Below are 139,127 nucleotides of genomic sequence, written 5' to 3' on the forward strand. Positions count from 1 at the left end.
TTTTTTTTCCGTTCTTGCCCTTTATTTACATTTTCTAGGTGATAAATTCAAGAGAGTTATTTGCTCATATTCATAATTTTACTTTGAATTATTTCTATTTTCAAGAACAGTTTGACAATTACTAAAATAGTAAAAGTGAAAACTGATATTTAATTTTTTATCATAATCTTTTTTTTTAATAAATATGCACTGCCTTACAAATTCAGTTAGGACGTATTGAATATGTTTCTATCAGACCAGATAGATCTATTGAGTGAGAGAAGGGGAGAAAACTCTAATTAGATATTCTTTTCTCGATTTGACAAATACAAATATTATATGTACCCTCAAAAGATATGAAACATATCTATCAATATTTATTACAGTATTTTATTAAATGCTTACCTAAAACTTCTTGGTATTATGAATCACTCTCTTTCACTCAATTTGCCATATAAAATATATTAGTGGATGGCGACCCATCATGACATATTATATCAGTATTTATTAGGTTGCAGATTGGGCATTTATATTATATATATTCGAAAGGACAAACAAAAAATGACACTTCATTCATGCCATGGTAGCACATAAAACGACCAAATTATCAATTTTGATATTTAAGTTTTTCAAACTATAAGAGATATAAAAGTTAGGAAAGTGAATCAATGGAAAAAAGTAATATTAGGTACTACTATAATAGTATAATGTTTTGTGTAAAAGTTATTATACACGGTTCTTTTAGTAATTATTTTAGACTACGATTTCGAACAAATGTGACATTCATGCTTTGAAAACGCATAATATAGTTAACCACTGTTCATGTTTTTATTTATTTATTATTTACATATAATCAAAATGTGAATTCTTGATCATAGAAAAACAAAATATTCAAAATGAATGCTGCACGAATCCTATCCTATTTAAATGCTTTTATTGACGTCATCTCTTTTAAATTGTTGGTCATATACGATGACTGTGAGAATATTAGGGAAAGAGGAGCAACAATTTCATTCAGTTCGCTTTCGAAAAAATTGTTGATCTTGAATTAGTTTGTTGATGTCTACACAAACTCCTAGATCAATTTGAAATAATGCGTTACCGACAATTAATATAGCGTTTGGCCTAAAGTAGTTTTTGGAAAAAAATTTGGGAACTTGTGTTTGTCCATACAATTTGCCATTACATGGCAAATATTTTTGGCAAAATTCCCAAGTTCTAAAAAAAGTAGAACTTGGGAAGTTTTAAAAATTTAAAAATAATCCCAAACTTTTATATTTTATAAAAACATCAATTATTTATTAATTTTAACTAAATATTTATTTACCAATTTACTCCATTAATATGATCAACTAATACCATTAATCCCTCTTAAATAAAACTTATCTTTAAAAATATCCCTCTCAATTCTTGATCATTAAATATATGTTAAATGAAACGATTAATGTATTCTATATAATGTTATTTTGTTATTGTTGATTGTTATCAATTATGTTATAAGATTTTTTTAACGGAACATGTTCATTATAAAATGATAACACAAACTTATGAGTATTTTAAATATTTTTTAGAACTTATATGTACAAAATAATTTTTTTTGAAATTTCACTAAAACTTGAAAAAACTTAAAACCAAATACGTGGTGCAATTTCACCAAAATTTTTCTCAAAAATAATTTGTCAATAATATTTGGGAACTTGAGCCCAAACGGGGAGGAGGAGAAACATGTCTGTCACTTTTTTCTTAAAAAATGAATGGGCTAGTCACTTCTTTATTGGTGTTCAAAGTTTAGCCATCATTTAAAATGTAGTTACTTTTTAATGTTGAAAACAAAATATTGATAAAAATATTTCTAGTTAAACTACAAAAAGATTTAAAAAGAATTTACTGGAGTTAGAATATTTTATAACTCTTAAGAGTTTCTTCTCGAATTTGAACATCATGTAGATTTAAGTACAAATTTTAAACGATAAAAAAATGCATGGAATTTTAGATGTCGTCTTCTTTAATTTAATATATAGCTCTTTTGTTATTAACTTACAGCTTGAATGACATGAATTATCTGAACGATATTTATAACTAAATACAACTTTATTTGGTAAAATTATTTTTGTTCATGGAATCACGAAAAACTTCATAGAGTAGCAAAAGATTTGAATAGTTTAATTTAAATTCTATGCAAAACTTCCTAAAGTTTGAAAGCGGATCTCTATATCTTTCAAATGAAGAAGATAAGTGAAAAATAGGTTATTTTCTTAAACTGCATTTCAAATACGGCAAACACTGGCTACAAATTGAATATTAGACGAAGAGCCATTTGGGCCTTTCCTCTCACATATATCTTCTCCCTTTTACTTCTGCACAAGTGGACAGCCTTTCTTGCACAACACTATTATCCATTTTTTTTGTTTTCTCGATATCCGGAGCCCGTTCATACCGACTAAAATCGGATTGAGCACTGCAGAGTCTATTTGGGGGTCACGCTCCCAACATAATTTTTTTTATTTTCAGGGCTCGAACCCGAAACCTCTGGTTAAGGTGAAACACTCTCACCACTGCACCACAACCCACCACAACACTATTATCCATTCAAGTTGCTAAAAAGTGAATAAACTTTTTCATCAATTACTTTCAAAAAAACAATTACTCCATCTGTTTCAATTTGAATTTTGACTTAACACTAGTTAAAAAAAGTAAAAAAAAAACTTTTATTATCTTAAATTATATATATAATATTAGAATATCATTTAATCTTGTCATGTTAGATATAATATTAAAAATTGCTATTGAATGAAATAAAAAAGGAAAATAACCAAATAAATTAAGACGGAAAGTAATCTAATATGCATTTTGGACTAATAATAGATGGGGAGAAAGTAGTAATTTGGGCACAAGCTTTTTATTGTTATGGTGTCTTTTGACAACACATCATAACAAAAACTTTAAAAAGAAATGATTAGCAATTTGATTTTGAATATAGACCAGTAGTGAAAATAAGTTGAAATCTGAAGGCGGAGAGAGAGCTGCTTCACGCCTCTCTCTTCATTCCTCTTTCACAAAATTCAAAATCCATAACCTAAAACCCTAGGTTTTATTCAATCAATTTCCCCCAAAATTGTTGGGGGAATTTATTTTTTTAATTGGGGTAAACGAAGCTACAAGCATGAGTAGCAGGAGAGAAGAAGAGAGGAACGAGAAGATAATAAGAGGCCTTCTCAAGCTCCCACCCAATCGCAAATGCATCAACTGCAATAGCTTGGTATCTTATTCGTTTCATTTTTATCAATCATTTATTTTAATTTTCAACTTTTTTTTGTTTAAGAGTTAATCATTTTGTTGGATAATTGTATTTGAACAACCTCCAGTTTAGAGAACCCTTGATTTGTCAATTGTTAGAATGAGATGGATATGAATAAGGTAAAATACAAACTTTTGTATTGGAATGAAAAGGTAGGGATAAGAGTGGTATTTAAGAGAACCCCTACTGTGTCTTAAAAGATGAGCTTTAAGTAATGAATGAAATGGACGTGGATAGGGTAGGATAAGTGTGAGATTTAGAGAAACTCTAGTTTTGGGACCTCTACTTTGTCTTAAAAGGAGAACTTTTAGTACCAGAATATACTGGAAGTGAATACGGTAGATAAAAGTGTTAAGAGAACCGTAAGTTTCTAGGACCCTTAACTTGTATTAAAAGATGATTTTTCTTTTGTATCGGAATGAAATGAACCAGAATAAAGTATAATGTATATGGGGTTCATGTAAACTCAAGTCAAACCCAACTGTAGACTGTACATATGCATCAGTGCTGTTTTTGCTCTTACAATTATTCTCACATTATTTGCTTCATATCTTACATAAGGAAATGAGTACTCTAACTTAAAGCAAGAAGCTGGAACGAATTACTCCTTAGGTCATTTTTATCTGTCTTTAGAGGTTTTGGCACACCCATTATGAAAACCATTTGATAACAGGAGCTAACACATTCTCTTTTGTACTCACTGCATCTTATTGATGCCATCAAGGAAACTAACTACTTCATCAAAAAAAAAACCATTTGGTAAGTGATAACATTAGTTATAAGGGGAATTTGACTCTTATCTGTTTCTTAAATGAGTAATCAATGACTATATGCCTTCTTGGAGTAATAAGGGTGAAATTAAGAATAAATAATGCTTTCTTGGTATTCTGAAGTGAAAATTTTTTGGAACAAACTTATTGGCTATAGTTACTGGAGAAAAGGATCGGAGGAGTAGTTCCTTGAGATGAGCTGTATAAAAGATAATGTCACGAATCTGGTTATTCTCTGTTCACTATTTTAGTCAATAGTTTTGACTCATTTTCATTTTGAATCAATCAATCATTACATCTATTACAATGTGCAGGGTCCCCAGTATGCGTGTACAAACTTTTGGACCTTTGTCTGCATGACATGCAGCGGAATACAGTAAGTGTTACCATTTTGCATGCTCTTTACATCTTTAGTTGCAAAATATGTGTACGGGAACTTGGTTTGAGCTATGATTATGAGGCAGGATTGATTTTTGGGTGGGTGGGGGGTCTTGCTCCTCTTTATGTCTATACTGTACAATTTCCATACTTTCAGCGTAGTCCAGAACTAAAGTAGGGAAAGCTGCTGGGTATTCAAGAGGATTTCTTCTGTTCAGAATTTTAAAATGCATTGGCACTTCTGCGTTCTAACTACAACGCTTAAAAGTAGCTAATTTTAAAATGCATTGGCCAAAATTTTACCTGTTATGCGTGCAGTTAAGTAGTTAATTTTAGCTGCTTCAGGAGTCAATCTGTCTGAAATCTATTGGACTGATGATCTGAAAAATTAGTTTGGCATTTTGTGATAAGATTGTCCATCCTTTTTACTTATTACTTCTTCTTCACAAAAAAAAAGCCCGTCCTTGTGTTAATTTTTAACTATCATGTGAGGGTGCAACAATTTAGGGATGTTCATCTAAATTTATTGTCTAAGCATTGTCCAAATAAAAACAGTGGTAAAATAAAATTTTAAGTTTCTCTCATGTCTGTTTGTGATGTTTTCTATTATGTTCCTAAGCTTGAAGTTCTGTACATCAGGATGTGAAAGTTAAAATGTTTCATCTTGTTCGTCTTGCAGTCGTGAGTTTACTCACCGTGTGAAGTCAGTTTCCATGTCTAAGTTTACTTCCCAAGAAGTGGAAGCTCTTCAAAAGGGTGGTAATCAGGTAAAATTATTGTACTCTTTACCGACCAAAAACTCGGGTAAAATAATTGCTGGTTCTTCTGCACTTTGAAGTTAAGATTCTCTTGTCCTGTATTTACTTTTTCAGCGGGCCAGAGAGATATATTTAAAAAGTTGGGACACACAAAGTCAGTGGCTTCCTAATAACAGGTACAAGATAAGCAAGTTACTGTTAGTAGATTATTAGGTTCCTGGTGAATTTACAACTTCAAGATACAAAAGTCTAACTTTCTTTTCTCATCAGCAATGTTGATAAAGTGAGGGAATTTATAAAGACCGTCTATGTTGATAAAAGATATGCTGCGGTGCAGTCCTCTGATAGACCTCCTAGAGATACCCAGGTACTATATCTGGAGTAGTATTTTGTCTATGCTGTACTTTAGACTAGCACGTTTCTTGAAACTTCTAGCTATGATTTAACATAATATTCAAATCAGCACTGGGCCCAGACTAATGTGTACAATATGCATTGAGTTGTCAGAACTTGAGAAACCACGACGATGATATGAGAAGAGCAAGTTCTTATCATTCCTATTCTCAAAGTCCACCATATGACTTTCAGTATGAAGAACGGCGTTATGGGAAACATGCACCAGTACTCTCTAGAAAGCCAGGATCAGATCGGGGACTTTACGAAGGAAAGGTGTCGAGTTTCTTGAGTCCTAGTCGTTTAAGTGATCATATGTATGATGATAGGTTTGGGAATGAAGGATCTAATCCCAGAGCTGCAGATTACTCTGTGTCTAGTGGAGGTGATCCATTCAGGTCTGTAGCACAGAGTCCCAACTTTCAGAGAGGCATCGGAAGTCCCGTAAGTGACACCTCAAGGGATATTTCATATGAAGATGTACGGAATGCCAAGAAAGATGCTGGAAGAATATTACGAGCACAGGTCATGTAAATATTACTTATTTACCTTTGTTAAACTTCAAATTACTCGGTTATTCAATGGTGGAGCATATTCATCTCTGGATTAGGGGTGTTCTTATTAATCAGAATATGCTGTTAAGTAATTCCTTTTTTCCTCTTTCTGGTTGAGTTCCTGGTTAGAGGGTCCTTACTAATGAGAATATGCTGTTAAGGAATTTATTCTCCTCTTTCTGGTTTAGTCCTTGCATGTCATAAATGGGCATGATAACATGACTTTCCAAGCTAAATATGAAGAGCCCCTTCTTGCCCTTGAACAACCAATGAAACCTGGCAAAGCATGTGGGCAGAATGTAGAGAGTTTTAACATTTTTATCTCAACATATTATAATAGATAGATTTCTAAGTGGAGGTGCCAAAGGTCACGAGAAAATAGCTATTTTCATAAAAACAAAAGAAAGAAGGAAATGTGATGGCATGACAGTCATTTGCTTGTGAGTTGAAAAGTGACATTCTTACAGAAGCTTTTAGCAAGGTGGGATAGTTACGACTTACGATAGATATCTTTTGGTATTACTTTTTTTTTTTTTTACAAAACAGTTTTATTCTCGATTATGATACATAATGAAGATGAATCATTGAGCATGCAAGTGGAACTTGGATTTCTTTCTATTTGACTTGTAGAAAAAGGCTCCTTGTCCTTTTCACTGCAGCATTGACTTGTGAAACTGACATGATGGTATTTGTCAAATCAGAGAACTGCATCTTCTGGAAGTTTTGAATCGTTTGACAGCAACTCTTTGTCATTCAAGTCTGTAAATGCTGTTGGTTTAGCGGATGTTGCTTCAGAATCAAAGCAAACATTAGAGACTTACTCCAGTAAATTGTCAACTTCCCCCTCTTTGCCACGATCATCGGGACCCGGAAATTCAAATGCCGCGGATCTGTTCAATGTTCCTCAAAACGCTCCACCTACAGTTCCAACAAAGTCTCATTTGCCAGTGTCATTACCAAATGGCTCTATAGATTTATTTCAGCCATCTATTTCTACTGGTCCAATTGGTAATTCATATCAATCATCGCTCACTCTCCCATCTTCATCTTTGGACTTATTCTCAGAGGTGCCAAACCTGCCTTCAGCTGCAAGTGCTGATGAAAAACCATCATGTGAAGTCACTTCCAAAAATGAAGGATGGGCAACATTTGATATGCCACAGCACACAGCAACAACTGGCATCGAACAGTTCACCCTGGCACCGACACCTGCTTATGGCCATAATTCTTTTTACTTCTTACCTGAAAAGACGCAACAACAATCGGTCACTGAGAAGTCATTGGATGTGGTTCCAGAGAGAAATGATGGATGGGCAGCATTTGATGTGCCTCAGCATGTGACACTCACTGGAAGTAATAACTTTAGCTCCAACAACATTCAATTAAAGGGTGATTCTCCAGCGAATTTGGACCCAACTTACTCTGTCATGCAATGTCCATCGCCAGTAGAATCTGCTCCTCATGGACCAGCCGTTAGAGACTCCACTGATTGTGCATTAAATTTATCAATGCCTGCTCCATTTCATGGAGGTGTGCAGAATGTTGAAGCAACTCCAAGTGCAAGAAGTACTGATGTAAGTGTAATCTTATTGAGTTTGGGAAGTGGCATAAGCAATTTCTGAGTTGAAAATCATCTCTTGTCGACTTCTGCTTAACTTGATTTTATTTTATGTGAAACCCTTTAGTTTATGAGGTTAGATAATATTTGCTCGTCTTTTGGCAGTTGTGGAGTGCCTTTGATGTTTCTAATGACCACTTAGCCCTCAAGAGTTTGCCTAGTAGTAAGGAACAAGTTGTAATGAACCATGATCTAGTTGATGATCAGTACATGGGCCTAAGAGGAGCAGAGGTAATTATCTTCCTAGTACGGTTAAAATTTGTGCGTTTGCTTCTTCCCTTTTCTCTTAAAGACTTCTATTCCGCAGAATGTAGCTACAGGTCAAAGTCAAAGAGCTCTGCTGGATAGTGGATATCCTATCACTAGTTTTCCATCATATGACACTGCCTCGTCCTCTGGATTGTCCACTCTTCCTGTAGCGGTCAGTTAATTTAGTCACCTGTCCTGTCCTGCGTGACCATTCTTTTAAACATCTAGATATCAGTATGCTGTTTCCTGCTTCTTTGACATAAGGTTCTTATTAGCAGACAGGAGTGCATTCACATGCAAATGAGCAGAAATCCAACAACCCATTTGATCTTCCTTACGATGCTGACATGGAATGCAGCAATATGGTATATCTCTTTTTTTCATTATATTATTTTCTGAAAAATTTAGTGTGAGAATTTGACATTATATTTTTGGTCCTCTGAGTCCTTCTACGTCAAGAGAAATTTCCCTTAACAACACTCCTCTCCAAGAAAAAAGAACTTTTAGGGGTCAATTCCGCCTTTATTGTGCGAAAGGAGGTTTCTTATGTTGTTCTGCAAATGTTGTATCTGATATTTACACTAGAAATCTAGGCTAAATTGTGGGCCACATTGTAAAGAACATAGGCCTTAGGTGGTCTTAATTCAATCCCAGAATCTAGCTCTTGAGGTAAGGATTGTCCAAAAACATATAAGGAGACAACAACCCTTACTCAACTAATGTGGGACTCTTACACCCCCTTCCCCTTCCCTGACAAGCTTGACATTTGGAGTGTGAACAACACAATAACCTAGCATTGAGTAATATAATAACATTGATGAGCCTGCCTCTGATGCCATGTAATGAAATAGATGTTGAGACTAATTCAAGCCCAAAATTAACTCATGAGGAACGTTGAGCCTAATTCAAGCCCAAAAATTAACTCATGAGGAAACCAATGTGAGAAGACAATAACCCGTACCATCAAGCAACGTGGGACTGTAGCACATATGAATGTCCACTAAAACTTGATTACCTAAAATATTGTTGCTTTGGTGCATTCTAATGTGATAATGATCTATGCCGGCCTCAGTACTGGGACATGAGCTCATTACAGGCTGCATTGCCAAGTGACGAGATGCCAACTTCCTTTATTGGTGGTGTGACCGAATCATGGTTTCCCCAGAACCCAGCAACAACTTATGTTCCTGCTGGACAGCATGGTACGTGATGTTTACTTTTCCAAGAAGTCCTTTCTTCTGGCAAATTTTCAGCCTCTCAATATATGGCCTTTCTCTGTAGGTACATTATTTGTTTCTGCACAACCAGCTGGCAATCAAATATCGTGAGTCATTCTACTTTTTCCATTTTTTGCTGTAAACATATGCAAAGATTTTCTAGTGAAATCTTTTTTTTATCAGCAATATTAGCTCTCTACTTGCTAAACTATAACTTAATGCACAAGTTCTCTACTATGTAGATGCTTGAACAGGTTTGACACTTCGACAGGCTTTCCACTTAATTTCTATTTTGTTCTTGTGTGGTTGTTTAGGATTAGATGATATCTGCTGTCTGGTGGGAATTTTGTGTCTCCACAAGAATGCTGGTGCTGTTAAATTGTTTATGATGATACGTTCAGAAGTACAGTTTACATACAAGAAGTAGATGGTGATTGTTAGATGCTGCGGGAATCTGGTGACAGTTCGTGTTGTCACCAGATTTTTTGTGGTAGATCAGTGTCCGGCTGCTGAATTTAATAGCAGGGACATATATTGTGGTTAAAATGACTATGAAGGTCTTAGAGCTGATACTGTTTCTGTTAAGAAGAAATCTTACTTTGTTCCTTCTTTTTTGAGTTTCATAGCTTTTTCGAAGTTCAAGCGTAATTAAACAAGGTGTTTCCCTTGTATCATTCAGAATCTAGTGTTGTGATTAAGGGACAAAGTAGACTTATGGATAGGATGATGGAAGGAGAATCCGAGGGGCTTGAGATAGGTGGTGATGGAAGAAGAAGTATGACTGTATCCTCACTGTAAGGTTTTCTATCTTTTAGGTATACCTTGTATGGTGGGAGTGGGTGGGGGGTTTGCCCTCTTTTTATGTAATTTATTACTTTATCTAAAGGAAAAGAACTTCAGCGTCTACCTGAGGCAGTAGTATGGTATGAAGCAGTCTCAGGATTACATATACTGAATAGGTTTGGTGCAGATTTATGGGTGCAAGGTAGCTACAGTACAAACAATATATGTGTGTCTACCATTTAGATAAAGACCCGTGGACTGTGGTAGTTTGTGGACGAAAAGAAAATACACATCTTAGGGAGGGAGGGTTATGGAAGTCTTTGTTTGTATGCCGAAAATGCTGCAACTAGATTGGAGAAACTGATTCGAGATTTCTAAAGGGAGGGAAAGGAGAAGAAATTTCATCTCTGGTAGAATGTAAAAGGACAACTGTTCACACTTGGTGGGGCTTGTGAATTCGCATCTTCAAGGTGGCACTTCTGGAATCGTGCTGGCTTTCTCAAGAGGAGAATATTTATGGAAGGGTAATATCTTCGAAATATGGGTTAGTAGATAATTAATTGTTATAGGGTGGGGCAGATTGCCATTTTAAAAATTTGGTTGTAGGGTGGGGTAAATTCTTATAGAGTGAGTTTGTATAAGGTGGAATACATATGGGAAGAGAAGGTTTGGAGATGTACTAGAAATGATGTGGGTCATTGTTACTAGAGTACAGTTCTATAAAGGTGTATGGTTTTGGGGGACATCCTTGGAGAACACATATCTGCAAGTTTGTAGTCTTTATCCATGGCACCCATCACTTGAAACTGGATGATTGGGGTATCATGTGGAATTCACTTGAAATGGGATGACTGGGTGATCATGTGAGATAAATTTTTTAGGAAGACCATCGCAGATTGGTGTTTTCCTTGGGAGAAATAGGTGATGAGTTGATGTGGTGGGGGGTGGGTCTGGAATCCCTTACAGAAAATTGTATTACATGGAGTGGGCAGAACTGGCAATAAGAGGGAGGTGCTTAAGAAAGCCTGGAATATTTTGTTGCTGAAGCGTGTATGTGTGTGTGTGTTTTGTGGCTGCTTGGTGTGATGTGCAGATGCCATCTTAAAAGCAGATAACTTGAGAAAGAGAAACTACCTTTTTAGGAGTATGGCTGTACCTAAATATAAGAAAAAGGTAATGTGAAAATTGCCATAGGATGAGAAAATGTTGGTTTTTTTTTTTGGACGGGGAAGCAAAAAAGGGTTGAAAGTGTCTCTTAACAGATTGAAATGACTTTCAATTATTTTATTAAGCATTGAGGGACTTTAAATAGCCAAAACATAAAACACATAATCTGCATAATTTGAAATTTAAAACAACTTAAAATATCTCAACAACTCAAACAAGCTAACTAAAATTCAAAATTCAAAATTCAAATTCATTTAAACTAAACAACTTATTTTGCTAAACTACTCCAATAACTAAAAGCAAATTTCAACATTGCTCCTTTGCTTTAGTTACTGCAATTTAAAAAATGCCCCTCCTCAATTTTTATTTTGGTAGTTGATGCCGAATCTCTTTTCATTATTTTTGAACTTGCAAAATTTCTTCTTTTTTCTTTTTCTTCTTTTGATTTTGTGCTTCATAAACACCTTCCATGACATTGTCTTGTGTAGAAGTTCTTTTGAAAATGCTTTTATTTGGACAATTGTAGGATTTGCAAAGTATTGTTGTAAATATTTTTCTTCCATCACAACAACACATATGGCATAGGTTGTAAAATATGATTTCATTTTTACCGACCAAATCTGATAGTTTTTGTCAGTGAAACTTTTCTGGACATTCAAAGAGAGACTGCTGCTTGACATCGATATTTGTTGAAAATAGCCATACGCTTTGAAAATAAGCACGGGTTGAAAAGGGTAACCTTGATGGGTTAAACTGGGTAGCCCTGACGGGTTAAAAATGGTATGATAGTTCTTTGAAAAAACTCACAGATCCCGTAAGATCAATAAGACTCTTGATACCACTATTGGTTTTTTTAAAACATGAGGCAGCAAAAAAGGGTTGAAAATGTCTCTCAATGGATTGAAATGTCTTTCAATTGCTTTTCAATAATTTTATTAAGCATTGAGGGACTTTAAATAGCCATCATAAAACACATAATCTGCATAATTTGAAATTTAAAACCACCTAAATATCTCAACAACTCAAACAACCTAACTAAAATTCAAAATTCAAATTCATTTAAACTAAACAACTTATTTTGCTAAAAATTACTGTAGTAACTAAAAACAAATTTCAACAGAAAATTGCCCCTTTAAGCTAGTCTATTTGGTTAATCCTAGTAGATGCCATTCAAAGAGGAAGCTGTTTTAGTTAAAAATGTATTAGGTACTCTTTGAGCAGTCAATGAGTGAAGCCTGCACTGTGGTAATTTAGCAAGTATTTAGTTTTAATGTTAGCTCGTTTGGTAGAAGCTTAATTGAGCTGCACTTAAATGAGTTGCAAAACATCTGTTTTCTCAATGTTGGCAGGGAAGTAGCGGAGTAGTGCCCAAACAATCACCCATGATTCAAGACAAGACATCTCCTGGTTGCTTAAATAAAATGGAGTTATTATTAGATCTTTTTTTTTTCAGGAAAAAAGTAAAAATATAAAGAAAGCCTTGCTAATCATTCAATGTGTGCTTGACTTATTCATTTGTTTTGAAAGATCAAAGAGATCCTTTTATGAGAAGTCCACTAATTCAAGCTCTAGTAAATATGCATGTCGGATAGTTTCAAACATCTTGAAGAGTTTGCTTTCTGTGTAATGCAGTTGTGGATTGCATCAATTATCTTTTAAAGATTCAAGCGTTCACTAGATTGTTCCTTGTGCAGGAATGTGTCGACACATGGGCAAGTTGCTCCTATTGGCGGAAATCCTTTTGCATAGGATTGTATTCCTGCATTCAACTAGTTGTTGGATCAGCTAGGTCATTCTTTCAACTTTTAGATTCCTATGTATTTCATGTCTTGGCCATGCTTGTATTGTTAAAAAAAAGGAGACAACTAGGCAGAAATTACCAAATTTCAAAGGCTGGTAGGCAATACTTTTTCTTGTTGATGGTATACAGTGTGTTCTGATACTATAGTTGATGTGATCTGGCTGAAATGTTTTGAGAATGTCTTTGTTGGCTACTCTGGCTAAGATGAGCAGCAAATGACGCCTTATTAATTTTCTTGTCAGCGCACTCTGTGGTTGTTTATTTTTGCCATTCTTGGTATTTTTTTTTAGCTTGCTAGCTGATAAATTGGGTAAAATATTCGGTTTCTGCTAGCTGCAGAATACTTCTCGTAATCTTCTGGGCATAGGCTACTACTACACCAAAAATATTCAGAAACATACTCCAATATTGACAGATATCAATGGTCCACAAATCCTATTGAGTATTTGCAAAAATAATCTATTGCATTCTTCTTAGTTGCTGTTGGAAAACCAAGATGGAGACATCGTGTAAACAAAAATCTTGTTAAATGAAGAGAACATTACCGATATAAGACAAACTTATGAACAAGCAAATACTAGCAGAATGCTCTGAAATTTGTGAAGAACATTCAAAAATTGTTTCGCGGATTTGGTGGATGACCATTAACTTAAAGAAGCAGCTGCAATCAACTTCAGAATTGGGTGTAAATACAAAATCTTCAGGACATTCAATGGAACTTTAGACAAAAACCTCAGGCTAAAAGTGAAACATCAATTTTTTTTTTTTAACATTAGCATACTAAACTTTAAAATTGCGAATCCGAAATTAATTTTGAAGCAGCTAAACTCACATTTTTTAAATTTATTTTTATGAATTATGTTTTAAATACCTTGAACTGAATCCATTTTCTATCCTGATAGTACAATTATTTTAGAAGTCAAACAACTTTTCCTCGGTGTACCATTTTAAAAACATCTTTCAAGTACCTTTTTTAATTTAAAAAGTTGATATATACTATTTGGTATGATAACAAAAAGAGTGACGATTAAAATTGGGAAATTAGAAATAATATATGAACTAATAGTTGAGAAACTTGTATATCTATTTGACCATGTAAATGTAATATAGTTAAAACTTAAATTAAAATAAAATAAAAACATAATATTATTCAAAAAGTAGTTAAGAATCTTGAACGAGATGTCCGAATAACCGTTGCTTTGATTTTTTTTGTCAACCATTTTTCTATAGCATCCATTTATTTGCTGAAAGATCGGAGCTTTCTTGATTCAAACATATGCTTGTTTATTTTTTCTTCACATAATATGCCATTCTTATCCAATTTTCCTACAATTTCTGTCAAAACGGTTTCATCACAATATTGTCTTCTTGTTGCTTATGGGTTTACTTCTCTCTTTCAAATCTCAATTCCATTGGTAATGTATTATTATGTTTTCCTCTTCTTATTCGAGTCTTAATTTTAAGGAATATATCTAAAAGGCTGATTAGAAATTTTTGACATTTTCAACTCAGGTAATGATATTCGTCTTGCTTATAGTTTTTTTGTCATTTGTAACGTGTTGTTGTCTATCCCTCTCCTTCAATTTTGATTATCTACTATAACTGTTAAAAGGATATTCAGAACTTTATGTGTTTACATCGAAATTTCAATGTGTGTTACTTTTAGTTTCAAATGTTTTTGCCTTTGTATATTGCAGTTTACTATCATAAATATATATGTGAGTGTGCACGAGTGTATGGTTTATAATGATATCCATGTATGTTGATTGAAATTGCAAAACTTGTGGTTCTTTCATTTCTTTCCCTGTTTGCATTCTCCGTGTGTGTGTATGAGTGCTCGTTCATATTTTTTACGTGCTATTGTGAGCAATCATATAACATTTGACAACATGTATTGTTTTCTGACATGATGAAAATGGTCTAATCTTGATGATGTAAAAGCAACCTTTTATGAATTCCAGAATTAGAGTTGTTGAGGTCATTGTCTGTTGACGTCTAGTTCATTGCAAAATGTCAAGATTGAATAGAAATTCATATGGCTGCGTGCTATGCTCTATGGAAGGATATAAAAGTCTGTGTTTTGTCTTTTCATGTCTTGTTTTGTTATGTTCAAACTGGTGCACAATGCAGCTTCTTTCTAGATTCATTACTTGTACAAAAATTTCAAGAAAATTGAAAACATAACTTTACATTATCTATTTTGATCATTTCCAAACGATTAGCCTTATATTTTCTAGTGTAGCTTTCTCTTGTTATTGGAACAATTATATATATTCTCCAGACCATTGTGCTATTTTTAACTGTTATTATCTAATGAGATTGTGCAGTGCTTTTGTCGATTTGCTTCCATCTTCTCTACCTTTATCAAGATTCAGTAAATATGTCATCCAAAAAATTGCAAGGATCTGAATTCTCTGTGTCATCTGCAGAGCAGCAAGCTAAGGTACGTTTTCACTCTATTCTTCTTTATAATTTCCATTCAGGACCATTTGCATTCTACTGATTCTTGTTGTATACACATTTAACATCTACTTCTCACGTATTATTACAAGAGGTTAGAAATTTGGTGTAGAGGACCTCACAATCATGTACTAGACACAGTTAACATCTGTCATCATTGTTGCAAATAACAAAGAAGATGTCTATTATATAAAGTGTTTTTGCAGCTTGATATGTTCAATGTGTGATGATTTTTTTTGTGATTCAGATCAATGAGATTAGAAAGCTTATTGGTCCTGCTATTAACAAGTTTCCAGCAATGTGTTCGGATGCATCAATTCTAAGGTTTCTCAGGGCACGAAATTGGCATACAAAAAGGTCAGCCAAGATGCTAAAAGAAGCACTGATATGGAGACTTGAAAACAAACCAGACATGATTCGTTGGGTACGTACTTCATGAGGCGATGTAATCTTGTTTCACATAGAAAACAACATAATTAAGATGTTTATTTTCAAACATCTTTGATAGCTAACAAGAAAGCTTTCTAGATGAATTAGTGTTTATCGAATATTTAATTGCAATACTCAGTGTTTTATAATACTCTATACGTTTGCTTTGTAAGTTAAATATGTTGATCAACAATTTGTGTCTAATTAGGATGATATTGCTCAACAAGCAGAACCTGCAAATGTTTACATAGCCAACTACTCGGACAAGTATGGAAGGACTGTGCTTGTCATGAAGCCTGGAATACCGGTACATAAATAACGAAATAGTTGTTCAAATTTGCTATTTCTGTCAACTGTGATGTAACTGTTGTTTTCCTTGTTTTTTTCCCCGATTTCAGAATCCTTACTCAGTAGAGCAACAAATGAGATATCTAGTCTATTGCATGGAGAGTTCAATACTTAGTTTAAAATCGGGGCAGGAGCAAATGGTTTGGTTAATTGACTTTGAAGGGTGGAACATGTCAAGCATATCAGTAAAGGTGACTAGGGAAACAGCACGCGTTCTGCAAGATTGTTACCCAGAGAGGCTAGGTCTTGCAATCCTTTATAATCCACCAAAAGTTTTCGAGTCCTTCTGGATTGTAAGTGCCTCTAACTTGATAAGCTTTTCTCATTTTACAGTTTTTGCTGCACCATAGTATATCAAAATGCTATTTACATTGTGCAGTTAGTAAAACCATTTCTTGAGAAGAGGACATACAAGAAGGTGAAGTTTGTATATCCAAATGATGTACATACTCAAAAAATAATGGAAGATCTGTTTGATATGGACAAGCTTGAATCCTCGTTCGGAGGGAAATGGACACAAAATTTTGACTATGTTGCTTACTCCAAACGCATGAGAGAGGGGGACACGAAGATGACTGATTTTGTTATTTCTGGTGCTCCATTGCCCTCTGATCAATATGTGACAGCTGAGACACGAGAATCCTCAGCACTAGATAATAGTTTCGAGTTATCTGAGGATGGTATATCGTCTACTGATGAAACAACATCCAATTTGGAAAGTTCAGACGAGACTGAAGATTTGCAGATGACCTGTAAAGATGGCATCAAAGTTGATCCAAATGCTACAAAACAGATAAAACAAAGCGACTAGACATGAGACGCAACCTCTTTTTTCCCTTTGCTCTTTCATTATTCTGTATTTCATTGCAAATTGTCTATTATTTAAACATGTTTAATAACTAGTTGTAGTTTTTGGTACATAACTTTTGTGCAGACAGATTAATATAAAATATAGTCTCAATTTGCTTTTCAACTTTCTTCATGTTCATTCCTTCTCTTTTTCAAATCATGAAACAAAGTGTTCAATTAACAAACTGATCATATATGGATGAATAATTCATACACCCCGAGGACAGGACACTGAGATGATTTAATTTTCACCCTCCTAAAATAAGTAAAACGCACAAGTGAAATGTGATTTACATGTGTTTTAAGTTAACTGGGGTAAATGATGGTTTTGAAGATGACGTTAGCTTAAATCATATTTTAGAAATAAAAAATTTATGATCGAATAGGATATCAAAAAACACAATCACTTTAGAAAATTGTTAACATTAATCAAGTCGCATTTATAAGTCAAGTTTCAAATATGTGATTACATATCAGATTTCACAAATGTGATTTACTAGTCACACATATGATTTATAAATAGCTACTATTGTATTTCTCCTTTTGATACTCAACACAACAATTATTTAAGATGATCTATTTGGAGTATATATTTGAAATGGTTTATTATTTTAATTTTAATTTCAAATAGTTTGACGGAGATCTATAATATTATTGAAAGTGACTTTGGATAAGTAAAATATATTTATGAATATAAAGGAAAATATTCTTTAACGATTCGAGCAAACAATCATTAATGTTTATATTATTATACAGACCTTGATCGAACGTTGCTAACATGAGATGCTTTGTGTACATGATAGCCCTTTTATTTTCTTCTCATTTTAATTGGTATTATTAAATAAGTAGTGTATAAAAAAGAAAGTAGCTAAACTACAAGATGCAGAGTCGTATTGTATTTGTCCTGCCATTGGCGAACAAATTTAATGAGTGATGATCATCAAGAGCTACCTCCATTATTAACAAACAAGTAAATCAAATCCCATTTTCTTGCTGTTGGATTTTTCATCCTTATTAGCTGTCTCTATGTCCTCATTCAAATCCCAATTTTTTTCATTTTCAAATCATATGATGGATCAAAATTTACAGTAAATGAAAGAGGAGGATTTGAAATAGAAAAAAACCACTAGTGAATGACCAACACAAAGACCCATTAATCCTCCTCCAAACAGTTGATGGGTTTTTGTGGATTATCGAAATTGATCTCTATTTCAAAACTGGTATGCATTTTCTTTTCTTGATTCTCTTTGTTTCATCGTTTCTTGTTATTTCATTATGAAAATCATTTCTGGGTTTTTAATATTTTCCGCAGGAGTTCTGCAATTGTTTGTGTTTGAATTGATTTGTCAAGGTGGGATTTTTATTCTCTGTCTTGATCTAAAGGGAATTGATCCTAGTTTATGTAATATTTTTTTGAGAAGAACTAGGTGGGTACAGTGAAGAAAAATTAGATATTCAGATCCCATTTCTGAGAAAGTTGCTTCATAAAAAAGAGATAGGTATTGGGTTGTTAAAGTTTGAGTTAAAATGAGGAAAGCTGTAATCTTTCATATTAAAGTGTGTTACAGGACAGTTTGGAATCATCCATTCCTTGTCGGTATGTTGTGTTTCTTGGCATTTCTGTACAGATCATTTCCTTTTGTGTTTTCGATCTTGGTGTCTGTCTCCCCTATCCTTGTTTGCACTGCTGCTCTGCTTGGAACTTTACTAAGTTATGGTCAGCCTAATATACCTGAATTTGAATGGGAAGAAAACAAAACTGATCATCTAGTGCCCTTGGAAACACGAGATGCTATTCGTGTTGAGAGTGACAATAATTACTTCACAGAGAGATATACTGATCAAGAGTGGGATAAAGTAGACAAATCAACGCTTAGTGAGGTTCATAGGGGTAAAAGATTTGGTGATCATTCTGCTCTAATTGGTGGAGTTTCTGGGCAAGCGGCAAGGGAGTTTTTTGAGCATAAGAAGGAAGATAAATTTAGTGACACGGACCTTATGGAGAATCAGTATTCTCCCACTTCGAAGGTTGATGGTGAGAGCGTTGAATTTGATAATGAAAAATCAGTTGATTCCTTTGATTCTAGGAGGGTTAATCTTGATTCTCCTCCCGGTTCACCTTGGAAACATAGGGAGGAGGCCTTATATTCAGGATCTGATCGAGCAGAGAGCTCTTCTCCAGATGCTTCAATAGCTGATATTATGCCAATGCTTGATGAGCTCCATCCGCTTTTAGATGAAGACACTCCTCAACCTGTCGGTTTGTCACATGATGTTTCTCATGCTCCTTCAGAAAGTTCTACCAAGTCCTCCGAGAGTGATGATGAATCTGATGATGATGGTTCTGAAGACCAGGAAGAAGTAGAAGTTGCAGATGATGAGAATGAAGATGATGATGATGATGAAGAAACACGAGATAAGGAAGATCCAAAGTCTGCTATTACATGGACGGAGGAGGATCAGAGAAATCTGATGGACTTGGGAACCTCCGAGCTTGAAAGGAATCAACGATTGGAGAGTCTTATTGCAAGGAGAAGATCACGAAAGAATATGAGTTTTATAGATGAAAAGAGTTTAATAGACTTGGTAACTGCTGATTACATGCCTCCCATTTCAACAGCAAGACAGAACCCTTTTGATCTTCCTAATGATAACTATGGCCCTGGACTGCCACCTATCCCTGGATCTGCTCCATCTATTTTGTTGCCTAGGTGTAGGAGGAACCCATTCGATCTTCCTTATGACCCAAATGAAGAGAAACCTGATCTTACAGGAGACACTTTCGAACAAGAGATTATCACATCTCAACCAAAAGAGACATTTTTTAGGAGGCATGAAAGTTTTAATGTTGCGCCCTCAATCTTTGGGATGAACAAGAAAGATACCCGTTTTAGACCTTATTTTGTTCCTGATGTGATGGCTGCTGAAGGAACAAGTTATTCACCATTTCAAAGGCACCCTAGCGATCTCAGTGATTCCAAAGTAAGTTCTGTTCTTGAAACAGAGTCACAGGGATCAATTGAAGATCTGGAAGACAAGAACCTCACTGAAGAAGATGTAGAAGACAAGAACCTGAATGAAGAACTGGAAGGCAAAAACCTAACAGATGAACATATCGTCAAGGAGCCAGAGCTGATATCTAAGATAGAGCATGCTACTGAGGATATTGGGCATGGAAGCCAATCCTCTGAAGAAGTAGAATGTTTGGTCCTAGGTGCATCTGATAAGAGAGATATTGAACTTCATGACACTGATGTTAAACTATCAAATGTGGAAAATCATCATGAAGTGGTACCAATTGTGTTCCATGAAGAAACAGAAGCCAGTTCCGTGGAACTTGATCCGTCTAAAATTTGTTCAAAGTCAGCAACTTCTGAACAAAAATGCAGTAGTCAGTCAAGCTCCTCGTCATCATCAGAAGTAGGTGAAAGGATCTTTGCTGACAAAGTAGTAGTGAGATTAAGTTCAGAGGAAGCGATGTGTCATGTTGAAACCATCTCTGAGCATCCCTCACCGAATGTGTCAGATCTGAACATCACAAGCAGTTTAGTGGACGAGAGTTCTCATTTGGAACCTATTTATGATGCCAGTCCTCCTTCCAATAAGAAAAATACTTCTTCCTCCTCAATTGCTTCAGATCTGCTTCTAGAATCTGAAACGGCGCATGTCCCTGAGAGGGAACCTGTGGAAAATAATCAAGACATTGAGAAGTCCATTCCGAAGAAGGAACGGATATTTTCATCAGCAGATTCCCAAGAATTGCGGCTGAAGGAGGCAGTAACTGAAAAAAATGAGCTTGATGTTGCAAAGTTGGAGATATCAAAACATGATGAAGTCTTTGGCAGTGCAAGTGCTCCTCCAGTGCCTGTAGCAGATAGTCAGGCATCTATTGATTCGAAATCGTCCACAAAAGTAAGTAATTAGTATTATTCCCTATTCATTACTATAAATTGCAAAAGCTTTTATCATGCATATTCTTTAATCCTGTTACAGATGAAGAGAGTTATCATGCATATCCTTTTACGGATGAAGAGAGTTATCATGCATATTCTTTAATCTATTTGGCCTAAATTATACCAAGATCTTAGCTTTTATCATGTTTTAATACACCTTATTTAGCTTTTCTCTTAAAATTGTTTCTTTATTTGAGATAATTGAACATTGATATTTATAAATCTTTTTAAAATTCTTAATTACTTAATCTAATTATGTTTAATGGCATATGATTATAAAAACCAAACACTAAGTTGGATTTGAAGTGATGCAATATAGGCCAAAAGAATTGTTGAAAACAAAATCATTTTCCAATTTAACCAAACATATTGTTTAGATTATACACCATGTATTTTTTTTATTTGTATTAAAACGCCATGTAATTTAATATCATGAGCCAAACATCTGATTACAAATAATCTGGTAACTATGATACACTGTAACTTGTCCATAGGCAAATGTCCCCTTAAATTATCATACATACTTTCCATCTTACAAACATGTACACCTTTGAATGTCAAAGATATATTTTTACCACTGTTATAACCTTGTATTAACAGTGTGAGATGCTTTTGTTAAACTGGTTGATTGTGATGTCAAAGTCAACTGGTAACTCATACTGGTAGGACTGAAATTAACTCTCTCCTCCAATCCTATTTTTTTCTACTGTGTATCTATTAGTTTAACAGTACGAATGGAGTGACAAATTCTTTTATGGTATTCTGGTTTTAGTTTCTGAAAACTGAAATAGTGATTTCACAATCTTGTTTTTAGGATGTTCTTTGGAGATTTTCTGTTTCTCTTGTCTCTTCTTCTATCAAAAACATTTTTGAGGTATTTCAGATACAAATTAGTTTTTCTAAAAAAGCTGGCTTATAGAGCGTCTGATAAGCTTCTACGATTTTTTCTTCAAGGTAGGATCTGCCGTCTCATCAAATGAGCCAGAATCATAACAATTGTGCTAGGAATTACACGGTTTATTGGATTTGTCTCTGGTCTCTGAAAATTTAGTACACCCTCTCTCTTCTGTATATCTTTGTACCTTCTGTTGCATTCAATTATAGAACAATGAAAAATTATCAGTTAGTCTTAAGCTTAAGTTCATTTTATCTCTCTCACCTCATAATCATATGTGGGCATGAGGAGAATGAGAGAAATATATCTCCATATTTGCATGTTCAAAATGGTTTCGCTAGACAATGTTAAATGTGAAGTTATGTATTGCATCGCATATGTTGTTACCCTTGAATGGTAAAGATATCATAGATTTTTTTTTTGAATCTGAAAAAAGTTTAGAAAATTGTATGATATCATAGAATTCTCTTAACAGATTGAAAAAGATATCATAGATTACTCTATTGTTGTACTCTTCCATTTGTTTCCATTTCTTGGCCTTGGCCATGAAGTTTTCTCTTCTGTTCATCTACGAATAAGTTTTCATGTTAATTTAATAGTTAAAATCTTGGAAATAGGTAGTATCCCACCTTATCCTAATGGTAAATGGCTTAATTTTTGATCATTTATTCTAAAGAAATTATTCTTACAGTTCTTTTTCTTTCCTAATGGCAAAATATGGTTAAAAACTGTCAAAATGAGGTCACATTTAGAAATCCTGGTTCATCATTATGGGTGTTAAGTCTGTTAGAACTAAGAGTGAACTTTACTGGAGGTGAAAGAAATGTCCTAGGGACATTTTCATAGAAGGTGAACTCGTGAAGTGCATTCCTTAGTCTTGGCAAGAAGTTTTGATTCTTACATTAAATGAAGAAGTTTAGATATGGTGTTATGGTTCGACCAATGTTTTAGGTGTGTCGAACACACTGAAAGGACATGCTCCAGTGTGTAGATGTTAAGCTAAACTTGGTTCCAGCGACCAATATTTGCTCTGAAAAGACATGCATTTATAGGCATATATGATTTACAATCATGAAGATTCAAGGAAATTGAAGATCAAGTCTTCAACACCAAGGATGCCTTAGAAGTTAGAGAAAAACAAATAAAAGGATAGATGGGATAAAATCAAGTAGTTCAAGGCATACACAAACCCAAAATATTGATTATTTGTACACATGCAAACACAAGTATTAATCTTAATCCAGGGATGGAAGAAAGAAAGGTTTAAACCAAATATAGAATGTAAGTAGTAAGCAACCAAGTAGCAAATTAACTTGACATAAACTAATTAAGCTTTCAAAAAAATAAAAAAAGATACAATTGAAGGCAGAAGGGAAATTGAACCCAAACATGAATTACCTCAGTAGAAGCAATCCAAGATAGGTTCAATTGAAGAGGTTTGGGATAATACCCCAACTCATAACAGTCATCACCATTCATAATCAAAAGCTAGCTACTGAAATAAACCAGAATTTAAGCTATTTATAGCAACTACAAAAATAACTAAGATATTACTAAAATAGCCCTTACACTATGACTCAGCCCTAACGTGGGAGTTATCAGTATAGTTCTACTTGTACTATGTCTTCGCATTTATCTGCATCTTAAGTGAATCTAATTCTGATATACAGGAGGCACCTGTTTCAATGGAGGAAGCAAGGACCATGGAGAGCTTGAATGTGTCGAAAATTCAAGAAGTTCCTCCTAGTATCAACTCTCCCAGGAGTCCAGAGTCTGTTCTTAAGCCACCTAGTGCTAAGTTGGTAGCTGAAGAATCTGAGAGTTCTAAAAATGGACCAGTGCATAAGTTCTCAAGTTTGAAAGACCATGAGATGGGATTACCAACTTTTAAACCAAGACCAACTGGAGACATTGATTTGATTCATAAGCAGACCCCTGAAGAGAATGCTGACAGACTCATCCTTCATGATTCAATTGATGGGGATGTGCATGCAAGAGAATCCAAAGGCAAGGGAGCTTCTTTACATTCACAGGATGCCGGGACAGACTCAGCTATGAAACAAGTCTTGAAAAATGATATAGATAAACCAAACACGAGCCTTCAACAAGAATCAGAAATTGAATCACGTGAAGCCAGCTCATCTAAGAACTCAGAATCAAGTCTAAAAAAAATTGTTGTATCTGAAAGAAGTGAAATTGATGCAGGCAAAATAGATCAGAAAGTTGTAAAACAAGAAGATAAGGTAACTACCACCGAAAAGCCAGATCATGCAGTTGAGTTGCCTCAAGAGACGGGTGTAGTTACAGGTGATGTTAAAGGCAAGAAAGAAAACTACACAAGTCAGGCTCAAGTTCAAGTTCAAGTGACTTTTAAAGAAAATGAGGATAGCTAGAAAATTGGGAGAAAAAGAGGTATCCTTCGGGTTTCTTTTCTGAAACATCTTTTTTCTTTGTTAGTGGATGAATGATTAGATGTTCAAGTTGGTTTCGTTTATTTTTAAGCTACGGGTAGTTAGTATTCTTTTTTTCTTATTTGGTTGTGCATTATTCAGAGCGATGGTTGAACTGCTTATTCTTCAAGAATAAGTTCTATTTGATTTCTTGAAGTTTTTTCTTAGCAGTTCTGGAGATTAGTGGGAGAAAAAAGGATTGTTACTTGTTACAGATAAACAATCTACTTTTTGGCATGTAAAACTTACTGCTTAGGTGTTCCTATGGTTAATAATAGCAAGACAAAAGTTCTATTTTTTTTTAACCTCCCCCTAGTTTCCTCTCTTTTACACTTTCTTGGTTTGGCATGTTTTCAAGTTTCATATACAGGATAGGGTATTTGGCTTCTTACTAATCCTTGTTGAACATAGGAATGGAAAAGGATATTCTACATTATTTGGATTCAGGGGACTTGCATGTTTTGTTTGATTTGTGACAATTCATTGTATTTCTTGAGCACTTGTACTTACTTTGATAATTTCTTTTTTGAGCCAAGGGTCTATCAGAAACAACCTCCCTACCCTACAGAGGTAAAGGTTAGGCGTGTGTACATACTATCCTCCACATACCTCACTTGTGGGATTACACTAGGTAAATTGTTGTTGCTCGAGTACTTGCACTTCACTTGCCACTGTGTATCTTGAAGTGAAATGTTTTCACTGGAACTGAAACTCTATTTTGATCTCTTGCTCCCAGAGCCTAAATCTGTATTTTCAGCACCAAAAAGCTGCTAGTGAACTGTTGCTTGACACTGTCTACACCAGCAGCACCTTTAGTGGCAATAACTGATTGTCTATTGACAGCTAAAATTTACCATATTTTCAACACAAAACATAAATACATATGTAAAATTTCAACAGGTATTCGCTTCTTGAACATATTATTTTATAAGTAGAATGAGTTTATTGCAAAGAACCTTATATGTTACACTTGACGTTTAAATTTTGGATCTGCCACCCAAAAAGGCATCAGCTACATGTATCATTGTTATAAAAGTAGCTGTCATATTCTGAACCAGCAAACAGAGACACATGCAACCCACCCAACACCATACGGTCGCACGCATGCACATAACTACCTATACATATTTAAATCTGTATTTTCTGATATTTAATTAATAGCAATAATCTATCTATAGTATTAATATTGATATAGTAGTCATTATTTGAATCAAAAGACAGAGCAAACACATGCAACATACAAACATTAATGATTCCACTAAGCCTGTCCTGTATCATTATGTAACTGTAAAAATCATATTTGTGTTACATATTAATAAAATATGATGAATAGATTCAACCAAGGGCGAAAGCGTCAATGCAAAACCGCGTACAAAACCGCGTTTTTCCTAATGGAAGAAAAAGGAACAAATCTAATCCCACCTTTACTAGTACAACAAATAAATAAATTAAGCAAGCACAGTTTTGGTAATAGACAATAGGCCGTCACAAAAGTCAGACCATTTTACATTTTAAATGATTTTTTAAAAACACCTAGTAAAAAATTTTAAAAAATTATCCACATTTAGAGGAAAAAGACTTACTATTAAATGACATTAGATTTGGGGCGGCCATCTGATTAGTTCAGCTATCACTATTAAAAATGAAATATGTTGTCAATCTCTAAGAACACAATAGATATTTTTGTTTGTTTTCTTAACTATTACCTAAATCAGTTTAACAATCATAATTTCGTTACTATTATGTATCTATCACAAAAAATAAATTATTTTTTTTGAGTCAGTAAAATAAAATTGGGAGGTAGTAGTATTTTTTAATTTTTTTTTAGAATAAGGGAAGGGTAAAGCGGGAAAGGCGGCTAAATTTACAGGTTATTTATATTTAGATTTAATTGGCCCATTGAAAAGTCTTCTGTTTTGATTATAAAGACGCCATTTCTTCTCTTTTCCCTGAAATCGAAGAGGCGAGAAGCTCAAAAAACTCATCTTTTTTCTGTCTTCTCTCAATTCCACAAACTTCTTCTCCTTCTCTTTCTGTGTAGAAATGGCAGATCAGCTCACCGATGATCAGATCTCTGAGTTCAAGGAGGCTTTCAGTCTATTCGACAAGGACGGAGATGGTTACATTCTATTCTTTCATAACTCTTTTATTTTATTTTCGAGATCTGGTTTTATTCACTTTATGTTTAGTCTCCGTTTGGATTTTAGATTTGATCGAACGATTAGAGTTGAAACAAAATGCTGATTTTGTCGATTTGGTGAATGTGAAATGTGTAAAAGTTGATTGATTTGGTATGTAGGAATGATATTTCCCTTGTGAAAGCAACCGATTAGAGAAAATGGAAGATACACGCTTGTTAATTGATTTGAAGTGTTGAATTTCGAGTGCCATAATTTATTAGTGTAGAAATATTGGAGACGTTTTTTTTTTTTAAATGTTGAAAAATGCAAATCAGAGGATTATTAGTTGAAACATGAAAATAAGGATTTTTGATGTTCAATCTTGGGCCTTATTTATAAAAAAATGGTGAATCTTTGACCTTGTATTTATGTTATTATTTCATTACTTGTGTCGGATATGGGCCAAAGTTTCTGTCTTTATAGCTAATAATATCAACTTGCTTTAAATGGTAGTTATAGGTTGTCTGTCTTTATTGTAGCCGTGTATGAGTAGATCTCTTGCAGATTCTGTATTAGGAGTAGTTTACAAGCATTTAAAATGGTACTTGTGTCTTTTTACTTTAATTAAGCGAAATCCATCCACACTGTGGGCTAGTGGTGAATGGCGTGGGTTGAGAACCATGAGCTCTTAGGTGATCTTTTTTGTCTGCCCTAGCCTTGGCGGACAGAGTTACTTGATATCTATTGTTGGTGTCTGGTGTGGTAGGTGATAGGTATCTTGTGGTATTAATTGAGGTGTGGCCAAAGCTGGTCTGGACACCCATGGTTATCAAAAAAAATTATCTGTCAGAAATAAGATGCTGCAAATAATGGTCTAATCTGATTTTGACGAACTTTAACTTTTATAAAGAAATATAAAACATATTGTTTTATTATGTCGTTTACCCAAAATGAACAAATATATGCTGTTTTATGTTTCTATTTTATTTACTATAATTTTCAAGGGATGCTGGGAATAAAGTGACGGTTTGAAGAATATATTGGTTTGAGGAAGAACTATAGTTTGTATTTTACATGATGGTGTATTTTTTGGAGTTCCAACTGTTGCATGTATTGACCGTCTTTTTTTTAATCAGTTACCACTTCAGAACTGACTTTGCATGTGCAACATTTTGGGTTCTTGTTTTGGATGTGTAGCCGAAAGATGCTAATATCTTAAAAGATTAATGCATTTTGTTTGGAATACCTTTTATAGCACTTCTTTGTGTATTTTGATATAAATATTTATCACTGTTTACTGTCGACTTTGTGAGATAGCATATGAGATGTGTCCTAGATTTTGGCATAATACATAGTCCCTAGGAAGGAACACTGACTCTGTTAGTCCCACCCCCACCCTACACCACACCCCCACGTGGATGTTACCATCTGAGTTATCTGATATGGTTAACTTCACATTTGGTTTCTTTTGCAAGTATGCACTGAAAAAAAAATGCAGTCAGAAGCATAGGTTGTTTGATCCTTCAGGTCTATGCTGATAGTGATGTTTTGAATAGGTTGCATTACAACTAAGGAGCTTGGGACTGTGATGAGGTCGTTGGGACAGAACCCAACTGAAGCTGAGCTCCAGGACATGATAAATGAAGTGGATGCTGATGGTAATGGAACCATTGACTTCCCAGAGTTTTTGAACCTCATGGCCAGGAAGATGAAGGATACAGACTCAGAGGAGGAGCTGAAGGAAGCATTCAGAGTGTTTGACAAGGATCAGAATGGGTTCATCTCTGCTGCTGAGCTCCGTCATGTGATGACTAACCTTGGTGAGAAGCTTACTGATGAAGAAGTTGATGAAATGATCAGGGAGGCCGATGTTGATGGTGATGGACAAATTAACTATGATGAGTTTGTTAAGGTCATGATGGCCAAGTGATTTCCCTCTTCTAAAGTTGCTTTGTTTTTTAAAACTGTGAAAAAAAGACCAAACATTCATCAGACAGGGTCAGCTTTGGGATAATGGTTTCTTTTTACAAATTTATCCTGATAGGTTGTACCTTTGGATGAATGTAATGCTCTATCGTTTGGTGGTTGAATCACTTTCTTCCTCTTATTCGGTTGTCTGTAATGTCTTATCTAGTCTTGTACCTCGGCTGATAAAGTTCTCTGGTTCATATTTAGGGCTTTGTTGAACTAAGTCTACGGAGACTGTAACTTTTTTATTTATTTATTGATGAATGCTGTTCTAATAGCTTCTTTTATCTTGCATTTGTGAAATAAATGCAAACTTTATTGATGCTGGAAATGCAAGTCTCTAGCTGTCATTTACTTTGTTATCCATGCAGCTTACAAATTTTCAATTGCTTTGTGCATTAGTTTTGATATTTATGTTAAGGTTGTGGTTTTTGCGATCATTGGTGTGTATTTGGGAGATTTGTCTTGGCTGACTTTATGTGCAGCTCTATCTCTGTCTGGAAAAATCCTTACTGCAGAAATTTTCACTGAGAAGTGGTGATTGTTAGGGGCTGTTGTCTGTCATGAATGGAGTCCCTACTTGTTGGGAATAAGATACACACTAAACTTATGAGAGTGATCATGTTGATAATTGAAGCAAGAATACATCTCATCTAACATGGTTTTAGTGGTCAATGTGTAGGCATGTAAAAGTAACGTACTGTTTTGTATTTATTGATTTGAATATTTTAGATTGATTGAAGTGCTTCTGAACATAAATACATCTATTCCAATTCATGTATGCCGATCTTTGTCGTCGTTCTAGAAAGATCAAGATTTAGCATATTTATAGCATTATTACTACTCCAATGACATTTTGCATATTCATAACAAAAAAAATTATTACTACTCCAATGACGATATATACAAAACTAATTTAATTTTGCATATTCATAACAAAAAAAAGATAATACAAGGGGTGAAAAATAGGCTAAGGTTCTAACTCAAGAAGATTTATTTCTAATGATTTACAAACTTAAAAAGTTTATTTGGAATTTTCTTTATAATTTTTGTTTGAAAGTCGATATTTTTCTTCAAAAAAAAAAACTAATTTTTTTTTTTTTTTTACGTGTAGAAGACAAAAAGGTTGAAGCTTCACTAAAGGACACATATGGTCCAAAGACAAGTCATTATTAGTCAAATTTTTTGAAATCTCACAAACTGAAATGATACCAAAAATTCACCCCTGCTGGCTTCCCATAATCATTCTCACTTCTTACAAGAAAAAAAAATGTTGAAATAAATATAAACAAAAAGAATTTTATTACCTAGAAATAATAAAATGAAATACGCTTAATTGAATTTTATATTATGGTCTGACGATACCGAGGCAATAAGAGAGAGAGAGTGTGTTTTTGCTTAGAGAGAGAAAGTTGGAAAATGGGAGAGTTCATCGGAGACTTGGTATTTTCCGAGCAATAAGCTGAGGATCTGAAGCCAATTTCAGTTCTATTTCGAAGTTTCCTCCGTAATGGAAGGTATAAATCTATTTCTCCTTTATTTTCTCTGTAAAACCCTAGAGATTTGGGCCACTCCTTGACTTTTGACTTTCATTTTCTCGATTTTACTGAATTTAGCTCATAGTGGTTGAGGGATTAATAGTTGATTTTCGAATTGGGGTTTTCCTGAATTTTTTTTGGTTAATGGGTTGGTCAATTCTTTGATTTTTAGTGATGGTTTGGTAAGCAAAATTTGCTTATGATCTATGGCTGAAAGTTCCAGTCTTTTATGTTCTAAGTTTGTAGTTTTTTGCTTTGTTAACTTAAATTTAGGCTCTTTTTTCAAATTGGAGGGTAAAAAATTCTTTTTTTTGGTGATAAAAGGAGATGGAAGGAAAATTAACGAGAAAGAGCAAATATTCTTGCAGTTCTATTTGGAATTTAGTCTTTGGAGTTTGGCCGCTCTGTGTTTAACAAACACCTGGATGATTTGTTGTCTTTGTATATTTGTTTCCTATTTATTTTGATTTGCTGGAAGAATTGGTCTTGTAAATGTTTCATACTGGGAAGAGAAAGTAATGAAAAGGAGAAACTTTATTTCTTCATTCAAATACCAATCGAAACAACAAAAAACAACAAAAATCAAAACGATAACGGGCGAGTTTTCCATACAAATTCTTAGCATCTATAAATGGAAAATATGGCTGATTTATTTATCTGTCTTTTAACGGTGAGTAAATGGAAAAAAAGTCTTAAAGTAGTAATGTTTAAATGTTGGAGAACTAGAAGTTTTAAGCTTTCTTTAAATATATTTCTCCTCCCTTCTTTGCCTAATCACATCAGAAAGCAGCAGTAACTGTAAATGTGATAGAGAAGAAGAGAGAAAGTTCTTACTGAATCAGTGTTATCAAAGGTGAAAAGCGGGGGAAAATGCCGAATCTGTTGGGGCTTTACAAAACAAAACCCAGGCCGAGTAAAAAGGGGTATAAATATGCAATTCAACATAATAACTATAATTCAAACAACAATAATATGGACAAATGAATTGACAAAAATAATAATATAATTTGATGAAATTAGTGGCGCTCTTTTAAGGATAGAGCCCATGGGTCATGAGATGCACGTAAGCTGACTTATCTTGTACTTATCCATGTTCCTCCATTTGTCCAATAAATATACCTATCTCAGCCTCTTAGCTAAAGATCAATTGCACTTATGCATACATAAGCAGTGAACCTTTTTTCCCTTTTTCTAAGAGTGAATCTTGGATTCTGTAGAAGACTTAATGGGTACTATGTACTCTTGGAACTTGGAAGATACTATTTCCTTATTAATCTGCTCCAAAAAGAATGACACATTTCTATATTTGAAAATATATAATCATAAACTATTCATTTTACCCTTATTGAGAAGCTTTTATAGTCACATAATTGTTATGGTGTGTTTAGACACAAGTTTCAAAATGTTATGTCATTTTTATGACCACAAGATCCAAAAGTCTTCCTTTCTAACTCAAAAATCCATGTCAATAAAACTATTGTTACATAAATTGAAACTTTGAGTCGGCAGGAGTAATATTATTAGTATCTTTATTACCAAAAGAAACCTTGGATTCTTAGGTCATGATAGCTGTTGTTAAATTCAGTTAAAAGTGAAAATTACTGAGTAACATTCATAGTAATGTATTAATGATTGCTATTTACTTGGTTGATTAGTTGACAGTAAGAGGCTGCATCATGAATCTCCAATGCTACCCTTTAACCTAACTTCTGATGCCTGGATTTTGATTAACTAAATTTTGAGGTACAATAAATTATGTTTAATTTTGAGGACATGGATATCGATTTTTAGAAGTATCTGTTTTGGGGAAAAGAAGAATTGTTGCATTGTGAGCATCAAATTAAATATTCTCCTAGACGTTCTTAAGTTGTATGGTTGTTTGGTTGCCAAATTTTAGGACATAGATGACTTAAGAGAATAACTTTAACATTTTAATAACTCTTATGCTTGTTTTATAATGATTTTCTTTTTATTAACATTTTGATGACAGTTTTGCATGTCGTATAATGACTTTCTTACTTACACTCCTCATAAAGTTGATGAACCAGCATTTGTATGTTAGTGTTGTTAAGGTAAAATTTTGACTGATACACCTCAGCAAAATGCATCTGGTTTGACTAATACCTTTTGTGGAAACTATCTGAATTTTGTAGTTTTTCACTCTTCTTAGCTATAGTATTGAAAGAATTTGTACAAAGGTATCTGATAAATGATCCCTGCAAGTAGTTTTTGGTGTTTCGACAGAAAGAAATTGCTAATGTTTTGATGGAGCTTCAACTTCAAGTCACTCTCTTCTGAAAGCTAATGTGTACTCAGTCTTTTTTCTGGAGAAATTTGTCTTTTATAAATAATATTGATCAGTTCTTTGGATTTTGTTTGCTCCCTGAACTTATGATTGGAACGTCTTATGTAATGGAGCTAATTTTCTCTTTTGTACCTAATGCAAATTGGTGCAAAGGTGTATATCATTTATCATATGCAGTTGTTCTGATGTAATTTGCAATGCATATATATATTATTATGGGTGCAAAATTCGGAAGGGTAAGCTTTTTTCTTTCATGGATATGAATTAAGTCGTCTGAGATGGACTACAAATCTTCAAATTGATCAGGGAACCATACATGTAATGAACAACATGAATATAGTTATAAACAAGGATGTTAGACTACCAACTCCCTTAGACCCATATAAACAGACCATCATTTTCTTTTTCAAAAGCAGAAACTAGACCTGTATGCGGATTTGTGAAAATAGAGAAGTGCGCACTTGAGTGGGATCTATTCTTTCTTAGTTCTGAACTGGATGTTGGTTTAGAATTAGCCCAATCTCCTTTTGGAGGCCCATTCTAACCGAGTTGGCAGAATAGTAGATAAAATACAGGTATTAGTGGCTGCAGCAATAACAAAGTGGCTTTGAAAATAGTTAGTATGTTTCTTGCAGGAATCATAAAAGGGTTGCTGAGTTTGAAGCATCTATTTTAGTTGATGAAGAAACTAATAACGATAATGTGTCCCAGGAACCACTAGTCCATTGATGTTCTGATTTAGATGCTACTAGTGTTAGTTGCATGCATGGCCATGGCCTTAAAAATTCTTGTAGTCCATGGATTCTCTCCTCTATGGTACAATATCCCCCTAATTTGTTCTCTTTGACATGCAGAATTCATTGATTACTCCTTGAGGAGCTTGCTTTTTCTTTTGTAGACTTTGAACTTTCATTTTATGTTCTTGGTGCAGCAATTCCTGGAACATATCTAATGATTTCATAATCTCCTTTATCTGGCACTACAGGTGTATCTCCAGACCGGGAATCTGTGGAGTCTGGTGCAAAAAAATCCAGTATATCTTCAGGTGGAAAGGTTCACGATCGGAAAGAGTTTCTCCATAGGTTTGTAGATAGTGAAAGCCTGACCGAAAACCTTAAAACGTGGTATGAAGAAACAATAGAAAATTCAACTCGTAATGAACCCTCGTTTGATGTCCCTTTTGAGTTGATAGATCTTCAGAAGTTCGATTATGCTTTGGGAGGAGTTCCTTTTCAGCAGCTGATTCGTATGCCTAGTGCTATTTATGCCTCGACTTCTGGTGCTGCGGAAGCAACTGCTTATCTTGCTCTGGAAGATTTTTTACATGCAAGTGTGAAAGGTTTGTGGGAGGCATTTTGGGGTCAGGATGAAACTTTGCCTTTCTATGTTTCTTGTGTCTATAATTCAAACCTGAGATTCTATCAGGCTGAGAAAGCCATTTCGAAAGGGAGGCTGGGAGGTCTTTGTGCCACAGCTGTAATGCTAAAGAACCCAAGGCATCCACAAGGGAAGTGGGATGATATTCTGGAACTTGCTATTCTAAGGTCTGATATTGGAAACCTTGCTACAGTAGAGAATGACTGTAAACCTTGTCTCTCAATTTTAGGTGAAGCTTTATTCTTTGCTCTAAGAGTATTGGTTGCGAGAAGCATTAGCAGATCCAATATTCCTCTCAGTTTGAACTCAGTTTTTGTTCTTTTAGTTGACACTCAATATGGTGGAGTCCTGAAAGTTGAAGGAGATATAAGCAAGTTGGAAATGGATTTGAATGATGTATATGGTTGTGCTGCTGAATGGATAAAGAATAATGCTTTAATTACCATTTCTCCCATTGATAGGATCTGGAACAAGCTTGGAAATGCTAATTGGGGGGATATCGGGGCTTTACAGGCACTTTATGCGACCTTCCACTCAATCACACAATATGCTGGAATGTCAAAGAATTCAATTGAAGATTTGGCTGCTGACCACGGTGCTCGGCTTCAGGCAAGAAGAATTGAAAGACAATTGGGGGATAGCTGGGTGAATGGAAATGGTTTGTTTCGCCACCAGCAGCATAGTGCTTCACCTGAAATTGTTGAAGTACATGAGGAATCCTTCAGGTTAGAACCTGACAAGCCCATGAAACTGGAAGTCGGTTCTATTGTGCTGATAGAAGATTCAAACTGGAAGAAGGATTATCAGATAGATGAAGTCCTAACAGATGGAGAAATTCCGTATTATATTGCATCTTCTGTCGAAGATCCTGGTACGACTTCATTTTTGTATGTTGGTTCACATCCTTCTCTGCTGGAACCAGCGTGGGAAGATATGAAGCTGTGGTATCAAGTTCAGAGGCAGACAAAGGTATTGGGTGTTATGAAACAAAAGGAGTTGTCTAGCAAGTATCTACCTCAATTGAATGCATCTGGCCGGATAATTCACCCTGGCCAATGCAGGACCCCAATCTCGGGTGGTAACTGTGATCGTCAATGGTGTGGAACTCCAGTTTTAGTGACTAGTCCAGTGGGCAGAACAGTTGCTGATATGGTGAGACTTGGCCAATTTGGTACTGATGAGGCTATTAGATGTTGCCATGACTGCTTATCTGCCCTTTCTGCTGCTGCCTCAGCTGGCATTCGGCACAGCGATATCAGACCTGAGAATGTTATTTTTGTTAATTCTGGTGTGAGGCAGCCTTATTTTGTTCTCATTGGTTGGGGACATGCCATTTTAGAAGAGAGGGATCGTCCTGCAATGAATTTACATTTCTCCTCTACCTATGCCCTTCAAGAAGGGAAACTCTGCTCAGCCTCTGATGCAGAGAGTCTGGTGTACATGCTTTACTTCTCCTCAGGCAGTCACATGCCCAATTTGGATTCGGTTGAAGGGGCGCTGCAGTGGAGGGAAACCTCTTGGTCAAAAAGGTTGATCCAACAGAAGCTAGGAGATATTTCTACTGTCTTGAAAGCATTCGCAGATTATGTTGACAGCCTCTGTGGAACACCGTATCCTATGAATTTTGATATCTGGCTCACTAGGTTAAAGAGACATATTCCTGAGGAAGATCATGGAAAGCAGATTGAAACCTCGAGTTAAGAGATTTTGTTTTCAGTTATGGAAGCCTTGCAGCACGAATACTTTCAGGATCTCCAGGAGTATAGGAAGATGGAGCCCTTCAATAAGTAGGTCCTTAATACTGGGCAAGCAATTCGCGTAGGCGTTTACCAACTTGAACAGTAAATCAACCTGTGCTTCCTGCATCTTTGTGAAACTTGAAGTTTAACCGTTAATGGTCCCTGGAGCATGTGCTGCTTATTTGCTATCAAGCTTTTGCATTTGTGAACAGTTACAGAGGTTTTTTTTTTCTTCTGTCCAATGTGATTATTTGTTGTAAAAACAGGAACTTGTTAAAATTGCCCAGAGTAAGATGTGTGATTGTTTACAGACTTTTAGGAGTAGGACACTGTTTAGTATATTATTCCTACATCTGTACATGGAATATCAATTTCTGTGCTTCATGAATATTCCTGTTGTAGTTGAATTATTTTGCTTACCGAGTAATTTCTTCGTACGGTGATTTACCTGTAGATATGTTTGCACGACTTGTTCGTTGTTCGTTTAGCAGCACTCGATGCATTCAAATACCAGCTAGAAACCATCTATACTTCACTCTCTATGCAATAATTTGGTTTAATTGCGATAAAATCGTTAGACCTTTTTTTTTTCAAACCACAAATCACTGTACTTTTAACTTTGTTTCATGATCATTCTTTCCGTTTTCTATTCAATTTTATCTGAAATCTCAAACCATTTCATAATTAGAAAAAATATTATCTTAAAATTACCTTATTTGCTTTCATCTCAATTTGTTCCATCACTTCCATGATGACATATAAAACGTAAAAGAAAACATGAATAGAACATTAATCTTCTCCTTGTTTAATTTGAAACGTCAAACTCACGTCCTTAATATTACAAAATAGAAGCTTAGCTCTAATAACCGTACTCCTCAGGAGGCACCCTATTCAAAAGGCGCTAGACGTACAGACCATTATTCGATACATAAAAAGTACAACAAGACACATACGCCATTACATATTAGGCGAATATTTTTTCTTGACTATAATAAGGAGAAGAGTTTGAAAGAGGCAAATTATTACATTGGAATGTAGTGAAATGGTCCACAAGTAGTGTCAGCAATAAGGCCAAGCAAAGTTTGAATAAGGTTACCAACAAGACTAACTGGTGCCCTTAATGTTCCTTTTGGGAACTCAACTCCACAATTAGCAATTGGAGTGTCAACTATCACTTCACATGGTGTTGAATTTTGATCAAACAAAATTCCATCCAATGCAGTAAGAACAGTTTGAAAGAAACCATTAGCATCAGTTAAAACTTGGACAAGGCTTGTTGTACCACCATTACATGAGATTTTAACATTAACTTCTCCAATTCCTGCGCCTGGTGGATTTCCAGTTGCTGAACAAACTAAAAGCCCGTGTATCCTTAGACCAATAACATTTTGGCCATTGATGAGAACTCCATGGGTTAATGGAGCTGTTGTGGAAATGAGGAAAAGTGTAACTAGGAAAAGGGCTGTTAACTTGTATGCCATTTGAGCTAACTTGTGTTAATTATGTTACAAAACAAGTCCTATTTATAGGGTTTGAACCCTTTTTTTTTGGTTGTCTAAATAAAATAACTTGATGATTTTGGAGTAGATGAATATAAAAAGAGACTGAATTCTATTTTTAGATGAGAAATCTTAACCATACCCTTGTTTTAAGGGACCACCTTTTTGGATTTTCTCTTCATTTTGTTAGGGACAATAATGTGACTCCAATAGCACGTATACCAGGTGAACTTGTGCTATGCCATATAAAGATCTTCAGTTTTCTCTCTCGTTCTAAGGTGAGAATTTCTTAAGGTGTCATGTATGTTCCTTCTTCAAAAATTTGTCAACATAGAAGTATGTTAGTCCTTGTCTTTGACATGTCCTCTCATTGGCCCGCCCTTCATCATGGGCGTCACATAGAATTCCAAATTTGAACCCATAAAGTTCAAATAGTTTGAAATCGCCTCAGATCTCTGGTGTCACCTTAAGCAATGAATAGCTTGCTTGTTTTTTCTTCTGTTCGGATCTTATATATATTTGCTTTTGAGAATCCAATACTTGACCATGAACAATATGTTAGGATCAAATGCTTGTCATCTAACTATTGATAGCAAAAAGCGTAATTTTATTTCTTAACCAAATGTATATGTCAAACAAGTGGCATGTTCGACCATGAATTCACACCCGAGTCACGCTATAGACAGGATGTTAGAATGATATGAAAGAAAATACAATCTAAAGACATAAGAATCTAGAGGTAATGCTAACTATATGTTCTTCATTTCTTTATTGTTGCATGTTCAGTTTGCCAAATTGCTAATTTTGTTACTTGATGAATTTTGAATTCAAATTCAGTTGCTCAAAACCACGAAAATCCCAGACTTCTCACATTCCAATGAACAATCATGGCCCTCATTTCCTGCAAGAGATAATATATACTCATATATATTTCTCCTATATATGTAAAATACATACATGAAAAATTAGAAACAATTTATATGTAGCCGCTTAGGTACTTCATTTCTCAATTATAGTACTGTGTGGATCATTCTTGTGCATGAGTCATGCTAATCTTTTCTGTATCGTTCCAAATTTACCAGATATAGTTCATGACACAACTAAAACAAGTTCATTTGGAATCATACTCCGTGCAAAAATATTTATAAAGACAAAACTCAATTACATATTACATACCATAGTAGTTAGTTACAGTACAAATTCATTTACTCAAATATTAATTTCATATAGAAAACATACTATATTAATTTGCTCATAGAAACTTATATCTTATGCTCATCAGATTCATTTACTAATGTCTACGCAATCTGTCGACTTATCATGAATCATTAAGCTTATTACTCTATCTCGATATATACAAACTCAACATACTTTGCAGTAACATTTTACAAAATACTATAGCATTATTCAAGCACAATTCTCATTCCATACTCTCAAATATGTTGGATGACAACATATACAAAAATCATCGTTTAAACACTTGTTCCAAGAATATATGTTCAAGAAAAATTTATGTTCTACTAACCTTGCTGCATTAACAAGTTATTAAAGCATAAACAGGGTGACAAAAATAATTCAATATTTCCATTCATGGCAAACAATGTAAAGTACCTCTTTGCTTTGAGAGTGGCATGCCAAAATTAACCGGAAGTTTTGTCCCCACCAAATCCTGAGTCGAGAAATTCCGTCTTGTTGAGATGACTTACATCGGCCCAGAGTTGAACGGTCCATTCATCCTTATGAGACAAGTGAAGTATACCAACAGATGTATTCCAGATCTTACATTTAGACCTCCTATGTGGGGAGGCATGCCTGTGAAATGCTCTGACTGTACCTCCATGAGATACCACAACTATTCGTTTTCCTGTGTGTTTCTTTGCAATCCTCTGTAAACAAGAAGTAGAGCGTTGATAAAGTTGATCTAAACTTTCTCCACCACCTGGAATTACTTGATCATTTCGGTCAGAGAGAAAAGCCTTATAAGCCATAGGTTGGGTTTTGGCTGCTTCACGGAGCGAAATACCTTGAAGATCTCCGAGATGTCTCTCTCGAAGGTCTGGATCTTTAATGACCTCTAGATCCCCACAACTCCTTGCTATTATCTCTGCTGTCTCATGGGCTCGTTTCAAGTCAGATGAATATATGGCAGAGATCCTTGGCTCCTTGGAGAGCCGGGCTGCCACCGCCATAGCTTGCTGTCTTCCGATGTCGTTTAATTCGACATCTAAATGTCCCTGAATTCTGCCATCAGCGTTCCATTCCGTCTCGCCATGACGGATTACAATAATCTCAGTGAAATTAGGACTCACATTTACAGATTTCGCATCTTCACCACACTCAGGAACCCTAGAAATAGAATCAGCCATGGAAATGTAAAGAAGAGGAGGGATCGAATTGAATCTCAAGGCTGCTATTATCAGATTATGCTTGCAAATTCGTAACAATTTTCAGCAACAAAAATCGCTGCTCTGAGAGTGGCGGAGAAGCAGATGAATGTCAAGCTTTAGTGATTCCCCATAACGAAATGAAAAATAATAATAAAAACACGTTTACATTTTACACCCCCCCCCCCCAAAACTCCAAAAAAATTAAAAGGGACGTCGATAATTTTTCGATAAATCCAAGTGCAATACACTGAAAACTTCAATAATCATAAATTCATAATTTTGGACCCTGAAATGTAAAAAATAAAATAAAAATAGAAGAACTTCAGTCATTGCAAAGTTCAAGACATTAGGGATAATCATGAATTCATGTCTAGAATTTCGAAACTCAAAAAAATAGAAGTGGTGTGAGTAATGACGAAACCTAAGTTGTTTAGGGTGAACCCTCCAAATTTCAGAGCAAATAAAATTCGACGATAATTTTTCAAAATAACCATATGCTAATACACATTAAAAATCTCCAACAATTATGATTTCGCTTTTCAAACCACAAAACTCAAACAAAATAAAATAAAATAAAGCGACGTCAATCATGGCAGCCCATGCCATTTAGGATGGATCCTCTAGATTTCAAATCTAACATAGTATGGTGATAATTTTTCAAAAAATCTATATGCAAACACACACTAAAAGATCTTGTAATCATGAATTCGCAACATTGAAACTTCAACGTAATTAAAGTGACATTAGTCTTGGCGAAACATAAGACCGTTTAGTTTGGACCCTCCGAATTTTAGGACAAATGGAAATGAGAGACAATTTTTGCATTTTGGGACCCAAAAAAAAAAAAAAAAAAAAAAAGAGGATATAATCCATGTGTTAATTAATACACACTGAAATTAACTCTATGTTTAGCACCATTTCTTGTCCCTCTTTTTTTATCCTAATATATGGTAGGTATGAAAGTGAAATGAAGTATAATCTAACCGAGAAGAGGAGACCGTTTAACATGCTTTATAAACCAAAGTACTACTACAAGAAAATCAACAACAAAAACCAGATTTCATCGTTTTAAAATGCAAACTAATACTCTGGATTTTCAAACTTGGAGTAGTAAAGCTTACAGCTCAGAATTACACACAAACTATAAATTGCTTTCATCATAAGCATTGATCATCACAGTGGTGGCAAAATCCAGTTAACATGGCAGAGATAGATCATTCAAAAAGAATGAAAGAACTAGTCTATCTGCACCCTATATCCGCATGCATCTCTATCTGCACCCTTAATCCGCATCCATCTCTTCAAGTGCAGCTTTAGCTGCAGCCTTTGCTTCCTCTAAAAGATTATCAGGAACCTACAAACAAGGACATCAGTATTTTAAAGTAACATTTGATATATATATATATTAGTAATATACAAGTCAAACTAACTGCCCTTAAAAAAAGAAAAGTGAAAGAATGAAAGCAAATAAGTGAGTTAGCTTAGAAGGATGCTGAGTTACCTTCTGATGTTGGCGGTTAGACTCATCACATACCCAGCTCATTTCAAGTTCAAATGCCTTGTCTTTTGCCTCATCATGTACTCCGTAAATTCTGCTTACAAACAAAACATATAGTCAAAACACTGTAGAAAGTATATAGCAGTAAAGCATTTAACAAACCAAAAATTTGAATGAGGCACTGAAGAGTTAAATTCTAGTAGTCAATGGCATCGGCAGAAAACCCTTAGGATGGTAGACTCATCTCCGAGAATGACTCTCACATGGATTACAGTTCTTTAAACAAAGTTTATTGTATAGCCATTGTTCTAATTGAGGAAACATGCAGAAAGCATAAATTGACACCTTAATTCTTTAAAATATAAACCACAGATACCAGAAATAAAAATATGTCTTCCAGAATATGACATGGAATACAAATACAATTTCAGGAAGAACTAAGATTATTTAACATCGAATTCATAGATCACAATGATATATTTTCATATCAAAGCTAAAGTGGTGGAACTGCAGGGGAATATGTACAGTAATCGAAGGTAAAAGAGCAACAAACATGCTTAAGCTAACTTGATTTGCTAGTTCTCAATGTCAAAAGACATAAATAATCATCTGTTGACAATCAGATCAAGTTGATAAATACAATAATGTTGCAAATGATGAAGTTCAATTGGAACAATTACTTACATTTTAGCTACCTCAATAACCCCTTGTCGACAGGTCATTCCAGATAACTTCAACTTCTCAATTTCTCTGCATATCACATTAGTATTATGTCGCATAGCATAAAGAATATTTAGTGCAAAGCAAGCCAAAAGGAAAACAAATTAAAATGCTATATTATGTATAAGGGAACACTTGATTGGATGAACTTATCATCATTTTTACTTCTTGACTCAGACTGCATAATGTACTACTCTCCCTATGTCCCGGGTTATTACTCTTATGCCTATACCACTAGTCCATCCCCTTGGGACTGATTAAATGCATGTCTTTTATGCAGAGTAGACAAGTACTTCTAATCTTGTTTTGAACAAAAAAAAAGAAGAGGGAAAGTACATGTTATTTTCATAAGCAACTGTGTGAAAGCTGATGGCACCAATCAAAAGATGTTGGAGGCAAATCACTATCTTGAATTTCATGCCAGAGAGAAGAATATTAGATAATCGGCTTGTCCTTGCTGTAGCAGTTGACAATTCAATCCACACAATTTGTTTGTAGAAGTCAAATCTCAATCAAGATCTAATAAGCTAACGTATGGTGTAACTCACACTTACTGATACACTTAAATAGTTTGGATATGTGCTGTCAATTGTCATTGACAATAATATGCTGGATTTCTATTTTTTAAAACCGCACACCTATTGGCAAAGTTGGAGAATAAAAACCCAACCACCACACTATGCAGGATTTATGTTCCTTGTTTTAGCTCCTTGGTAAATCAAAATAAAAGGCTAAGGGAACAACTTCCTAAAAAATTTCATTGTAGGAAAAAAATATCAATGTACTCAAGTGTTCTGTGTTGAAGTGTAGGAATATCATTCTACATTACCTACTATATAAATAAGCTTTACAATTTTTGAGTTATTAGTAATTTAATTTTGAGAATTAACAGTCAACACACATTTCTAACGACAGCGAAACTGTCTCCTCTCCTAAGCTTGAGAACCCCTGCTATGTTTCCATCTGTCATCACAAGAAATATATGAAAATTTGAATCTGGAAGTTAAGATGTCGAGAACAGAACTATACACTTACGTTTTAGCAGCTTGCCTGCCCTTTCCAATAGCAGCACCGAAGTACCTCTACAACATATGCAAAATATATTCACATATTATATAAATAAAATGTAATAGGAGCAGGTCATCGCAAGGAAATGAAACATAAACTGTTTTTTATTTTGGGGATAAGTAGAAAATAAATCATAATTTTTTATCGGAATCCAAGAGTAGAGTCCAGTAGACAAATATCTCTTGTAATTGAGAAAACGATTTAACTCACATAGGAGACACCAGAAGGCTCAACCAGGTATAATTGAGGTCCATCTCTATCATACCCTCCAAGAATCACCCCACATCCAAAAGGCCTGTAGCAAGTACACCAAAAGTTTCACATATATGCAAAAAAAAAATTAAAAAGAAATTTCTTTGATAAGTTTTACAAATAAAATAATCGTCAATATAACAGCTGTACATAATTCTACAAACCTGAGCCACCAATACAGTGTGCATAAATGCACATAACTAGCAACACGTTCTGCAAGTTCTTTCACTGGAATTGGCTCACCATATACACTGCAAATTGCAGAACCACCAACAAGAGACAGAAAATTACGGGTGACCACCAAAAAGGTAATTTTTCAGCACTATCCAAAATTTTATGTTGAGGCATCAAGAACCTTTAACACACAAAACATATTGCAGAGCATCCCAAGCCAAGAGCACTTTGTAAAGATGGATACTGTTATCCAGTGAGTTAGAGCCAGTTTGGATTGACTTATTTTAAGTGCTTTGAAGCCAAAGTAGCTTTTAAGTACCTTTGGAGTGTTTGGGTAAATTAAAAAAATGCTTATAAGCACTTGGTTTACGCTAAAATGTAAAAATAAGTCAAATGCCATAAGTTAAGATTTCTAACTTATGGCTTTTGGCTTATAAGTCAAAAGCTAAAAGCCAATTTAAATGGGCTCTTAGTCTCTGCTATTGTAAATCTAGGTCTAGGATTTTCTTAGGAAAAGGTTCCTCAAGTGGATGTAAGTTTTTGTTAGAGAATGAGAAGAGAAACAGAGAGGTAGTCAAGCAGTGCCTCCTTTTTTCTGCAATCATGGCAACAGAACAGACTGAACCCCCTTTTTTAAAGGATGGTGGTTTAGAGTCTAGCTTTGCATGTAACTCTAACTATAGCCCACCAACACAGGTTCGGGTTAAATCTGCTCACTAAGGCTGAGCAAATGGGCTCATGCTGAGTGTTGTAACTGGGATTTGAAGATTTCTAGATACTACTCCTACCTAACTCCTATGCCTCAACCGACACCTTGGGGACAAGTACTGATTACCATTTTAAATACCACTCATCTCACAAGTAAAAGGAACACTTCCAAAATAGGAAACAATTACAGCCAGAGTTGACACTTCGCTTATACTATTTTCTCTGTCTCAATTAGTTGGATGTAAGATACTGGTTTTGCAATACTATAAACTATTACCAGGCCCGAGAAACTATACGGATGGCTACTAATAAGAGTTACACTTCCCATTTATGTTAAACTACAAAAAGCTAGCCCAAGAAGTGACCTTACCATTCAAAGCCATCACACAATGCACAGACACTTCGTTAGGTTTTAATTCTATTTGGCGCTTATTGGACGTTATACTATGTAACTAACACTATTGAGATACGATAGACACATCAAATACTTTCATTTGTAATTCTATTATATGCTTCTAGTGATTCAACAACATAATTGATGATTCCATTCATTGATTATAGCTATGAGCGGGAAATAAACTTAATTCTTTAGATTTCGTACATGATCGTCATTAAGTTATTTCACAATGAATAAGTACGCCCATGAATGCTATATGTAGGAGGATCAGAGGGCAGAACAAAATTCAAGCACAGAGATGTAAGTACATAACTACATATATTTATATTGTTTTCAGACACGGTGGCTTTACGCAAACCTTTCAAAGCTGGTTGCTTCAGACTTGGCTCGGGCAACAATCTGCCTCCCATCTGCAGCCAAACCTGCAACAGCCTGTATATAAAGAACAAAGCAGTATGGAGAAAGTGAATCACCATTCAAGAATGACGGGATGTGGTAATGAAGGAATATAAGTATCCAAAGAAAAGATTTGCCGCTGGATAAAACATTGTCACCTAGCAAAATAATACAGAGAAATCAACTAGAACTCCGTAGTATTCTTTACAGAATATGTTACTAACTCTAGAAATCTAACCATTTCTCTGAGAGGAGCCCAAGAATGATCAATAGATTGCATTTAGAGTATTTCATTGACCAAAAAGGAACAAAAACAAAGCTATGTAGCTTGGAGCAAATTCATTGGAAGATTAAAAACAAGCTGGAAATAATTTAGAAAGAGATTAAATGTTAAGGGATTCCAACTTCAACACAATAAACCAAGACGTATATCAACACTTAGCTATCTGATACTTTCTATCTTGTTAGTCAATACAGGATCTTATGTTAGAGATAAATGACATATGCTAATTGCTATAGAAACAGGAAAATAAGTTTTAAATTGCAGAGACTCCTATGACATGTCCCAAATCAATATCATACCTAAATTTGTACTTATGTGTTAATGATCTATTTGGTAGGTTACAAGAAAATTTCACATTTCCCACTGATCAGAATCACATTGACAATTGAAAATTGGCAATTTTGGACTTATCGAAAAGATGGAATTTCGGGAATCAAAACTTGGGAAATCCCCCAAACAGACAATCACAAACAGGAGTCAGCAGATTCACTCAACTAATTTAATTATAATGAAGTTTCTATGACGACTAACTTTTCTCCATCACCATCATCCCACAATATTCTTGTCACAGTCACAGAAGAAATGTGCCACCTACGATACATGTCTTTGAGGAAGAGCTAGGGAATGCTTCTGCTAAAGCACCAAGCATTAGCCCGAGAATTTCAGCTATTTTGCACAAAACCTATTCATTACATAATCAAACTCATCAATCGTAGCAAAAACACATTCGGATATTTTGGCAAAATAAGCTTGTGAACAAATCCCGCTCCCTTTTTACAAGGTTGATGCTCAACTCTCTCCTACCTCGACTAATCCACTGGGTGCCTACTGCTTCCACCAACACATGTGTTAGGTAACTTTATTTATAAAGGCTGTCTATGAAGGCTTTGAGAGATGGAAAGAAATCACCTAGCATTTTTTGCCTCAACTAGGATATGAACCTAAATTTTGACTGATTTATGTACCTCATTCCAGAAAGGTTTTTTAGGAATTAAAAAACTCATCATAAAGAAGACGAATAAAGACAAGCCCTAAAGATGCCTACCCACCCCCCACCCAGCCAAAAAATATCGAAGTATTACCAAAACTCAAAATATCTAGATGCTAATAAGAACCTTAAACAAACACAATGATAGACTTTACAGAACATAGTGGGAGCAATACTTAGAGCCTAGAGGAACCACTGAATTCTCCTGCCTCTAATCATTGCTATTATACCACATCTCTGCCATTCTTGTTTATGTACATGAGAGATGACAAAGATCCTCTAGGAAAAATACCAAACTTCTATAACCTCAAGGTTAAAAGAGACAGCTTTTATACAAAGATCACACAGGTCTACTACTCCATCTAAAGACATGCAACAGCTATCACTGAAAACCTTAGTAGTAATAAAAACTTAACTAAGAATCACAATTCTGATAATTTCTGTCAATAGTGCCATTTCTAGGCAACTGGTGAAGCGGTTGGCTTTCCATAAAAGCTGAAGCAATTTAACTTCCTGATTTACTTTCAAATAGAGGTAAGAACTGAAAAGGAGGACAAACTGACCCCTTTTAAAGTTTTTCCATTTATTTACGTCTCAACTCCCCCTAACTAAATGTTCTCTAATCATCACAGTTTATTTTGACATTATTTGCAATTTCATACTGCTTCTGTGACCTTAGTTACTTTAAAGCTCTGAACTTCTTCTTTTTTTTTTAATAAATATATCAGTAAAGCTCTGAACTTTCTTATGTTGAAGCTTCAATTCAAGCACCTCGATAAGCACATCATTAAAAGTTAATTTTATAAACTTAGTTACTTTAAAGTTCCAAACTTTCTTATGATGAGGCTTGGAGTTTACTTATATGAACCTGCCCTGCTGAGAATCACGATTACAGAAGTTGATAATAAAGAAAGCTTTCTCAAACTTTGACTCCCAAAAAGATACACATATGAAGCTCACAGCTTTTTACTCAGATATTTGAGATAACTAAATCAGAACTATTTACCAACCCAAAATAATGCTCCTCTAATTTAATTATTCAAAATAACTCCTTCTATCAGATGGTACTAGAACCTAGGAACTGAGTTGCCACTGTGAACTCAGATAAAGTAGAAAAGTTATGGTAGATTGACGGCCAGCATAACATTAGTGATAATATGATAAATCCTCTAAACACCGAACGGAAACATACCATGCCAGAATGGCGATGAACGGAGTGAATTCGACGATTTGATCCCGGCAGCATCATCTTGGAGGCTATTAGCTTCTCCACTCCCTATAATCCAATTCTCAAAATCCATATCAAAAAACCCTAACTTTAATACAGAAAAGAAACAGATAAATTCCAATCGACAAAAAAGGTATTAGGATCAAACCAAGATGATTCCATCCTTGCATTTGATTCCAACAACAGTACCGCTGTTGTCGACTGCTTTTCCGGCGTATTCGATCTGAAATACTCTGCCGTCCGGCGAGAATGTCGTCACCGACAAGTCATATCCGGTTCCTATGCTACTCATATTTGCTTTTCTTCTTCTCTTCTCTACCACAGCTTCAGTTGAGCTCAAACTTTTGAGCTTTGGAGCTCTGTACTCACCCAATTATACAAAAGAGTTTTCTTTGGTCACAAGACACAGACAGTATACCCATAAATTATCAAACTATTGTTAACTCTTATTTTTAATTACTTTATTTTTAACGTGGGATCATAAAATTTAAAAATATATTTTAAAAAAACTTTATTTAGTTAAAATTAAAATAAATAAATTGAAACGGATCAATATTAAACAGGAAACATAAATTTATCATTGCATGTTATTTATTACTTGTTTTTTGGTTCAGCTTTTAATCTGACTTTTCAAACAAGTCAATTTATGTACATAACTCACTCTAGCTGTATGTTAATAATTTTCATCTTTTTTTACCAAAAAATAAAATTTTAGTTTTTTGATTATTGATATATTCTAATTTAACATTCATGATAGTTGACTAAAGTGTGATTGACCTTAATGTCAAGGTAACTAGATGTTTGAAAGCAATGCACTATGTTTAACAAGCTTGCTTGAGCCATTACTTTCTAAGTTTAATATCAATCAACTATGCCTCAATTTCAAATAAGGTGCGCAGCTTCATTTTAATTAATAATTTTTTTAAGTTTCAACCATTACTTACTCTTAGGAGTTGGTAGTTGTTTTCTTTCTTTTTGAAGCATAGTTTCACACCAAAAGGCCTTTACATTTGCAATAGTAATCATTTTATTAAAGTTCACTTATGAGGCTGGAATTTCCGCAGTTTGCAGAAGAAACAGATAACAAATTTCTGTCTGTAAATTGTATAAATGATATAAGGGCTTCTATGAAACAACAACACAACAAGTGTAATTCCACAACTTTAGAGTTTTTGTTACATGTCGAATATCTGCAATTTCATTACTCTTGTTCATCGACTAAAATAGAGTATGTGCTTTCTTTTTGGCAAATTTATCATGGAATTAGCATGTGCTACAGTTGAAGCTTCAGCTGCAAATCTCAATAAGTAGATGCTTTGTATGTCCTAGAAATAAGTTTGTTGTGTGTATAATTTATTTACAGATCCTTATGGGAAAAGCGGAAGATGTTTTGTCAAGAGCCCATTGGGCCTCTGAGTCTTGACTCGTCAAGAAGAAAACCTTTATCAATTGAAGAATGGCTAACAAATGATACCAGTCGATATGAAAACTTTTAATGATGTACTCACAAGAAATTCATTCTAGATTATCAAGATAATACAAGGGAGTGTCCTCTATGCAGGAAACTGTGTCTTGAATACACTATATAACTTACAACAATGAACATGCACCTCTATGTGAAAACAACCGAGATTCTGTTTCTCGTGAAAAGGAAATTAGTATGTAAGTTGTGGTTCAAACTCTGCAAAATCAACTGAACCTGACTCAATAGGTTTCATGAGATATGCAGCCAATAACTCAGAAGCCAGAGCTGCAATCAGAGGGATCTTTTTGAAATTCTTCACCAGTGGAATGTCATCACTCTCACTAACAGCAATTAGTTTGGTGTTAATCTCCACCATCCTATCTAGCTTCCTCTTGAATTCTGGGTTCTCAACGTCAAGGACAGCAGGGAAAATCCTTGCAGTTGTGCGGTTTGTCTGCACGAGATAAGATTTTTAAAAAGGTTAGTGAATATGATCAAGGAAATATATTTATGGCTGGAACAAATAGTTTAATAATTTACAAGGTAAACTAAGGTACCAACAGAAGGTAATACTTAACGTGGGCAAGGTACATATACAAATGTGCGGGTAATTCATTCTAGTAACAACCAAAAAGTGTCTCTCTTCCCAGAGATGAACAGGATTTTCAAAAAATCTTCTTTTTTGTAAGAGCATCTGTTTATTAAGACAACCTCACACTTATGACACACAACCTAGTGAGTACTATAGCATTTAAGATGAAGATGCTAGGCAGGCTAATGAAACCGGAAGTCTCATTCAATTTGTTATAATGAAATGTGATTGAAATCGCATTGCAATATCTACAGCATGCTAATCAAGCAACGATAAAGGAAGAGTAAGATACAGCCAAGTGATCACCTCAATGATGACATGCATGTCAAATTCTTTGGTGTTAAGCCCAATGCCTTCGTAAAAATCTGTTCTTTGGCAGTCATTCAAGTACATTGTAACATAAACCTGCATTTTGGTAGTAAAACATAAGATTATTGTCAAAAAGTGAAAGCCTTTCAGTTGGCTGATCATAATGAAAGGATAGTTCAAGTGCAGGTGGTTACCGAAAGGCAGAAGAAGCGAGCCCACAACTTTGCCTTCCAGTCATTGAGAAACTGAGGCTGTGCTTTCATCAAAGCAGAGAAGAAATCACCATGGCGGTTCTCATCTTGGCACCAGTTTTCAAAGTATTTGAAAATCGGATAACATATGAACTCAGGATTGGTCTTGAGATGCCTGTATATGGTAATGTATCTCCAGTATCCAATTTTCTCAGACAAGTAAGTTGCATAGAAGATAAATTTTGGTTTGAAGAAAGTGTATTTTCTTGCTTTTGTCAAGAACCCCAAGTCCAACGCCAAATTGAAATCAGATAAACCCTTGTTCAGAAACCTGTAAAATCCCAACCAACCAAATCTTCACATCACTCGTAAATTCCAAGTGATTTTCCCTCAGGAAAATGCAATGCATATTTCTGATCAGCCATGCCCAAGGAGAGTAAAATATGAGCTTACCCGGCGTGGCGAGCTTCATCCCTAGACATGAGGGAGAAAATCTCTGCAACGACAGGATTAGTTTTCTGCATGCATAATTCAAATTTTAGTTGGTGGTAGTAATAAGAGTGTAACTATTCAATATTCAAAAATTTATTGAACTATCCACCTTTCTAAAATTTTAAAAGCATGATGAAAAGACTCAATTGTGAATATTGAACACAACACTATAGAAGTTAACTAACTTTGTCAGTAGTGTAAAAAGCACAAACCTTTTGTTCCTTTTTCTTTATTACTCCTGCCGTTTCAATTTATTTGTTTGATTTTTTCTTAAGATTTATGAATCTTTTTTAAACGGACTAAAAATGGCTGCACAATACTATAATCAACAAATTAGAAAAAGATTCAAACTTTACTTCAATAGAAGCCAAAGATAACCTAGACAAGTTTAGCTCAAATAAACCAAATTACTAGCAACTTTTCACAAAAAGGAAAACAGAAAAACTATAACAAGCTAGACAATAAAATTCTAATAGCACACTCACTGAGCTAATTCATCAAATTGCTTAATTAATTATTCTAATTTGAGAACAGAAAATTCTCAAGAAATACATACCTTGAGCCTCCTTCCAAGCTCTTTGTAGAGAAGAAAACCAGAGAACTCAGCAGTGCAAGACCTCTCCAGGAATTCAACAAAGATTTGCCTTAGAGGTCCCTGAATTTTATCAGCAGCTTCTTTAAACTCCTTGTTCCTAACAAAATGAGTCTGGTTATAATCAGTCTTGAATTCCTGCAAAAGGGCTTCAAACTCAGCCTCATTCAAGTTCTTATTTATCTCAGTGTTGAAAAGAGTCTCCATTTCATCAAAATCAGTAGTGTAAAATCTTGGTGTCAAAAGGGACTCTTTGATTCCCTGTTTCTGAGGTTTCTTGGTGGGTTTTGAAGTTGGTGGGGTGGTGGTGGCTGACATTCTAACGGTGAACGGCAGTACTCTGCGGCTGCTCAGCCGTGCAGTGATGGTGTTAATGGTGTTGAATTTGGTTATGGGTTTTACTAAAGCCATTTCTGCTGCCATTTTTTTTCCAAGAAAGATTGGTTCTTTGAAGCTAAGGGAATTGGGATATGAATGGTGGAGAAGGGATATATGAATTTTAGATGACAGTGATGGAATCTAATCTCATCCAATGAAATCTTGTGGGTTAAGTGGGATGTGACGCGTGGCATGCTATGATGGGTCAACTTGATTACATGGTAGCTGTGTAAAGTTTGTATCTTTGTGTCACTTGGGAAGTATTAGTAATTGTGGTCTATGTTTCTCCATGTAGATTTCTTTTTAATTGCTAAATTTTGATTTGGTACACTTAAAGAAATCAATTATTGATATCGTGAGTTTATTATTTTATCTTTATTAATTATTAAAATTATAATTCAAATTTTAAAATATTTTGATATCAAAGATATTAACTTTCTCAATAAATTAAAGATATAATATGTAAAAAAAAAAATTATACTTTTTTTATTTGTCAAATTTGATAAATAAAAGGAAACGGAGAGAGTATTCACCTAGTATTATTAATGGTTGAAATTCTTCCTTTTATTTATAATCTATGTGAGTTTCTTTCGTGTGGTCTTTTTGATTGGTTATTACTCACTACAAGAGCGTTGTGGATTCGATAAAATTCAATAACTAAAATATTATTATTTGTAAAATTCATAACGTGGTAAACTCGAAATCCCAACCCGCCTCCACTTTGAGTCCTCTGTTTGGTAATTTAAGAGAGATTTTCTTCACATTGTTGATTTATGAGTTGAAAAAGAAGTTTCTATGTAAATGAATGGAAACAGTACTTAACAATGTACTAGCAACTTTCCACCCTTAAATAGGGAAAAGGCATAAATTTCATTCTAAAATTGTATCGAAAAGTCAGTTACACACTTAAACTAATGACAATCTATTACACACCTAAATTACTAAAAGTGAAACTATTATCCCCTGCAACTGATGTGGAAAAAAAGAGAGCAGCCGTCAGATTCTTTAAAGTAAAATAAAAAAAAATCACCCCACCCCACATCCTTTCTTCTTCACACCTACCTATCATCTTCTTCATTACACCCACCTCCATTTACTCCAATTTTGAATCTTGATTTTTTTTTCTTTCAAAACTCATTAAAGTAAAAAAAATTAAAAAAACAAAATCATCCTACCCCCACGTCATTTCTTCTTCACACCCACCTACCCTCTTCTTCTTTACACCACATTTATTTACTCCCCATTTTGAATCTTGATTTTATTTTCTTTCAAAACCCATTAAGAAGAAGAAGAATTATTCTCCCCATTTTGATGGAGAAGACGATTGGGGTTGGGTTGGATGGGTGATTAATAATTAATTAGAAGTTAATTAGTATAAAATATAGTTAATAAAAGAAAAGTTAATTAGTAAAGAAAAGAAAAGAAAAAAAATATAAAAAATCGAATGGGTAGTTAATAATTAATTAGGATTTAATTAGTATAAAATATAGTTAATAAAAGAAAAGTTAATTAATAAAAAAAAGAAATATAAAAAATCGGATGGGTGGTTAATAATTGATGGATAGTTAATAATTAATTAGGATTTAATTCGTATAAAATATAGTTAATAAAAAAAGTTAATTAATAAAGAAAAGAAATATAAAAAATCAGATGGGTGGTTAATAATTAATTAGGAGTTAATTAGTATAAAATATAGTTAATAAAAAAAAATTAATTAATAAAGAAAAGAAAAGAAAAAATATAAAAAATTGGATGAATAGTTAATAATTAATTAGGAGTTAATTCGTATAAAATATAGTTAATAAAAGAAAAGTTAATTAATAAAGAAAAGAAAACAAATAAAAATAGAAAAAATTATACTTTTTGACATGGAGATGACGTGGTGCTACGTGCATTCAGGTGTATAATACACCACATATTATGAGAGTGGTGTTATGCGTTCAGGTGTATAATACACCACACACTATGAGAGTGGTGTTTTGCGTTCAGGTGTGTAATAGTTTTACTTTTTAGGTAATTTAGGTGTATAATAAATTGTCATAATAATTTAAATATGTAACTTACTTTTCGATACAACTTGTGTGGAAAATTATGCATTTACTATCACAATTTATAGTTTTTCTGTCAACACTTGTAACTTTCCACCCTTAGTTATTGCTTGTTCTTATCTTCCTTTGGTTCCATAGCTAAACTTAGTCCATATGGATCAAATTTTATACCAAAAACAAAAGGGAGAAGAACACTTAATAGTCAATTGGAAATTCCTTTGGGAATTTATCATGAGACCAAGGCAAAAAAGCAAATTAAACAAACCATGCTAATAGAAAACAAATCTGAGAAAAACAATCTATCTATTTGTTTCTCCAATAAATTTTCTATCACCCAATAGTTTCACATGATACACAAAACTATGCACACTGACTTTGTAAGAGAATTAAAAAAAAGACTTTAGATGGAAAGGATGAACAAATAAAAGAGCTACTCATCAATATCTATCTACAATTTTGAACTCAACAGGATCTGCTCTTATCTCAAGTAAGATCCTGCATTATTTCAAACACAATTTTGCAATCTGTTGCTGATCTTGTACGTGACAATTTGAAAAGCCGTGAATCTTGGTCAAGCGTTCCCAAGCTGCCACAAGGTAAACACAAAAGACTCAAGGGAGAGTTCCTTATAATCTGTATGCTATACCTGAAACAAAATTGGTAATGTCATTTTGATTAAACAAAAGACTCCAGCAGTCTCTGATGACAATTTTTACTGTTGAAGAACCTAAAACTTTATCACGAAAGAGGAAATGACAGCACAGTAATGCCATTAAACTTTAAATAACCAAAAGAGCCGATGCGAAAGATCATTTAAATTGATGAACAATTCCCACAATGTACTAATACACATTATCCTTCCAACATGCTCAAACACATTACAGTCTAGTAGTACGCAAGCAGTATCCAAGGGGGCAAGAGGACTGCGCTCTCTCTCTCTCTCTCTCTCTCTCTCTCTCTCTCGTCTCCCATGCGTATGTAAACAGATGGATATAAACCCCATTATTCATATTCATATTAAAGAAACCAGGAAAATGGGCTCAGTCTGTTTTTGTTTGTTAAGTTTCAGAAGGAGGAAATAACTGTCTAATCTTGATCAGCCAACTAAACCACTTAATGGGTAATACCACAGAACAGCTAATACAGTCTGACAGTTCCATTAGTTGCACTTTCCTAACCATTCCTGAACCTTCTGGTTGAGCATGCATCTTGAAGTATAACATCAATGAAGCCAAATGCTCTTATGAAATCAGGGGAGATTTGTTAATCCCCTTTGTCTGAAAACTATACCACACAGATAGGGAAAAATAATTTTTTTTGGGTATATATGTATATAAAATTTTGAATCCCCTTGACATAAGAGAAGTACAACTTCATTTTTTTTTTCCAATCCAACAGATTTCTTGGCTCCGCCACTGCCTGATATGTGTGTCTAATTCATAGTGTGGTTCGTGTTATCAACCACATTCAAGAGAATAACAGACTATGTATATGGTCCTAGTCTTACAGAGCATAAAACTAGAGTACCAACAAACTTAAAGAAAATAAGCTGTGAATGAAAATGAAAACTGATACCTTTGGGCTACGATCATTTATTGGTGTCATATACAGAGCCGAGCTACTTATTTCTTCCGAGTTCTCTTCTACATTAGATGCACTTCCTAGAGTAGAGCTCTTTACACTTCCTTTTTCTTGTTCAAGCGAAAACCAAAAAGGTTCATAATCAGTTCTCCCACCTTCATCCTTGTTTTTGAAGTTTTTCTCCATGCTATCACCATTCATATTCTGCGAAATTTCTGTCTGTGCAGTTCCTTTATCTTCTGCAAAGTTATCTCCCACCTCAATATCAATTTTCTCCTTTAAGCTGGTGATGCTCCGCATATGCTCACCAGAATCAGAATAAGCATCTCCAGTCCATTCCCTGCTTTTTAAAGTATCATCTATCTCCTCATATTCCAAATTCCGCAAAATTTCAGGAAGTGAAAGTCCACTATCCTCTGGAAACGTTGTTCCCATCTCAATATCTATCTTCTCTTTTGAGCTAGTGATATTTCCCACAAAGTTGGAAGTTGCTGGCTCAACCATTATAATGTCATTTTCTTTAAAGATTGCTCGAAAATTATTTAAGGAAGGTGGGATCTTGGAAAAGAGAACTTCTCTGATATTTTCAATCGTCCCTCTATTATAGGGATTCTCCTTCTTATCATATCGATACCTGAAATTCTCGTAAGTAGTCTGCAAAAAAAAAAGAAGGGAAAAACGAAAACAAAAATAGTTATGTAAAATATGAAGCAACACACATCAGATTAATATTTCAAGCAGGTAAAAATAGGGAACTGTAAGCGAACAGTTAACCATAGGTGCATATCTCAATGCATCTATATAGGGGGACAAGGGGAGTTTGGGGGGGGGGGGGGAGAGAATCAAAACTAGGGGAAATGAGATTTGAACTTCAGATGATGCAGGCCATAATGGATCTTAATTGGCTTTTCAGAATAATATGACCAGCAAGGCAGAAGGAACATTAGTAATGAACCTCATGAGTGAAGTTTAAAAATTAGTCCATGGAACAACTCAATATATGCAGTATGTTATACACATCACCGAGAGTATTAGAGCCACTACGCTGGGAATTCTCATAATTTTCAATGCATTGTAGATTGATTGTCTGCAGAGTAAGAAAAAATATGGAAGTGGATCCTTAGTAAAGTTCCCGGGCCTTTTCTGATGGGGATGGCAGTGGGCTTTATCTAATAATTCTGTAATAACATTAGATCCATCTCATAGCCTGATATTTAAGAACTCAAGCCTTGGAAGTCAACATTCAAAGCAACAAAACTTTGAAGAACAACAGGAATACGAAAGTTGAGAAGAAACCCTGGTTCCAATCAAACATCAAAATAAACCTAAGTTGTCAGTATAAATAGATGTCGTTTAAGTTGCTCGGACTCTTCACTTTTGATCCCGCACCCGTGTGGACACGACAGGGGTGTGGGATCCGTGTCCGATTTGGTCAACCAATTTTGGGTACTTTGACCAAAATTGATGGGGAAAGTCTGGACAGTTTTAATGATTTCTGTAATCAATACAAAAGCTAAGGTGAAATTGAAGAAAATGGAATACCTTTTATATAGAAATTTCTATGTCACTCCTTTTCCTTTAATCTCCTTCCAGGGTTCTCCTCAAGTTCTCCACATAATATCTCATAATTTAGGTTTTATAACTCTATTTTTAGATATTATAATTATTTTTAGGCGAATCCCAGCACCCGTATCCATACATGGATCCATATCCCCGAATTTTAAAAAACAGATCATGAAGGATCCGACCTCTAGATCCGCACCCGTATTGAACACCCTCACCCTAGTCCGAGCAACTTAGAATGTCATCAGGTTCACTTTCACAAATTATTACTCCAAGCGCTTTTACATATAATTACTCTTACTGATTGGAGATGTCAGCAGGTTCACTTTAACATATTATTACTCTAACCAGGACAAGACATCTAAAGTTTGTCTAGAAAATCCTCCATAAAATCCTGAAAGAAAGAAGATCACACAAAGAACTAATAAATAGATTAAGTGTGACACAAAAGGACAACCTACCAAGAATTTTCTACATAGAAAAAGAAAGAAAACAAGAAGGAATATGATCCAGAGGTTGCATCTCAAAACAAAGCACAGAATTCCAGCAAGATATTTTAAATGGACAACAAATAAAAGTTGGTTCTTATGTGTTCTAATATCCTAGCAGCAAGAAATTCCTGGCAGCTTAGAATAGTTAATACTGCAGGGTATATTTTAACTATGAACCAGGCACACATACAATATACTCCAATGAAAACCGTAAGACATGATTCACCATAGAAAATATGCAATTTTAAGTTGGACTTTTTAAATATGCCAATTCATCATAAAACAACTCATATTGCAGATGACATTACAGAAGAGCCATAACTACTTCTGTTAGTATACATCTTAGTTAGAGAGGTCACCTGGTTAGTGCTAATCAGATAAAAATGGAAAATAGTAAGCCCACCAACAAACCAAACAGCAATGAAGCAGTATATAATGAGAACATCTGACAAGATATCTTGTGAAATAGCTCTCCATAAGTTGCCGCCATGATGAAGGATATTGACCAAGGATATGACGAAGACATATATGCATAATATAGTTGACGTAGATATGAACAAGTAGAAGAATCTGTAATTCCGCTGCAACCAAGTGAGAAACAGAAAAAGTCTCAGCAAATAATAAAAGGTGTAATGATGTCATAATATCTCAAGTGAAGTGATATCCAGTATCCTACTGCCTCTAGTTCTTTACGATCTTGAGCAACAGCAGTAACTTCATTTCTCTGAGGACATAAATTTGCATGATAAGTTATATGCCACCAAGTGATAGAGTAGAAAAAAAAGAAAAATCTTCCATTTTGTTTGTATTATCAATAAATCATTTACAACAGGAAATGAAAGGAAATCAATGATATTAATATTTCAAGTTATGAGACAAAATGAACTACATTTAACCCTCTTCATTCTTTCTCCAATTCTGTAACCTCTCCCTCGTACAACCCATACTCTAGCAAAGAAAATCGTATCTCTCACGCATTCACTAAGATATAACCATTAGTCTGCATATATTCCTCACCATCAATGATTGTTTTTCTTTCACATCCAACAAGATTCTGTGATGAATGGCTTTTAGATCATACTTCATATGGCTGATTCCTATCTCATGCCAATAACTTATATCAGTTCATATGGCTGATTAGCAACTCATGCCAAACAAATATATGAGTACTCCACTTTTCCAAAGTATAATGGCTTTCCCTGATAATCTATGGAAATTATTAAGTAGAACTCCACAATTAGGTTCTTGGAAAAAAGACTATAGCTAGATGGTGCGGAAAAACTGTATTAACTTTGGCTAGCATGAGCTTTTACTTTTGCTATGTAGGGATAGAATTGTGTTCATTTCGCAATGCTTGCATCATTTCAACTTAGACATAACCATCATCTTGCACACACAAGTAGACTGTTTATTAATTGGTAAGAGGAAACAGTCCAAATCTAGTTCAGCAATACATACAAGTCCAATGCATTGACCAACCCAGGGACAGTGATGATCAAATCTTTGAACACAATTGTTGCAGATCGAACAATGAGAGGAACGAGGAGGCCGGTACAGCAAACATGTATCACAGTACTTAACTTTAACTGTGTGTCCATTCACGATTACATCCTTTGCTCGTGGAAGTTTCAAATGAGGAGTTCTACCGTTGACCCACTCCATGGAAGGGGTATGTATATCAAATGTTTCGTCAGATTCAGGAGCTGTTGTGTTTCGTGGGACAATTCCAGGATCTCTACTAGATGTCAAAAAGAGAAAAACTATATCCTGCACGAGATATTAAAGAATTTGTAAACTGTTTCAACATTCAAGTCATATAAGTCAGCTACAGATTATAAATTTACTCACAATTAACTACAGATAGTTCATCAGCTTTCTGCTATCCAGGTTATTATTCAATTGGTTTTTGTTAAACAAAATTTTGAACACTTACTTCGAAATGAGAAAGAAAAAGGAAAGCAGTGAAAGGAGAAAGACAACTGAAACTAAAAAATTGCAAGACAGAAAAAGTAGTAGCCTATTCATGTAGTTTATTGTCTATGGTAGTTATTATCTTTTGATACCTGTTACAATCTATTGTTTATTTTATTTTGGTTAACGCACAATTTCCTTGTTATTGTTTTTTTTGAATGCTCTGCAATGTTTTCCTCATTAGTTATCATGTTTTCTTCACTTCCGTATTTTCTTTTTCATAACTTCTTTGAATTGCTGCACTTGAGCCGAGGTTTTTTGTAAACAGCCTCTATGCATTCATGAGGTAGGGTTAAGTTTTGCGTACACTCTACTGTCCCCAAACACCATCTATGGGATTACACTGGGTATGTTGTTGTTGTTGACAGAAATAGAGAAGGGAACATTATACGTACTGACTGTCATAGGAGCAAAAAGTATTGCCCTCCTTTGTTTCATCCCCCGTGTTTCTTTGGTGGATCATGACTGATCACATTATAAACAATCTTTACTACTCCCTAAGTAAGGTAATTCCTATTGCCTAACAAGAGCTAATACAGAGTCTTTCATTTTCTCATGGGAATGAAACCTTATGATCATACTGATATATTTCATATTATGCCATCATCATCTTATTTAACACCAAGAATAGATTAAAAGGGGAGAAAGCAGAATGCAGAATCAACAATGTTTACTAATTTTAAGGATGATGAAGAAACTCCATACCATAATGGTAAGAACTGCTCCAATTACAAGTATAGGATACCAAGGACCAGCATCTTTGTGCTCTTTGATACGATGTCTGATTACACAAGCGACTTTTATACAAAAAGCAAGTGCTGGGCCAGCAATCAAAAGAGTTGATAAAAACAACGATGACACATCTGGACCAAAGATCAATCTTCCTCCCCATAAGAATTTCTGGAAACATTTAAAAGCACAAAAATGAAGGTAAAAGACATGGCAAGCAGTTTTAAGGACATAAAGATATAAAAGCAGCACCTTCAAGTTCAAACTTGTAGAAAGCACACAGCTTTAAGTGAGAATTGCTACTAGAAAGGCCTCGACTTTTACCACATATTCATTCTTACAACAGACAGAGCAAATAGAAAGAAGAGAAAAACAAAAGACATCAAAATAGTTGTAAAAAGAAAATTCTGCAATTATCCAGTCAATGCTGTCAAAACACTTCATTTCAGCAAGAAAACCACAAAGTCAAATTCAACATGACTAAAGTACTAAGCTGCACACAATCTCTTCAATTCCAAAAAAGAACTCACATGGCTCTGGCATTATCAATATTCATTTTATTTGTTTCAAATGGGATAGTGAAAAAAAAAATACTAGCAGCAGAATCCTATAAGAGACACTTACATTACTTCCCTTCCAAACCTGATAAAGCTTCAGAGGTTTATGTTTCTCTCGAACCATAACTCTGAATAATTTGGAATGAAACAAAAACAACCCAAAGATTCCAACTTTCCAATCCCAAATAAGAATCAAACTCCTTCTCCTCTCCTCCTATTAAACAGCTTCCAACAACCCATGTAAAGAAAAAAGACCAAATTCAGAAAAAGAACTTCTGTTTCTCAAAAAATTCAAGAAAATCAGGAATTTCCCAATTCAAAGACTTGAAGGGGTTTCAAGAAATGGGGTTTGGATATAAAAAAATGTAGCAAAAGGGAGAGAAAGAGAGTCTTTTTGTTGTTGTTGTTGGGAAGGAAGTGGGTATATTTGTTTTTTTTCTTTGTAAAGGGGTGATCAAGAACCAGCTGCCTTATTGTTGTTGTTTTTGTCTCAGACGGATTTACCCAGAATAGATTGTTTCCCCTATCTCAATTTCTCTCTCCCTCTCTCTCCAACAATCTTGTACGTGTGAAATTCTCAAATTTGACATTACATTACATATTATATTAATAATTATTATCTCATAAATTACGATATCGATTGATAAATTAGTTAAATTGGTTTTAGATGAGTTTTTTCCCTAGAAATCTCATAGTATTTTGTTAATAGCCTTATTGTTAGGTGGCATTTGGTGTTTTTGTCAATATGAGACTTACAAGAGGAGTTCTTATATATATATATATATTTCATGAAAATTAGAAGGTATAATTGTATTTTTTTCCGTTACCATCAATTCAAAATTTACCAAGTAATTACTTTGATCAAATAAATAAATTAATATGCATAGTTACATTCAATTATAATTCTCACATAAATCGCTTTCTAAACCCACCCATAAATATTATAAACATTTTCATCTCTCACAAGATGCAAATCTAATCACCATTCACCAAAACCTCTTCAAAACTATTTAATTTTATAAATTAATTTCTTATCGTTGAGCAAATGGCAACAAATAATACGAAGCTACGTAGATATATATACATTCAAAATATAAAAACAAGACAGAGTTGAAACAATTACTTTGTAAAGTACAATAATAATATACTCAATGTTATTTTATAAATAAGGTCTCGAATGATAGTTTTATATATATCTTATTCTTACTTTGAGAAGATAGTGAGCTATATTATTTTCGATAAATTCTTATCTCAAAATAGACGTAAAACAAGATGGCAACGGCAGCAACAAAACAATACATTAATTGAGGCTAGAGAAACAACAAGTAGTAATAAAAATCTAAGAATACGAAAATACAAGTAATACTAGCACTCCGGGAATGAAAAAGCAATACGATCGACAACCTACTGACCTTCTACCTTAATTTTCGACTTTCACATCTTCCGATCAAGGGTCATTATCCTCAGTGAGCTAAAATAAGCCGTGACATATATTCTTCTTGGAAGTGACAAAGTATATTATTTTAAACTTGTGAAGGATTTAAAATATTATTTTCAAATAAATTCCTTCATTTCTCCTTTTTTTATATATCATGAAACAAAAAAAAATTTACAATCTGGTTGTTGTTGTTTAGGCAAAAAAACGTGCAGGCACAGCACAATTTTTATTAGTCTGGAATGGAATATACCAATGAAGCATCATTAGCTATCACAAAGAGAACCATTCCTTTTTTGGTAGCACAATTCTTTTTTTATTTTTTTTATTATTATTAAAGTTCTTGTTATTTATTTTAGATTTTATAGTCATGTATCCCACTGCTAATCAAGTTGGTGAGGTGATATGCAATGTACAAAAAAGACTTTTTGTAAAAAAAATTATTTGTTGACCCTTTTAATAATCAATGTTGCAAAAACTCTTACTCTATTATGATTTAAATTACGATTTCCTGGACCATACATATATATATATATATATATATATATATATATATGCTTTTCTTTTTGGAGATATTTCACTATTTTTTGCTATAATTTTAGTTGACAATTCATTGAATGTGATTTGAACACACACCATCTTCCAGACAAACTGCCATATTACTGAGTACTTAGAACTGCAGGGGAGGACCTACCCTATTCAGATGCGGAGCCACATGTATAGATGAAGATGCACATACACCTGTTAACTTCGAAAAAAAATTATGTACTATATGTAGGTGTATCTATTCTGAAGAACGAATATATATTTAACTGTAATAGAAGTGCACCTTGGGACGTTGGTTGAAGCTGCTGCTTCAATAACCGCGACCCCATATCGATCCCAGAATAGCACATTTTTCTTAATAACAGCAAAAGTGATGCATACGGGGAACGTGCAATCAACATGTATATTCATCACACCCTTGACCACGGAGCTGTCACAAGCAACTATTATAACAAAGCTAAAATCTAAGTATTATTATATCTATAGATATTTTCGTTACTGCTCACACCACTATGACCAATCTGCCACGATATTATCCCTCAATCACCATCAAGTTTTGTTAGCGCCTACGCTAAGATAGTGATGTCCCCACGATCTTCAAATTCCGAGTTCGCCTCTGACCCAATTAGTAGGGGAGCCCTCAAACATATCTACTGGATTGGGGCATTTGATCATCGTGACTCGTGCCTTTTAGGCCCTTGAGCGTAAGTGTGCAACCACAGTCCGAGTATTGGCTACTATGGCTTTGATCGAGCGCTTAAATTCTGAGTCTGCCTCTGCTTAGGAGGCATGTAAATTGCATTTATCAAAAGAGTAGAAGGAACATACAAGTTTACAGGAGGACAAAAGTCCAAATGTTATAGCCTCTTAAATAAACAAACTGTATATAGATAGATCCATAGATAGATAGAGAGGGTAAACTGTTAAATCTAAGCTAAAACAAAACTGAAGAAAAGGAGACAAGTTGAAAAGAAGATAAAATTATATAATACTGTACAAGAGATCAGTAACCTCATTTAGCTCCATTTCCCACTCTATATTTCATTTTTATGTACCAATGACTTTCCAAAAGAGTTCAATTTCTTGCTGTAATTTGAAGACATAAAAAGAAGCCAACTACTCTTTTCAGCCTTGGCAAAATCGACATCTGATGATCCCATCCATCATAATGTATGTCGATAAGCATCGTTCATTAGCTTGACCTGTGAAAACATATAATATAACATAACATGGAAAATCTCTCCCAAAGAAAACTTGGCCATTTAGTGAAATGTTGTTGCAGAGAGGTCTGACTAGATCTGGTTTTTCATCAACGCAGAGAAATTATCTCAAGTGAAAAGTACCACTATAAGATTTGTTTATTCATGCATTTGTCCATCTATATGTACTAGCAGGGATAAATGATTGATAATCAGGAACAAGCTCAAGGATGTTGTTCTTCCTAACAGTGTGTATATATATACAGCCAAACCACTCTATAATGGTGTCATTTCTCCGGATTTGTTTAGGTTGCTATAGTGAAGTTATGTTATAGAGAACATATAATATAATATAACATGAAAAATAGGTTACAGAGAAAACTTGCTTGTTATAGTGAAATGGTATTACAGAGGACGGTTGTCATAAAGAAGTCTGACTGTATGAGAAAAAACTACCTTTTATCTATGAGGAACTGCTATGAAGATCCGCGGTTGCTTCCTTCATCAGTTCTGCCATCTTTGACTGTTCTTTGTTCATTTGAATGTGTTGACTCTGCATCTTGATCATCGGGAAAGAAAAGAGGATCAAAATTTGCATTATCGCTCCTCGTCTTCTTTAAAGATTCATCAATGCCACCATAATCCACTTGGAAAGTAGCATCTTTTCCAAGTATGCCTCCCATCTCTAAATCAAACTTCCCTTTAGAGTTGATTGAACCAAATCTATGACTCATGGACATGGACCTCATACTTGAATCGTCTTCTTCAATCACCCACTCGCGAAAGTTGACCAATGAAACGGGGACCTTAGAGCATAAGATTTCCTTGAGATTCTTCAAAATGCCACGGCTGTATGGGTTCTCTTTCTTTTCATAACGATATCTGAAGTTTTCATACGTTGTCTGCAATAATATGTGCAAATACAAATAAGTCACAAACATGTCTGCTGTTTTCAATTGTTTTACTCTGATGTTCCTTATGTGTTTTGATTACTTCCTTTGAGCTGAGGGTCTATTGGAAACAACCACTCTACCCAAAGGTTAGGGGTAAGGTCTCGTACATCCAACCCTCCCCAAACTCCACTTGTGGGATTATACCGGGTCTATTGTTGTTGTTGTTTCTTATGTTCTTTCAATAGTTGAATTTCATTAAGAAAACGAATATTTGGATGCAAGGACATTTCAGTTAGAGTAGAGGACACTGTCCGATTTTCGTCCCAAAGGTGAAAACTAAGTTTCACCTCAAAGCAAGACAAAAAGAAAAGGAGAGATGCATACATAGCTATTGAAACCATAATAGGTGATAAGGGAACTTGTAACAGGTGCATTTTCGAAAAAACAAGACTAGAGGATCAAAAGAATCATATTAGATTGCACTGATACACATGAATTAGGATGTTATGTTGTAGAGATACAGAAACTACGATTGGAGAGCGAGAAAGTAACCTGGTTGGTTGACATTAGGTAAAAATGGAAGACGCTTAGCCCTCCGACAAACCATACAGCTATGAAGCAATAGCATATCAAAACCACAGATACAACATCCCTTGACATGGCATGCAAAAAGCTCCCTGGTTGTCCAAGAAGGTTTAGCAGCGAAAATGTGAACACATATATGCACAAAGTTGTTGTTGATGTTATGAAAAGGATAAAGCACCGATAATTGCGCTGCAATACAAGGGGGAAAGAAAGTGTAAATGAACTTTTAATGAAGTGAAAGACATGAACTTTCAAACTTCACAGACAATTTAATTCAGTACTAGACACAGATAATGAGAAGAAAAATATCGAATACTAAGAACTGAACAGATGACTTACAACTCCAATACACTGACCCACCCATGGACAGTGGTGATCAAATCTCTGAACACAATTGTTACAAATCGAGCAATGAGAAGCACGTGGTGGACGATATAGCAAACATGTGTCACAAAACTTGACTTTTACTGAATGACCATTGATAAAAATGTCCTTTGTTCTTGGTAACTTCACATCAGGGGCTGCATTGTTTACCCACTCCATAGATGCTGAACTTGCATTCAATATTTCATCCAAGTCAGGTGGCCGCGAGTTCCTAGGAACTATTCCTGGATTGCTTGAAGATGTCATGAGGAGAAAACTCAATGCCTGCATTAAATCGTTTACAGCATTCATTCTTAGTACTATTAACTTTAAGCAATTTTATCTTCAAGTGCTGAATTGCATACCAAAACTGTGATGATGAGTCCCACAATTAGTACAACATGACCATATATTGGACTGACTTTTGGTATCATCAATAGCATTTTTATGCAAAATGTCAATGCAGGAGCCCCTATCAGAAATGTCGATAAGTACAGTGATGCTGCGTCGGGACCAAAGATCAATCTTCCTCCACAGAGAAATTTCTGAAACATTAGATAAAGCTTTTATGATTGAGCTATTCTGCATCAAAAAGATAGGTAATATTGGCTTCTTGCATTAGCTTATCATAAATGAAACGAGCATGAATTTGTAAAAGCCCCATGAATTTGCCTTGTCCTGAAAAGGCAGCTCGGTGCACAAAACATCAGTAAAAGTGGTTGATTCCATGGCTCGAACTCCTAACTTATATGTTTACACAGAGACAATTTTACCGCTGTTTTAAGGCTCCCCTTCTAAACAAGTCTCATTCTTAATTACCACAATATGTTAGGAATTAAATTACAAGATCAAGATGAAGAAAGATTAAAAGGGCTTACGTTGCGACCCTTCCAAACTTGATAAAGCCTTTTCTTCAATTTAGAAGGGTCCATAGATTTGGAAGAAAAAGCCAAATCTTGATTTGTGATCCCACCTCCCATCACAGTGCTATATCCAAATAAAAAGTTAGAACCTTGAAATTATTTTTTTTTGTAATTTTTTTGGTTATTATTATAGACGTAAAACAAGAATACCCATAATTTATTGAAGATCAAAAAAGAAAATGAAGATTGTAAATTGAGGGGTTGCTGGTGCCAAAAAAAACCATAATAAATTGGAGTAGAGGAGGAAGAAGAACAAGAAAAAAACAAGATTTCTAATTTTTCTCTCTCCTCACTCTTTCTCTCTCTTCTTCTTGATTGATCTAAACCAGCTTTTCCCCAGCTCTACATGCTCAATGATGGTTTCTCTTCTTTTTTTCTCTCATTACCGTTAAAACAGTTTGGAGGAACCGAACATTTCGCGCGGATTATGTCTTTATTATTATTATTATTATTATTGGAAAAGAGGTTTATGTTTCAATTATGATGTAGTTTAATCGTTATTTTTTTGTCTTTTAGGCTAATTAGTCCCTTTTGTCTTAGGGAAGGCAAACTTGGGAGCTCGAAAATGATCAAATACCATCCTAATCTCAATCATAAACGATGCTGATTTATTTTTTCCTTCAACTGTTCTAATCTAACGTGTTTTACTCAAACTGATGGTCTTTTGAAAATAATCTCTACCTTCATAACGGTCTTTTGAAAACAGTCACTCTACGATCTTTTAAAAACAGTCACTCTACAACAAAGTAAGAGATTTCGAAAGAATAAAGTGTAGACAATCTTACCTCTCTAGAAATTATTTTCAATAGCCCCTCAACTCAAAATACAATACATATTTTTTGGTAACAGCCCCTCAACTCAAAATACAATACATATTTTTTGGTAACGGTGTAGTCTAAGCAATTTAACAAATTTTAGCGTTAGCGCTTGTTTTCATTGACCTCTGGGTCACATCCTTAAGTGAGCGAGAAAATATTTGTAATTGGAATTCGACTCTCGATGAGACAGCAACAATATAGTGATTAAGGAAACCAGTGTGTGCTTCAGCGATCTACGTTATCAAAGAAATTAAAACAGAGCTGCAACAAAATAACATTAGTCTGATGCATAAACAAAACAACACTACAGTCTAATACATTAATAGGATATTGTACAATATCATCGACTAGCCGAAGCTGGTGAAAATTATGAGGAACCAGAAGAAACCTGTCTTCACTGAATTTTACCCTGTCAATGACAATCGTAAGTATTTAATAATACATAAAAAGCAACAAATTTGTCTAGAGTTGTTGCAAACGATAAGCTACAACATCCCGGTGTTTGGCTCCGGGTGATGACATAATTGATAATAGTAGATTCCATACGCTATCCGTTCAGAGGGTGTACCAGAAGTCCAAAACCTTGCTGCTCCTATCTTCAACTACTGATCTGCTGCAAGAGAGAGAAAACTGACATGTTTTAGTGTTGTGTGTCCAGGGCTATATAATTACATGCAGTGTCTATAAAGAATCAGGAAAAGAGGAGATGAAATGGGAAGAGGATGAATTCATCCAGCAATTTTAGAAAGAACTCAGTTGATTCAAAGGTAGTCTCATTATGCTTGACCTACTTTCTATTTAGTCCATTTTGAAAAGACAAGCTTGCTAAAGTGGACGATTTAATTGATCTAGCAAACTCAAATTGTCCATCCAACTATATCACTTTGTATTCGTTTCAATTCCATGTTGACTTTTATACCTTTTCCCCCATTTTCTAACCATTATTTTTACACATTCAAGAGCGACTCTAGGGATTTGGTCCGGTTATAAGAGCCCAAATGTGTGGGCAGACGAAAATCCCGGGTTCAAACCTTGCAGCAGACAAAAGCAAAAGGTAGAGAAATAGGCTCATTATCCGCCGAGTTTTGAACTGTACGCCGCTAGCTTTGAGGATTACTGGTTATTAAAAAACACATTGGGATAGACAGAACTGGGAACATAAGGTGAAAATGTTTGGATATCACCAGTAAACGTACTACAAAAGACTGTTTTAGACCTGTCCCAGCCGATATTAGCAGGTGGTGAATGGAGAAACTCAAAGAATTATTCTAAATTTGAGAACACGTGGCTGGAAGTTGAAGGATTTATAGATTTAATTGACAAATGGTGGAATCTTACAAATCAAATAACAGACCAAACTTCAGAATAGCTAAGAATTTGAGACTTCCAAAGAATGACGAGGAACAGAATGTCAAGGTATTTGGCAGATTGGAAGAAAAGATAACTACAATCCTCAAAAGCCTATAGGATTTGGATAGACAGAGAGAGAAGGGTATGGAATGAAAAGGATTCGTCAGGTAAGAAAATTCTCTTATATGAGCCGAAAGATATTGCAAGAGCTGAAGAAACATCATGGGGGTAAAATTCAAAGAGTTTTAAGGTTTCAACAAGGGTATACCAAAAGAAATTCATAAAATGGTGAATGCACATGAGATGCAATCACATAGATAGAACAAGAATAGAAGGAAAGCTGGAGGAAGATTCAGAAAACGTATAAAAATTCTATGAAGACCTTTTCAAGAATAATGAAGTATGGAGACCAAGCTGGAAATATGATAGTCTTCTAACAAAGTATCAAGAGAAGAAATGGAATGGATGCTAAGACATTCTTCCCAAGAGGAAAGAGAAGTCGTAATTAAAAATTGTAATGGAGATAAGGCACCTACGCTTGCTGGCTTCACAATGGCCATCTGGGGAACTGTGAAGGATGATATCACGACGCAGGCATTTAATGTTTTTCACAATGAGGGAAGACTTGAAAGAGCTTGAATGCCCACATATATTACTCTAATTCCTAAAAAGAAAAGAGTTGTGGAAATAAGGTAGTATAGGCCAACAAGTCTATTGGGGGAAATTTTAATATAAGTGTTGCCTGTGAGGCTAAAGACGGTGATGGATAAGTTGATATCTGGAAATCAGAAGGCTTTTCTTTCAGGATAAGGAAATGTGCATGCTACCTTGACAACAAATGAATGTTTAGACATGTTGAGAAAGGTAGAAGAGCAGTGTTTTGCAAATTGGACTTGGAAAAAGTCTACGATCATGTAAAATAGGTTTTTTCTCTTAAACATAATGAAACAAATAAAAAGATAAATGGATCGCGTGGATAAAGACGTGTATATCAACAGTAGCTCTCTATACTGATCAATGACACTACAGTAGGTTTCTTCATCCCTACAAGGGGATTAAGGCAAGGAGATCCTTCATAACCTTTCTTATTTTTATTGGTTATACTATAGAGGCTTTCAATAAATGCTTAAAGGACCATTGATCGAAGATGGTTACAAGAATGTAAACTTGAAGGACACATAGGGAAACTAAGTGGAAATAGCTCACATTCTTTATGCAGATGACCCAGGTGTGCTTCATAGGGAAAAAGGAGGAACAATTGCCTTGCTTAAAAGCTATACTTGTGGCCTTTGAGGCAATTTCTTGTCTACAGACAATCTCACCAAAGAGTAGCATATTTCCAGTTACCTCTGAACAGATGATACAAGAATTGACAGAGATAATGGGATGCCAAGGAGAAATTTTCTAAAAGTTTACTCGGGACAGCCTCTTGAATCCAGACTGCCAGACACAGAAATTTCGGGGGAATGCAAAAGCATCATAGCAAAGTGTAAAGACAGCTGACACCTTGGGAAATCAGTGCCTTTCCTTTGTGGGTGGGATCAACTTCGTTGGACAGTTGATCACTCTTATCCTTAGCTAGCTATCTTTTCCAAAATTGAATCTTCAATGCCGTTTGAACAAGAGACTTTCATTGTTTAATCTAGAGTTCTTAATGTACAAACTAACATCTGTTTTAACTTTCATCGCTGTGGATTTTTCTTCTGTCCTGGCTTCTGTGCCGTAGAAAATTGCATCTACTTATGTAAACCTTGACATTTCAGTATGTAAGAAACCCCCCCAACATACTGAAATGTCAAGGTTTACATAAGCAGATGCAATTTTCTCTTGTTCAAACGGCATTGAAGATTCAATTTTGGAAAAGATAGCTAGCTAAGGATAAGATTGATCCATTGCCAATATGGAATGGAGAACTTTTTTTAACAAAATGGAATGGAGAACAAATGATGCACAAAGCCAATCAATAGCCCATATGGTGTAGCTGTTTGGAGACAAATCAGTGATCTGCGGGATCAATTTTTGGACTGGATAATATCACAGTTGGAAATGGTGAAATCGTCAGATTGTGGCTGGATAAATGGACGGAAAATGGTACGTTGATAGACAACTTTATAGATCTCTTCAATCTGACAATTGATACGGAGATTACAGTTGCACGGTGTTGGAATGGGAAGAGAGGATTTAGAAGAAACTTTAACGATTGGAAGATTGTTAGGATTACATCACCACTACAACTACTGGAGTAAGTAATTGAACTGAAAACAGGAAGCATTAGTGAAGGTGAATTTTCTGTCAAATTGTTTACCAAACCTTGTTTAAGAGGAAGTTGACGAGTCAAATCACAGGCCCTAGAAAAAATTGTGGAGAACAAGTCCAAAAAAATGTCTAGTTGCGGATCGAATGCAGAACACGAGGCATGTCTCACACAGGACAATCTACAACATGAGGATTTAATAAATGCATCAGGTGTTTCTTATGTGAAGAAGATGTGAACCAGTAAGACAGATACTGATGCCGGCATTGTAATATTTCAGGGCAAATATGGAGCATGTTTAGGAGTAACTATGGAGTTCACAGGGTGATGCCATGGAATGTAAAACAAGCAGGCTAGCTCACAGGAATAAAGGTTGAGAAAGGAACACAGAAACGTATAGAGGACAATATCGTATGTTGGATAGTTTGGTTAGAAAGAAATTGTAGATGTTTTGAGGAGAAAATAGAAAAAATTTCTTTATTAAACATAGATTCTGTATAATTTAAAATTCTGGGGTGAAGGAAAGGATGAAAATGACATAGAACCAGTGCTAGTCCTCACAGATGGTCAAGTTAATTAGTGAAGGAATATCCAGCTTCTTTTTGTATATGTTTGTACCTAGCAGTGCCTTAATGGTACTATCATTTATTTGCTAAATGAAATTTACCTTACTTTACAAGAACAAAAATAATTTTAAAGTAGATAGATACTCATTTAACAAAACCATTTATTAAAAAAATACTCATTTAACAAACCATGGCAAATCAACCACACCCCTTGCTCCCTCGTTAATAATTTCTTAAATCCCTTTGCTCTATGCCTCTATCAAATTATGACCCCCCAATATGGTATGCAAGGACTACAAATATCAATTAAAGAAAGAGAAAGCAGGAGCAAACTAGGAAACCTGAAGATGAAGGTAAACATAGAGCCTTTGCCACCTCATCTGAGTAGGCCCAACGGATAGATCAAAAAGTAGAACAAGTCAACTCCAGAATCACTTCAATTTATAAACTCAATGGAGATGAAGCAACTAACTTTATACAGCTAAAATGCTATTTATAATTCTACATAAAATATGTTCACATGATAACCAGCAACCATGGATTAGAACACAAAACGAGAAGTAAAACGAAACAAACGAGATATTTTTTAATATAAAAAGAAAACTATACCTCAATACGGTGTTGACTAGTGAACACCATTTCTGTCATCACGACGACTAGTAAAAATACCCTCTACAGTTCAATGACCCACATAAGCATTTCTTCCTCCTTCGATCTGCCTTGTCCGGTGGAACCATGCCATAGTCAAAAGTCAATTCTTGCATGGGAGGAATATGTCTAATGGCAAAAAACGCAACATGGTAGTATGTCTCATTGTTAATTTCACGTACAACAAACTGCCAGTAAACGTTAGGTGAACAACTATGGTTCATAAAACGAGCCACATTGCCACCTTTTTTTGCACTTATTACAAGGGGATATGGGACCTTTTTGGATTCGTCATTATAATCACGCACAGCTTCCAATGGCTCATACATGCGGGTAGCATCAAATATATAATCATCATCACCGTCATTGCCAAACTCACCTACCCTAGATTCCTCAATGACTTCTCCGGCATATTCACAAACAAAGCCACCTCCACGTATGGGATCCCAAGACCTAAGTCCCCAACCTCTATTTTTTGTTTTGAAGACCTCCACACGTGCTTTAGGACCTGCTTGAGTGATTCGATTTCGGCAGTTCGGAGGGCATGAACAGGCAGAACCACACTCATGTACCACGGTTTGGTAACTCATGAGAACTCCAAGTGGATTAAAGGGCAAATAGCCTCCATTTTTCTGAATGCAAGGACAACTGGACCCACCAGGTTGGCATCCGCCAAGACATTGACAGCCCACAGATGGATTAGACTTCATGAAAGGTTTTGAGTACTTCAGACTTGGGATATATGTGAAATAAGCAGGTCCCTTCTCATCATCAACATCATTTACAAGACAAACAGGCTGGCTCTCTGCACCAGATGTTAGGTCGGGTAGGATAACTCCAACCCGTGTCGCCGTTCCATCTCTCCATTGCTGAACTGATTTCCACAATGTAAATGCTTCAGGCTGCCCAGGTACCCTAAGCAATTTGTACCTGAAAATGCTGCAGTTGCCCAATTTGCTTTTCTCTGCCCATGATTCCTGGACCCTATAAAGTCCATCATACATGTAGATCTTCCCCCTCCCCCCATTTTGAACATCTATAACACCCCTAATTACTCTCACCTCATTGCCGCGATGCATACTCTTTTCCAAAGCAAGATTCCCCCTCTCAAGTTTCTGATCGAACATTTGGCCATCCCTCCTCTGAACTCCACCCTGGCCAGTATAAATTAGCACTTCCCCATCATCCCCTTCATCATCATACCCTCCAGAGGACACTATGCTAACAGCTATAGGTTCCTCATCCCCTGTAAGCCTGACACTCATATAATCTATCCCTGCCATACTGGGTGCATGCAAGCCAACCAGGCACAATTCCATCCTGAAGAAGAAGATGTCACCAACTTCAACCCCGGGTACATTTCCAATCCTCTTTGTTTGATTTGTTCGAGCTCCCCTTGTCATCAGCAAATTAGCACCCTTTAGGTCTGGCCTTCTTGCAGAACCCGGAGTCTCACCCCTTCTCTCTTCAATCTGGGTCATCCTTCTGCGAAATAAATCATAAACCAACAGTATTCGCCCAGCTAGCTCCTTGTCACCATCAGCTTTCTTAACCTGATCGACCTCACCAAGTTTGAAGGATGCAAGCAACTGATTTAATAGTGGATCGATATCCACTTCGATTGGCGGGGTAGCTGCATTACCTGAGCCTGACTGACTTAACCTAGTCTTTCTCGGTCTTCCCCTTTTTTTTCCTGTACTAGTGTCTTCAACATCATTAGCGTGCACACTATAGCCACTACCAAATTGGTCACTGTGATTCTGGGAATCATCATCTTCTGCAGCTAAGCCATTCGTAGTACGAGGTCTACCGGGCCTCCTTGTCCCAGTGTCTCCATTCGCAGTTGGAGTTCTGAATGAATTTAAAGGAACGGGAGATATAGGCGTCCCAAAACCTAAACCATCCTGATTTTCAGCTGATCTTCCAGACTCATTCGGGGACAAAAATGGATAAAACGGAGAAACCCCAGGTGGGAAAGGACCACTTGGAGGAACACACACAAATGGTGAGGGTTGAGGAGTTGTACCAGATGTCATTCCATTTGGGGATGGAAATACAGGGACGAGACATCTCAAAGGCTTAATATCCAAAACCTTAGACTTGTCAATGGGTCCTGCTGGCGGAACAGAATCTGAACCAAAGCCTTGCTCCATTTCAATCAAAAACGAACAGCCAAAACAACAAGATCACTACTTCCACTCACATGAATAACCCCAATTCAAAGCTCAGCACTTCTCCCAATCAACACTTAGATCCATGCACAATCTCCAATTTCCTAAATCAAAGAAAAAGTTAAAACCATCAAAAAAAAACTCTCTAGGACAACATGCATCACTAAAAGCTAACAATCCTCACCTAAAACCTCCAAAGATGCGAACTTTTAACTCCAGAATAGCTTCCCACAGAAAACTGACTGAAAAATCACAATAAGAATTCAAACTTTCAGAAAAAATGAACAGGAACAAGCCCTAATTTGAGTTAACCCTAGAAACCCAGTTCAAATCAACCCAGATTTAGACCAAAAAACACATGCAAAGCACAAAACAAGCTAACCCAACTCAATTTTTTCAAGAAAAACCCTTTATGGACTCAGATTTAGTATAATGACAATTAGAGACAAAAACAAATTACAAAAAAGAAATGAAAACTTCCCAAAAGCAAATAAAATCTCAAATTGATAAAAAAAAATTAAAGCTTTTCAGGTAAAAAAACAGGATCTTTAAAAGGAAAATTACCTGAGAAATTGGGGAAAATGATCTTGAAGAAAGATAGAGTCGAGCAACTTTTGAAGAAAAATTGTGTAGTGAAGTGTGAAGTGGACAGTTTTGGCATAGTTAAATAGTACACTGCGTTAGATTTTTGAATAAACAAGATTAGCACAACATCTTTGTCACGTGCCGGCTAGTCCAATTTTCAGATGTGGTTTACACTTCAAAACCATACGTATCTTTTAAACATTTATTGAGCATGTGAAAAAAATTTAAAGGGACTGATGTGAAATTCATTTTGAAATGTAACACTCTTTCTTTTCACATGCTTTTCAAACATGTTAACACATTTAATGGATTCCATATCAGCTCCTTACATCCCAAAATGAATTTCACATCGGCCCTTTTAAATCTTTTTCACGCGCTCTTTAAATGTAATAACACGTTTTATACAATGTCAGCAATATATGTTTAAAAGGTACAAATTATGTATGATTCAGGGGTTCAATAGGAATGCAGCATAATTGAGGTGCTTGAGAGGAAAAATCAACCAAGTTCAAAAACCTATCTATGTATTCAGCCTTTTTTTGGTAAATAATTGCATTAAATATATATTTAATGTTTTATGACTTCCCATAATTTTAATCTATTAAAAATAATTAATACTTCTTTCAAATGAACCTTACAAGTTATAAATGTTAAAAGTTATCACCAACTTAAAGTTGGCACCAACTTTCACTTAGACATTTTAATTAGGCTATTTTTATTTTAGACACCTCATGTTAAGTTTGTTGTGTCATTTTGACACTTTTTTTACAATCAGCAAAAATATATAAGGAAGGTGTGGTACGCTCGCGTATGTCGTGTAAAGTGACAAATCAAATGACGATAATTGTCATTTGTGTATAAAATAATTTTTAAATAATTAATTATGAGAAAAACAAAAAGTAGTCAATGGATCGATGACACATGGCATCTTTGCCCATATAAAAAAAAATTAACCAATTAAAAAAACTACTTATTTTGCAGCCTTCTGTTGTCTTATTCTCCAAAATACATATTTTGCAGAAACACACCCCCCTCCCCCTTCCCCTCTTGAGCTTCTCAATCATATACCAAACCTAGTTCACAAGATATAAAATTTCAACTTGAACATATAACATCATTTAATATTTATCTGTAAAAATATCAAATCTTGAAATTGAAACTCTTGCATAATTTTAATTTGGATCAATTCAAATAGAAGCAACCCATCAAATCATTCCTCACAAAATAATAAATTTCAGAGAAGAACAAAGCTAAACCATGGATTCGAATTCTTTCAAACCTATAACAAAGAAGCAAAATTAAATTGAAATCATCAAAATTAACTGGAAAAAAAAGCACTTACAATGAAGCAAAATGTGAAAACCAACAAAGAAAGAGGCATGAAAAAGGAGAGAAAAGGGGGTCTTTGGGAGACAAGAAGAGAGGCAAGAGGTGATAATTGTAAAGGAACAAGAGGAAAGGGAATCTAATACAAGGCAAACAGAGACACAACCGAAAAATCAAAATGACAAAGAGATAATTGCAGAGGAAAAAGAGGAAGGGGAAGTTGATGCAAAACAAAATAAAGAAGAACAAGATATAAAAGAGGGACAAAACAATGAAGAAGAGGAAAAGGCCGAAACTATAGTGATTTATGAACCAAGTAATGAGAAAGTAATACCGCTAGCAATCCAGAAGGATAATCAGGATGGACGTATTGAATTAACAGGGTTGAGTAATGAAAAGGAAGATATGACACAAAACATAGAGAAGGTAGTCATAGAAGGAGATTTATCCCCTAAACAAATAAGCAGGCTAAAAGAATCACACACCAAATCAAAGAAGCAAGGGGGAGGAGAACTCAATGCGGCACAAGCTTCTTCAAGGTCTAAGAGAACAATTATCAAAAATACTAAATATCAATGAGAGCTTTAATCTGGAACATTAGATTAGTAAACACTCAAAAGGTGTTTACTAGACTTATTAATCTTCATAAAAGAAATTAATTTTACTTTGTGGGTCTTTCAGAACCGTTTGAGGAAGCAAGAACTAGAGGTTTTCAGAAGGAAGCTAGGGATGAAACATGTAGTGGCAAATGTGAATGGCAAAATTTGGGCATTCATTGATGAAGCACCGAAATTCTCTATAGAAAGAGATGAAGAGCAGATGCTAACACTTAAACTTCAGAATCAAGGATTGGGCACGGAAGTGGTCGTATCAATTGTATATGCTAAATGTACACAGGGTGAAATACAAAGGTTATGGAAATCCACGAAGGAGTTGGCAGATAGTATCAATGCCCCTTGGCTGATAGGGAGAGATTTCAATGTAATAAGCAAGGAAGAGGAGAAGTTACGGGGTCTACCAGTATTCGAAATAAAAGTCAGGGACTTCAATCATTGTATTAATGTGTGTAATCTGGAGGATAAGGAATTTAAAGGAGGTAAATACATTTGATGGAATGGTAGAACAGATGCAGAGTGCATTTTTAAAAGGCTAGATAGGGTGATGGGCAATGACAAATTACAAGATCTCTTCCCAGTATTAATGGTGGAGCATTTAGTGAGAAGCGAATTTGATCATAAACCTTTTTTAATTTCCTTCAAAACCACTGAGGAGATAATAGTGAGACCGTTTAAATTTCTTAATTTCTGGTTAAGAGAAAGTTCCTTTAAGAACGTGGTAAAGCAACACTGGAAAACAGCTTTTGAAAGGGATCCTTTTATCTTGTTCTATCATAAGCTAAAAGATTAAAAAAAGCTTTAGCCAAATGGAGTAAAGATACTTTTAAGAATATATTTTAGGAGATAACCACTTTAGAGGAAGTCATTAAAGCTCAAGAAACTCAATTTGAGATAGACCCATCAGAAGCCAACAGGGAAAAGCTTCACAAAACTCAAGCGGATCTTAAAAAACAACTTTCAAGGGAGAAGGAATTTTGATGGGTCTATCTCAAATTGAGGAGAAGGAACAGACTTAGAGTGAACAAAATTCAGACTAATAATGGGGAATGGTTAGAGGATCATGAAGACATTGCAAAGGCGACTGAAGAGTTCTACATAAAGCAATTTACAAAACAAGTAGATAGGGATGAATTTGAAATGCCGAATAAAATACTAGTTGTGATTAGTGAGGAAGAAAATGAGAAACTTCAGGGAATGCCTTTAGTAGACGAAGTCAAAGAGACAGTCATGCGACTAAATAAGGATAGTGTAGGACGGTCGAACGGAATGACAGGAGTTTTTTATTAGCAAACATGGGACATCACTGGAGAGAACATTTACAGTATGGTCAGGGCTTTCTTTGGAGGGGCAGAGTTGCCGAGGTTTATAACCCATACGAATTCAGTGCTCATTCCTAAGAAAGTTAATGTGAATACTTTCTCAGATCTTAGACCTATCTCTTTAAGTAATTTCATGAATAAAAAATTTTCAAGAATTATTCATGAACGACTTAAGACAATGTTACCTAAGATTATTTCTCCTAGGCAAGCAGGATTTGTGCAAGGAAGGAGTATAGCAGAGAATGTGCTATTAGTGCAAGAAATCATTGCTGAAATCAGAAAGAGAGGACAGCCACCAAATCTAGTTATAAAACTTGATATAATAAAAGCTTATGACAGGGTAGAATGGATATTCATGACTAAGGTATTAAGAAGAGTAGATTTTGGGGAAAGGATTATTGATATGGTGTTTAGACTAATCAGTAACAATTGATACTCGATTCTACTAACTGTACAACCAAAGGAATTCTTTAAATCATCTAGAGGACTTAAATATGGTGATCCTCTCTCACCTATCCTGTTCATATTGGCGGCTGAAGTTAAATGCTCTTATGGAGAAGAAGGATTTTAAGAGGTTTGGAATGCCAAGAGATAGTCTCAAAGTGAATCATTTAGCATTTGCAGATGATATGATTATAATGGGCAAGGAAGAAGTGAGAAAAATGCAGATGATTATAGATACTTTGAAGAGGTATGAAGATATTTCTGGGCAGAAAACAAACAAGGAGAAGAGTGTTATTTGTATATATCATTCTGTAATAGTAGGAGAAGCAGTGATAGATGAGATAGCAACAAGAATCCTAAGAAAGGAATTCCCTTTCACTTACTTGGGATGCCTTATGTTCTATAAAAGGAAACAAAAAGCATATTATCAGCAGATTTTACAAAGGATTGGTTCAAAAATTCAGGCATGAAAAGAAAAATTACTATCCTATGAAGAAAGAGCTATTCTAATAAAACATGTGCTCCAAAGAACTCTCATTCATTGTTTGTCAGTCATGAATTCTCCCATGAATATACCAAATCAAGCTAAAAAATGATGACACAATTTTTTTGAAGCAATTATGTTGGAGGAAGAGGAAGACATTGGACAAAGTGGAGCAATTTATGTTTGTTAGAGAAGGAAGGGGAATTAGAATTCAGCCTAATGGAAGATGTATCAATGGCCCTATTTTACAAATTATGGTGGAATTTTCGAACAAAGCCATTACTATGGAGTGAGTATACGAGGAATAAGTACTGTCAAAAAGAGCATGCAAATGAAGTGGTGTGGAGAATAGAAAATTGAGGATCATAGGTGTGGAAGAAAATGTTACAGGCCAGAGATCTTATTGAACATCAAATCTTTTGGCTACTAAGAAATGAATCAGCATCAATGTGGCATGATAACTGGATGGGAATGGGAAATTTGTACACCATTACAAGAGAAGACTGTGAATGAGAAGATAATTACAAAAGAGTTGATGAATTAGTAAAGAGGAAAAAATGGGACATAGAAGTTTTGAATGGTATACTGCCACAAGAGCTAATAGAGAATATCAGTCATAATGTTCAACCTTCCGGACAAATGATTGAGTCACATAAGTCAGTATGGATGATGGACAATAAAAGAACCTTTTCTGTGAAATCAGCTTGGCAGTATATAAGGCATAAAGAAGGAGAAAACAAAACTTACAAGTGGATCTAGACAAAAGGCACCCTTTTTAAAGTGGCATTCACAATGTGGAGATTATGGAAATTCAAATTACCTGTAGATGACAAAGTGAGAAGATGGGGACAGGAAGGTCTATCTAGGTGCTGATGTTGTGAAAGACCTACTCAGGAGACACTTGCTCATGTGTTTCTAGGATATTTTTAGCTAACAAGACTTGGTTCTATTTTTGTTCTTTTGCAGGTTTTAACATTGAAGGACTGCACTTGAGGGAGGTGATAATGCTATGGTGGGAGAGAGATGTTAAAAAAGCAATGAGACCATATTATCGAGCTATCCCTAGCTTTATAATATGGGAACTTTGGAGAAGGAGGAATAGAATGAAGCATGAGGGAAAGAAGACATCAATTCAGAGAGTCATTCATAATATTACCAAGAATATTGTCATGATGCTACAAATGAGGAAGCCTAATATGAAATGTCCTAGTAATTGGTCAGATATGATTAAAGAATTGGAAGGTTACAGTCCCAAGATGAAGGTAACAAGAGTATTGTGAGATTTTCCACCAGTAAATTGGCTAAAATACAATACAGATGGGGCTTCGAGGGAAATCCAGGTATAAGCTCCTATGGCTTTTGTTTGTGGAATGAAAGAAGGATTTACTATATGTAGAGGGAGCTACTATTGAAAACACCACTAACTCTGTAGCAAAGGCGAAAGCGATTCTACAAGCATGTAAACATAACAGACAGGAGCAACACAATAAAATAATCATTCAAACAGATTCTATGCTATTGTACAACATTCTAGAAGAAAAACGGTCATGCCCCTGGATAATCTATGAGATGGTGACAGAAATCAAAACATGCTTACAGGACAAACAACGTACATTCCAGCACATTCTTAGGGAAGGAAATCAACTAGCAGACTACTTGACAAATATTGCAATTGATAAAGGAGGGTGCAACTACAAAGATTTCAGCAGTTTGAAAGTAGCAGGAAGAAAGATCATTAACAATGATAAACTAAAATGTCCTTATTTGAGAGTAACTCCAACAAAGAGATAGAGGGGACATAGAGGTTCAAAATGCTAGGTGTTTTGATTTTGATGGTTTGTTTATTTCTTTCCTAGTCGATTGAGCCATGTAGGGAATGAGCTTTTCCGGAGATGGTTTAAGGTGTTATTTTATACTCATTACTTCATCAATAAAATACCAAAATTTAACTAAAAAAAGCACGAGTAAAATGAGTTAATGAATTAATTTATTCGTTAAATAATTCATTTACAAATTGATAACTCATTATTTATAAAATTCTAAATTATTAATCGATAACTCGATACGTCTATTTCAAACACCCCTACTCTAGAGGAGCATGCATGCATTTGACTAACATAGTAAGTTTGTGCAATGTCACATGTGAAAATATAAATTAAAAGAAAAAGTGCGTAATAATTTCACATTTAACTAATTTCTTAAATAAGATAAATAGCAAGAGGATAATAAGGTTTAGAAATTATAAAAAGAAGGCAATAACGTTTCAATCTTCAATGTTGTTTGTTTCATATATAGCTAATTTAATTTCTACAAATACCTTATTCTTTGACAAAGTTATTCTAATTTTTTGCTTAAAAGTATGGGTATAAAAAAATGATAGCGAATTATAATCTATTGAATTTTTTTCATGATTATAAAGAGATTAGTAATGTCGTTTATATTGATCAAGGTTTTAAGATCAACTTAATTATTTTAAAAAATATATTTGGTGATAAATTATTTGTGTGCCTATAAATTTAAAAAGTACTTTTGAATAACAATTAATGTTTGATTATTTTTCTTGAAAGTTATTTTTTTCAAAAAAACACTCTTGGAAAAACGCTACTAATATTTTTTTAGCTTTTAAAAATAGCTTATGCAACTCCCAAAATCACTCATTTTTTTTCGAAAGCTTGGTCAAACGCTTCACTTATTTTAAATTAGCACTTTTGACCTCTTAAAAACTTGGTCAAACATGTTATAAATGTGACCTCAAATCTAATAACTTAGCATCCGTTTGACCACGTTTCACTTTTTTTCTGAAATATGATTGTGGAAAATAGTTTGAGCATAGAACTATTACAATTTTTTCGAAAATAGAAAAACTCCAAAAAGTTAGTTTCACTATTACTCCAAATCTATTATAAAAATTTAAAAATAATTTCAATTTATATGCATATCTAAACACGATTCCAATTTTCAAATACTATTTTCATTTATTTTTTAAATACTATTTTTTATTTCAAATTTCACCATTCTTATGTCCGAACGCTCCCTTAATTTTGTTGGAGTTAGCTCTCTTGTTCCCTAATTGTAAAAGTTTTGAAGATGTTATTTTTTTAAAAAATAAAAAATCTAATCGTTAAAGATGAGAATTTGTATTTGGTCTAAACTCAAACACTTGCCATCTATTTTTATTTCCTAGTCCTAGCATAACAAAATGTTTTCTTTTTTAATTGTTCAATCTTACTTCTACACTTTACTTCAATTATGATGATTTGGCTCCAAGATTCTTATAATATCAAAAAAAACATAATCTCCATATGGTCCCACTCTTTCATATTTATCTTCTTTTTCCCATGCAATAAGTGGAGTGGTAGACTTGTAGTTATTTTACTCCATAAAATTGCAATCTTAGTATATTTCTTTCATTTAATCACTTAAGTTTGTTATGATTTTATTTTTCTTTATCTAGTAATTTAAATTTGTTGATCTAAATAAAGCTAAATGAGTGTAAAAGATTCAAATAATCAAATCTTCACTGATTTAGTACTAAGCAATATTTGTAATCATTCTCAACTTATTTAAAATTAAAATGTAATGGTGATTTTTTTTAAAAGGGTATATATAATGCTTATATAAGCTTGTTTAGTTGGAAAACAAGACAAGAAGTTTGCTTCAAGTTTACTAGCCTAGTTAAATTTTTAGCAAATTTAAGTTACACACATGTATAAAGAATTTGTACATCACAAATCTAATTTAATCAGATATAACAAGCTATTGCTTCATTTTTTCTTCTAAATTATCATACTAGATATGATATAACGAGTCACATATAACTAATTATACTATCAATAATTTATTCATTTCAATTTATTTATCTTACTTTCTTATTTAGTCCGTTTCAGAAAGAATATTTCTTTTACTATATTTTACTTAAACAAGATTCAAAAAGATAATTTACTTTTTAAAACTACATGTATCATACAAACAAATTAAAAGAGAGGCACCATCCCATGGGATCCACAGAAGAGACACTTAACTTGAAGAAATTAGTGATTAGTTAGTTTAGTCCCTAAACGCTCAAAAAGTTGGTAACTTGAAAGCAAGGGTATATTCAAGAATTGAATGGTTTCTTCACCCTTCTTTCAACCAAAAATTACCTATATATACACATGTTTTGAAATCTTGAATGAGTACATAACAATTAGGAATGCAGATGAGATTACTGTATAATTAATAACTCGTCCCTCACTATTCAGGTGAAAAAATGAGTCAACTTTTTCTCCTTTTTGTGTTTATTCATTGTTTTCTTGCAATCAATTATCAACTATGAACTTCTCATTTCTGTTTTATTTCTATTTTTCCATATTTTTATAGTATTTGTTGCTTTTGATGTTCTTTCCCTCAGAAAGACATCTATTTAATTGTCTTATTAAGTTGTGGCTAGACAAATTCTTGATCTTGTAATTCAACTTCTAAAAACTAAGTCAAAAGTGGAGGAGAAAGGGAAAGAAAAGTAGTTTTCATTTGTCTGGTTTTACTGGAAAATTATGAGAAGTAAAAGAAACTTTAAAGCTTTTTTCTATTCATTACTACTACATGAGTTAATATTTAAGTGGAAAAAAGGGAAAGACTTATTTTATTCTCTTTTCTCCTCTTTTTCTTATGATTGTTGAGATCTTGAAAAGAAACAAGGTAGAGTTGGTTAAACTAGTTAGTCTGTCCAATACAACTCTATGTAAAATTTGATCAATTATATGTTTTGTCGGTAAGGTGGAGAACTGAGTCAAGAATTCTCTTTCTTCGTATGTTTGCCGCCCATGATTTAAGTTGGATATTGAGATATTATATCTCCCAATGAATCCAGATTACTAGGGTGCCCTCTCCAAGCTTGACCAGTAACTTGTATACTATGGAAATTTGTGAAACAGTTGTTACACGTCTGTCCACACTAAAACAATCTTTCGTTATCTTTATTTATGTTTGTTTTTTCCAATTGTATTCTTTGATTTCCATTAATATTGTTCATAATAACAAGCAGAAAAGTCTGTCAGACTGATATTGTTATTTGTTTGAACACTCATCTTAGTGGTACTATCTCTTGATGACATTATGTTGTTGCAAAAATTAGCAATTTTATTACTTTTCTGATCAAAATCTTATGTATAAGCATTTTGTTAAAGCTTAAATAGGTTCGGGGAACATTGAACAGTGTGAGAAGGATATGGATTCAAGCTGCTCCCTTTGTTGCATTCTCCTTTTAGCTCTGTTTGGGATATCCAACCAATACCAATGTTCTGCAAGTGGGATTGACGCAGACCAGACAGCGCTACTGCTAGTAAATGCATCAGAAGCATCAGCAAGGAAAATGCCGGATACTCTATTTGGAATATTCTTTGAGGTGAACTAAGTCATTTTAGGTGTTTCAATTCTAGTGAAAATGAGAAGCTAAAGCTTTCACCTCAGATTTTCTGTACATAACTGTTTCTGTGATTTAGGTGTCTGCCTGTGTTTTTCTTTACTTTCTTATGCAGATTTCTTCGTAACACTGTCAGTGCATAAATGATATGTAGAATTATAACATTCCATTTAAGGAAATTGTACCTCGTGAAAAGAATTATTTTGTGCATTGTGTCGAGCTACTCCCCATAGATATGAGATTGGACATTTGATAAGTGCTTTTAATACCTAATCTTGTGACAGCATTCACATTTCTCCAAATAAATTGGGATGCATTTCCCCTTGATGATTAGATACTGTCAATGGAGTAATTTATAACACCTCCGGTATTTTGTTTCAGGAGATCAATCATGCTGGTGCTGGTGGACTGTGGGCTGAACTTGTCAGCAACAGAGGTGAGCTTCTATTCTTTGGTTAATTTAGAAAAGGAAAAACCTGTAAATATGGGAGATAATGCTTACTAGTCAGTCCAAAATGTGAAGACAATAGCATTACTGTTGGCCAAATAGAAACTCAGAGACATTATATGATTTTGTCCTCACTTCAATAGTCAGAATTACTTTTTCTTTGAAATATATTCGCGCGCATGAAAAAAATAATTTGTAAAGTTTTGTATGTTTTGGTATGAATGCTTCAACAGTTATGTTTTTTTTTTATTGATAACAAGACTTTGGTGAGTATACCAGCAAGGACTATAAAATGTCAATTGATTTCCAGTCATGTGTAGTCATATGCTTTGCATCTTGAATACTCTTGGATTTGATTTTAATCATAGTATTCTTGAAAAAAAACACTTTCAGGTTTTGAATCTGGAGGCTCAGTCATGCCATCTCCCATTGAACCATGGGCTATCATTGGGAATGATTCTTCTGTGATCGTATCAACGGATCTTTCATCATGCTTTGATCGGAATAAAGTTGCATTGCGGGTAGAGGTTCTTTGTGACAATGGAGGTGCCAATATATGTCCAGATGGAGGGGTTGGTGTCTACAATCCAGGATTCTGGGGCATGGTATCTTACCGACTTCTTAAAAATCTCAACTTACACGTGTTCATATGTATTTTCAATTTTCATGCTGGTTTCCACTATAATTAGATGGTTAATTAGATTTTGGTTTACTATTCTACTTTCCTTTTTATACTTTGGTGGTTTTGATTAGATAATGATAACATTGAACAAAGCAAAGTAACTATCATTAGACTCAAGCAATTCTATGTTTATATACTCATGAATTTGTTGTGCCCTTGAAACTTGTTGCAGAATATCGAATGTGGGAAGAGTTACAAACTGGTGTTTTATGTGCGTTCCAGTGAACCAATTAATCTATCAGTAGCTTTAACCAGTTCAAATGGACTAAAGAAGCTGGCTACAACTACCGTAGTGTAAGTTTCATATGCTATATATGTAGTTGTCTATGTTTATCAATTTTTCTCACCAATGTTTATACGAAGTTTGCATCTTACTTACAGTTCATTCTTTATTGTTCTTGCAGAGCTGATAATGTATTGAATTGGACAAAGGTGTTGGTTTGGTTGGAAGCTGAAGGAACAGATTCCAATTCAAGACTGGAACTGAGATCATCTACAAAGGGTGTTATATGGTTTGATCAAGTATCATTGATGCCCTTGGACACGTACAACGTATGTATGTTTTGAACTTATTGGTGAAAAGAAGTAGTTGTCAACTTAAACTAAACAAATTTACAAATTATTGCAATTATATTGGTTACCCTTGTTGTTGGGTATAGATACCATTAACTAATTGTTTCTTCTACGTCAATGAACATGATGTGTTCAGTTATTTGCTCCTTTTTTTCCACTTTTGGATGGTCACTCTGTAGATGTATTTGTGTCATTAGTGTGATCTTCCGGCAATTTCATTTTCTTGGTGCAGGGGCATGGCTTCCGGAAAGACCTTTTTGGAATGCTTATAGATTTGAAACCAGCATTCATCAGATTTCCCGGTATTCCTGAAATTCAACCTGTCTATGTCATGTAACTTTATCAGCTGATGGAGCAAGGCATTATATTTATAATAGAATCGGAGTTAATATCTTATACCAGCTACTTATTTGACTTCTCCACTCAATTCCCTCTTGATGAGAAGGATTTTCGGTGCACGTTATCATAAAAGAACAAAGCTTACTTCAAAACATCCCTTAAATGTCATGAGAGATCAGTTACTCCTTAAAGTAATATCATCTGAGTTCAACTTCTGATTTCTCAGCATTCTCCTCCTCAAGGTGTCATGACGATGAGATTAACAAGCAGCATGAAATTGGACTTCATTTTCTCTTCTTCATTTTTTGGTTGTTTTGCTATTTGAAAGTATCGTAGCTCCGCTGTTTGAACTGTTAAGTTCTCCATCAGTTAGACCACTTATTTTTAGTTTTGCTCATGTGCTTCTGTGGAGTTCTCCCCTATCTATATATGTAGAGATAATCTTCTATTTGAGCGTCTTTGATGATCTGTTCAACGTGGATAAACTTATCAGTATACATGTCTGTAGGGGGATGTTTTGTGGAAGGGGATTGGTTAAGAAATGCATTTCGGTGGAAAGAAACCATTGGACCATGGGAAGAGAGGCCTGGCCATTTTGGTGATAGGTGGGGGTACTGGACTGATGACGGGCTTGGTCATTTTGAGTTTCTTCAAGTAAAATTCTTCCCCTCTCCTGAATTTTGATGCAAATGGACTTTTAATACCTGGCCAAGCATCTTAACATGAATACTTTATGCTTATGCATGTTCCTTACTTGAGTCCTTTGTTGCTGCAGCTAGCTGAGGACTTAGGTACATTGCCAGTCTGGGTTTTCAACAGCGGTAAGTCCTCCTCCACTTTCTACAACAACAACAACAACATACCCAGTGGAATCCCACAAGTGAGGTCTGGGGAGGGTAGGATGTACGCAGACCTTACCACTACCTCATGGAGATAGAGAGGCTGTTTCCGAAAGACTCTCGGCTCGAAAGTCACAGTTCCAAGTACGAAAGAAAAAAACACTATATATAGCATAAAGAAAAAAAGAAAAAAAAAGAAGTAAAAATAGAAATAAAAATAAAAATAAAATGCAATGCAAAATTTACAAGACAAGAACAATAACTATAGAAAAGTACTGCAATAATCAAAGACAACAGCAACACAACTATAAAGGTACGCCTAGACCTACGACCACCCTAAACCGACACACGGTAAGACACCATTCTATCCCTACTAGCCTTCTACCCTAATCCGCGACTTCCACTCTTTTCTATCTAAGGTCGTGTCCTAGGTGATATGGAGTACCTCCATATCTTGTCTAATCACCTCTCTCCAATACTTTTTCGGTCTACCCCTACCCCTCCGCATAGCCCCCAAATCCAACCGCTCGCACCTCCTAACTGGGGCGTCGACACCCCTCCTCTGCACATGCCCAAACCATCTTAGTCTCGCTTCTCTCATCTTGTCGACCACGGATGCCACTCCCACCTTCTCTCGAATAACCTCATTCCTAATCTTATCACTCCTAGTGTGTCCACACATCCATCTCAACATCCTCATCTCCATAACATGCATCTTCTGAGCATGAGTCCTCCTCCACTTTCTAAGATGCATTATTATTTTCTTTAATTTAGTCTGTGTTCTCTTCATGCAATTAATTAGTTTTCTCTACATGACTATTATTCTCAGGAATCAGCCACAACGAACAAGTTGACACTTCCGATATCTTACCTTTCGTGCAAGTAGGTTTCCTGAACTTTCTCCTGCGTACACATGACATGGACATTACTTGTTAAATATGATTGAGAATTATAAAAGCTTATGTATCCTATGAAGATCAATTTGATGTTAAATATTTTGGACATACAACTTATCCAGATTCTCAATATTTCACTAAAATTTAAAGGCATATTCATTGGTACCAGACTTTCTATACACAATCATTCTTTTTATCTTTTTAATTTCCTCTTTTGTCAGCCATGAAATCTCTGTTTCTTGCCAAATTCTACGAGGCCTATCCTTTAGACGTTAAAATCTCACCACACATTTGATGGAAACAATCCTTGGAATTGAAATGTTGCATTACGTGGACTGTGGATGTTGCATATTAAGCACTCTTCTTAGGTTTTATAAGCATATTTGTTGTCCCAGGATATCTTAGATGGTCTTGAATTTGCGAGAGGTGCTCCTAACTCAAGATGGGGTTCGGTTAGAGCTGCAATGGGACATCTAGAGCCCTTTGATTTGAGATATGTTGCTATTGGAAATGAAGATTGTGATAAGAAATTCTCACAGTACCGTGGTATGCAGATCACATTTTGTTCTATGTTTCATTGGGTCATAATCTATAATATGCATGAATAGTAACTTTGTAGCTGGGACATCCCTTACATTTTTTATTTATATTTGCACGCCTCCAATGAATTTTGAGGATTGAGTGAAATCCTTGTATATATTTGATTCAGGAAATTACCTCAAGTTCTATTTAGCAATCAAAGAAGCCTACCCTGATATTAAGATAATCTCCAACTGTGATGGTTCTTCCAAACCATTGGATCACCCTGCTGACTTATATGATTTTCATGTAAGATTTTGATGTTGTTCAAAGTCTATCTTACAGGCAGCATGCACATTTGAGCTTTAACTTTGTTTACCTAAGTTTTCAAGTGAGCTTTTAACTTTGTGATTTCTCTATGGTTAGATTTATGCCAGTGCAAGTGATATGTTCTCTAATGCCAGCCGTTTTGATGATGCACCGCGCAGTGGTCCAAAGGTGGGTTAAATGTTCCCTTTGATGATTAATGCATTTTGTTTTAAATGGTTCTTATGAATACTTTTTATATTCGTAGGCTTTTGTAAGTGAGTATGCTATGCATGTAGATCATGATACTGCAAAGGGTCATCTTTTAGCAGCACTGTCTGAGGCTGGATTCCTTATTGGAGTAGAAAAAAACAGGTATTTTTGGAAATATATACATCTACATTATACTTTCGAGAGTTGTGGTGGGACGTTCAAGGGCTTTCTACATTATATGTTAGTTTTCATTACCGAGGATTGTGGTGGGACGGATAGGATCCTTCCCCTAGACCCCTTAACTAGAGATGTTGGGTTCAAGCCTGGGTATACAAAAAAAGTGTGGTAGGTAGCGCTTCCTTCTTTATATAGGCCTTATGCAACATGAATTCAGATTAGTTGGACAAGTACATTCCGGCTACCAAATAGTTTTGACAAAAAAAGAAACATTAGACGTTAGGTAAAGTTATATTGACAAACTTCGAAGTTTGGGAACTTTATGAGGAAAGACTATAAATTCAAGTTTTTTGTTTTTGGGGAGGAGCTGCTTCTAAATCCTAAATAAGTTGCTGCATAGATTCCAGGGTAACCAATAGTATGAGTTAAGTACTTTAGAAAGAGGGTGAAATAATATTTTACTTATCTCTTTGCTTGACGATAACTGGTTACTTATTTTCATGCAGTGATGTGATTGAAATGGCAAGTTATGCACCCCTATTTGTTAACAACAACGATTGGACGTAAGTTTGATTTCTTCTTCTCCTTTTTCTTCAAAATTGGTTATCAGTTCACTGCAAAATAATGTCCTTTTGTGTAGGTGGACATCAGATGCGATTGTGTTTACTTCTTCACAGGTGTATGGAACCCCTAGTTATTGGATGCAGCACTTCTTCAAAGAGTCAAATGGTGCAACTCTGCTTACTTCAACTCTCCAAGCTAATCCTTCAAATTCACTAATAGCATCTGCCATCACCTGGCGAAATGAGACAGATAACGACTACTTAAGAATAAAGGTGAGGAGTTTTTCTTGACGTTTATCATTAGTGCCTCTCAAGACTTACATTATCTGGATTCATACATCTCTGTGAACAAACTAGATGGACCAACAAACTAAGATTTCTCTTTGTTTATAGGTTATATTGCTCGGAATCCTAATGAGGATATGTCTTTAATGTTTGTTAATATATTTATGTGGTGTTCAATTATGTGGTGTTCAGTCTGAGTTGATACTTGCTACAATCAACTGCTGTTCATTTTGCAGATACACAACTTAGTCTCCATCTGTTATCTCAGAGTCGTTTGTCTTTCATTTTTTCCTTTTCAACACGACTCATTTTGCAGGTTGTGAACTTTGGGAGCAGCAGAGTTACTCTTAGTATCTCTATCAGTGGACTGGAGAACTCATTGCAGTCCTGTGATGCAACAAAAACTATATTAACATCTAGCAATGTGATGGATGAGAATTCTTTCACAGATCCTGAAAAGGTAGAGACAACCTTTTATCTGATCATTTCCTTTGATTTTGTGAGTGCTTTCCTTGAAATCTTGTTCTGTTGTTTTATGCAGATATCACCAGTTAAGACAATGCTCGAAGAAGTTAGCGAAAACATGGATGTTGTACTCTTACCATATTCAATCACTTCATTTGATTTGTTAAGAAAATCCATCAGCATGACTGTAACAACTGCTTCTGACCTTGAATCTTCATTCTAAAGCCATGTTATCACTGAAAATGCCAATAATGAATAATATCACTTTCATTAAGTTTTCATGTTTCTTTAGTTCTTCATGTTTTTCATTTAGTCGTTTTTTCTGTTGCACTTTTAAGGCATTTGTTATGGAACTTCTTTGAAACAGTCGCCATCTCAGTCCTTTACAGATGGGTAAATCTTTAGATGAATGATTGATAAGAAAAGATCGCCTAAGCTTCCTTTGCATTCCATCGATTCATATGCCCTTTACAGCTTCAACTAATTTGAGTTGATACAACTGACCCACATATTTAGAACCTATTGTGCTTCGACTCTCCAAAAATGTTGTCATACCTAATCCTTAAAAAGTGCACTACTTTTCAAGGTTCTGACATGCACCTGTGACATTTTTGAACAATCTGAGCAACATAGCTCAGAACCAATGACATCAAAGGAAAATGTTTTCACTTTGATAACCTCTAATGCAAACATCTACATCCCCAAATCTTGGTCTCCGGAAGAACTCAAGAAAGTGAGCAAGTGGCCAGGGAGCAAAGGCAAACAAAGAAAAGTTCCAGATAGCTCAGAATCACACTGGTTGATTGACAGTCTAGCTGTCTCAAAGTGTTCTTTCCATGAAAATATTTCAGAATCAACATTAAAAGGAATAAAAAGAGCCGTCTTTATTATCAACTAGACAAGTACAAACTCTAACAGTACCAATCGATACCATAAAAAAACAGAAGCTAATTAATCCTTATCTGCTTATTTACAAGTTGAAGACATTGAATTGTGAAGTTGTGATAATAGAAGGAAACTGGGAGAGCAGAAAACCCGCAAAACATCTTGTGGTAAAGACTACACATTCTTGTTCTTCTTCAACTTTGAAGGTGGCCATCGTCCCTTCTTCCTAAGGCAGCGCTTCCTAACAAGTTTCTTCCTTCGTAATCTGATGTTCTTTGCCAACTTCATTTTCATCTTCTGTTCAAACTGCAGCTGAAGCTTACACTCCAATGGCAGGTCATCAACAAACGCACTTTCCTCATCACTCTCCGGATTATCAGAATCCCCACTGTCAATAGCAGAAGCTGCCTTAGCAATCAAGGCACTTTTCTCTTTGAGGATAAAGGGTGCTCTAATATAGTATGCAATGGGAACGTTGCAAAACCTGGAGACTAATACAGAATGAATTACGAAGTTAAGAACCTCTATAACATAAACAGCAAAGAACAGTCAAGCTGTTGCAGTCAAGCTGTTGCAGATGCATGATGATGAAGATCGAGTATTTAATGGAATGACTTAAGACTGTACCTCACTAGAGAAGGATAAATAAAAAGCAACGGCAATAACATCAAAAGACACATCAACTGATCAACTTCAAATTTTGCAGATTGTTAAGATGCAGAACCAGCATAAAGGGTAGGTCTTGATCTGTTACCCCCTTCTGCGCCCCCCCCCCCCCCCCGGGATATATCGAAACACATGTAGGAATTCATAAACTTCAAATTTTGAATCTGCCTCTGTCCGCCCCCAACGATACAAAAACTAACATTTCAGATAAACAGTGGCGGATGCACCTTTACGCCAGCAAATCCAGTCAGTACAACTGCTAAAACTTTAAAACATACATTTATCTGCATGATACATGGTAATCCCCATTCAACGAAAATACCAACAGGTGCTTATCGGATCCAACACGAGTGAGATAACATAACATTTTTGAAGAGTCTGAGCAACATTGATCCCTAAGTACTGACCCAAAATCCAAATTTTCAAGGTAGGGGATGACAACAGGCTAACTCATTAGTATTCTGGTAAAGACCCAAATGGATTCATCTAAAGTTACAATGTTTACCAGGAAACAACAAAACATAAAGAGATTGAAGAGCAAAATAACATAACAAAGCAGCAGCTCATCTTCCACTCCAATTCAGAACCTAAAGAAAGTAGTTGCAAACTCAAACACAACACAAAACAAATGCATACAGAAGAAAAAAAAACCATAAAGTAGAAACAACAAGAAACTAAAATCAGCAGAGAGTAATCAATATACATACAAAGAGGTCATTCAAGAAATTAAAGATAGATACTAACATGGGTGAGCAAAAACCGAAGAAGTAGAGGATGGATGAAGGGAGAGACGAGTAGTAGGAAGAGTGGTGATGTTGAACAGTACAGCCATTTCTCCGGCTTTGAGGTTTCAAGAATGCCAGCGGAAGTGCTAGGAGAAAAATGACAAAAATGGTCCTTTTGGCAATATAATAGGGATACAATTTGACCCTATTTCCGTATTTAAAAATCTCGGGTGCGCAGCTTTGAGTATGAATTTTTTTTCCATAGGGAGAATAGATTTATGTAGCCCAAATTTGAATTAATGTAACTACAGTACAGTGGATATCGAAAAGGTCCCTTCTTCACAATTTTCCCAAACCAAATTCCAATTATAAACCCTTCACGGCCATGGCCTCCTCTGCACCAGCCACAATCGTGTGACAGAGAAATGAGAATTTTACAACTCCTGTGGCAGAAGCCGGCTATTATATCATCAAACACTCCACTTTCATTTGGCCCTTTCAATTCCACAACCCAAATCCGGTGGAAGAAACCCGCAAACACTGCCCAAACCCGACTGGAGAACCGGACCCGCGACCCTAATCTTGACAAACTCACAGGACACTACCGGAGACTCAAACTCATCCTCAACCTCTACGACGTCGTATCTGCAAGAAAACGCGGTCCTTTTATCTCAGTTCAGTCACTCTCCAAATGGGCCCCACATGCCGGCATTAACACCATTACCGCCGGTGATCTTCTCCGGAAATACCCTCATATTTTCGAGGTATTTACACACCCCATTAGGCGAAATTTATGCTGCAGGTTTAGGGAGAAATTTGTCATTTTGCTGAAGCAAGAAGATGATGCTATATCACAAAATGAACATGAAAATGTGATGAGAATAAAGAAGCTTTTAATGATGTCTGTTAATGGTACAATACATTTGCATGCTCTTAGATTGTTGAGGACTGAATTGGGTTTGCCCGAAAACTTCAGGGACTCGATTATTATTAAGTATGATGAAGTTTTTAGGATGGTAGATTTAGAGATTGTTGAATTAATTGATAGAAATGAAAGAGATGAGAGTTTTGGGGTGGCAAAGGTTGAATCTTGGAGGAAAAAGGAATATACTGAGAAATGGTTGAGTGAATTTGAGGTCAAATATGCATTTCCTATTGATTTCCCTACTGGATTTAAGATAGAACCAGGTTCTAGGGAGAAGTTGAAAAATTGGCAAAGGCTTCCTTATGTTAAGCCTTACGAAAGAGAACTCACCTATCACTGGAATCGGCAGAACACTGAAACAATGGAACCATCTGCAAGGTGTGATGAGTTAATGTCGAGGTCAGCAGTTGTTGGGAAGCGTACTTTTGGAGGTGTTGAGCGGTATGAGAAGCGAGCTGTGGCGATTATTCATGAAGTTTTGAGCTTGACTGTTGAGAAGTCGGTGCCAGTCGAAAGGTTGGCACATTTTAAGAAGGACCTCGGCATTGTAGTTAATATTCGTGAGCTGTTGTTGAAGCATCCTGGGATATTTTACATATCTACTAAAGGGATTACTGAGATTGTTTTTCTTAGAGAAGCATACAGTAAAGGGTGTTTGATTGAGCCCAACCTTATTTATGATTTGAGAAGAAATATGTTGGAGCTTCTCTTGTTAGGAAACCGTCATACAAGAGAGTTGAGAACGGAAAGGGAACCCAAGGATGAAACTAAAGACATGTCAGGCAATGAAAATGGATGGGAAAGCAGAGAGGGCGACTTTGTTATTCCAATTTTAGAGAGTTTTACTGATCATGAGGACAATGACAATTTGAACTAGAATGGTTACTTCTCTAAGGCGAGCTGATTGAATTTCTGAGATGGAAATCAGTGAAGAGAGTGTAGGTATTGTAAGATGAAATTTTCTGCAAACTGACAGATAAATCATGTGTTTGTGCTTCTCTGCTGTACTATACTTGCCAGGAACCTTTGTTATTTCAGTTGGTGTCTGTGCTGAAAGATAATGGATTCTTCCTTGTTTCTAATTATGTATAATCTCTAGCGTTGTAGCTTTTGTTCATATCAGATAAATGCAATATTCCAGTTCTATTTTTGTCAGATTTTGTTAATTTGCATTTTTTTGCTTCCAAGTCGATCTATTTAATTGTGAAATGGAAAAGCTGGTATAATCATAGAGGTAAGCACCTATTGGCTAGCTTTAACAACGTCATTATAATCACCAACTAGAATGCTGGACCAAAATCATTTTAGCAAAGAGCAATATGTTGGCATTATCTATTAAAATGTGGTCCATAATAATGTCTTAACAATACAAGTTAAAGAGTTGTTTGACAAAATCCCATCCTCATCTTGCTTTTTCTGAATTGGATCACTTTTATTTCTTATTTGGATTTGGTTCAACTAAGGAAGGGAAAATCTGTGGAAGTGTGAGATCATAACTATTCCTTGATGCTTGTGACTTGTATAGTATAGGGATGATTGAAGGCCCTTTTCAAATCCAGGCCCAACTGTGAAGAAACAACTGCCTTGGCAATATGGAATAGAAATATAGAATGGTGTAAGGTATGATATTTTTGGAGTAATGCATGTTTCTTTCTGTTGCTTCCAGTGGATGAAACTGGATTCTGTTCTTACTAGTTTCTGTTATTGTCAATAGAATATGTCCTTCTACTCAGTTTCCGGATGCACCTTGAACTTGTGCCTGCTGATTTTGAACCAGATGTTTGAACCATATAATCATAGCTCAAAAGCAGGACAGAATCGATTGGACTTCTCAACCACTACGAAGTTCTGGCCATGCAAAGACTCATTGACATATGGTATCGTCAGTGCTGCAAAAGTGGTTCCATTTTGCAATAAACTAAGCATCGAACTAGCTTTGTTTTGCTGCTGTGTTGAACGAGCTGTTGGTACCCAGTGGATTTTGCTTCCTTTCCCCACAAACTAATATAGAAAAGAGCAAATATGCTCAAGCTGCTGGGCATGCAGGACTCGCATGCCACAAGAAGAGTACAGGCTCAAGTTTGTTTCAACAATCGCACATATGGGAAGACCATGAAGGCGTCAACTTCGCTGAGGCAAACTTCTTTAGATCTCGTGTACCACCTGCATAAATTGCTTGACTATCAACCAACAATTTCAGACACTTCATAAGATTGATGACATATAATAGGTAGAAAGATTGCCACAATAGCTTGTTGTCTTTATTTTGTTGTACTGATCCTTCGGGTACAGTTAGGCCTTTGCCTCCTACTTGTAATGCAGACTAGTTTAATATAAGGTTGATCTTTTGTGACCAAAAAAAAAAAGAAAGATTGTTGTTCTCGTTACTACCACCACGAAACGATTGTTGGTGTGTTGGCTAGGTCAAGTCCGATTATTGGCAGAAGGACATGGCTCAATTCCTTTCGTGCATTGACTGCAATTGCAAAAGTTATTATTCTTGATCATCAGACTCGACCATACCTGTCATTTAATTAATATGCTATTGTTTTTAAATATTATTTGTATACGTTCTTAGTAAAAAAAATCGATGAATTGGTTGTAGGATGCACCAATTTAAGTAATGTGCCCTATGTGACTCTAAAAGTGGCAAAAAACTAGTATCAAAGGTAACAAAACTGGCTCATAAACATTATTGATTAATAGTTATTGAACCTCAAATCGGATCAAATACACTCTTATAAACATTATTAATTAATAGTTATTGAACCTCAAATCGGATCAAATATACTCCTATTGAGTCTCCTTAATAGCTTAGATTTGTTCAATAAAAACAAAAGAAATTTGTTACTTCAACTAAAACAATCAAGTCCAATCATATTTCTTTTATTTTTATATATTTTTAAGGTTTATTCCATTATTACTAAAAGGTTTATTTTAAAAGGGTTTATTCCACTAATTAAACCTAGCGGGGTGAAAGTATCATATGTCAGAAGTTAGAGGTAGTTTAAACAATTTTCAAGTTCTTGGCGACTATAAAATGAGGAGCTAAGTTGAACAGTCGATCAGAACTAGGGTTTTTGATATTCGTGGCTGTAAATTCGGCGCAATGGGAGAAGAAGGAGAAGAGAAAAGAGAAGTAATATTTAGAGATATTAGAAGATATTACTGTGAATTTTGTGGCCTTTGTCGCTCGAAGAAATCTCTAATTTCCTCTCATATTCAGTCCCATCATCAAGTACGTTTTTTTTTTCGTTTTTTCTGTATCCATTTTTTGTCTAATTGTTATCTGAGCTGCTTCGTATAGATCTACTATCGTGGTTGTTTTTTCTGAGCTCAATTTTAGTGCGATAATTTAGAGATTGTAATGTGGGGAATAATAGTACGTGACCTGATTTGTTTGGATTTTAATGTTAAACTAGTGTTATTGTCGATTTAGGAGCTCTTATTTGTTTTGTCATTGGTTCATATAAACAAAGACTTTATTGTGGTTGAGCTTAAATTTTTGATTCTGTGTTTGAAGAGAGGGTGCTGATTTTATTGTTTAAGAGGAAAGGAATGCTGAAATGTGTGTGTTGTTTTACTAATAGGATGAAATTGAGAGCCGGAAAGATGACGTAACAGAAGATGCAAAGAAGAAAGAAGGCTCAAAAATGAATATTTGTGAAGAATGTGGTGTGAGCTTTCAGAAACCTGCTCATTTGAAGCAGCATATGCAAAGTCATTCACTCGAGGTATCTTTTGAAGCTTGTTGACGGGCACTTGTTACTTCACTATGGGTTTAGTCTTGAGATTTTTTTGTTAAATAAGCCTGAATATTTTTTGATTGTTGTCTTTTGAATGCATTTAATACTAATGACTTTGCAGATTGAGGTATTTTGAGAAACATTGTGGAATTATGTGAAGGTGTGACGCATTGGATCCCAAATAAAGAACTCCAAAATGCAAGAGGCAGGTATATTTCCTTGACTGGATTAGTATCAGGAAGGGGGACCTCCTGAGAAGCTCCATCAAGTGAGCCTCAATCACGCCTTATAATCTTTGTGGTTCGAGACTCTCCCAGTTCCCCTCCTCCCAAAATACAAAAAAAAACATCTCTTTTTTCTCCATTAGCATGTGTACTCTTTGGTCTAGGACATCTGTAGATTGAAACTTTCTTAAAATGTTTTCTTGTTGATATTTTGCATGAACAGAGGCTATTTGTATGCCACGTAGATGACTGCCAGTCTAGTTACCGTAGAAAGGATCACTTGTCTAGACATCTCTTGCTGCACCAAGGGAAGTTGTTTGAGTGTCCTGTTGATGGCTGCAAAAGCACATTCAGTTTTCAAGGCAACATGACTCGGCATGTCAAAGAGATGCATGACCAGTCTGCCTCCCCAGAGGTCAATCTTCCAAAGGAATATGTATGCTCTGAAGCTGGATGTGGAAAGGTGTTTAAATATGCATCCAAATTAAGGAAACATGAAGATTCTCATGGCAAGTCAAACCTCAAAAATCTAATTTTCTGTGAAGTATTGATATTTTTACTTTTCTGGTATTATTGGAGACTTCCAATAAGATGACTGAAGCCATAAATTGCCATGTATCACTGCAGTTAAGTTGGAGACAATTGAGGCACTGTGTTTAGAACCAGGATGTATGAAACATTTCACAAATGAGAATTGTCTCAAGGAACACATAGAGAGTTGCCACCAACATATTGTTTGTGAAATATGTGGGACCAAGCAATTGAAGAAGAATATTAAGCGGCATCTTCGCACACATGAAGAAGGGCCTATATCGGAGAGAATAAAATGTGAATTCCAGGATTGCCCGCACACTTTCTCCACAGTAAGGACTACTACATTTTCTTATATGTAGTTTAAGTTTCCTTCTGTTAAAAGGAACAGTAGTTTAATCAATCTAGCAAGCAATAGGCTAATTCATTACTTGTCCAAGGAGAAATACATAGACAGCTACGCAACAGTTTTTAACCTTAAGCAAAACCAGGTTATATCAAGTTGTTAAACAGCAGTTTTAACCTTTATTTGTTGCTTGAAAATACAGAGGTCAAATCTTGCTCAACACATCAAAGCCGTGCATGTGGGGGCTAAACCATTCTCATGTAGCATATCTGGTTGTGGTATGAAATTTGCCTTCAAGCATGTGAGAGATAAACATGAAAAATCAGGCTGCCATGTTTACACTCCCGTAAGTAGAATGTATTTGTTACTTGAATGCACAATTATGTCATTCAGATCAGTTTTGTTTCTAATATTTATTTTTTTTTTGGGAAGAGACCCTACACGAGGCTCCCACCTCTCGTGCACAGTCAGGGGTTAAGCAACACCCCCAAGCCTTAACATAAATAATCAAAAATAAAAATACAAGGAGGGGGACATAAACCTTACCTTCGATCCTATGGTGGTTCATAAGTCGGCTAACCTATTAAGGTCGGCTAACTCATCCCCGATACAAAAATGGCTAACTATAACTAGAAAGCAGTAAACCTATGAGAGGACTCCTCCTGATACAAGTCTTTGTTTCTAATATTCATAATTGACTTAAGGTGTTTTGATTGTCTTTTATAGGGAGATTTTGAAGAGGCTGATGAGCAATTCCTATCTAGACCAAGAGGTGGTAGGAAGAGAGAGCCTACTCTTTTCGAGTCAATTATGCGGAAAAGGATTACACCACCTAGTGGTATGGATCCCGTGTTCAAGCAGACACCAGAATACCCCTCATGGTTACGGTCCGTGGAATCAGATAATCAATTGTGAGTTGTCTATTTGGCCAGATCCTGTGCTAAATCATTGGTTGAATGTCACAGTTCCACAGTAGGATCAGGGTTAAGACTCTTGAGCGTCGCATGGGCAGTTTTTTGGAAGATCCCTAGTGTTGTATATGCTGTCCATAAGTTAAATTTAGCCCACTACATGTTATATATTATATATATATATATATATATATATATAATTAAGAAGTGTTATATGAATTGGCAACGCCTATCTAAATCTCCTTTGTACCTATTTCATTTAATATCGTTTAGTCCGACTGAAGCTCTCTAGTAAAACGTGCCCCAAGTATTTTCTTTCATCGTACATCTTAGGGGAAATACTAGTTTTGGTCCCCAGTTTTATACACAATCGAAGGAAAATATCACCAACCAATGTGCCCAAATATTTTATAAAGCTCAGTTTGATCTTAAACTCAGCATTGTATTGTGTTTGTATTCTCCTGCGATTCTAGAATTTGCTAAATAAGGTTTCTATTGTAACTGCAAGGAGACTTGACTTGAGCAAATATGTTTCAAAACTAAACTAGCTAATACATTGGCCGTGCAATACATGCTTCAAGCATACATAAGATATTCCGCAATACATAATAGTTACAAGGATAATTTGATAACCTACAAATCATTCCGCGAGATATATAAATTTAACATTCAAACTCAACATAGTAACATTGATTATCGCTTCTACTTTCTTTAAATTCCTCCTGTGACTTCATTGAAGACGGATGATTGAAGTTTTATGAGTTTTTACAACGATTATATTGCACCGTGCTTGTTGAGAAGGCATAATTATCCTCTTTTGCAAATTACCATCATTGGGCCCATAAAAACCCAAAACTATTGGTCCTTAAAAATTGATCCATTAGACTTCACTCTCTGGCCCAATAACTTATTGTAGTGCCTAGAAGAAGAAACTTAGACCAAAATTTTAGAAGTTTCTAGTTAGTTTGGTTGCTGAAAAACAATGAAAGTGAAGATAAGAAACCATTGGTGTGTTATCAAATATGAGGTCCATATTGTCCAAATCACAATCTGTGGATAAGAGAACAATCTAAAATGCCACATTCTTATTGGTTCTCTCACTTTGAGTCTATCTTCTTTTTATATATTTCGACATCTACATACATTTAACCAAACAAACAAGCCAACCACACATTTTGCAATTTTTCAAGCCAACGAAGGAAAGAAAATGGCAGCAACCATAGCTACCATGGCCATCCTCAACGCCAAATGCTTTACCAAAGCATCTATTAACAACCCATCAAAGCCGAAACCCGTCTCCCTTCTCTCCATCCATAACCTCCCGAAAGGTCTCTTAACTTCAAAATCCTCAGAAAACGTCTCAAACTTATCCATCCCACTCACTGGAACAGCAATTGCAGGTGCCATTTTTTCAACACTTAGCTCATGTGACTCCGCATTTGCAGCTCAACAAATCGCGGAATTAGCTGAAGGGGGAGACAACAGGGGATTAGCCCTGTTGCTCCCTTTGATCCCGGCTCTCGCCTGGGTTCTTTACAACATTCTTCAACCAGCACTCAACCAAATCAACAAAATGAGGAATCAGGGAATTATAATCGGGCTTGGTCTTACAGGGCTAGCAGCAACAGGCTTCTTTAACACTCCAGAAGCCTCAGCTGCTAGCGAAATTGCAATGATTGCAGAAGCAGCAAGTGATAACAGGGGACAACTTTTGTTGATTGTTGTAACACCTGCTTTGCTTTGGGTAGCTTACAACATTCTACAACCAGCTTTGAATCAGATTAATAAGATGAGATCAGAATGAAGATCATCATATTTTGTAATATTTGGACCATATAAAATTTTATCATATCAATCAATCAACTTTTCCTTGTGTATCTATTTGTGTTTTGAATAATTTGTTGTTTGTAAATAGGTATCAGATTAGTGTTCCACAAACAATCAATAACTCACTCAATCTGATCTACCAGCTCTTAGTAGGCGTTTGACCATAGAATTTGGGATTTTGATTTCAAATCATCATTTGTTTATAAAATCTGCACAAAATTTCAATTTCAAATCTCAAATTCTCCAAAATGCAGGATTAGATAGTGTCAATTGGAGGAATCAAATCAATCTTAGGGCTTGGCTTGAATCAATTATATCCAATTTTAGGGGCTAGAGAATGCAGCAGCATCATCGACACAAAAATTTGATATAACATGAAGAATGAAACATCTTCGACACATAGTTTGATATGTAATACAATATTCAATGAGATTGACAAACCAATTCAGTGCAATAAACGGTTTAGCATTCTGATATCCAAGAAGGCTAGAATTATTTGTTGTAGCAAGATTGTAATTCATCTTAAATGATTACAGTACTATTCAGAGCTTGATGAGGATGAGTAGTGTGAACTATTGAAATGATACAGAGAAGAAATGTGAAGTATATATTGGCGATGTTCAATGAAATTGGAATGATACAGAGAAGAAGTGTGAACTATATATTGGATCTGTATGTTGGAGGATTGAAACGATACAGAGAAGAAGTGTGAACTATTTGACTCAGGTGAAGAATATTTAGAGAATCAGAAATAGCAAGGCTGCTGAGTTGAGAATATTTTCCCCGTGGCCTCTATCTAACTCCACTGAATCTTCTTGTTGGTTGATTTATTATTAGATTGATCAATGCTGCTATTACTTGGAACAAAATATATACAAGGAAGGCAGACGTTTGAATGATTTCATCATTATACGTTGTTTGATCATAGTTGCTAATGATACTGATATATATAGTCTCAAGATCGTAAATCGTTTCCATGAGAAGCTGCAAGTTGAATGTTGCATAATTGATGATTTAGCCATGTCCTTATGTAGACGTCCAAATATATCAGTATTTTGTTGGGAAAAGGCATAAGTTCATTCTCAACTTGTCCCGAAAAGTCAGTTATACGTTTAAACTATCATGACGACCTATTACACACTCATTCTTGTTAAAAGTGTAATTAATTCCACCTCAGAATTGACGTGGAAATAAAATTAAATATAAAAAAATAGGCTCGTTTGAGTCAAAAATAAAGTCAAAATATATTTATATTTACCTCCACTCCCTTCTATTTCTTCTTCTTCATGTTGTCCTTCTCTTATTCTCCTTCACACTTCGTCTCTCCTTCATTTTTTTTCTTATTACAATTCTACAATATCTCACTCAATTTCATCACTACTTAAGAAATTCTCCACTGTTTTTGACGAATTTCATGATCTGAATTAACTTTCCAACATTTTATCCATCTATCAAACCTCAATCGAAAAACCCATTCATGCATATTCCTCTTAACCGAATAATCAGTTTAGGGCTTTCTATGAGCTTTTAACTCCTGGAGATCAATTACGCGGTATTTATCTTCAACTTCAGGGAAAACAACAAATCGAAAAGGCATTAATATTTGTTGACATAGTTTGCTAGAGTGGTAAAAAGGGGAATTTACATGCTGCTTCACTGATTTTAATTGGGTTGACAAAGAAAATTAAATTGGATAAAGTTATTGAATGACTTTTCTAATTTATGTATCAATAATGGAGGAAAAAGAGAATGATATTGTGCGTGGTTTTCTTGAGAACAAAAATGAAGCTATTTAGGTGAGGAAGATGAGAGAAAAATAAAGGTAAAAATGGAGTAATTCAGCTGAGGAAGAAGAGAGAAGATAGAAGCAAAAATGGTTGGGAAAAAAAGTGAAAAAAATAACACATGTAGACTTGCACAAATGTGGCAGACGCGTGCATACCACGCTATATTGTGTGACTGACTTTGTACGTTTGAAGGTGTTATTAATTACACTTTCAATAAGAAAAGATGTGTAATAAGTCGTCATGATAGTTTAAGTGTATAACTGACTTTTCGGGACACGTTCAAGCGTGAATTTATGCCTTTTCTTGCATTTTGTTAGATATTTTGTAATATATAGAGATTTTAAATTGAACAGACATAGCTGTTCTTGAAAGAACATGACTATTATGAAAAGTCATCTGAAGTAGCCTAAGAAGTTCTATACAAGGGTTTTATTGTAGGAAAAATTACTAAGGAAAATAATTTTTAATAAATAATTATTGATTTTAGCGATATTTTTTATTTATTACCATTTATAGCAATATATAGCAATATTATGATATATCTGTCATGTATTAAAAGTGAATTATGCATATAATATAAATGTAATATAAGTATTTTAAAATATATTATACTTGTTTGGTAAAAAATTGACACAATGTATTATAAGTGTATTAAAGTATGTAATAAATATATTATCCATGAATAAAACTTGTATTATATGAGTTTTATAAATTATTCTCGCTAATATATATTAAAATTGTATTATAAGTGTTCACTGTTCAGTGAAAAAAAATTATTGCTATAAATGGTAAATATTTTCTTAATGTAGTACATTTATGTAAATTTTCCTTTATTATATTCTGAAGGAAATTACCTGTATTTTCTTCAATATGTATACGGATAATATATCTTTAATAAAAGTAATTCTTCACACCTCAAGCCCATTATCTTCTTCAATTTTATACTTCCTATTATTTTTTTCTAACATACTTAAATAGGTGTGAAATACTAATAATTGAAGATGTTAAAAAGAAAATGGGGTAGATAGTCTATCGTAGACCTAAAATCAAATGAAAGGATATTAAACTTTGGGAATCTGACATAAAAAAGGCAAACAAAACTACTCATATATTGGTATACATTAGGATAAAAGGAGTCCAAATGAATACTTACACTTTTTAACTATTTTGAAATTGAGACGTAATTATTATTATTTTATATATTCTTATTAATGTGAAATAAGATATGAATTATTGCATATAATAACTAACACAAAGCAGACAAATTGCACTTATTTGACAGCATATGTTTAAAATTACAAAACTGTCCAATGAAGACAAGCTAAAAAAAACTTAATTTAAATGATGTCATTAAAACGTAATGATCCCCTATGCATGGCGTCATCAGTGATCACTAGGGCCCTTTCAAATTTTTACTGTTTTAAATTTTATTCAAAAAGTTCATATTTTTTAATTTAACCTTCTAGAAAAGTTGCATTTGGTCCTATAATAATAGAAAATAAAAATAAATCCTATTTAATCTATCTACTCTGTGGTGGAATCTCTTTTATATCTAATCTTTTTTGCTTTTTTAGATCACACTAATATATGATTTACTTGTCATTATCAACAGCTTGAAGGGTTTACTTATATATATATTTGATTATTTGACTATTCTTACCTACTTTTCTTGTATGTTCCCTAAATTGTGACCACCAATTCATATTTCAAGGTTGTCATTTTTATTTAATAAGTCAACTAAATTCCACGTTACTCTCTTCCTTTCAATTTATAAGATACCATTTCAACAGGCATGAAATTTTAAGAAATAATTTTTTTTAATGTAATTTTAATCATGCTATGATTATTGTTCTAAATGAATATTATTAAGAGTAAAATATAAAATTAAATACTATCACAAAGCTCCATTACTATTATCTTATTTTATACTCCTTTTTTTTTTTACTTTTCAAATTTTGACTTGACACACACTAAGAAAACAATAATTGGTAAAGTAAGTTCACCATTTTGCTCCTATTAATTAATAGAGTTTTAAACATATTTACTCACTACATTTTTCAAAGACATTAACTCAATGTTAATAAATTGAGGATATTAGAGGAAGAAAAAATTGTCTTTTCTTGATTTGTCAAAATTGACAAGTAAAAAGGGAAATCAAATTATGAAATATTTGACAAATAAATAGAAACGGAGGGAGTAGTATATATAAACTTTTAGGGATCGTTTGGTTTGAATACAAGTTATGATGGGATAAGTTATGTTGGATTAGTTATGATGAGATAAGTTATGCTGAGATTATTTTTTATTGAGCGTTTGGTTTGTTGTATTCAAAATAATATGCATTGCATAATTTTTAAGAATAGGTTGTTTGTTTACAAAAATATTCTTCGCTTTATTTAGTTTTTTATATTTTCTTTGCAAACTTTAATTATTTAATATTCATTCTTAAAATAAAACTTTCATCTTCTTTATTTTAAGTTTGTTAAGGTAAAAAAGAATTTATGAGAAATTAAAATATAAATAAATATAAGAATTAGTCAACTAAATTTATAAATAAAAATTATATTATATATATAATTTTTTAATATAAAAAATATGAAGAATTATCATAAAAATAAGGAGTGAATGTTGTTATATATGGTATTAAAAATAATATAAATATATATAAATGCGAAAAGTGAGTTATAAAAAATATTTAAAAGGATATATTGTCATTTTCCTATTTTATCCTGTGATAAGTTATCCGAGATTAATATACCATCAAGAGGAGGAATAACTTATCTCGGTATTATTTATTAATTCCGGAATAAGTTATCTCAGACTTGTCAACCAAACACCAACTTAAGTGTCATTATAATTTAGTCCCGAAATTATTTGATATTATCCTTCACACTTAACGACCCCTTACTAATTTATTTTTTTAGACAAATATAAATCAGGAATAATAATGACATTTTATGACTTTAATTGGCTGCCCCCGTTTCCCTCAACATTTGTAAAATTCTTAAGCAGTAATGAATGACCATAACTTTGGAAAAAGTCGGTTTATGTGACTTTTAAGTGAAAGATACCTTTTGTTTAATGACTTATTTGAGAAAATTAAACTGTTTTAACCAAGCACTAGTATGATTAGGGTAATTAAAAACATTTATTTGAGAAAAAATTGTACTTGAACTAATCAAAATCCAAGCACTAATACACGATTGCCTTACTTGCATCCTTTGAACTTTTTAGTTGAGCAATCTCGTTATACCATATTGAATGTATTTAATAAATTTGAGGAGAATAAAGTATACCTCGATTTCTACAAATTTGATCCTTTTTTTCCTTTTATTTATCAATTTATCGTCAAAATAAAATGATAAACCCAAAATTAACTTTAGAGTCATTAGTGTACGTACACATATGCTGACAAGTGTCCCCACAAAACGCGGTTTCTTCTTTTCTACTCTAATCTTCCCCTTCATATATACTTCCTCTTCCTTTCATACTTCACTATCTTCATAACTCTAAAAGAAAATGCAATTCAACAAATTTTGTTACTCAAAAAATTGAATCTTTTTAGCTTTACCTCTCCTATTTTTGCAAATTTTTGTACTAAAAATGGCTTCTTCTAACAATTTAATGACTATGGAGCCATGGGCTTTTCGTTCTGCTTTTGGTGATTCTTGGTTTTCCGACGTATTCAACAGAGAAACTGAAACATTAACCAAAGTCCTCCAAAAATCTGTCTTTCCGGAACCGGAGACGGAGACGACAAACCCGGTTCAGACTTCGACAGGATCCGGTCGGACCGTTTCCGGCGGGTCGGAGAACGAAACGATCGGTCCAAACCGGCGGAGTAAAGTCGGAGTGAGAGGGAAGATAACTAAGAGGAAGTCACGTGCTTCGAGGAGGAATACGACGACGTATATAACTGCTGACGTGGATAATTTCCGGCATATGGTGCAGCAGGTGACCGGCGTTAGGTTCGGCGGCGACGGCGACGGACAGCTTCCGGTTGCTCATGTACTAAAACCTGAACCTCAGCGTGTTGTTAACCGGCTACAGCCTGGCTGCTTTTTGCCAACTCTCGACACGTCAGCTTTTTTACTGGACCACGTCACCGGACAATCGTTGGAACCTATGCCGGCGCCACCTCAGACGGCGGCGGATGTGGTGGTTGACGGTGGCTCATGTGGATATGACTTTAGCTCTTTTTCTGGGTTTCCTACCCTTGAGTCATTCATGGAAAACAGCAATGTAGTTTAATGTAACAGGCCCTTTTCTGTAATTTCACTTGGAGGGTGTAGATTTTTGGAGTAGTAGAGGAAAGGGTAAAATGGGAAAATCAAATTATGTTTATATTTTTAGTCTTTTAATTTTAGCTAATCTAGCTAGTATTATTTTTTCTTTTTTTTTTAAGTAAATGAGAACATGAGTTGTCATGTGCTTTCATTTTCATGGTTCAATTGTAATCTCAAATCTAATTCAGAGATCTTTTTAAGAAATCTTGTTTATTCTTAAAGTTTGATAAATAGTGTAGACCGATCAACGGTATCGGGCTTGGAATATACAAGCGGATTTAATCATGAGACTCTCCCGATGGCATCAACATCAAGTTGTTGACTTGCCCCGGGTTCCATTGAGTCGATATTTTCACGTGTCAAATCTTAATTAGTCCATTTGTAACGCTCGAATTTCAGCACATACAGTTGTAGTTATGTTAAAACAACTTAGTAAAAAAAAAAAGAACTTACTTGCCTACCTACTAACAACTACTTCTATTCTTTAATGAGCTACACACCTCCTAACTAATTTATACTTCTAATTACAAGTTTTGTGTGTAGCAATAACTATCGTACAATTCATTTTTAACTTGAACCTTTTGAAAGGAAAGAAAAAAGATCCTACATTTTCCAACATTTATACTATCTCAACATTATCTTATATAAGATACCTTTTGATCCAATCAAAGACAAAAAATTACACGACCGTTAATATCAAGCACTATTACTTACAAACTTATCCATATTAATATGTATATTTCACGACCTCCTGTACCAGTGGCGGAGCCATTCTGTGCCAAGGGATTCCGAACTATATTTATTTATATATAGTTAAGATAATTTTTTATTAATATAAAATAGATATCGAACCTCCTTCGACTAGCTCATGTATCTACTTATTCAGATTTTGAATCCTCTTATTCAAAATTCTGGCTCCACCATTACATGTGACCTGTCAAACACATGAAATATCTACTTACGTACACAAAATTCAAAATCTTGAAAAGTAAAATTTTTGCTATTTTAATTTTAATACAAAAGGTCCCACTAAAGGCTATTTAGATACAGACAACAAAACGCGTTAAGCCCCATCTGATGATATGATCTTCATAAAACTTTGTTTACATTTTCCCAAACAAACAATAATAATATATAAAATATGATATTATTATTAATTAATTAATACTAATATATACAATGTACCTCCACTGAAATTCTTGTCGAGATTCTTAAATTTAAGTCTTATTACATTTCCCTTTCAATTTAGAATCGTTTAATCTTAATCTTAATAATTAAGAATGAAAATTTTGGTGGAAATTCTTAGTTACCCAAGTCAAAAGGTTACTGCAAAATGTATAAGAAATAGTACTACTTGACATGTTAGGTCTCTGCATAGGTTGACTTGAGTCTTTTGCTTTGTGTTAATATAATATTACTACTATTTTTTTAATCTAGTTTAGATTAATATTTAATTGTTTTGTATATTATTTCCATTTGGAATTCGAGTATATTGTTGTCTAGAACTGTTAGACTTGGTCATACACCAAGAAATATCAATACACAATAAATGTAATTTAAAAATTCAAGTGACATAGGCATGAAGTGTTGCTGACACAACTTCAATTTAAACTTTATAAAAAATAATAGAATAACGAATTCTAATATAACTAATTGAGTTTTGAATTTAATTTGTATATATATTTAGTGAATTTTTAAATATAAATATAAAATTTAAGTCAATAGTATTAGATTATATCGAATCCAAACAAATATATTCAAGCCTACATTTCTCTTACTGGGCAAAGAAAGAAAGTTATAGTACGTTAACGATAATCCAAAGCTAGCAGGCATAATTTCTTTATTTTATAAGAATATGAATAAAGTGTATATATATATTAGATCCCACAATTTATATATATACTGAATGCATTATTATTGTAATAAAATAAAGTTGATATTCACTAATCACTATTATTATTAAGTGATGAAATACATTGGATTAAAAGAATTTTAGGGAGTGGGGGGCGTTTTTGACCTATGACTTTTAGGACCTACTAAAGTGAGCATAGCGATGACGTGTCAACTGACTATTTATCTTGGTCTTTGTTTTGTTTTTATTTTTATCTTGATCTTTATCAATCACCATCCAATTATTAATTAGCTAGTTGTTAGTTTGAAATTTGCCAAGCAATGACATCAAGCTTATCAAAGCATGATGACTATGCTTTTCAATTTTACTTTATTTTATTGATATTTGAAATCGATAATAATCTAATTAAATTTGAATTCGTATTAAAATAATATACTTTAATAAAAATGATTTTGGATTCAAATTTGAGACTTGTTAATTAGAGATAATATGATATATTATCATTCAACTACACTTTGTTAGTAATGCTATCTACATCATTGCATTAACATTATTTTTCCAATTAACTCATAGATGAAGGCTTTTTTTGCCCTAAAAAATAAAGGGAAAATTGCATAATTACACATATAAAAATTTCATTTTTCCTTCTCTCTATTAATATCCAAATACATCACTTCACCTTTATTAAATGCATTACAACTTTGTTTGTTTGTGTATAATGCATCTGATACAAATGTTATTGTTGATACATAATCACAATTATTTCAAATCTAAATCAGTATGAATTTAGTTTATAGTTATATATCTAATACATAGCGTATGATTCATTTGTTATGTATCAAGCAAAGGAGCAATGTATTCACGAGTTCCGAAAAAATCTAAATATTGTTCATTGTCATTGAGATTCATGTCAATATTATTGTAATTTAAAAAACTTTTGAAATATGATGTAATTAGTATCAATTTTTTGGGATTTCTGTACATTATACAGAAATAATTATTCATATTCAACATGTGGGCCTTTTCTAATTATCAAAAAGGTGATAAGACTCTCTCTTAATTGATTAAGACTCCTAAATTTTCAATAACAATTTTTCAAATCTCGAGCTAGTATACTTTATAAATTGTATTTAGAGTGTGGTCTAATAATTAATAAAGTAGATTTTCAATCATAATATATCAAATATAAATTTTAATATAGACAATAATATTAGGTGATTTTTTTTTCATTTATCCTAAATTTAATGAATAAAATTATGAAATAAGTATTGTTGGTGGAAGGTGATCACTATGGGTAAAATTAATCAAGATGTAGATAGCATTACTAATAAATATTTGATTAATAAATGAATTTACAATAAATAAAATATCTCAATATGCAATAGTAACAACATCTCAAAAAGAAAAAGCTTGTTTAAATTTTGCAATTCATTGTTTAATAAATGAGTTTACAGAGGGTAGCAGTGTAGTACGTCCCTATTCCACCTCTAAAGCTCTTATTATAACGATGTTCGTTTTTCATTATATAGTATTTTGCAATACTATTATTCAGAGCCGCGGATACAATAGTCATTATGGTGTTATAGTTCTTAGCAGGGGTGTATGGAAGGGGGGAGGGGAGGGGGATCACTAGGTTCACGTTAACCCATGCTTCCCTTCCGTATCATATGTATTAGTGTTATATTTTTTTTAAAATATTAATATATATATGTGTGAATCCATACTCGGAGTACCATATAATGCGATAAAAATTGGGTGCATCTCTTTAACTGAAGTTAGAAATTTGAAATCTTATACTTATCTTGTTTTATTTTTCTTTCTAAAATAAGGTAACACCTCTCTAAGTGGTTATTGATAGTTTTTTTGACAAACATATATATTTTCGACCTATAATTTTAAAATTTTAACGATTTTCAGTGATGAGAACCTAAATGTCAAACCGATCAAATTTATATCTTTGATCCACCTTTTTGTAATAGTGCATCCATTATCTCAAAATTCTGGATACGCCTCTGATTCCTTGATCCATCTTTTGCTACTACACATTAGGAGGATATGTAATATTTGACATCCTCCGCAATCTAACATAGCTAATAATAAAATGGCGGTAGCAATGTAATATAGCTAATATATTGACATCCTCCATGTCCTCTATTTCACTTCATTGTCTTAGTAACCTTCACTAACACCTATTGTACCATTTTAATCGTTCATAAATTCTTGCTATTTTTTTTACTAAACGGACCTTATCTATAGATCTCACCCCTCGTGGCGGTCAGGGATTGAGCCGAACACTTCCAAGCCTTAACATAATATAAACAACAAAAGGTACAAGGAGGGGGGGCATAGACCTTACCTCTAATCCTATGGTGGTACATGAGTCGACTAAACTACTATGGTTTGCCAACTCATCTCCCAATACAATATAATGGTCCCTAGCTAACTATGCACCTATGAGAGGACTCCTCTCAACACAAAGTATTTAGGAAAGCGTTAAACAAGGGAGACTCTCCCCTTTACAATATAATCGTAGCTAAGATTCTTCAAAAGGTTATAACTATCAAGTAAGGACAGCCAGTGTGAAGAAAAACATAGCACCAAAATAGGAAAGTAGCAAAAGAGAGCTCATGGTGGTTTCTTGATCCTCTTGAGTCGTCTTCGTTTGAAATTATCCATTCCAACTTTGTCTAATTCAAGATTGGCTCTTACTTCTTTGAGAAGCTCTTGCTTGGTGAAGTAAATTTCTGAATTGGAGCATTTGTGACTCTGTTTGGACAATGTATTAGTTGTAGAGTTAGCTTCTCTATAGGTGTGATTGCACTTGAAGTTCTGGAAATGGTGAGTGATGCTCTACAACTTGTACAGGTGTTCTCTAACAGACCAAGGGGCCTTGGCTTGCTGTTTGATCCATCTGATGAACATCTCATAGTCAACCTCTAGGATTACATTGGTATATACTAGTTGAAGACACCAAGACAAGCCAAAGATAACAGCCATTATCTCTGGTTGGTTGTTGGTGCCTTCCCCAAAAGGGGCTGAATATGCAAAGATAAGATCACCTTGATAGTTTCTGAGAAGTCCTCCCCCTCCAATTCTTCCCAAATTATGAAGTGCACTACCATCAGTGTTAAGTTTCACCATGTCTTCAGATGGTTTCCTCCAATACACTGTAGTAACTTTGATCTCATGGGAGCATTTGTCAATCAGAAGGACTAGTTCCTTCCAACATGTTGGCCACTTAATGTAAGGGAAAACAGTTTTCAACAGGTTGGAGGTGTCTTTGGCTATAGAGAATTTCACTCTTGCAAGGTTTGACTGTTTTCCACCATATTTGGAAGCACATCTATTCTTCCACAAGTTCCAACATATGAAGATAGGTGTGGACTGAAGAATAAGTTTCTGCACATCATTTTTATATTTAGTAGACCACCATCTCATTATCAAGTATCTTAGAGATGTGTATACTTTGTTAATACCTAAAAGGTCAGCAAACACACTCTAGATGTGTCTGGCAAAGTGTCCATTAGCAAAAATATGATCAATAGTTTTTGGCCAGGTCTGTAGCAACAGTAACAATGAGTTGGAGACTGTCCAAAACTGATGAGCTTTTCATTTGTTGGTAGCTTGCCTCTAAGAGCTCTCCATAATAGAAAATAACATTTAAAAGGAATCAGGCTATGCCAAGTCTGAGTATTGATCTGAGTCTTATTTCTTTTTTCCCTGATGAGCTCCCATGCAGAGGAACAGGTGAATTCCCCATTGCTATTAGGCTTCCAGGAAGGTTGATCAAGCTTGTGAGGATGATAGTTGATGTGAGTTCCCATAATAGTAGGGACAAGCTGAGGAGGAGCTTCATGAATGATCAAGTCTACATTCCATTGGCTATTGATCAGGAAAGTAAAGTCAATAATACAAGTAAACCTGAAATAAACTCTCATAACTTAATTTGTAGAGAAACTATATATGTCTCATGTATATTTAAAAATAAATAAATTTTTATGTGCGTTTTACATGCATTACAAGTATATTTTGTGTGTTGCACATGCATTTTATCCGTCATACGTGCATCAATTAGTAAAAACGAGAAATAAGTATTTCTTTGACCTAAAATAGAGTATCATAAATAGGACACTCGTGTATGAGATTTATAGTACCAACAAAAATTGTGATAGAGTTGATAAATACTCATTTATTCTTAATAAAGGTTTCAGATTTGACTCCTCTCCGGAGTCGCATTTATTAGTAAGAACTTTACCCCCCCCCCCACCTAACGATATGAACTTTTCTCATTTCTAAATCCGTTTCTTTCCTATATATATAAATATAATATCACTAAAGACGTCTTCATAACTAATTAACAATGGTCTGGTCTTATTTTTGATTGAAGACCCCCCAAATTCACTATAACAATTGTCCAATCTCTAGTGTAAACTTTCATTAATTTCATATGGTATGTTAACCTAGTATAATATCTTTTTTAATCAATGCAATGTTCAGTTTAATTTATTGGTTTGTTAATGTGGAATTTTTCAAAATACTATACTGAATATATAAATTTAATTTAGATATTGAATCTTTTGTATAGAATTATTATTATTATTATTATTTATTTATATTTTCTCGCATCAAGTATTTAAACTTAACTAATTATTTTAAACTTAATTAACTAAAATAAGATACAAATAACTTGTATAGGAAAGAAACATACGTTGCATTAGGTGTAAACATCTAATATGGATATATGGATATATTACGAGTTAGACCCCTCTAAAGAAATCCGGTATGATTCTATTCGGGTCGGGCCTAGGAAACGGGTCATAGGTGACACAGGTTATCTTTAGGGTTTTAGGACCATTGTTTTCTTCTCGAACCTAAATTCTCTCATCGTCACTCACTCAACCATGACTGCTCAATCTCAAGAAGAGATCCTAGCCGCTCATCTCGAACAACAGAAGATTGAGGTAATTCACTTTTTTTTTTCTCTCACAAGTAGACATAAAGTTCTGAAATGTGGGATTTTGAAGTTCTATAGAAATTTGACTTGATTTTATGGTTTGATTGTATCTTCTGAGAGTTGTGAATTGATTGATTGTTTTTTTCCGTTTGCTGATCTGATTTGCTGATGTTGTGGGTGTTCATTGCTTTTTCTTCTTCTTGAAGTGATTTTTTTGGGATCTATAAGAAAGATAGAATGAGCACAAAAAAATATGATGATTCACTTTGTAGATGATCTTTTGGTAGAAAAGTTTGAATCTTTTGAGCCTGTTGTAAATAGAAATAGCTTGTTTGCTAGCTCCCACCTTTTTTGCTTCCTTGGTGACTTGAACATACTTGGAGGTGAGGGATGTTTACTATCCGCACAATTCCCTCTTGTTGAGTTTGCTTGGGCAGCTATTAGTTTGGATGAGATGTTTTTTTTGTGTGTGAAAGAGACTAACTAGTTCACTCTGGGACATGATAAACAATCTCTTTCGAGCAAAAGTTTTGAGTTTCTTGAGGCGACGAATAGAGTGGCATCCTGTTGTTTTCCATTGTAAGTTGTAAGTTAATTTATAACTTAAAGACGTAAGGTTTTTTTTTTTTTTTTTTGGTGAACTTCAGACTAATTTTGCAGTTGCCTTTTGGTTTCCAACTTGTCATTTTTGTGATGGAGATCTAAGGCTGTAAATAGGAAATTATAAAGAGGATGGATGTTAAAGCTTGTAGCAGAAGAAAATTAATTGTTAAAATTTGCTTATGCTTCATTTGGCATTGGCTCACAAGTTATAAGTCAGGCCAGTTGAGTTAATAATCGGGCAATATAGAGATGTGCAGGAATGTGCTCCTCACTGAGGTGGTCCTTCGGGGAGCAATATCTCAGTTGGCTGACCATTCTCATTGAACGACGGCGGGCTTTCCCCTACTCTGCTGATGCTGATTCCTCTTCTGAGAGATATGTCCATTCTTAGTTCCTTTCCATTCCCTTGGTTTTCGGATTCCGTATATGGGTATGCAGTCCCCTCCTTTTGCCGAGTGCACCATAACAAAGCTCTTCCCTCCCCCACTCAAAAAAAAAACTGTTCTTTTTTCTCCATCAGTCAAGCTCTTCAATCACAAGTGGAATGATCTCCTCCCCCTTTCCATCCAGCTTCACCCTTTTCCTTTTCCTCACAATGTCTTTATGACTTGTTTTGGCGGTTCAGTTGTAATTATCATGTTTTCTTGAGACAGTAAGGCGGATATCAGTTGTAGTTATCATCTGTACAATAGTTGATGTGATCAAATGTTTTAGAGTAGCTAAATTTTGCTATATTTGTTTATTTGAATCCCTACTGAACTTGCATTTCATACAAATGAGAAATTTCATGTAAGTTATTGACTTCCAATGTTGTAGTTGCTGCAATATTTTTAAGCATCTTCTGTTTGTTCTTTCATGAACGAATCAAAATGGTGCATCTTTGTTTTCCACTTTTCCATAATTATAAAGTTTATACCTATGCCAAAGAAAACAACAGAAATATGAGGTCTTGCAGGTTTTATGTGTGGCATCTAAATACTTCATTGGTTCATTTGTAAATGTTAGAAGTGGAGTGAACTATTGTCATTTCTTGGTTTTCAATGTCAGCTTCGGTCAAGTGAACACCGGTTTTGGTCTTCATGTATATTTTTTAACATTTTTTAACCAAGTATAATCTTCTTATGTAGTCTGAGGAGCCGATTATTGAGGATGAAGACGATGAGGATGAAGATGATGAGGATGAGGATGACAAAGATGAAGATGATGTTGAAGGTAAGCATACAAGCATAATTTCATTATTCTGAGCCTGACTTTGCTTCTTGAAGTGTACATTCCTTCTGAAAGAAAACAACTTAATTGAATCTTTCTTTCTTTCTCATCACTGAAGGCATGAATATTACAGAGTTTATGTGGTTATGAGAATAGTTTGCTTTTACTGTCTATCCACTTGACCCATTTGATTAATCAACTTCAGTTTTTGTCCAACTATCTTTGTTTGCTTCCTTTTTTCCATTTGGCTCCATTGATATCTGTGATTTCCCCCCCCCCCTTATATTAGGGTGTTACTTTTGCATGCATAAATTAACCTTGTAACAAGTCTCAATGGGTTCCAATTCTCCTTGTGTAGGCGTCTGTCACTCGACATCTGTATTGTTTTAAATATATGCCGAACAGTAAATGAATGTTAACTCTCTTTCTGTGGTCCACAATGCACATGAATACTGGAATTGTCAAATTACAAATTGCAGGGGGTAGTGGTAGGTCAAAACAAAGCAGGAGCGAGAAGAAGAGCCGAAAAGCTATGATCAAGCTCGGAATGAAGCCAATCCCAGGGGTCAGCCGTGTCACTGTCAAAAAGAGCAAGAGTGTTCGTTAATTAAGTTATTGCTTTCTTGCTTTTTCTTTTGGATGCCTTTTGTTCTAGCTTAACCTTTCTCCTTACATCCTCTTCTCTTGTTTCAGATTCTATTTGTCATCTCGAAACCGGACGTTTTCAAGAGCCCTGCATCAGACACATATATTATATTTGGTGAGGCAAAGATTGAGGACTTGAGCTCTCAACTGCAGTCTCAGGCTGCAGAGCAGTTCAAGGCACCTAATTTGAGCAATGTGATATCAAAGCCCGAGCCATCAACGGTGGCTCAGGATGATGAGGATGATGTAGATGAGACTGGCGTAGAACCCAAGGATATCGAGCTGGTGATGACTCAAGCAGGTGTCTCCAGAGCAAAAGCTGTCAAAGCTCTCAAGGCTGCAAATGGTGATATTGTCTCTGCCATTATGGAACTTACAAACTAGAAACTCTTTACTATGTAGTTTTTTCTTTTCCAATCTTATGAGCTTATTATGAATATTAAAGGTTTCAGTTGCTGCTTTTCCCATTCAGTTGTACTGTTCTGCTTGCTGTCATTGTATACCAGAGACATGCTGAGTTATGTAAACGAAAAAAAATGGAGTTGTGCTGCATTTTTCCTCACTAAGTCATATCTAAATGATACTCTGGCAATGCCTTAGCACAGTTGATGAATTTAGTTGGTTTTGCATTGAAAAGTCCCACATTTGTTGGGTAAAGCATTTCTTGATAAAGGCGACTTGATAGCTGGGGTATGAGCTCGAGACATGGGTGGACACAGCTATAGCTACTTTCTTTCTTTCTATTTTTGTTCACATTTGATTTTTATGTACCGACTAGGAAAATAATCTCGTTATCAAATTATTTTGAAGCTTGCTAATATAACTTAAATTATATATGGTTTTTCTTCTCCTTTGTCAAATCTGATAAATGAGATTAAATAATCTAAAACATTACATATTATTACATTGTATATAGATAGCCTATGCTTTTCTCATTTATTGGTTCACCTAGAAATAAATTGGATCATATATCAAAATCAAGGAGGAGTCCTAGGTTGGTTGAGAGTCCTCTTCAATATTGAAATTAAGTTTCACCTAAGGTGAATAAAATAAATTAAAAAATAAATGTCGAGAAACAAGTATAAGTGAGTTGAAAGGCATCTAAGCAGTGATGGAGCCAAAATTTTCATGGGATATCAAAATATAAAGAAGTTAAATGGTATAGAAGTCAAGAAGTGTCAATATATAATATATACATAAAAAATATTTTATCTAGCTATACAGTATAATTTTTCAATGAAGAAGTGTCGATCGACATCCCTCAAATGTATGTGGCTCTACAGCTGCATATTAGATAAGTTGCTCGATGATAAACACTCTTTACCTTTAATTTTAAAATTATAAATTTGAATTATTAAAAGATCCAAATAAACAGAGCTCGTAGGGAGGGGGTAAAAGAAATAAAAGAAGGTATTTCAACCTTTTCGTTTGTACGTGAATTATATTGCAACATCCAATAACAACTGTGGAGTCAATAAAACGCCATTATAAGCAAAACAACAAAAGTTGTCTGCTTTACTCACTTAGCAACAGTTGTTTTACAGCAAGTCACTTTACTCTCTTTCAACTCCCCAAGTTCCATCCCAACCCTAACCAAAAAAAACAGTAAAAATACATACATATTTGTTTTGTGCCACTCTTTAGTCTCACCAAAAGAAGAAATTTTGTTTCTCTCTTTTCTCCAAGAACAAGAAAAAAGAAGAAGAAGTCATGGATTCTTTGTTATGCAACTGTAGAGATGAAGAATAAGAAAAGGGAATTAGACCCACATTGTTATAAGTGTTTCCAATGGGGAAAGGAGAGGAAGAACAGCCAATACCTAGTACTACATTGGATGCACAAAGTACAAACCAAAATGCAGAGGATAGGTGTTGTAGTAGGTTCAAAGGGTTGGTGAGTTTTAAATGTGTATTTGTATTGATGCTTGGCTTGGGAGTCTTGATTTCTGCTGTTTTCTTGTTGCCATTCTTCAAGAATGGAGATCTGGGGGATCTGGATCTTGACAACAAGTATAAAGGTACCATTTTTATAGCTCACTGATTAGAAAAAAGTGTAAAGGTACCATCTTTCTGTGTCTTAATGGCTATATGCTTTGCTTGGAAGATCTTCATGTGTAATTTGTTGTGTTAGATTGGTAATTATGAGTTTACAATCTGGTGGGTTAGCATAAGCTTCTATTTGTGTTACTAAATGAACTGATATGTTTGATTTTTGGGGTTCTTCTAGTTTGGTTAAATGAAGTTAATTTTCAATTACTGAGGCATAATTAAGAAAACTGGAAAGTTATTTGCTGCTAATTTGATATGCAGTTCAAATGGGGATCATATTTTGGTCCTTCTTAAGGAATGAATGTAGCCATGTTCCTTGTTATATACATAGATAGCATAGTTGTAGGGATTGATATCATCATTGTAGGATCATCTTTTTATTCTTTCCATACTTAGGACTCTATGTATATGTATTTATACTTGTTGATTCATGGAATAACATATCAAGAATTCTCATACCTTCGGTTACATGATATCAAAGTCAAGTCCATCCTTGTTTGGGCTCCCAGTCGACACTCCAGATGGGCCTGGGTGTGAGGGGGTTAGAGGCTAGAGCACCACATTGGTTGGGGAATGGACGGATGGTTTGCTTAAATGAATTTGGGCAATCCTTCCCTCATGAACTAAGCTTTTGGGGTTGAGTTAGGCCTATGTGCTATATCTTTACACCCCTTAAACACTAGATTGTGACATAAACATTCATGCTATTAAATTAGACATATTATTGCCTTTTTGAGTTTCACCTGGGATTGGCGGTTTGTAACTTAAGACATATAATTGATGAGTCCGTTATTAAAACATGTATAAAAACAACTTGTGTATTCTGTTACATACATTTTCACTGGTGAAATAAACAAGATTAAGAAGATTGTTGGTTTCATTGACTGTAGCATCAGAATGGATATCTATTTATGTCTCAGCTAGAAAGAATGCACCTTTTATTGGAATTTAAAAAAGAATTATGGATGTTGTCTAGCTGTTGACTGTTCTGAAAAATTTGGTGCACTTGCGCTTTATCAGCTGAAGATTAACCCTTACCGTTAAATTAAAGATGTGTATAATGTACCAAAATACCTCTTGAATCTTGTGGTTCTAAACATTCAACATAGAATTTTGGAATTAAATAGTTACTAAATTTAGAAAATGGCTTCTTTAACAAACTAAAGAGGAAAAAGAGATGTGTAAATTGAAACTGAGGGAGTAGGTTATAATTCCTTATGCTGGAAATCCAAATTAACCTAATGCATTTTTTCTCGTAGCAAGGTTTTCCCACAAATAACAATCAATGTCATCAACAACTTCATCTGTTCGTAGCATTGAGATATGATAATGGTCTTTTAATAATAGCCATAGAATAGAGTTTTTCTCTAGGTGAATGCACTTCTCTAGGCATAGAGTAGAAGTGTTCTTGAAGAACAATGAAAAGCTTGAAACCTTAGGGATACTTGGTGTCTCCTAGTTGATAGTTGTTTCTTGAAAGTGAAAATGAAGCATCTCTATGCTGGAACGACATATGTCAAGCTGGTTTTAGTTGCTTTGAGACTTTCCGTTTGTTTCTCTTGTAAAGTGTCTGAGTAATCTGAATATCCTATTTATATTTGAAAAAAAGAAGAATACCTACTATCAATCATATGGTCATTGCAAATCCAGCTTTAAACGTCAATGTGTTTTTGGTTTTCCAGGTCATGATATAGTTGCCAGTTTCATGCTTGAGAAGCCAGTTTCGTTTGTCAATGATAACATTTGGCAACTTGCAGATGATATTTTTGATGAAATAAGTGTTTCCCATACTAAAGTATGTTCAATAATTCTTGTCTCCCTTATCTTTGTTATTCTTCCGTAACTTAATTTTCTTTTGCCATTTCTTCCCTCTCACACCTTTTTTCTGCTTCTTACAGGTGGTAATAATATCATTAGAAAATATAGCTGGAACGAACATCACAGAGGTCATCTTTGCAGTTGACTCTGAAGTGAAAAATGGGAGGGTCTCTCTAACTGCTCTAAGTTTAGTCTGGTCGGAATTTGAAACTGTAATTACTGGCCTATCAGCTCTGCACTTGACAACACCTTTGTTTGGTGATCCTTTTTCCTTTGATGTGCTGAAATTCAGTGGTGGGATTACTGTGAGCCCCAAACAGAGTGGATTCCCCATGCAGCAAGTCCAGATTCTTTTCAACTTCACCTTGAACTTTTCAATTGATGAAATTCAAGATAATTTTCATGAACTAAAAAGCCAGCTCAAATCTGGATTACATCTTTCATCATCTGAGGTCTGTGATTATGATTGCCGTTAGCTGCATGGACATATATATCTTTCCTCTGCTATCATTCTTCATGCCGCTGACGATGTTTTTGTTATCAAGCAAGTTCTTTGTGATCTATCGTTCTGTTTCCTGCTCTACGTTCTCTGGCTTATCTTACTTTCTTGACACATTTAGCCTTTTAAATGACTGATTTATTGTAGTAAGACCTCTGTTTTTTTATTTGCTTATTTGATCTAAGTTTTTCTGTTTGTTATATATGTATAATCTCCTGGTAAAGACACATGATATAATCACGTGGGCTCTGCCTGCGCATGTTCGAATCCTGCTGCCCACACAGTTGAGGTACTTGATTTTCATTCTCATAAAAGAATATATGTATAATTCCTAACACATGCAGGCAGTCATTTGAAAGGGAAATAATTATATATCAAAGTAAAATGGTATAGTTTAAATTATTAAACCCCACTATCTATATTTTGCTTTCATATTTCTGCTCAAGTTGAATGTTTTTCTATGACTATACTACAGGTTGTTTTGGGATGTGTTTTCTGATAGTACTGCCCCTTGGTAGAGTATCGTTGTTAATTATTCTTCTCCAAAAGGTCTATATGACTAAGACTCTGAGAGACATTGGATATGGTTGCGCTTGAAGTTCTAGGTTTTGTTACTAATTCAGCAATTCTCATTAGCACAAACAGTATCGTTTTTTCCTTTCTTTCTCAAAAAGATACATATATATGCAGTTGTTTTATTTAAAAGGCCAAAAGGTTTGCAATGTCTCATTCTCTTGCAATCTGCTACTGTCCAACAAAAGACCCTTTCAAACACAGACATACTTAAACATATTTTATCTTCATATTTACGCACACTAAATGCAATATCCCCGTGATCTTATCATAGGATTTCTTGGTTTATTTGCTCCTGTTGGCTGCTCGTATCTTTTTGTTACGTGTTTATTACTTGAAAAACGTTAATCTTTTGTTATTTATTACTTAAGAAGAACATTCACCATTGATGTTAGCATGCTGATTTCTCTTTCTTTTTCCTCTTTACAATGCAGAACTTGTATATGAGTTTGACTAGTACAAGAGGTTCGACGGTGGATCCTCCCACTATTGTTCAGTGTAAAGTCCTTTGGGCAGTTGGGATAAATTCCTCCAGTTCAAGGTTGAAGCAGTTGGCTCAGACAATTGGTTCTCATTCTGAAAACCTTGGCCTCAATAACACTATATTTGGAAGGGTTAAACAAGTTAGTCTGTCCTCTTTTTTGCCGCATTCTCGAGGTGGTGATGGTGGTAGCCCCTCACCTTCTCCAGCTCCACTACCTCACCATCACCACCACTACCATCACCATAATCAAGATTCAAACTTTGCTCCTGCAATATCACCTGCTCCAAATGTTGGGAAAGGTGAATCTACTAGCAGGCAAGTTTCACCTATCTCCGCACCAACGCCAGCATCTGCAACAGTACTTCCACCTTCCCCTGCACCTACGCAGCACAAGAGACATGAGGCCCAGCCTCCTTGTCATTTTGGGAGATTTCCAAGGAAGGCGAAAAGTCACTTGCATATGGTTCCTGCTCGAGCACCAGTCCCTGCACCTCATATTACTCCCTCGCCACACCAGCAAGTACATGCTCCAACTCCTATTCCGCATGAAATCACTGTTTCAAGTCCATTGCCCAATGTAGTATATGCTCATGTTCATCCTCCGCCAAGGAGTAATTCTGTTGCACAGCCTCCTGACAGATTTACGTCAGCTTCACCCTTGCCATCTTCATGTGAGTACTTTCTTGAGAATGTTGTCTGCTTTAAACAGGGAATCTGATAAACTTGCACGTTAGTTCATCTCATCAACTTTTTTCCCACCTTTCTTCTGGTCCCCGAAGAAGAGGGGGGACTTGAAGCATGCGTATTTCCTCCTCTAATTATAGATTGTTCATTCAGTTCGGATTTTGAAGATATTCGCTTTAGTCAGCTGGTGCTTTTTGTCCTCTAGGAGAATCATACTTGTATTTGCCTCACTTGTCTTAGTAATAGTTAAATTGATGCATTGACATGCATTTGCAGCTTCTGAAGGGATTCTTTCATCAAAATTCTGGGCTTTCCCGCTGTTATTACTTGTACTACTTCTGTAGCAGCAGGACAATGGGGAATTATTTTTTCGTAACAAAACTTGCCTCCAGTATTGTGAAAACAAGTTCCACGTCATTCCATCTGGGCAAAGGAACAAAACTTGAGGAGTTTGCAGAGAGAGAGAGAGAGAGAGAGAGAGAGAGAGAGAGAGCAATGCCAAAAGGGCATCTCTCTCACTTGAATGAATGTTTGTTATTGTTGTATTCTTGTAAATATTTCTATAAAGATTCAGTGCGGCAATGCATTTTTAGGTCAAAGTCACAGAGGTGACAGGCCTGTGATGACTTGCATTGGCACTGTTATGTATCATCGCTTCTTGTGTTTGCATAAACACAAGGAGGGAAAAACACAACCAAGAAATGTATAATAAGCCTTTTTGTTCCTAAGATCTTCCAAGTCTGTCATTTGTGATCTTTACTTCTTCAGTACTGAATGACAGTTTGTTCTTCCTATGTCTCAGTTGTACTTGTGAAAAGCATGTTCTTTCAGGTATCATGATCTAATGGTTCACCACAAAGATAAATCTTTCATTTGTCTTTATGTATTATCAAATGGATATATGAATCAAAGACAGACATTCTTCGTGACTAATCTTTCCAAATACACTTTTTTTCCATTTATTATGTTGGTGTTTGAGTTAGCTTGTGTAGTTTCAACTATTCCACAAGGACTTGACATTTGCTATTAGTGACTAATCTTTCCAAATACACTTTTTTTCCATTTATTATGTTGGTGTTTGATTTAGCTTGTGTAGTTTCAACTATTCCACAAGGACTTGACATTTGCTATTAGTGTAAGTACCGGATAATTGTGTCCGCCAAGACTAAGATGGTGAGAGGAAATCTTCTTCAATATATACTTAAAAGTCAGATGAAATTGTATGTAATGGATGCATATTGCATACACAGTTGAACCCATATAACAAACTTGCTTGTTTTATGGGATCAAATTTATTTGAAACTGTAGTACAACACAATTTACAATTTCAACAACATATAATCAAATTGTCTCAAACAACATAGAATTCTCTGGTCTTTGTATTTTAAATGATGAATACATAACAATAATTATGCCTCACTCCCAAACTATTTGGGGTTGGCATTTTAAACAATAAAAATGTAACAAGAGAGATATATCAACTCCTGCAGAGTAGTAGTAAAAACAAGAGGACTAATCTTCTCAATAAAGGGTGTGGAAAGGATGGCAAATTTGCCCATCTCTTTGCCATTCATGCTAAAGATCTATCTACATTTTACCTTTGAGTACTTTGGCTGGTAATTTACACTTGTTGTAATACATATGGAATTCTTCTCATAAACCAAACTTCTCTTCAGAATTCACAAGAAGATCCCAATCTTTGCTTTGACAAACACATGCAGTTTTTACCCTCAAATGCCTCGGGCAAAAGCTTCTCAAAAACCTCTAAGAACAAGCTCCATTGTTCACTACTCATTTCACCAAAAGAAATCCCTTCACCATCATTCTTGTAATTTTTTGTACCAAAGCTCATGCTCCTCAACATGGCACTAGTTTTCTGACTATCACCATCGTTGATATTGTCCTCCTTACCACCATCATCATCTATTGAGGTATCTGAATCGCGAGAATTGTTGTTTAGGTAATCACATTCTTCTTCATAATTAAACACTGATGGATTAACTATTCTACTCATAGACCTAACAGACGAAAATCTTGGAATTTTTGGTCGCTTAGCTGTTATTGCAGCGCCTTGCAAGATTTCATCAGCTTCCTCATCTTCTTGATTTGAGTCATCTCCATCTTCATAATCAAACTGAAAAACTCCAACATTTTTTTCTCTCTCTTCACCGATACTTTGATCATCCTCTTTTATTTTACTCTCCATGTTGACCTTGGCACTGAAACATATCTTTTCTAATGCACTCCATTCTTCCTGTCCTCCATAACATTGTCGAGTCATCATTTCTCCGATTTGAGCCAGACAAAGCCCTGAAGTTGCAGCTTGTTTCAAAAGAATGGTGCACACCACAAGAACCCGAATGGATGATTCCCTGATAGAAGGAAGTTCATTTCTCAGTAAATCTGCATCCTTAAAAGGATCAAGACCACATATATACTCCATTTCAGACTCCGAAAATGGAATGGAAGCTTGAGGCCAATGCAGCCATTCAAAGTATGGATCATCAAGTGATTCTGGCAAGCAAAGTCCATGATCTATCGGTACAAGTTCAGCAGAATCAACAGCATAGCTTTCTTTCCCGTGCTTCACCAGGATATTTCCAGCATGCCTGTCGAGATTGAGAAGACGTATATCCAAAATCCCAATACGATGAATTGAAGCCACTGAAAAGCCAGACGCGCCCAAGTCTCCTGCATCATAATCATGCTCCATATACCGTTGAAGCGAGGCAATTTTATAAGTTGAAGCAGAGATCGATTGTGAATCGTTTATATTAAAGGTAACATGAGAAAATTTGACTAATGTTGTTGGAGGAACACCAGAAAATCCATCATGATCAAGAAGATAGGCAGCAGATTCCCGGACACTAGTTTCACCTATCTTGATGGAACGTTTCATGCCCGGTTGGCCTAGCATCCTACCTGCAAATCCTTTCGGATTATTCAAAGCTAGAGGTTCCTCATCTGCAGGTTTTGCCACTGCTATTGCATTACCATTAGTCGCCCGAAAAAGGTAAGCACCACCTAGGCCACTTGCCAGTAACTCAGGTTTGACTCCAGAAGCCATAGCAATAGCAACCTCAACAACTAAAGCGTGCACTTTAGGAGTGCGATGGCCACCAATGATTTCAACTCTTGGATTACTGTCAATATCTTCTTCCGTTCTCGTGGAGAGGGATAAACACGGTGTGGAAAAACTCTTTTGGATGTTGGAGAACTCAAAGGGAACATGATGTAGAGAATGTGTAAGGCTCGTTTGGCTTGATTCAAAAATGTTGTTGTAATCAAGCTGAGAGAACGATGGAATCTTACACCTTGGAGGTCGAACGAATTGCTTGAACCCATGATTTTGGGGATTGATAGCTACAGCCATCTTGTTGAATCTCATTCAAGTAAAAACAACAGCAACAATAAAAGTGCATGCTAAAGGGAGCTTCTTTAATGTGTGAATCCTTAGAGAATTAGTCTTCCTTGGGTAGAACATCCTTCACATTGTCTGGAAAATGAAACAACAAGTCTATACTGTTAAACCTCTCTATAACAATGACATTTGTCTGGACATATGTATAACATATCATGAAAATCGGTTCCAAAGAAAACTTGGCCGTTATAGTGAAATGTTGTTATAGAGGATGACTATATTATCGAGAGGTCTTACTGTATTAAGCAAATCCAGAAACCATTACAATATAAGCCCCACTATACAAAACAAATGCAGCATTTTCAGGATCCTTCATTTCAAAAAAAAGAGCTTCTTTCTGCAATTGACAATCTCACAACACCACTACATATATTTTTGACAGTGAATTCTTGATAGAAAATGAAAAAAAGACTTACATCAAATTCGCGTAAAGGAGGCTGCAAAAGTCAAATAACCACATTGCTATCTCTGAACCCTGTGAAATTTCTCGCGAATTATATACTGAGAACAAACATATATACAGAAAAATAGGCAATATGGTTCAGAAATTGAAATGTATAGAATTTGACATACCATCCTGTTGGTTCCCTCGCTCCTCCGCTTAATAGTCGCCACAATTGACTACAAAAAAAACAATTACAACACTAATTTTATTAATGTGCCAAAAAGAATAACACATTAATTTGAAGCACGATAGTCAAAGTATCTTAGTTTCATCTATGTGAATTCGATAACATTTGTATCTAAAAAATTCTGAATAAAATTCAAACATTTAGAAAACTTCCATCTATTCCACCCTCTCCACGATGGTGGATCTATAATTGAAGCTACACGTTCAACAAAATTCAAAAACTCTAGCATAGATCCTATGAATTTGTATAAACAATTTGTCCAAAACTCGTTAAGCAAAAAAAGAATTCAATCCATAACTCATAAACTTAAAAATCCTGGATCACCCAGAGAGTAATAAACATGTTACATGACAATGATACAACAACAAGTCACAATCTTTGCATAAAAATCAAGAAAATTTACAATCTAAACAGATTTCTTATCAAATTCTTTACGAAAACTGAGATTAATAATGAAAAAAAATTACCCTGAATACTGGTGAGGCATTCAGGGAGACGAATAACAACGGCTGAGCGTGAGAGAGACAGAGAGAAACAAAAATTCCTTTTACTGGAAAGTTATTGAGAGACAAAGGCCCCCCCTTCTTCTCTGTCTGTTTTTTTTTTCTTTTTTTTTTGTTTGTTTTTTTTCCCACCAGTCTGGGGAGTTTTGTCTCTTTTACCAATTCTCTATTTTGAAAAAACGGTAAAACAGTTAGAATCTCGTTTCCATCCTTCTCGTTAACCAATTTCAATAAATTGTATGAACGATAAGTAATTATCTTTTATCAAACCACGTTAAATTCTTATAGTTATCGCGATAAATTTGAGTAATAATAAGTATTGTGTGAATCTTCCTCCAACTTAGCTTAATTGTAAAGATTGAAGTATATGTGTGTTCAAAATAGTAATATTTGTGTAGTGAAAATGAAAAGTGTCAAAGTCCCTTTGCATAAAAGTTTGGTAATAGCACACTTTGTAGGTTGCATAGTAATAATCCAAAAACTCAAAAAACATGACTTGTTTTTATTTCGTTTACATTAAAATACTTTAGATTAATTGTTGCAGCAACATTTGTTGTTTGCAATTTGTGATGTTGGTAAATACATTCACAATTTTGCTGATGAGAGTTCAATCGACAAACATTTTAAAGCGCTTGAAATTACACTTTAATGTTATAATTTTTTTTCAAAAATTGTATGAATTTAAATTATTTGTAAATTGCCTCTGATAATGTGTTAGAAGTGGAGACATGTACATAATTTATTTATAAGAAATAATAATTGTGGTTTAACTTCTAATTTTCGTGGCGTTTGACGTTCTTTGCTCAACCTTTGATCAAATTATTGTCCCTTTCCATAATTTTCTTTATTAGTTATACATTGCACAAAAGATACAACAAATATATGAAAATTAAGCAATAAAATCAATCAATCTTTCAAGCATGAAAGAAGCACTAAAATCATCATATAACCAAGATTTGTTAAGATCTTTAGTTCTTAAATAATAATTAACGAAGAAAAGTTTTAATTACTAAAAGAAAGAACAACAATTTGTATTTTTTTTTTGCTATTCCTAAAGGGGTAACTACTTTTTTTGGCTGGGGTGGGGGGTTAAACTATTAATTCTATTTCACCAAAATTGTTCAATACAAATTAAGTGAATATTGACGTTCCACACCCTATCTATAAAGCAATAAACCTATACACATTTGCTAATTCCAGGAATTAAAAGTAATGACACACAAAGCAATATACATTCACAAGATAAGTAACTAAGTTGGCCTATGATATGTATATATTGAGCTATTTCCTTGCATAATTAATCTGATAACATTTCTATCAGTTATTAATATTTAACGATTAGTGATGATACATATCAGATTTGGATTTTTAACAATCTAATTTTTTTTTGCTAAAGATATTTTCTTATAATTCGTATTTATGATCTCATAAATTTATAACATAGTCATTTTTATGTTGTTATGAATTATACAACTCATGTTATTGTGCTTTTTTTTATTCATAGATATACATGGAAATTTCTCCTCCTCTTTGAAAACTTTGAAAATGATTATTTTTTAACTTTAACTAATATACCACGCAAAAGAGCCTACATTGCAATTATTAGCAAAAAATGGAAAAGTTAAGCGAACCGGAGATTAATTTACTACTCTTTAGACGAAAAACCGGACGGTTTAAGTGAACCGGAAAATCTAATAAAATCAACAGATTTTCCCCAATTTGCAGTAAAGCCCCTTTTTTTCCTCACTAGGATTATTTCACTCTTCTCTGGTCTCGCAAACCCTCCCCTATCTTCAATTCCCTAAATTGCCATCATCGGCGCCGTTTCTCGCCTTCAAATCTCGCCGGCGATGAAGTAGAATATCTCCTCAGTTACTCGAAGCGAGCAGGTTTATTGTTATCTCTATTTCTTGTTTCCTTCTGTTTCTTCGTCTTGTAATCCTATCTTGTATAGTACAAGCTGAGAACTTAGGTTTAAGGAGATAATTATAAAGGTTATTTTCTCGTCCTTCAAACCGCAGCTACACATTCTGGTATTGCTTAATTAACATTTTACATAGCCGATTTGTTTGGTTTGTCTCTTGTTTATCTCCTCCATCTTTTGGATTGACGGTGCTTTCTTGCTCTGCTTTTGGTTTGATCTCGAGTTGTGTTTCTTCATTTAATCGAATTTATTCCTTTTCTGTGCGATTTGGCATCTTCGGATGTATATATATGTGTGTGTGTTTGTTCTTGAACTGAATTTGGGGCTTTTTCGTTCTTTAGGGGATTTGTAATTTTGAGGTTTTTGGGGATAAATCCACTGCTTTAGTGGATTTAGGGTTGAGCCGCCCTATTGTTTTGAGCATAAGAGATGAACAAATTTTACATTCAAATTGACTTACCTACCTTGAAAAGCAACTCAGCTACATGTATGTTTCTTCCAACTTAAAAAATTTGATTTTTTGGTGATTTTTGAGCTTGTAAATTCTGACTATTTTGGTGAATTCTACTTTTTATCAAGGTTATAGAATTTCTTAAGAATTTTGTAAGGGTATAAAATCCATAGGAGAGTAAGTTGAGGGTTTCTTGCTTAATGCATGTATTTACTTTCTTGTTTGCATTTTCTTCTCGACTTATATGAACTGTTCCAGTGGACTTTTCTAGCTTGTGTAGAGGGTCTTTGGTAAGAAAAATCTTTATCTGTTTTGCCCAAACTTCTAAATGGTTTCAACTCATAGTCTTCTACGAACTGATTGGTGGCGGCATCAACTTTGTTCTTTGCTCAATTCATGCCTTCTACCGTATGGAGTTTTAAATGATATGATGATTTTTTATCCCCTAAAATCTGTTGCAGTTAGGAAGAAACAACATCTTTGTCTCATGAATAACATGTTCTGGCTTATTTATATGTTTGTTAAAATCTTGTTGGTTAGAATCATTGATTTGAAAGTGTGAAAGTTGAATGCTCAGACTTATTAATGCCATTGGAAAGTACCAGATGCCTATTGTTTGTCAGAAAAGATGTGTTGCATACCATTGCACTTCTCTCAGCAGAAGCTTTATGTTGTGATATGGCATTCTCCCCTCCTTCTAGAGAGGGAGTTATATAAATGCCTCTTCAAAGAAATAGTTAATATAAGCTTAAAAATTTAAATTGGTGCTTCTATTTGTTTGTTAAATACTTTGACATATGCTAATATATAGATTGAAGTCACTTGCTTCTTGTGAATTTGACACACTTCTCATTTTAGGTTTTGACTGCCTCTCTGTGGTTATTTTTCCTGTTCAAATCCTGTGTGTTCCTGTCTCATTTATTTATAGGATGTTGCTCGCTGAAGGTCATCTAAATAACTGCTGTTGTGCATAGAGACCATTTCATAATTCATTGATAGCTTCCGTGGGGATTGAAGAGGTACCGATGGCTGGTCTGATGACCGGTGACCCCTCGACACATCATGAAGCTTATGAAGGTGGCAGTTTTAGGGCTTCTCAAGAAAGGCCAGATGAGAATGGTGGTCGTTGGTATCTCTCCAGGAAGGAAATTGAAGAGAATTCCCCATCGCGACTCAATGGTATAGATTTGAAGAAAGAGACTTATCTACGCAAGTCATATTGTACCTTCCTACAAGATTTGGGCATGCGGCTTAAAGTGTAAGTCCTTATTTTTGAGTTGGATGCCTTTATTGTGTTATTTCGTGATTGTTTTTAGTCTTTTCTCTCAGAAGGCGCAAACCTATTTTTACGCACCGAAAGAATTGCTAACGCATGCCTTGGTACAATCTATACTTCTTTTGTTTGTTGATAAGGATGACTTGTAGGGTGTTTTGGGTGGTGCTTAAAAGCAGATAAAATAGTTTTTAAGTACCTTTTAGCTTATTTTGGTGTTTGTTAAACTTAAATGTGCTTTTAAACCTAAACAAGCAAAAGATATGAATTGTCCAATTACTTATGGCTTTTCAGCTTAAAAACTATTTTGGTTTGACCAACTATTTTACTTTCGTATCCCTGACACTTCTTTTGATTCCTGAAGTACCCTTCAGACCAAGAAGCTGTTACTCTATTGTTTCTTTCCTCCGCTAGTTTTCCACCTTTGCCTTTCATCTTTGCCTTCCATCTCTGCAATTTCTGATCTCTGAATTTTGGCAATAATCTGGATAAAACTTGGCAAAGATGAAGAAGGAAGCAGGTTATTGGGAGCTTTTTTTGGGTACCTTATTCTGTTTGCATATTGTCTATTATGCAAAGCAAGGCTTTGCTTCCCTTTACTCTACAATGTGCTTGGCTACCTAGATGCCAAATAGGTTTTCTTCTAGAAATGATTTATATGTGCTTTTTTTGATGAAGGGAATTTCGTTAAATGACATCAAGAAGATGCATAGAAAATATTACAACAAAAAGGGATTATTTATGTGTGTTCTGTTAATGAGAGTGTCGTTTGGAGATAATTAATTCATCGACGATTAGATAATAATTCTATGGTTACAAGATCCTTCAACTTTTCCTAAACAATCTGTCAAGCATCTATAGTTCCACTTTAAAAACAGATTATTTATTATTATATCTTCTTCAAAAAGTTACAAGAACATACCCTTATCCACAAAAAATTTTCAATTTCAAAAAAAAAAGTTACAACAACAGACCCAATGTAATACCACAACTGGGGTTTAGGGAGGGTAGCATGTTGCAGACCTTACCCCTACCTTGGGAGATTGAGAGGTTGTTTCCGATAGACCCTCAGCTCAGGTAAAAACACAACAAAGCAGTTTGGGAAAAGAAGTAACAAAAGTGAAGAAACCACGACTAAATACTAAAGATAGCACGACAAAGCATTCTGAAAAAAGGAACAGCATCTGCAACAAAATAATACTATAGTGGAAGTACAAAAAAGTTTTGCAAATAAATTTTCTATATTTCAAAAAAATAGTCTTATTTAATCAGTTTAGAACTAAAAGTGGATTGAGACATAAATTAATTTGTATTTGAATCCATTTAGAAATAAAGATCTTGTTGTAATCAGCTCCTAAATTGTGTTAACAGATATAAGGATGTTTTACCAAGCATATCAACAGCTTATTTTAATTTGCAGCACTTTTATCGGAACATGTCACTGCTTATTTATAAAACCGGTTCCAACGCTTGAATAATTATTTTTAACACTTCGTGCTTAAAAGTTACTTGAATTCAGCTCAGCCAACCGGGCTCTTGATATAATCTGCATTACAGTTCTGCCTTATTATTGCGCTGTCACTCTTAAGGTTACTCTAGGTTGTGTTGAAATTGGCTGGTTGAATCAGGTAGTTGTTCTGCTTTTATTGTTGGATTTGCATTTTGTCTTGTAACATACCAAATTGGGGAAACTTGTGGAGAAAGCTGCCTTCCTAGTTCCAACTTGTAAAACTGAGTAGGTCCTCTGGTTTGAGAGAGGAGTTTCTAAGGTCCATGCAGCAACATCTGTGAATCTACATTAGATGTCTCTTTAGTATGAGCAGTGCATTTGATCCTTTCTGTGATGCCCCTCTTATCCTCTTCTTATCTTAAATATTTGCTGAATATAGTTATTGTTTATTTTTAATAGACCATAGTCGTTAGTCCAACACATTATAGAAAGTGTGATATGGCTTTCTTGTAGGGGTTTTTAAGGCGTAACTAAAAGAATCAAAATAAATATGTAATGGAAGAAAAAGTAACTTTTAACGCAAGCAACAATTTTCTATACAAATGAATTGGAAAAATTACAGTTAAGTGAAGTATGTGAAATGAAAATCATGTCAATAAGGGTCAATAATTTTCATTTAGGTGCAACAATGCAATATTGTTAAATATGTCAAAAAAAAGTGTACTATGTTAATATGGAAAGATACTCATATCCCCCTAATTAGATAATTAGGAGATTTTGTAGGAATGTAACTTTTGCCTTTATTTTCTTTCCTTATTTGTATTTCTTGTAAAGGTTATTTCCTTATTTGTATTTCTCATATCCTCACTGCGTGCTACCTGCACTTCTAGCGAGTTTGGTCATTTTTAATCTTGTCTAATCTAGTATGACTGTACATTCATCTTAGCATCCAGATCTCTTCAACACCCATCTTGTGGATATGTTAGACTTTATCATATGTTCTCACAAAATTAGTCATGACTATATTTGTGGCAAGCTAGGAGCTTACAATATGTACACTCCACAGCTTGAGGGAGAGTGTTAAAATGCCCCCAAAACCCATACCATGTAAATATGAAAAGATTTTCATATCCTTATAATTATGAAGTTTTGTAGTAGTGTAATTATTATCTTTATGTTCTTTCCCTATTTTGTATGTCTTGCAAAGGTTATTTTAATTCCAATAACTTATGGGAATAATCAAGCAAACCATTTACAGAATTCTTCTCTTCTTTTCTTGATTCTCATGAAGATTTTAAAAGATGTTAGTAACTATTAGATAAAAAGGATTTTAGTAACTATTCTTAATAGTAAATTTCTATCCCTATTCCATATCAGTAAGATAACATTAATGAAGTTTCCTTTAAGATTAGTGTGTCACCTTGCCAATATTTATTGTCTTTTATTCTCTTCTTTAAAGTAGAGTCACAAAAAGTACATGGGTGATGAGGTGCACACCTTAGTCCTTTGAGTGTCCCCATTAAAGTGCCATTTAAGTGAAGTGAAGGGCCCAGCTGAGTTCTTTAGTTTAAACACCTCTTGACTGAGCCTATTACAATAGTACAGTAGTTGGTGAATACTTTGACCTTGTTACATCACTATATCTACTTGCTTTTACAAGCCCAGATACTGACACTGATCTTGCTTCCAACTTGACCTATACTTTCTCCTGTCATCCTCCAAAAAAAAAAGAAAGGAAAGAAAGCTACACGTATCTGCATATGATCTAGTTAGTTCTAGGGCATATAAAAATACTGGTTTTACATAAATTGTAACCAAGGTAGTAGTATTGCCCTTCCATACTGCTTTTTCACGTAACTTTTCTTGAACCAGCTGAATTGTTGAAGAACATTCCATCCTACCTGTTGAGTTTATTTTCCTTGGGGCCTTGCCATACCTACTTGTTGCTCACACAATGTATTATGACTGCTGCAATCTACAACAGGATCTTATTTCTCAATTCTTTTCCTGAGAAGGGCAATCAGTCAACAGTCATCTGGGGTACTTTAGCTATTTTTAAGGAGAGTTTCAAGATGAGATCAAACATGCCCTTTCCTTGGTCCAAAGCATAACCGGTTTTGAGTTCCATGTTCTTTCGTAAGCTCTATGATATCTTGATTGAATAGTCCTAGAATAACAGTCTATCATTCAACTTCAACTTGTCGGAATACAACATTACCAGTTTCAAAAAAAAAACTAGTAGAAAAAGTTCTAACTCTCCAAAAGCTCTGTATGCATAGATTTCCCTATTCAGTTTTTAGGTCTAGCTCAGATCATGATTAGAGCTTTATCTTGACGTGAAAAAATGGTTTTCTGTGTTCTTCAGAAAGTCTGCTGGGTGTGGTCTTGATTGAATCCCGACTTTTTTTTTAAATTATAAAAGAAAGACAGAACATAGTGCTATGAAATAGTGCATGTAGGTTAAACTAATCATCTCTTGTTGGAAGGAGAAAAAAAATAGTCCAAAGAACATGGGAACTATCTCAAATGACTATGCAATAGCTTTTAACAACTCAGTAGTCTGGATCTTAGGATTATGCTGGAAGTCCCTCATACAAGTAGTATAGAAGATGCCCTTAGGCGAAAGAGGTGCTATTGGGAAATTATAAAAGAAAGACAGAACGTAGTGCTATGAAATGGTGCATGTAGGTTAACCTAATCATCTCTTGTTGGAAGGAGAAAAAAAATAGTCCGAAGAGCTTGGGAACTATCTCAAGTTACTATGCAATAGTTTTTAACAACTCAGTAGTCAGGAACTTAGGATTATGCTGGAAGCCCCTCATACAAGTAGTATAGAAGATGCCCTTAGGCAAAAGAGGTGCTATTGGGAAATTGGTCAACCTGAGTTGTAGTTTGTGTTTTGTAAAAGAAACACAATGAAACTGGGTTTATTTCACTGTTAAAACACTCATTCTTGTGCTTCTGCATGACCTACGGTCAATTCATTTTCCAGGCTTTGCTGCATCATTATTAGCTTTGTTGAAAACCGAGAAATTCCCCAGGGCTAGTATGGATGGTTATGATCTCTCTGAATAATGGTCTTGCTCCTCTACTCTTCACTTAAATACCAGGTTTTCGTCTATGAAAGGGTTCAATGCAATGACGTGCACTTAAACCACACCTCACGTGTTGCACTTTGCACTAGCTAGAGCCCCCCAGGCAACATTATTTCCATTTTGTAACTGTAGGGAAATTGTGGTAGGATTTTGTTTACTCTAGTGGGTCCTGAGGTAGATTTCAATGCTAGACACAATCTACCATTTGGCGTCTTCTTCGATTGTTTGCTCTAAGAGTGGAATCCTAGGCTGCACACCACACATACCATGATATAGTTTGGAGGTTTAGATGAACACTCACTTTTTTCATGCTTATGAGTTACTTCTATTGCACATATTTCAAAATGGGACTATAAAGAAATTTTGAAACTGAATTTTCTTCAGTGACTTCAAGTCTCATCCTGTTCCTCTGCTGATATACTTTATTTTATTATATTAGATAAGATAATTGGATTATTATACAAAAGTTTATAGTATTGGCAGTTCTTCTTATAAGAACTCCCATTTTTGAGTCTTTTTCAGACTTATCATAAATGCAGCATCATACCTTATTTCCGTTAAATATGAATTAACCATTATCATACATGGTTCAATTGTCCGGTGCTTGCAGGCCTCAGGTAACAATTGCCACTGCAATAATATTTTGTCATCGATTCTTTCTCCGGCAATCTCATTCAAGGAATGATAGGAGGGTAAGTAACTTTCTGTTTCAGTTTTACCATCTATTGCATCTATAGTTGCTTGACCTTATTTTATACATTTTTTAGATGAAAGAGTGACTGCATAACATATATTTTAATATTACATCGTGAATAATCATGCCTGACACTATGTAATACAACGCATGGATGAGCAAATGATCTTTTGGTGCCTAAACTTACAAAGTCTCACGACATGGCATCCATTGGCTAAAACAATCAATGCTTCTAGTTGGGTTTGGTTGATTAAATTGCACGAAAAAAAATGGAAGCTGCATAGTCTCTGATTGGTTTGCAAATAGAAATATGTATTTATTACTATTTTTTTGATAATCGAGAAGTTGCTTAGTGCCAGTGGTGCATTGTTCGAAACCACGCCGTAATTGGGTTCGCCCCCCATCCCTTCTCCACTTAAATAGTAAGCTTTTCCGCACAGGGAAATTTATATATTCATCTTACCTTATGTTTTTGTTAGTACCTTCTTTGCCTTTTGGCTTAGATCAAGTGTCGTATATGTTCTTATCAACTACTTGTCAAAAAAGAGAGTATATGTTCTTATTAGCTATCCTACTTTGCATTTTAAATAAAATTTAAGAGAAACAAGGGTTAACTTAAAAAAGGAAAAAAGGGTGCACTTGTATTTTTATCTTACCTAGTTATTAGCATTCTTAAACACAACTTAGTAACAACAACAATGACGACAACATACTTAGTGTAATCACACAAATGGGGTTTGGGGAGGTAGTGTGTAAGAAGACCTTACCCCTACCTTGGGAGGTGGAGATGTTGTTTCCGGTTGACCCTCGGCTCAAGAAAATAACATGAGTGAAGAAACCTAGATTAAATACTTCACAAGGCATGACAAATCATACTACAAAATGAACAATAACTACAACAAAATAATACGATAAACAAGTTTGGAGGATGTTCCTGGTACTTAGAGGTATCACATCACATGGATAATGCCCGGAAAGGTTTCTGAAACTCTAGCAGGTTGGGAAGATGCAGGATTGGAGGTGAGAGACATGAAGATGGGGAATGGATCCAACTTGTATATGGTGGACAATATGGAAGGAGAGGAATTCCAGATGTTTGAAAATAGGAGCCAATTCTGTCCAACAGATTAAGATGAATTGGATTTTGTTCTTTTGTTATTGGTGTAGACAGTCTCACTCGGTAGAAACTGTTGAAATTCTAGATGTATTCGTCTCCCTCTAGAAGACTAGAATAGCTCCAATTTATTTGTCTTTTGATGTAAATATGGTGTCAGTATAACCAATGTACTGATTGATCTTGATCATTTATAGAAATATACAAAGTTACCAATTTCAACAAATAATACGATAAACTAATTACAAGGAACGGTGAATAGTAACAAAAATCGAAGGAACAAGAGCCTACAAGAGTAATACTATGACTACTAGTAGGGAAGGAAGCGAGACTACACTCAACGACCAACTAACCTTCTACCCTAATCTGTGCCCTTCATAATCTCCTATCCAACGTCATGTCCTTGGTAAGATGAAATTGCGTCATGTCTTGTCTAATCACCTCTCTCCAATACTTCTTCTGCCTGCCCTTACCTCACATGAAATCATCCATGGCCAGCCTCTCACACCTCCACACTAGGGTATTCATGCATCTTCTCTTCACATGCTTGAACCATCTCTACCTCCCCTCCTGTATTTTGTCCTCCACCGAGGTCACTTCCACCTTGTCCAGGATATCTTCATTTCTAAGCTTATCTCTCCTAGTATGTGTATACTCATACATCCATCTCATCGTTCTCATTTCCACTGTACATGGACATTAGTAATGAACTAGTTTGTTGAGCTTCAAAGGAGCAACCATCAAGCATTCAGCATGAAGTAGTGTCCAACATAGAGGGGCACCGGCTTTTGATTCTCAAGATAGATACCTTTCATTTGACTAGATCAAATTTGCATTACCTACCAAAAATATAGTCGGACCCTAGATCATCATACCTATAAGCATTTCCTCATGAGTAGTAAGCGCAGATTTCCAATTATGTCGTAGGGAGAAGCAGTTCAAAATGAATCCACTATGGATATCCTAGGTTCCTGTTAGGATTCAGATTCAGTTTTCTTACTTTTGGACAAGCTGTAAATATGGTTTTCAGTGCAACCCATGTACTGGTTCAATGAATATACACAAATGTTACCTTCTCAAAAAAAAAAAGAAGAGAAGCAGCTCAAAATGATGCAACTTTTTTAAATTTGTGAAGTCTGTGAAGAACTATTTCAGTTAGATGTCTTGCTTCTTTATGGTACTAAGAAAACTATAATAATCATACCTTAATTGAAGGATTGTAGAATGATGGGCAACAATTCAAGAAATTTTCGTAGCAATAAGAAAATCGGAAAGGGAAGGAAAGGAAGAGTGGAGGAAAATATGTCATCTTAACTCTATAGCTGGTTGCAGCGTCTTTAGTTGGTTGGTCTTGTTTATGGTTGTTTCAGAGGAAAAATGGAACTTTGACTAACTGTTAGTGAAAAGATTCTCAAATTTTCCTTGACCTTTGTGTTCTATTTGTTATTAGTTTTATTCTCTCTAGTGAAATCCCCTAGATGTATTTTGCTGTGCTCGGGTTGGTTAGTTTTCCCAGTGGTCTTCTCAAGCTTCTTTCTCGTGAAGAATCCCTAGATTGTTTACTGCCCCAACTGGTAGTGCCAAGACGTGGCAAGACATTAGTTGGAATCTTTCCTGAAAGCTAATGCAGTCGCATATTTTAGTTGGAATTCTTTTGTTTTGTTCAACCTAAAATAATGGTGTAGTTGCAGTGCCTGAATAATTTTTGTCTAGTATGCAACTGGACAAGGGAAAAAATCGTAGTCCCATCTAATCATATGTCTAGTATGCCACTGGGCATTTTTTTCCCCTCTGGAAGGAGTTTGCCAGTCATTTAGAGTGCATTTTCATGAATATTTGTTGGTTGACTGGTATTTAAAGTGATAATTTCGTACTAGCTAGGGAAGGAAAATTTGTATTACTAGTAAATAATGAACTTCCACTTGTCAGTTATAAGAAAAGGAAAATAATGGACATCTTCACAGGCAATTGTACTAACTAGCTAAAGTTTGCGGTAGTTAGAACTAACTAATTTCTGCCCACCTTCCATACCTTTTGCAGACCGTTGCCACAGTATGCATGTTCCTAGCAGGAAAGGTTGAAGAAACTCCTCGTCCCCTGAAAGATGTTATACTTGTTTCTTATGAGATCATTCATAAAAAGGATCCTGCAGCTATT

General features: G+C 34.8%; 21 protein-coding genes and 2 pseudogenes across 25 annotated transcripts in view; 14 read left to right on the forward strand and 9 right to left on the reverse strand.

Moving 5' to 3' along the window:
- The first annotated feature begins 2,938 nt into the window (after nt 1–2,938).
- LOC129875956 (probable ADP-ribosylation factor GTPase-activating protein AGD14) lies at nt 2,939–13,211 on the forward strand. 2 transcript variants are annotated; one of them, XM_055951213.1, is made up of 13 exons: nt 2,939–3,238; nt 4,362–4,423; nt 5,105–5,192; nt 5,298–5,359; nt 5,454–5,550; nt 5,691–6,101; nt 6,832–7,704; nt 7,854–7,979; nt 8,056–8,169; nt 8,276–8,361; nt 9,063–9,199; nt 9,279–9,321; nt 12,859–13,211. In XM_055951213.1, the coding sequence occupies exons 1-13, from the start codon at nt 3,143–3,145 to the stop codon at nt 12,911–12,913; spliced, it is 2,250 nt and encodes a 749-aa protein (XP_055807188.1). In that variant the 5' UTR covers nt 2,939–3,142; the 3' UTR covers nt 12,914–13,211. The 2 variants fall into 2 exon arrangements, with proteins under 2 accessions (XP_055807188.1, XP_055807189.1); XM_055951214.1 differs by having other exon boundaries at nt 2,940–3,238; nt 8,276–8,362; nt 9,070–9,199.
- A 2,087-nt stretch (nt 13,212–15,298) lies between these two features.
- Nucleotides 15,299–17,149, forward strand: LOC129877241 (uncharacterized). The gene is made up of 5 exons (XM_055952732.1): nt 15,299–15,408; nt 15,673–15,849; nt 16,063–16,161; nt 16,253–16,495; nt 16,582–17,149. The coding sequence occupies exons 1-5, from the start codon at nt 15,346–15,348 to the stop codon at nt 17,011–17,013; spliced, it is 1,014 nt and encodes a 337-aa protein (XP_055808707.1). The 5' UTR covers nt 15,299–15,345; the 3' UTR covers nt 17,014–17,149.
- A 795-nt stretch (nt 17,150–17,944) lies between these two features.
- Nucleotides 17,945–24,654, forward strand: LOC129877235 (uncharacterized). The gene is made up of 3 exons (XM_055952725.1): nt 17,945–18,271; nt 18,364–20,963; nt 23,570–24,654. The coding sequence occupies exons 2-3, from the start codon at nt 18,579–18,581 to the stop codon at nt 24,290–24,292; spliced, it is 3,108 nt and encodes a 1,035-aa protein (XP_055808700.1). The 5' UTR covers nt 17,945–18,271; nt 18,364–18,578; the 3' UTR covers nt 24,293–24,654.
- A 1,606-nt stretch (nt 24,655–26,260) lies between these two features.
- Nucleotides 26,261–28,714, forward strand: LOC129877239 (calmodulin). Its single transcript, XM_055952728.1, has 2 exons — nt 26,261–26,468; nt 28,026–28,714. The coding sequence occupies exons 1-2, from the start codon at nt 26,393–26,395 to the stop codon at nt 28,397–28,399; spliced, it is 450 nt and encodes a 149-aa protein (XP_055808703.1). The 5' UTR covers nt 26,261–26,392; the 3' UTR covers nt 28,400–28,714.
- A 924-nt stretch (nt 28,715–29,638) lies between these two features.
- Nucleotides 29,639–35,784, forward strand: LOC129877236 (uncharacterized). Its single transcript, XM_055952726.1, has 2 exons — nt 29,639–29,954; nt 33,266–35,784. The coding sequence occupies exons 1-2, from the start codon at nt 29,948–29,950 to the stop codon at nt 35,356–35,358; spliced, it is 2,100 nt and encodes a 699-aa protein (XP_055808701.1). The 5' UTR covers nt 29,639–29,947; the 3' UTR covers nt 35,359–35,784.
- Nucleotides 35,785–36,178: 394 nt separating this feature from the next.
- Nucleotides 36,179–39,455, reverse strand: LOC129877238 (phosphoglycerate mutase-like protein 4). The gene is made up of 2 exons (XM_055952727.1): nt 38,507–39,455; nt 36,179–37,796 (listed from the first exon to the last, which is right to left on the reverse strand). The coding sequence occupies exon 1, from the start codon at nt 39,259–39,261 to the stop codon at nt 38,536–38,538; it is 726 nt and encodes a 241-aa protein (XP_055808702.1). The 5' UTR covers nt 39,262–39,455; the 3' UTR covers nt 36,179–37,796; nt 38,507–38,535.
- LOC129877977 (U6 spliceosomal RNA) lies at nt 37,891–37,999 on the reverse strand (annotated as a pseudogene).
- A 786-nt stretch (nt 39,456–40,241) lies between the features above and the next one.
- Nucleotides 40,242–47,420, reverse strand: LOC129876905 (proteasome subunit alpha type-3). The gene is made up of 9 exons (XM_055952383.1): nt 47,143–47,420; nt 46,959–47,042; nt 44,458–44,531; nt 42,985–43,071; nt 42,779–42,863; nt 42,536–42,582; nt 41,465–41,530; nt 40,784–40,874; nt 40,242–40,636 (listed from the first exon to the last, which is right to left on the reverse strand). Exons 1-9 carry the CDS (start codon nt 47,284–47,286, stop codon nt 40,565–40,567), a joined length of 750 nt encoding a protein of 249 aa, XP_055808358.1. The 5' UTR covers nt 47,287–47,420; the 3' UTR covers nt 40,242–40,564.
- Nucleotides 47,421–48,495: 1,075 nt separating this feature from the next.
- Nucleotides 48,496–51,137, reverse strand: LOC129876026 (magnesium-protoporphyrin IX monomethyl ester [oxidative] cyclase, chloroplastic). The gene is made up of 5 exons (XM_055951309.1): nt 50,600–51,137; nt 50,005–50,069; nt 49,555–49,882; nt 49,358–49,456; nt 48,496–48,913 (listed from the first exon to the last, which is right to left on the reverse strand). The coding sequence occupies exons 1-5, from the start codon at nt 51,056–51,058 to the stop codon at nt 48,650–48,652; spliced, it is 1,215 nt and encodes a 404-aa protein (XP_055807284.1). The 5' UTR covers nt 51,059–51,137; the 3' UTR covers nt 48,496–48,649.
- A 2,179-nt stretch (nt 51,138–53,316) lies between these two features.
- On the reverse strand, nt 53,317–60,510 carry LOC129876284 (probable protein S-acyltransferase 1). Its single transcript, XM_055951669.1, has 6 exons — nt 60,021–60,510; nt 59,373–59,567; nt 58,155–58,463; nt 57,056–57,277; nt 54,637–55,296; nt 53,317–53,707 (listed from the first exon to the last, which is right to left on the reverse strand). The coding sequence occupies exons 1-6, from the start codon at nt 60,075–60,077 to the stop codon at nt 53,702–53,704; spliced, it is 1,449 nt and encodes a 482-aa protein (XP_055807644.1). The 5' UTR covers nt 60,078–60,510; the 3' UTR covers nt 53,317–53,701.
- Nucleotides 60,511–63,609: 3,099 nt separating this feature from the next.
- On the reverse strand, nt 63,610–65,954 carry LOC129877231 (probable protein S-acyltransferase 1). Its single transcript, XM_055952719.1, has 5 exons — nt 65,853–65,954; nt 65,340–65,519; nt 64,951–65,259; nt 64,579–64,800; nt 63,610–64,035 (listed from the first exon to the last, which is right to left on the reverse strand). The coding sequence occupies exons 1-5, from the start codon at nt 65,952–65,954 to the stop codon at nt 63,610–63,612; spliced, it is 1,239 nt and encodes a 412-aa protein (XP_055808694.1).
- A 1,023-nt stretch (nt 65,955–66,977) lies between these two features.
- Nucleotides 66,978–74,370, reverse strand: LOC129875537 (histone-lysine N-methyltransferase, H3 lysine-9 specific SUVH1-like). 2 transcript variants are annotated; one of them, XM_055950847.1, is made up of 4 exons: nt 74,269–74,370; nt 73,889–73,946; nt 71,495–73,808; nt 66,978–67,325 (listed from the first exon to the last, which is right to left on the reverse strand). In XM_055950847.1, exon 3 carries the CDS (start codon nt 73,684–73,686, stop codon nt 71,542–71,544), a length of 2,145 nt encoding a protein of 714 aa, XP_055806822.1. In that variant the 5' UTR covers nt 73,687–73,808; nt 73,889–73,946; nt 74,269–74,370; the 3' UTR covers nt 66,978–67,325; nt 71,495–71,541. The 2 variants fall into 2 exon arrangements, with proteins under 2 accessions (XP_055806822.1, XP_055806821.1); XM_055950846.1 differs by having other exon boundaries at nt 66,978–67,328.
- An 8,308-nt stretch (nt 74,371–82,678) lies between these two features.
- On the forward strand, nt 82,679–90,459 carry LOC129877163 (alpha-L-arabinofuranosidase 1-like). The gene is made up of 18 exons (XM_055952649.1): nt 82,679–82,720; nt 83,632–83,862; nt 84,262–84,316; nt 84,722–84,933; nt 85,183–85,304; nt 85,415–85,562; nt 85,816–85,885; nt 86,431–86,576; nt 86,698–86,743; nt 87,591–87,643; nt 88,053–88,203; nt 88,367–88,485; nt 88,603–88,674; nt 88,751–88,857; nt 89,379–89,435; nt 89,513–89,708; nt 90,037–90,180; nt 90,262–90,459. The coding sequence occupies exons 2-18, from the start codon at nt 83,686–83,688 to the stop codon at nt 90,406–90,408; spliced, it is 2,022 nt and encodes a 673-aa protein (XP_055808624.1). The 5' UTR covers nt 82,679–82,720; nt 83,632–83,685; the 3' UTR covers nt 90,409–90,459.
- Nucleotides 90,460–90,985: 526 nt separating this feature from the next.
- Nucleotides 90,986–92,764, reverse strand: LOC129877680 (50S ribosomal protein 5 alpha, chloroplastic-like). The gene is made up of 2 exons (XM_055953207.1): nt 92,481–92,764; nt 90,986–91,561 (listed from the first exon to the last, which is right to left on the reverse strand). The coding sequence occupies exons 1-2, from the start codon at nt 92,566–92,568 to the stop codon at nt 91,245–91,247; spliced, it is 405 nt and encodes a 134-aa protein (XP_055809182.1). The 5' UTR covers nt 92,569–92,764; the 3' UTR covers nt 90,986–91,244.
- Nucleotides 92,753–94,541, forward strand: LOC129877679 (protein ROOT PRIMORDIUM DEFECTIVE 1). The gene has a single exon (XM_055953206.1). The coding sequence runs from the start codon at nt 92,887–92,889 to the stop codon at nt 94,261–94,263; it is 1,377 nt and encodes a 458-aa protein (XP_055809181.1). The 5' UTR covers nt 92,753–92,886; the 3' UTR covers nt 94,264–94,541.
- Nucleotides 94,542–96,449: 1,908 nt separating this feature from the next.
- On the forward strand, nt 96,450–99,427 carry LOC129877095 (transcription factor IIIA). The gene is made up of 6 exons (XM_055952575.1): nt 96,450–96,624; nt 96,977–97,120; nt 97,580–97,865; nt 97,984–98,219; nt 98,436–98,579; nt 98,960–99,427. Exons 1-6 carry the CDS (start codon nt 96,496–96,498, stop codon nt 99,146–99,148), a joined length of 1,128 nt encoding a protein of 375 aa, XP_055808550.1. The 5' UTR covers nt 96,450–96,495; the 3' UTR covers nt 99,149–99,427.
- An 850-nt stretch (nt 99,428–100,277) lies between these two features.
- Nucleotides 100,278–101,021, forward strand: LOC129876748 (photosystem II core complex proteins psbY, chloroplastic). The gene has a single exon (XM_055952247.1). It carries the CDS (start codon nt 100,352–100,354, stop codon nt 100,946–100,948), a length of 597 nt encoding a protein of 198 aa, XP_055808222.1. The 5' UTR covers nt 100,278–100,351; the 3' UTR covers nt 100,949–101,021.
- A 5,218-nt stretch (nt 101,022–106,239) lies between these two features.
- Nucleotides 106,240–107,235, forward strand: LOC129876325 (calmodulin-binding protein 25). Its single transcript, XM_055951737.1, has one exon. It carries the CDS (start codon nt 106,362–106,364, stop codon nt 107,007–107,009), a length of 648 nt encoding a protein of 215 aa, XP_055807712.1. The 5' UTR covers nt 106,240–106,361; the 3' UTR covers nt 107,010–107,235.
- Nucleotides 107,236–113,717: 6,482 nt separating this feature from the next.
- Nucleotides 113,718–116,873, forward strand: LOC129877407 (nascent polypeptide-associated complex subunit alpha-like protein). Its single transcript, XM_055952905.1, has 4 exons — nt 113,718–113,857; nt 115,581–115,665; nt 116,142–116,260; nt 116,356–116,873. The coding sequence occupies exons 1-4, from the start codon at nt 113,798–113,800 to the stop codon at nt 116,689–116,691; spliced, it is 600 nt and encodes a 199-aa protein (XP_055808880.1). The 5' UTR covers nt 113,718–113,797; the 3' UTR covers nt 116,692–116,873.
- An 895-nt stretch (nt 116,874–117,768) lies between these two features.
- Nucleotides 117,769–123,143, forward strand: LOC129876332 (uncharacterized). Its single transcript, XM_055951742.1, has 5 exons — nt 117,769–118,324; nt 120,038–120,150; nt 120,254–120,625; nt 121,680–122,400; nt 122,690–123,143. The coding sequence occupies exons 1-5, from the start codon at nt 118,096–118,098 to the stop codon at nt 122,755–122,757; spliced, it is 1,503 nt and encodes a 500-aa protein (XP_055807717.1). The 5' UTR covers nt 117,769–118,095; the 3' UTR covers nt 122,758–123,143.
- Nucleotides 123,144–123,774: 631 nt separating this feature from the next.
- On the reverse strand, nt 123,775–127,062 carry LOC129876952 (phosphatidylinositol 4-kinase gamma 8-like). The gene is made up of 4 exons (XM_055952431.1): nt 126,934–127,062; nt 126,408–126,455; nt 126,251–126,309; nt 123,775–125,909 (listed from the first exon to the last, which is right to left on the reverse strand). Exon 4 carries the CDS (start codon nt 125,799–125,801, stop codon nt 124,086–124,088), a length of 1,716 nt encoding a protein of 571 aa, XP_055808406.1. The 5' UTR covers nt 125,802–125,909; nt 126,251–126,309; nt 126,408–126,455; nt 126,934–127,062; the 3' UTR covers nt 123,775–124,085.
- Nucleotides 127,063–128,692: 1,630 nt separating this feature from the next.
- Nucleotides 128,693–139,127, forward strand: part of LOC129875493 (cyclin-T1-4-like) — a 12,766-nt gene continuing 2,331 nt past the window's right edge. The window contains exons 1-4 of one of the 3 annotated variants that reach the window (XM_055950766.1): nt 128,693–128,858; nt 130,273–130,602; nt 135,773–135,854; nt 139,011–139,127. The exon at nt 139,011–139,127 is cut by the window's right edge and continues 18 nt beyond it. In XM_055950766.1, the coding sequence (XP_055806741.1) occupies nt 130,370–130,602; nt 135,773–135,854; nt 139,011–139,127 (432 nt within the window). In that variant the 5' untranslated portion in view covers nt 128,693–128,858; nt 130,273–130,369. The remainder of the gene's footprint in view (nt 128,859–130,272; nt 130,603–135,772; nt 135,855–139,010) is intronic. The other 2 variants (XM_055950768.1, XM_055950767.1) reach the window with 2 other exon arrangements.
- Nucleotides 136,335–136,517, forward strand: LOC129877970 (U2 spliceosomal RNA; annotated as a pseudogene).

Source organism: Solanum dulcamara, chromosome 12 (assembly GCF_947179165.1).
Source record: "Solanum dulcamara chromosome 12, daSolDulc1.2, whole genome shotgun sequence".
Lineage (NCBI taxonomy): Eukaryota > Viridiplantae > Streptophyta > Magnoliopsida > Solanales > Solanaceae > Solanum > Solanum dulcamara.

Bases quoted from the DNA above. Each gene is read 5' to 3' on its own strand.
- LOC129875956 (XM_055951213.1), top strand. From the start codon at position 3,143: ATGAGTAGCAGGAGAGAAGAAGAGAGGAACGAGAAGATAATAAGAGGC. The intron at 3,239-4,361 runs GTATCTTATTCG...TACAATGTGCAG, and splicing joins GCATCAACTGCAATAGCTTG to GGTCCCCAGTATGCGTGTAC. The intron at 5,360-5,453 runs GTACAAGATAAG...TTTTCTCATCAG, and splicing joins CAGTGGCTTCCTAATAACAG to CAATGTTGATAAAGTGAGGG.
- LOC129877241 (XM_055952732.1), top strand. From the start codon at position 15,346: ATGTCATCCAAAAAATTGCAAGGATCTGAATTCTCTGTGTCATCTGCA. The intron at 15,850-16,062 runs GTACGTACTTCA...GTGTCTAATTAG, and splicing joins AACCAGACATGATTCGTTGG to GATGATATTGCTCAACAAGC. The intron at 16,162-16,252 runs GTACATAAATAA...CCCCGATTTCAG, and splicing joins TCATGAAGCCTGGAATACCG to AATCCTTACTCAGTAGAGCA.
- LOC129877235 (XM_055952725.1), top strand. From the start codon at position 18,579: ATGAGGAAAGCTGTAATCTTTCATATTAAAGTGTGTTACAGGACAGTT. The intron at 20,964-23,569 runs GTAAGTAATTAG...TCTGATATACAG, and splicing joins ATTCGAAATCGTCCACAAAA to GAGGCACCTGTTTCAATGGA.
- LOC129877239 (XM_055952728.1), top strand. From the start codon at position 26,393: ATGGCAGATCAGCTCACCGATGATCAGATCTCTGAGTTCAAGGAGGCT. The intron at 26,469-28,025 runs GTTACATTCTAT...TGTTTTGAATAG, and splicing joins ATTCGACAAGGACGGAGATG to GTTGCATTACAACTAAGGAG.
- LOC129877238 (XM_055952727.1), bottom strand. From the start codon at position 39,261: ATGGCTGATTCTATTTCTAGGGTTCCTGAGTGTGGTGAAGATGCGAAA.
- LOC129876905 (XM_055952383.1), bottom strand. From the start codon at position 47,286: ATGAGTAGCATAGGAACCGGATATGACTTGTCGGTGACGACATTCTCG. The intron at 47,043-47,142 runs GTTTGATCCTAA...ATTGGATTATAG, and splicing joins GCAAGGATGGAATCATCTTG to GGAGTGGAGAAGCTAATAGC. The intron at 41,531-42,535 runs GTAAGTGTATAG...TGTGATATGCAG, and splicing joins GGCAGGCAAGCTGCTAAAAC to AGAAATTGAGAAGTTGAAGT.
- LOC129876026 (XM_055951309.1), bottom strand. From the start codon at position 51,058: ATGGCAGCAGAAATGGCTTTAGTAAAACCCATAACCAAATTCAACACC. The intron at 50,070-50,599 runs GTATGTATTTCT...TTATGCATGCAG, and splicing joins AGCTTGGAAGGAGGCTCAAG to AAAACTAATCCTGTCGTTGC. The intron at 49,457-49,554 runs GTAACCACCTGC...ACCAAAATGCAG, and splicing joins CTCGCTTCTTCTGCCTTTCG to GTTTATGTTACAATGTACTT.
- LOC129876284 (XM_055951669.1), bottom strand. From the start codon at position 60,077: ATGGTTCGAGAGAAACATAAACCTCTGAAGCTTTATCAGGTTTGGAAG. The intron at 59,568-60,020 runs GTAAGTGTCTCT...AAATGTTTCCAG, and splicing joins AGGTTTGGAAGGGAAGTAAT to AAATTCTTATGGGGAGGAAG. The intron at 58,464-59,372 runs GTATGGAGTTTC...TATCTCGTGCAG, and splicing joins GAGCAGTTCTTACCATTATG to GATATAGTTTTTCTCTTTTT.
- LOC129877231 (XM_055952719.1), bottom strand. From the start codon at position 65,954: ATGGGAGGTGGGATCACAAATCAAGATTTGGCTTTTTCTTCCAAATCT. The intron at 65,260-65,339 runs GTATGCAATTCA...GATTTAATGCAG, and splicing joins GACTCATCATCACAGTTTTG to GCATTGAGTTTTCTCCTCAT. The intron at 64,036-64,578 runs GTTACTTTCTCG...ATATTATTGCAG, and splicing joins ACCTAATGTCAACCAACCAG to ACAACGTATGAAAACTTCAG.
- LOC129875537 (XM_055950847.1), bottom strand. From the start codon at position 73,686: ATGGAGCAAGGCTTTGGTTCAGATTCTGTTCCGCCAGCAGGACCCATT.
- LOC129877163 (XM_055952649.1), top strand. From the start codon at position 83,686: ATGGATTCAAGCTGCTCCCTTTGTTGCATTCTCCTTTTAGCTCTGTTT. The intron at 86,744-87,590 runs GTAAGTCCTCCT...TATTATTCTCAG, and splicing joins AGTCTGGGTTTTCAACAGCG to GAATCAGCCACAACGAACAA. The intron at 87,644-88,052 runs GTAGGTTTCCTG...TTGTTGTCCCAG, and splicing joins ATATCTTACCTTTCGTGCAA to GATATCTTAGATGGTCTTGA.
- LOC129877680 (XM_055953207.1), bottom strand. From the start codon at position 92,568: ATGGCTGTACTGTTCAACATCACCACTCTTCCTACTACTCGTCTCTCC. The intron at 91,562-92,480 runs GTTAGTATCTAT...ATTCTGTATTAG, and splicing joins TTCGGTTTTTGCTCACCCAT to TCTCCAGGTTTTGCAACGTT.
- LOC129877679 (XM_055953206.1), top strand. From the start codon at position 92,887: ATGAGAATTTTACAACTCCTGTGGCAGAAGCCGGCTATTATATCATCA.
- LOC129877095 (XM_055952575.1), top strand. From the start codon at position 96,496: ATGGGAGAAGAAGGAGAAGAGAAAAGAGAAGTAATATTTAGAGATATT. The intron at 97,121-97,579 runs GTATCTTTTGAA...TTGCATGAACAG, and splicing joins TGCAAAGTCATTCACTCGAG to AGGCTATTTGTATGCCACGT. The intron at 97,866-97,983 runs GCAAGTCAAACC...GTATCACTGCAG, and splicing joins GAAACATGAAGATTCTCATG to TTAAGTTGGAGACAATTGAG.
- LOC129876748 (XM_055952247.1), top strand. From the start codon at position 100,352: ATGGCAGCAACCATAGCTACCATGGCCATCCTCAACGCCAAATGCTTT.
- LOC129876325 (XM_055951737.1), top strand. From the start codon at position 106,362: ATGGCTTCTTCTAACAATTTAATGACTATGGAGCCATGGGCTTTTCGT.
- LOC129877407 (XM_055952905.1), top strand. From the start codon at position 113,798: ATGACTGCTCAATCTCAAGAAGAGATCCTAGCCGCTCATCTCGAACAA. The intron at 113,858-115,580 runs GTAATTCACTTT...CTTCTTATGTAG, and splicing joins TCGAACAACAGAAGATTGAG to TCTGAGGAGCCGATTATTGA. The intron at 116,261-116,355 runs GTTCGTTAATTA...CTCTTGTTTCAG, and splicing joins CTGTCAAAAAGAGCAAGAGT to ATTCTATTTGTCATCTCGAA.
- LOC129876332 (XM_055951742.1), top strand. From the start codon at position 118,096: ATGGGGAAAGGAGAGGAAGAACAGCCAATACCTAGTACTACATTGGAT. The intron at 120,151-120,253 runs GTATGTTCAATA...TGCTTCTTACAG, and splicing joins TAAGTGTTTCCCATACTAAA to GTGGTAATAATATCATTAGA. The intron at 122,401-122,689 runs GTGAGTACTTTC...ATGCATTTGCAG, and splicing joins TTCACCCTTGCCATCTTCAT to CTTCTGAAGGGATTCTTTCA.
- LOC129876952 (XM_055952431.1), bottom strand. From the start codon at position 125,801: ATGAGATTCAACAAGATGGCTGTAGCTATCAATCCCCAAAATCATGGG.